This window comes from Chenopodium quinoa, unplaced genomic scaffold (assembly GCF_001683475.1).
Source record: "Chenopodium quinoa cultivar QQ74 unplaced genomic scaffold, ASM168347v1, whole genome shotgun sequence".
In the NCBI taxonomy this organism is placed as follows: domain Eukaryota; kingdom Viridiplantae; phylum Streptophyta; class Magnoliopsida; order Caryophyllales; family Amaranthaceae; genus Chenopodium; species Chenopodium quinoa.
Window position 1 is genome coordinate 3,347,219 of NW_018742630.1, and position 121,896 is coordinate 3,469,114.

Sequence of the window (121,896 nt, forward strand, 5' to 3'; positions counted from 1 at the left end):
GGGGTAAGAGGTAGACATGCATGCACAACACCACAAATGAGATGCATTTCTAACTAAACGCATGTAATAATATATTAGTATTACATACGTAAGATTTTTTTTTCTAAGATAATATATAAAGGCAAAGTCTTTTTCTTTTTGGATATGCGCTAAAAAGATGTAAAGAAATGCAAGTAGCTAGTTGGGTTGATTTACGTAAAAGCTATACTAGAGTAAGTTTTTATCCGTTTTTCAGTTAATGATTATAAGTTTATAACCCGAACCTCTATTAACTCGAACCGATATCATATGCCGAGGTAAACTCGCTCCTATTCTAACCCTTTTTCAATCAATCCTATCATGATTAATCTAAATTGTATACAACTTGAACCGAATTAAATCCGTTAAAAAATAAATAGAAATTGAACCGGCCTATTAAATAATCAGAATCGAACCAACCCGACCTATCAGCTAAAATGCCTAAAGAAACCCATTAAATCGACCTATCTTAATCCAAATCCATTTCAACTTTAGTCTAACCTAACTGAATTGTCAACCCGAATTAATAGGGGTAAGAATAGTTGATACGGACTAAAGGTAAGAATAGTTGATACTCCGTAGTCCGTAGATTCATGCATGCTTTACTAAGTTATATATTTGATGGGTCCTAGTGGTCTAGAAATGGATGGACGTTGTCGCAATGTGGTACGATATAATCTTCATTAATCAGTCAATGATAACAAATGAATCACCAAAAAAATGGAAAAAAAAAAAGATTACATCCGACAACTTCTTGTTTAACTTATAATTTGGTATCGACAGACACCATCATTTCATTATTACTGCTTCTTGGATTAAGCCACATCGATCTCTTCCATATATACATCCCTTCATTTTTTTGGATGAAGTTTTTTTTTTTTTTGGATGAAGTTAAAAGTACATATTCTTGAAGGTCAAACACTTACTTTATTAGCGTTTACAAATTTGACATTATATCTTATTAAAACAAAAATTAACGTGGCTTAAGTGCGGTACAAAATATAATTAAAAGTTAACAAAATGTGTGATGTGTTAATCTCTCTTTTCATAATTGCTAAGTTCATACAAGAATTTGATATGCATAACTTTATATATTTTGTGTAAAACAGGCCGTCAAACCATCTAAATCATGAATTTATAAACTTTCCAAAATTACTCAATCTATAAACAAGTGTTTACAGTATTGTTCTCTATTATGATAAACTAGTTTAATTTAATTTTCTTAAATATGCTTTCATACACAATGTTAAATCATTTAAGTTGAGGTTATGGAGTAATGGAATCGATTTTCACCTCAAATCCCTAAGGTGTAGGGATCAAGCCTCATGAAATTCATTTGTGAATTTTGTCTTATTTCCCCTTCTCAAGTGAATCTTCTTCTTCTTACCAGTAAAAAAAATACAATATTAAATCATTGTATATATAACACACTAATGATCAAAAATTCAAAATTTCACAAGAGGTCATATAAGAAAATTTTCAACCTTAGAGACATTTTACAAAGAAACTTTAGAAAATTTGTCAACTAATAATATAATTAGTTGATATTCACAATTAAATGTACTAGTAGTAGTTAAAAAAACATGATGGGACATGATGGTTAACGCAAAGCTTATCAACAAGTAGTTCCCTAATGATTTCTTACTACCATCATCATTTCTTCACACTGATCTCAGAATTTGTAATTTGACACAAAACAAAAATAAAAATAAAAATAACAATCACATTCACGCTTAAGATTTCCATGCCTAATGATTTATCAAGTGTATTTAGGCCAACATTTGTAGTTTGTGGGCCATCGCATTGGTCGGCATGACAACAAACACCATTTTTATTGCGACGACAATCTAATTATCATATGCTTTAGGGAGTGTTCAAAGTTAAATCATAGATACCCTCTATAGTTAACTTCTCGTACATATAAAGAAAGGTTTTTATTATTGAGAAGTCTCAAATTATAGAAAAGGTAAAGTAAAATTTTGAATTTCACTCGTAGATAATACTCCATCTGTTTCATATTGATTTGTGTTTCTACTTGCTTTTCAGCATTTTTAGCTGGCAAATATGTATATTAAAATCATTAATTAGGTATTATTAGAAATTATGAAAAATTAATATTTTGAATCTACACTATGATATAACATTGAGGCTAATCTACCAAGTTTGTTCTTACTTTATATATATATATATATATATTTTGACATATATTTTTTTATCAAAGTTTTGCAATTTTTACATAGAGACATTCTGACTAAAAGTCATCTATTATTGTCGGAGAGTATGTTTAATTCGAATACATACTAGCTAGGGTAAACCTCAAATTACATGCATGAACCTCAAATTTACTAGATTTAAGTACGTAATTTTATAAAATACGACGTAATAAATTGTTTGAATGAGATCAAATTTCAATTAATATAAGCATTTTTTTTTAGAATTATAGTGAGGAGAACATGACCTGTTAGATCATGAGCACAAAAGAGAGAAGATCAAGCTAATTAATTAAGCTTCATATCAATAATGTGGAAGATTTTAGAATTCAAAGAGTGACACTTTATACTTAATAGTTTATTTCAATCATCTACTCATTTCAATATTACATGATTGCCTTTACTAACCCATTAGATACATACACTAACTATATACCTTAGGGATCATAAGGATGTTTCAACTTTTAAGGCAAGTAATTTCATTCCTTTAATTACTTTATAACAAAACAGTATATGCCGACTCAATCTTATGCAATTAATGACTTCTACTTTATACTCCATCTGTCCCTAATAGAATGCATCAACTTTAAATACGTAGTACATTTTGTAAGAAGCAAGTGCAAATCTGTGCATATGAGTATACACAATATTGATGAAGAAAGTGATCGATAAAGAAAACAAGTGGAGTTATCAGTGAATTAATTTACCAATTCAAGTATGAAACAACTTTTTACAGTAAATGGGACAATATTTTAGAGACGGATTCTAAAGAAGTAAATCACAACACTATATGTCTATATGGTTCGCAAAAACTCCTCCTAACTATAGACAATAGAGTTATAGTGATGATTAGTATGGTTAGAAAAAAGTGCAAGCATTCCTATCATCTCAATTACCCAAACATGGCTAAATAATACTCTAGTACCTGCTAATCCTGCCTAAGCAATGAGTAACTAAGATACACTGACATGTTTAGGATTTAGCTTAATTTTTTCCAGAGTATTTGTTTTTATGAGGCATAATTATTGTATTTGTTTTTGTCCAAAAACGTTGCATGGGATGCTAAGCGTGACGTATAATATTTTATAGGGTTAGTTGTATAATTAGTCTAGGTATTATGAAACTACGTACTGTACATTTTATGAGACCTACGTGAATTAAAATTTTCTATTTTATAGCATGGAGTACAAGACCATTTTATATACGGAGTACTTCATATCTACTGTGAAATACTTGTTATTTTTACATACGGTAAATTAATTTACATTATGAGATAATGAGAAGATAATACAAAAATATATTTTAAAAGTGTATATCTACTAAACTTTTTGTCGTTTTCACCGCGTGCTGTAAACGAAAGTTGCTCAACCTTATACTCGTACTATTTTTTTTTTCTTTTAAAAAAGAGAAGCTTTTCATTGGGTCACCCTTTTATGTTTACACATCTATAGTAACTTGTCGGAGTTATAGAAAGAGGCATAAGGCCGACAAAATATAGTTCTACCACTGCAGCAATTTCATACGCAGTCCTTTTAAGTTTTAACAAAAGATTACACACAATTTCTTACCGTACAAAAGAGAAATCCTAATAATCCAATAAACTGTTAAAAGAAAATATGATATAATATTATAATATATGTTTGGTAACACCACATTTTAAGCAGTGGCCTTGATCTCATGATCTACCCAGCAAACCAGGAGACCACTTCTTTGGCACGCCCATAAGGTTAAAAAAAAAAAATAGCATGGCACATCATTTTATTATTTCACATGAACCACTTATTGATATCATTGCACCTATTCAAGCATGCCCTTTAATCCACCCATTCTAACCAATTATCTTTCATTATTCATTCTCTATTTTTTATATTTTTCCATAATCTTTCTTTTATCCATTTTATTTGCAACTATATATATAGGTCATTCACTAGATGTTGTGAAGTAGTAGTACATACATATTCTAGTGTTGTTACAAGTACAAACACTATTTCTCGAGATATCTAGTGAGGTGAGTGAAATAATATTACAACGAACGTACCGTTTTCTTTTATTAAACTTGAAAACGTTACGTGTTTTGTGATCTGATTATAATATGGCTGTATGTTCGGAAAAGAATGATACTGAAACGGGCCAGCCAGTTTCAGGTATTGGGTTCGAGGGGTTTGAGAAGAGGCTCGAGATTAAATTCTCTAGCGTGAAGGTTTTTAGTGACCCGTCTGGGTTGGGACTTCGGTCCCTAACTCGGTCTCAGATCGACTCGTTTCTCGATGAGGCTTCATGTACTATTGTGGCTAATTTGTCGAACATGGAGTTCGACTCGTACGTGTTGTCCGAGTCGAGTTTGTTTGTGTACCCACATATGATCGTTCTCAAGACATGTGGGACCACAAAGTTGCTCCTTGCTATTGATCCGATTCTCAAACTCGCTGACTCAATTGGACTCACTGTGTCAAGCGTGCTCTACTCAAGGGGAACATTTATTTTCCCAAATGCCCAAGTTGCCCCTCATAGAAGCTTCTCGGAGGAAGTTAGTTACTTGAATAGGTATTTTGGTAATTTATCATCTGGGCCCCACGCTTATGTGTTGGGTGATCCGACGGTCCCAAATCGTCATTGGCATATCTACTCAGCGTCTTCGGTTGATGATGTGGAGGATCGCACGGCTGTGGTCACTTTAGAGATGTGTATGACGGGGCTAAATCGGGAAAAAGCCGGTGTTTTTTACAAGAAAGAGGGACATTTGGCTAAGGAAATGACCAAAATGTCCCGAATTAATGAAATTATTTCAAGTCACGTGATATGCGATGTTGATTTTGAGCCTTGTGGGTACTCTATGAATGGGGTAGACGGTGGGGCCTACTCAACCGTGCATGTGACCCCCGAAGATGGGTTCAGTTACGCAAGCTATGAAGTCATGGGGTTTGACTCAAGTTCGGTTCGGTTCGAACCATTGGTCCAAAGAGTGGTAAGATGCTTTGAACCAAAGGAGTTGACTATCGCCGTCACATGCTTTGGAGATGGTGTGGCACGTGATTGGGCTAATGAAAAGAGGGTTGATGTGGAGGGTTTCAAGTGCCAGAGTGTAGTAAAGCAAGAGTTGCCAGGTGGCGGATTTGTCTTATATAAGACATTTGTGGCCCAAGTACTAGCGCATGAGATATGCGTGCCTAAATCAATCATGGTTTTGCCTTGTTGGAAAGCCGCAGATGTGGCGGATGATGGCGGCGAGATGGTGGCTTATGGACGTGTCATGAGTGGGGGGCTCTTAGGTTGGGAAAGTGCAATTATGAGAACGGGATGTGCAAACGTCATTGATAGTCGTCAAATTAGCTTGATTGAGTTTTTTTATTCATTTTTCTTCTTTTTGGGATTTAGAATTACTAGAGCTCATTAGAATAATACAAAGAGTGTGTAATCGTCCGCTCACATGCAAAAGAATGATTGTACAATAGCAACTCATTGTTGGCTTGTGCTTTTGTGTTACCAACTTAATTAGGTTTTGTCATATTCAATGACATTTGAGTAAGTAATTAATTAAGAGAAATTCTTTTAATTCTTGTGTTATTATTATTACCGCCTTCAGTTCTTAATATAGACTAAGAAGTTAATAAATTAGAAATGAGTGTCCAATTTAATATATGAAATTAAATTAGAAATGATAGTACCTCTTCTATTGAAGCACACTGTCTACTTGTCCCTTCATGACAAAGTTGTATACAGTCAGTCATACATTGCATTTTTGCATTTCAACTAACTGATCTTCACCAGCTACCGATCGTATACAGAGTAATAAGCTATATATTTTCATGATATTTAACTTTATACTTTTGATCTGATGACAATGTATGTTAATGTGATTCTAACGTGTTCAAATTTTGGAGGTGTTACAGTTAAATTGTGTACAATAATTACCATACAAAATACAAATGACAAGATTAATAAGGTTCCTTAATTAATTATATTATATATAAAAACAATATACCACGTAAACAATATACCACGTAAACAAAGATTGACAAGGTTTGATCGATCATTGAATTTACATGTGGCTTATGTATTTCATTTTAAGAGAAAAACTTAGTGTACTTTATAATATGTAATGATTAATTACCTTGGTTAAAGACCTAAAGATGATAGTAAAATAAATATATGAAAAAAAAGTCAAGTATCACCATTACATTCAAACATTGAGAATGTCATCAGTATGCTATTTACTTTATTTTGAGAGTGATCGGTTCTAGTGAATCTAGCTATAGTGCAACGTTAACTACCACTTTATATTACAACATAAAGTAATGATATTACAAGTTTAACAAACTAATTAAAGGTACACCTGAAATTGTAAAGAGGTAGACATCTTTTGGATAAATTTTTAAAAAGGAAGAGAATGTGATTGACATCCCTAGCCTTCTAATTTCAAATTAAGATCTATCATAGATTATGTGGTATGAAGTGTGAATACATCATGTACCTTTCTCATACCCAGCGTGAAATATTCTACTTGAAAGTGGGGATGGATGAGATTTGAACCCATGGCCTTTAATTTGTGTTACGCTGGCTTCGATACCATACTAAAGAACCAATTCAACCAAAAACTTAAGCTGGTGGTTGAGGACTAGGAATATGTTTTATACTCTATCACTCCTAATCAAAATAATACTTATTTGATCCTTTTATATATGGAGTACATCGAACGATCTTCATACAAGTATTGCATTCATTTAATATTACCTAATTATTAGTAGCCTAGCTATCTAAGTACAAAATTATACTATCAATACAGTTATCAACGTGACAATTACGTTTAATGAGAAGGGGATCATGTATGAAACTAGAGTTTTATGCATAGAAGATAGTCAAGATACTATGAGTACATAATAAATGGTTATAAATTTATTATGCAAATTTCATCTAACTTATATAGCTTTTAATTTTTTTTTTTCTTTCTTTCTTTGACATATGCTTAATTAACGTTATAAATTACACAATATGGTGTAAGTTCGGTAAACCACCCAAAGAAGCTTTACTAGCTTCAATAATACAAACATTACAAATAAACCTACATAACATCGTCCTTGCAAGAAACAGTCGGTTTGAAACCCAAGTAATAGCCTTTGAACATGCTTCAGGAAATACCCAACAATACCATTGTTATCTTTGTATCCCATAAACCGTTGATCACTACAAGAAAACAGCTTAATTCCGACGGAAAAAAACCGTCGGAAACTTCGGAAATTCCGTCGGAAAATGGCCTTTCGACGGAATTATGTCGGAATCAGTCTGTCACAAAACCCTTCGTAGGAAATTCGATTTCCGTCGGAAGGCTAGTTTCCGACGGATTTATTTATGCCGGCACTTTTTCGACTTTAATTGAAATTCCGTCGGAATAGGAAAGTCAATAAAAAAAAACAGCCCCACCCCTAACCCTTACCCCAACCAGATCCACTACCGCCACCAGCCCACACCACCCACCACCACCACGTCCAACCCATTTTCCCACACCACCCACCACCACCACGTCCAACCCATTTTCCTACACCACCCACCACCACCACGTCCAACCGAAAAACCCACCCACCACCCTAACCCGTATCCCCTCCCAACCACCCAAATACCACCACCCACCTCGCCATTCCACACCCTCCCAAACCACCACCGAAACCACCCAAAAAAACATCGAAACCCCCCCAAAAAAAAATGGAGTAATTCGAAAAAATTTCAAAAAAAAAATAACAAAGTAATTCGAAAAAAAAACGAAGAAATTCGATCCAGAAATTCCATCACAAAACGAAAAAAACGAAAAAAATCGAAGTAATTTCAAGTTACAAAACCCAGAAATTCTTTGATGTTTCAAGCAAAACCCAAAAACTCTAGATTGGCTTGAATTCGACAACTTACCTTGAATTCTATCAAACCCCCTTAATTGGCTTGAATTTGGGTTTTAAAGGTCAAATTCGACCATGAAAACTCTTGATCTAGGGTTTTCATGGTCGAATTTGACATGAAAAACCTTATTTTGTTCTTTGAAAAACCTTGAGAAGGCGGTGGTGGTGTGTTGGTTGCGCAGCGGCGGTGGTGCGTGGTGTTGACTTGGTTGCGCAGCGGCGGTGGAGAAGGAGAACAGAGAGAGAAACGAAAGAAGGTAAAGGAGGAGAGAGAAACGAAGGAAGGAGAAGGAGAGGAGAGAGAAAGAGAGGGCAAAGGAGAGAGAAACGAAGGAAGGAGAAGGAGGATAGAGAAACGAAGGAAGGAGAAGAAGATCTGAGAGAAGGAGGGAGATCAGAGAAGGAGAAGAGAGGGAAAGAGAAGAGGAGAGGAGAAAGAGAAAGAAAAGATCAGAGAGTTGAATTAGGTTTTGTTTTTTTTTTTTTAATTTTTTTTATATATAAGAATTTTCCGACGGAATAATTGGAAATTCCGAGGGAATATTCCGTCGGAAAATTCTGTCGGAAATTTAACTTTCCGACCGAATATTCCGTCGGAAGCTTATAGTTCCGAGGGAATTAATTTCCGTCGCAAGATTTCCGAGCGATTTTCCATCGTAACGTATCTTTTCCGACGGAATTTTCAGACAGACCTTAATTCCGTCGGAAAGTTCGAATTTTTTGACGGAATTTAGGTCCGTCGGAACGATTCCGTTGGAAAACGACCTATTTCTAGTAGTGGATCTTGGAGAATGGAATGAAGAGCATAGAACACACAGCTGTTGGTTAACAATAACACGAGCTCAAAAGGACACCAATAGCCCTTAACATTAGGCAACAGGGGTAGGAACAACAGACAACCCAATCTTAACAACACACTAAGAGTCTTTTGAACGAGTGACTCAGTATCCTTAACTATGGGTACCTTTGACCTTTTTTCGAAGAAAAGGACCATTATCATACTAAAAACCCCTAAAATAAACTTATGGGAGCCCCCATGTTGGAGAGAATGGTTGAGATAAAGGTTCTTTAAAGCAATGAACTGAAAATCCACTGCTAAACTAAAATAAAGGTTACCAAGAGATAACCTTCGAACACTCTCTTAACCGTAGAGATCAAAAGAGGTAACAATACACAAACAACAAGCCTAGACCAATCCTAGGAACCTAAATAGACCACAATAAAGGTAAATCCCCAAAATTACCCGAACCCGAACACCAAAACACTATAAGAGGAGGCTAACACACCCCCTAGCTCCCTTAAAAACAAGTTAAACCAATTGAGGTAACATAACCATACCTAAATAGCACAACGATAAGAGCATCGAAAAACATCAAACTTCTCAAACTTTCGATAGATTACCAAAAAAGCAAGGAAACCACATGATGTACTAAAACAAGAACCTACCTCCATTTAACTGAAAATTAAAATACTAAACACAAAGGAGCATAACATGGCCAAAGGAAGAGTATAAGAAAGAATAAAAAAAAAACAAACAAGAAACCCTAACCAAGCCTTTACCTTTATCATATACTGTTGTTTAAAGATCCTAAACCACACACAACGGCGACGTAGTTAGCTTTGGAATTAAAGCCCCAACCCACAACTACCAAATCCATCCTAAATCAAACAAGAAACCCAAACCTTTACCTTTACTGGTGAAGTTATCAATTGCGGCGGTTGAGAAAGCTTTGAAAGAGGACCCCTAAGGTAGAAGAAACCCACGAACCTCCTTTGTGATGATGAAACCAACGAGAAAGCGGCTAAATCGATGTGTCGCGTTGGTACCTCTTCACCGCAACCTCAAAGCCTTGGATCTGATACTAAATCCTCAAGTAGAAATAGAAACCATTCCCAAAATTGGAACCCTAACCCTAACTTTACTCCGGAAAACACCGAAGCGTTCGAGATAGCTTTGGAGGCTAGACCCTCGACCAGATCTTCAACTTACAACCTTAAACGGGTGCTCGTCGGCGACCGTAGATGAGCAGCGAAGCTCTGGCCGCAGGCGACAGAGGAAAACAGAGAGAAGGGGAAGCTGTTTTGTAGAGAGAAGGAAGAACGAGTTTTTAATTTTTCGTATTAGTTAAAGTACACACTCATAGTTTATTTGGGTTGTCAAGGCATATGCCGTTATCTATCACACCTTCTTGACAAATTTGATGTGTCCGTTTTGATAATAACATATAATATATGCCACACCAATTTTATGTTAGGATCCTTTAATTATTCAATCAAACTTTATTATGGATTGCAGATTCGCTGTACTTCATTACCAATGTTTCCTGATTAACTGTACTGTTATATTGAATTGACATACATGTGATACTCCATATATATCGGTTCTTAAAAATCAAATGATTCTAGAAAAGAGACACTACCGTGTTAATGCCACTCCAGGAATGCGTCTAAAAGTCCTATGAAGGATAGCAAAAGACATCAATATTGTTTGATCTTTAAGAAAAGGAAGAACTCCATATTCTTGTTCCATGGAATTTAGAAACATAAAGTTGATTCTTTTATACCTAATTAATAAATTTAATAAAGTATTGTAGACACCTGATTGTGTCTCATTAAAAATCAAACCCAATGATGAGTACCTTTCACGTCTTTGATTATCGAGTTAGGTGAAGAGTTGAAAATTCTCGTGAAGTTCCCTTAAGCCTTAGCCATTTCTAACCTTTCCTAAAATGTTTTTAGCCAAAATCATTCATTTCGTGTCTTTGAAAATCATTCATTTCATGTCCTATTTATAAAACATCCAAACAAATTTATTTTGGTCCATGATCCTGGTCCAATTATTTATTAGTTGTATGGGTATTGAAAAGATCTTTTCAACGATATATTAAAATCCCAAATCTGACTTATAACGAATAAGTTATGGCCAAAATACTAAACTGAGACCAAACTAAGCTTTACCTGCGACCCAATGACTATGTGGAAGGTCCATTAACCTTAATCTCATTCCTAAACCGATTAGGATTTATTACAAGCTTCTAGAATTCTCTAGAAGGTTGTTTTCGATCCTAAATCCCTTAGGATTTATTATTAGCTTCTAAAATCCTCTAAGAGGTTCTAATTTATCTTGTTTTTTAAAAAGATAAAAACTTAAGAATTTTACTTAGGGTGAAACATCTGTTTTCCAATGATTTTAATCCCGGTCAAATTAGAATACGTACGGAAATTTGATTAACCCAATTCAATTGGAAATCGGATTCCGTACGAATTCAATCTTTTCAAAAGCCATCGCTTAGCGACAGCACCATCGCGTCGCGATAGAACTTGTTTTACTTTGATTTGAATTCTGACTCTTTTTTGATCCTTCGACTCTCTTTTTTCCTTATAAATAGTGGTCGTTTCACCCCGTTTGAATCATCAACAAGCTTGATCACTAACAATCATCATCTAATCCTCTCTCTAAGTAAAAAGCTTCTTTCTATCTTCTTTCTTGATTTCTAGCCTTAGCCTAAACACATCCCAACACGTCCTTATACATCCTTGATACTTTTCCCAATCACACACCATACCGCCTTCACGAACCTTAAATACTCCTAGCCAATTTCGACGTTGCGTTCGACCTCGACGTGAAAGGTTGATAGTTCTGAGGGTTTGATTCCAAATCTATATTTCAATTATTATTTGATTTAATCTTTCTTGAAGTTACTAACGTGTGTATTGTTTTGATATAAAGAGATACAAGGCATCAAAGTAAGTAATTCGATTACTTAATTATTCTTTTGATATAGAAATTAAGGTGTTAATTAATATTTCTAATATCATGTTAATTCCTAATATCACGTTAGGATGCTTTTCATGCTTTCTAGTATCATGTTTAGGCTAATGCTTTGATTATGGTTTTTATTAGTGACATGCTAGGATTTGTTATTAATCCGTTTAGTATCATGCCTAGGATCTTGCTAATCATGTTTTGATGATGTTTTTATGATGATGATTGTTGTGTCAATTAATTATTATGTTGCTTGATTATTTATTGTTATTGCTTGATCACGCCCTTTCTTGCAGGATTAAAGAGAATTCATACTTGAAATCATGCCTAATAAGATAATTGATAATTTGATTTAGGTTAATATGATTTTAATTCAAGTGATCACCAATAATAGATTTATTTGTGCATTAATAATCAACCAACGCAAATTAAATATGCTTAGGGCTAACTTGTTGTATGTATGTTGATCGGAAAGCGTACATGAATATCATAAGAATTAAGTAGAGGCCGATTTAGGGCGGGCTCAATCTCTTTTAGGTTGGATTCGTACCATCATCCACGAATATCCAGTCACAGTTCCGGACCACTATGGAGTTAGCGATCTCCGTGATCATGAATGGGGTGTAACGTTCACACCCGTGAACGGTTTACAAGTTCTTAAAACTTGTTGGCGACTCTTTTATCTCTAGCTACTTTCCTTTTAGACGCCACTATGCCTTAAAGTATGATCACAGTGGTGCTCAAAGTTGGGTTTGAAAAATCCCCTACAGACATCTTAGCTTTTCCTTAAGTTTCATACAAATTATTGTCTTTTAAGTTTTAACCCAAGCATATGAATATTGCTTGAAAATATGGTCGGTTAATAATTGAAGGGGGTATATATTCGATTATATCTTAGCTTCTTTAAAAATTCATATATTCTACTTTGTTAAATAGCATGCGTCGCCTAATATTGCATGGTATGAAATTATGTTATTGGTATAACGTGGATACCGAATACCACTATTAGCATGAAGCCAAAAATTAATAAGAATAAATAAATAAAGCATGCAAAATATTTGGAGTAGATTTATACTTTAATTTTATGAAAATATTCTTGTTTAATTAACCAAACAATCATTTCCATAGATCTTTCGTTATGTATCTTTTCCAGTTACTACATCATCTTTGGCACGCCATTGATTAATCTATAATGATTTTGTTTGCATTCCACCAAATTGTTTATTTTTAATTAAATGATTCTGTTGGCAACTTCCTCTCATGGGTTTTCTTCTCTATTTTTTTTCCTTCCCACGTATAAAAATTTCACGCTTTTGTTGGTGTCTAGTTATTTGTTATTATATGTACACGCGCGTTTGTTCTTTTTAATGGCCAAAATTTATACGAAGTATACAATACGTGTAATATTGAATAATACAACAGCTGTAGTCATTTTAAGTAATATAATAGTCGACTTTATAAAAGAAACTAGATTAGTGCTCGTACGATGTACGATAGTAATAATTTTTTTTTCCATAATTAATTTTGATGTAATATAAAAATGACGCAACTAATGTAGAATAAACAAAAATGCAATGCATATAAGAAAAATGAAATAATAAGATAAAAATATAAAACTACAATTGAGAAAAAAACATTAGGATTTTTTGTGAAAAACAACCTATTATAATCCGATTTTTGTGAGAAACTACCTATTATAAAAATTGTTGTAAGAAACTGTCTAATAAAATAAAAAATGTTGTCCAACTCCCTCGAAAGAAAGGGCGGAACTCCCTCGCGAGAAAGGACTTCGCCACCACCGTGATAGTGGTGTCTCTCCGACCAATATGGCTGATGACCAATATGGCGGAACTCCCTTGCGAAATTGTGGATGTTGGGATTGTTGATTCCTCTGAAAACGAAGCTAGGGTTTCACTTATGCTGGTTGGGCGACTTTTGACGGACAGGGGAGTTAATGTTGAGGTTTTCCGGCGAACCATGACGCAGTCTTTGGCGATGGGGGGTAAGCTGATTATCCGATCCATTGGGGTGAACCTATTCATCTTTCAATGTTTCCATTGGCGTGATAAAGAGAAGGTGATGGCTGGGAGGCCATGGTGTTTTGAACAAAGTCTGTTGATTCTCAATGGCATTACAGGGGATGAATAACCAAAAGACGTGAAATTGACCCACTCCCCTTTCTGGATTCGGTTGGAGGAATTGCCCTCTAATTGTCGATCGGACACTCATGTGAAAGCCATTGCTGCAAATTTGGGTGAGATTATTGAAATTGAAAGGATGTTCTTGGATTTGGAAAAAATAGAAGGGTGAAAGTTCTACTTGATGTGAATAAACCTCAGCGAAGGTTTTAGAATGTGAAGAATAAAGACGGTGGTGTTGTCAAAATTAAATTGAAGTATGAACAATTGCCATTTTTTTGCTTTATGTGTGGAGTTATGGGACAGGGAGAAAGACTATGTAATTGTCCTGGAGGAGATGCAACACCATGGGCTTGGATGGGGCACGTGGCTGAAGGCTTCTCCTAGGAGGGGAAAGAAGGTGGATGCACATGAGATAGATGAACTGAGTGTATCCAAGAAACTTGTTTTTATTACTAAGCCTGATGAGTCCATTGCTTTGAAGGAAAAGGATGTTGAAATTGTTGTGTGTGCTAGGATAAATAAGGTGGGGGTCACACCTCCTGCTCAGCTGGAGGGTGACAACGTAGGAGATAGGGTGAAGGGTGGAGTGGTGAGTGGGATGGTAAGTGGGGAGAGGATTAGTGTCACCTTGGAGAAAGGGGTGCAGTCTGATAATTCAGAAATGGAGTGTGATGAGCTTTCGGATAGTGAGGGTAATGCTACTCATTTTAATACTGGTGTGGCATCTATAGGGAATGAGTCTGGGAGGAAGGTGAGGAAAAAGAAGAGGGCTGCCAGTGTGTCTAAGGGGGTATGTGGGGGATTTTCTAATGGGGACGAGGTTTGTGGGCAGAAAAGGAAGGTGTGGGATGAGGGGATAGTAGGGAAGCTTATATAGGAGGTGGAGTCAAGGAAAAGATTGAAATATTCCAGTGTGTTTGCTAAGATGAAATTTGACACTAAAGTAACGGTTGTTGGCTATGACCAACACCGTGAAGAGCAATGAAAACCCTATCGTGGAACTGCAATGGGCTTGGCAACCCATTGCGAGTAAAAGCCCTCCAAGACTGGTGTTGGAGGGATAGGCCGAACATTGTCTTCGTAATAGAGACAAAGGTTGATGCTCAACGCTTGAAGTTAATTCGTAATAGGTGTGGCTTTACAGATGGGTTATGTTTGAGTAGTGATGGGAGGTCGGGGGGTCTTGGCTTTTGGTAGAAGGATATTAATATTAAAATTGTTTATTTTTCAGCTTACTATATCTTAGCAGAAGTATGTGACAGCTTAAATGTTCCTTTTTGGAGGGCGGCGGGGGTATATGGGTGGCCGGAAGCAGGAAATAAACATCATACTTGGGAGCTCATGAGGAGTATTGGTAGTTCATCTTCTCTCCCGTTATTGATGTTCGGAGATTTTAATGAGATACTTGGCATGCATGAAAAGGAGGGGGGAGCGGTTCGAGCGGAGAGACAAATCGATGCTTTTAGAGGTGCTATTGACGATTGCGAGTGTCGAGACCTTGGTTTTAAAGGGAGTGTCTATACATAGCAACGTGACACTTCGATTGACACTCTTGTTCGCGAAGAGCTTGACTGCTATATTGCAAGTGTTGGTTGGTGTACTCTATTCCCTTTCTCGGAGGTTATCAATTTCCCAATCTGCCATTCCGACCACTGTCCAATATTATTGAAATTCGGTAAAAAAGAAAAGGAGAGACAAAGCAATTTTTTTTTTCAGATTTGAGTCTTTTTGGTTGTCGAGAGATGATTGTGGCAAGGTTGTTTCGGATGCTTGGGTGAAGGGTTGTACTGATCCCATTCATACTAGAATTTCTAGGGTCGAAGAAAAACTTTCATCATGGGTAGAAAGTACTTTTGGTGATCTCAAAAATAAAATCAGGAAAGCGGAGGGGAGGCTTAAAGAATTACAGGGACAATGTCTTAATGCATCAAGATTGAAGCAATGTGATGATATAGCAGATGAAATTGAGGAGCTTCGTAGACTTGAAGAGTCGTACTGGTTCAATCGAGCACGAGCATGTAATCTCAGGGATGGGGATAAAAACACAAGGTACTTTCATCATAAAGCTTGTTAACGGAAAACTCGCAATGCTATTCTAGGGTTGTTTGATGAGCAGGGAGATTAGAAGTCATCGAAAGATGAGATGGATTCGGTGATTGCTAGCTATTTTGGAGAATTATTTGCTACGTCTTACCCTAATAATTTTAAGGAAGCTATGGCAAGTATCGAGACTGTTATAACGGATGAAATGGGGAAGGTACTTGATAAGGAGCCGACTGGTGAGGAGATAAAAACAGCCCTTTCCAAATGCATCTAAATGAAGCCCCGGGGCTAGATGGTATGCATGCCATGTTTTTTCAGAAATTTTGGAGTACTTTAGGAAGAGATGTGATACACTTTGTGAAGAGCTGGTGGCGAGGGGAAATTGATTTATATGAGGTAAATCGTACTTGCATTGTTTTGATTCTGAAGTGCAATGATCCTAAAAGAATAACAGAGTTTAGGCCTATCAGTTTATGCAATGTATTGTATAAAATCATTTCTAAAACTCTTGCAAATAAGCTTAAACCTTTTCCGGATACAGTTATTTCGAAAAATCAGAGTGCTTTTATGCCGAAGAGATTAATATCTAATAATTCCCTTATTGCTTTTGAAATTTTCCATTCCATGAAAAATCAGGGGGAAGGTCGGGATGAGACTGTGGCCCTTAAACTTGATATGAGTAAGGCGTATGACAGCGTGGAGTGGAGATTTCTGGAAAAAATAATGTTGAGGATGGGCTTTTGAATAGCATGGGTGGACAGGATTATGAGATGTCTGTCGAGTGTCTCCTTTTATTTGAAGTATAATGGTGCTATTTCTGGTTCTTTAATCCCTTCTCGGGGGCTCCGACAAGGGGACCCTATATCCCTATGATATGTCGTGTTTTGTGTATATTATTTGGCTTATTTTTAGTTAGTTTTGTTAGTTTAGTTGAGTATTGAGTCCGTTTTGGTGTAATTTGGTTTAGTTTCGATGATTCGATGCTTTTATGGGTAGTTTCGTTATTGTTGATGTATTTCAGGATTAACGGAGCTAATTTGGAGATTTTACGAAGTCACGAAGCTATGCCGAGGCCCACGAATATTAAATCATGTGTTCGAGACGAACTTGAGTGAAAATGAAGCAAAACGTTGATGAAATACTTGACAAATATGACGTCTGTTCACTATTATGCTCATAACTTTTGTTATACAAATGATAATGGAGTGATTAAAATTGCATTGGAAAGTAGACTTGAAGACCTTTCCAACGATATATTACACATCTTAAACGGAGCTCCGGATATGAAGTTATGACTGATTTAAGATGAGTGATACGCGCAGCAGAGCAGGCACGTCCGTGCCCAGTACCAGGCACGTCCGTGCCTGGAAGTCAGTAGTCACAGCAGTTTATGCACGCATAGAGGCACGTCCGTGCCTCCTGAGATTCTTGTGCGCCAAGGCTTAGCCGATTTTCTTATCTTTTTAGGCTTATTTAAATACTTTTTAGCCTTGTTTTCCTTGGAAATTCATTAAGCATTGTTTTATTTTATTTTCTCTCCTTAAGAACTAGTTCTCCTTTATTTTTTCCAAGTTTTGTAATTCAAGATTCAAGATTCAAGGTTTCTACTTTCAATTTTATTCAAGATTTGGTATTTATTTTTCATGCTTTGTTATTTAATTATGTTTTCATTATTTATTATTGTTTTTGTTTCTTTAATCATGTGTGAGTAGATTCTTTAATTCAAGATCTAGTGTAGCCCTATTATTGTTGATGCATGAATTAAATCTTTAAATTCTTTAATAACTTTAACAATTGAATTGCTAAATTGATTGTGATTATGCCAATGCTAGGTTAGACGTAACTATAGTATTGCGATTATTCCATTGTTTTTATCACAGCGAGAGTTGGGTATAAACGGATTTGAGTAAATCAATTTAGGGTTTGATTCTCAACACGAGAGTAGTTGGGTTTGATAATTGGGAAGTGAGAGTAATGTGTTTAATGTCTCTAATATGCATGATACCATGAGAATAGGATTGATTGTATGTTAGGGAAGCCATTGATACTCGAGAGAGATCCTTGGTAATTATTAGGGTTTACTTTCCCCCGTTCAATTGAAATCGTATGTTAAGGGTAGAATTACAATTGTATCGATAATAGTTGTGGTGAAGCTAGATCTTGGATGTTTTTAATTGCTTGATTTAATCATCTTAATTAGTTTATTTTCGAATTTTCCCTATATTTGAGACCCTTAGTTATGGATTATACTTGATTCTTTCTTAGTAAAGATTTGAGTCTAATTAATTGTTTCTGAACCTTAGTCTCTTGGGATCCGACCCTTACTTGCCAGTCTACATTAGTATTGGTCTGTTAGGTTATTTTTGATAGGTACGTGACACGCCTACCAAAATTTTGGCGCTGTTGCCGGGGACTAACAGTTTCATTAGATTAATTGTGATTCGTTTTTGCTAGGCTTATTTCGTTGCTTCGGCTATTTTCTCTTGTGTTTTTGATACTCTTTCTCTAGTTTTCTTGTTGCATTCCCACATGAAGCTTAGGTTCAGAAGATCTAGCACCTTTTGATTCTGAAATCGAAGCAACCGCAAGAAGACCAGCAGGTAGAAGAAGAAGGAGAAATCAAACCAAAAGAAACATGGTAGACCAACCAACGAAATCCCTCTTGGAGTACGGTATTCCTGACACGACTACCGGAGTCCTTTCAAGCATCATAAGACCACCAGTCACGGCTCAGCACTTCGAGCTCAAGCCACAATTCATACAGTTCATCTCCAATGATTCATTCGCAGGGCTACCACACGATTGCCCCGTAAGCCATATAGATAGATTTTTGGAGAAATGTGACACTATGAAGTTGAATGGTGTTACAGATGATGCAATCAGACTACGCCTTTTCCCCTTCTCACTTCGAGACAGGGCAAAGGAGTGGTTAAGAGATGAAGGTATTGGCTCGTTCGATACATGGGACAAGTCAGTGAAAGCCTTCCTAGTGAAGTTTTTAGGGAATGAGAAGACTGCAAGATTGAGGAATGAGCTACAAACTTTAAAGCAGTCAGATGATGAGTCTCTCTATGAGGCTTGGAGGAGATTTAAAAGATTGCAGAGACAATGCCCTCACCATGGCATTCCAGATTGGATTTTGATGCAAACCTTTTACAATGGCATGACTCATGAGTTCCGTATTTACATAGATGCTGCGTCAGGAGGTTCTCTCTTGACAAAGAACCCCACCGAAGCTAGGGAGCTCATAGAGAAGATGGCGGCTAATGATAACTATCATCCTGGAGGCCGAAACACTTTGAAAAAAAGGGAGGTAAACTTGATGTTGATGCTTTAACTATGCTAACTAGTTCTGTTCAAGCACTAACAAGCAGGTTTGATAAGTTCCAAGCAGGAACTTCTAACACCCCATAGGAGTTGTGTCAGTTATGTCATGTGCAGGGTCATGTTGCTCCAGATTGCCCACAAATTTCGCAGAATACAAAAGAGATGTCAATCGAGCAAGCCAATGATTTCTACTCCTCTAACCCAAAGAGACCTTATGACCCATATTCCAACACCTACAATGAAGGATGGAAACACCATCCTAACTTCTCATACAAAAATTCCCAAGCACAACAAAACCCTCCACCACCACCTCCATCTAACACCTACAACCAACCACCACCTGGTTTCCAACAGAAAACAACCAATGCCCACCAACCAATGCAACAACAAACTCAGAAATCAAGCCTAGAGATGACATTAGAGAGCTTTATAACCGCAACAAACAGTGCCATACAACATCAAAATAACTCTATCCAACAGTTGCAGGCTCAGGGTAAACTTATGGAGAATCAGATAAGCCAATTGGCCAACCAATTTAGCCAAGCCCTAAAGACTCCAGGAACCTTCCCGGGCCAGACTGAACAATCTCAAAAAGGCCAAATGAATGTCGTCACCCTGAGGAGTGGAAAGCAGTTGGAAGATCCTCCTACCAAGGAGCCATCAAGGTAGGTCATTGAAGAAGTAGGTGCAAGTGAGAAGGAAGTTGACAACTCTAGGGTCGAGGATGAATCAAAGGAAGCACCACCAAAGCCACTTGCTCCGTATGTGCCTAAGGTTCCTTTTCCTCAAAGGTTAGCCCAAGATAAACTTGAGAAAAAGTTCAGTAAGTTTCTTGATATTCTTAAAAAGCTTCATATTAATATTCCATTTTTAGATGCCATATCTGAGATGCCTTCTTATGCAAAATTCTTAAAAGATATGCTATCTAACAAGAAAAAGTTAGAAGAGAATACTACAGTTGCTTTGAATGCAGAGTGCAGTGCTATTTTGCAGAACACTCTCCCTAAGAAATTAGGAGATCCAGGTAGCTATTCGATTCCAGTGAAGCTTGGGGATATCGAAATCAACAGAGCATTGTGCGATCTTGGTGCAAGTGTGAGCCTCATGCCACTGTCCATATGCAAGAAGCTGCAAATGGGTGAACTCAAACCCACACGCATATCCCTGCAACTTGCAGACAGGTCAGTGAAGTTTCCTTTGGGTGTACTTGAGGATGTACCCCTCCGAGTAGGTAAGTTTTTCATTCCCTGTGATTTTGTTGTGATGGAGATGGATGAAGATGTGAATGTTCCAATTATACTTGGTAGACCTTTCTTAGCTACTGCAGGTGCAATTATTGATATGAAGAAAGGTAAGATTACTTTTGAAGTAGGTGATGAGAAATTGGAATACTCACTTTTGAATGTTATGGGTGCCCCTTCTATGGGAGACACTGTTTGTCAGGTTGATGTGCTCGATGAGCTGCAGAATGAGCAACTTCCCTTGAATCAGAATGATGATGCTCTCGAACAAGTGCTATTAGGGAAGGAAGATGATAATGGAGATTGGCAGTCTAAGGAGTATACCAGGTTACTTAATGAAGCAAAGGCCAATCCAAATCAGAACCCGATCAGAGAGACATTGGAAGCAATGAGTATTGGGGAGAGTTCTAAGCCTCCCGAGGTAGAGTTGAAACCCCTCCCCTCTAACTTAAAATATGCATATCTTGGTCCAAATAATTCATATCCCGTTATTGTCAATGCTGAACTCAAGGACACAGAATTGGAGCAATTGCTCAACGTTTTGAAAACATATAAAAGTGTCATTGGGTACACCATTGATGATATCAAGGGCATTAATCCTTCTTTTTGTATGCATAAGATCATTTTTGAAAACGATCATGCCTCTTCTGTAGAACCTCAACGAAGACTTAATCCTAATATGATGGAGGTAGTTAAAAAAGAGGTTCTGAAATTGCTTTCAGGTATAATCTACCCTATCTCTGATAGTAAGTGGGTTAGCCCTGTACAAGTAGTACCAAAGAAGGGAGGTATGACCGTTGTTAAGAATGACAAGGGTGAGCCAGTCGCCACTAGAACTGTCACAGGATGGCGAATGTGTATAGATTATAGGAAGTTGAATAAGGCCACCTTGAAGGATCACTTCCCCTTACCCTTTATCGACCAGATGCTTGTAAGGTTGGCAAAGCATTCCTTTTTCTGTTACTTGGATGGATATTCAAGTTTCTTTCAAATTCCCATCCGTCCTTGTGACCAAGAAAAGACTACTTTCACATGTCCATATGGCACCTTTGCATATCGCAGGATGCCATTTGGATTATGTAATGCTCCTACCACTTTTCAGCGATGTATGATGGAAATTTTCTCAGGACTCATAGAAAACTCTATGGAATTATTTATGGATGATTTCTCTGTCTATGGAACATCCTTTGATGTATGCCTTTAAAATCTGAAAAAGGTGCTCCAAAGATGTAAAGAAGTTAATCTAATCTTAAACTGGGAAAAATGCCATTTTATGGTTCAACAGGGAATTGTTTTAGGTCATGTTGTGTCTAATAAAGGGATTGAGGTTGATAAGGCCAAAATAGAGGTTATAGAGCGCTTACCACCCCCTAACTTTGTAAAAGGAGTTCGAAGCTTCCTTGGTCACGCGGGTTTTTATCGGCGTTTTATTAAGGATTTTTCGAAAATTGCTAGACCTTTAACTGAGCTATTGGCCAAGGATGTCCCTTTTGTCTTTTCTGATGCTTGTCTTGAAGCTTTTAACAGGTTGAAGGAAGCTTTAATCACTGCTCCAGTCATGCAACCCCCAGATTGGAGTCTGCCGTTTGAGATCATGTGCGATGCTAGTGATTATGCGGTGGGAGCCGTATTGGGGCAAAGGAAGGAGAAGAAGCTTTATGCCATATACTATGCTAGCAAGACTTTAAGCTCTGCTCAAATGAATTATGCCACAACTGAAAAAGAGATGTTAGCAGTTATATATGCTATTGACAAGTTTCATTCTTATTTGGTAGGTTCTAAGGTCATCATTCATACAGATCATGCAACATTGAGGTACTTGATGACCAAGACACATGCCAAACCAAGGTTGATTCGATGGATTCTCCAGCTACAGGATTATGACATCGAAATCAAGGATACCAAAGGAACAGAGAATGTCGTTGCAGACCATCTTTCCCGTCTTCTCCTTGACCCTGAAGATGGAGATGATATCCCTTTTGATGATTCTTTTCCTGCTGAACATTTATTAGCCTTATTACAGACTGAACCCCCTTGGTTTGCTGACTTAGCTAATTTTCTCTCCACAGGTACAATGCCCCATGGCTATTCTTCTCAACAAAAGAAGAAATTCTTTTTTGAAGCAAGGAGATACCACTGGGACGATCCCTTCCTCTACAAGGAATGCGCAGACACCATGATCCGTAGATGCGTTCCAGAAACCGAGATAAGTAATATTATTTCACATTGCCATGACCTACCTTGTGGTGGACATGCAGGCCCTTCGAAAACAGTTGCTAAGGTTTTGCAATGTGGATTTTACTGGCCTACGATGTTCAAAGATACCTATGCTTATGTCAAGGCATGTGATAGATGTCAACGGACGGGCATGATTTCCAGGAAGAACGAGATGCCACTTAATAACATACTCGAGGTCGAGTTGTTTGATGTGTGGGGGATAGATTTCATGGGTCCGTTTCCCTCCTCTCATGGAAACCGTTACATATTGCTAGCTGTTGATTATGTTTCAAAGTGGGTGGAAGCAATAGCTACTCCAACAAATGATGCTCGTGTGGTAAGCAAGTTTTTCAAGAAAGTTATTTTCCCTCGTTTTGGTTTACCACATGTTTTGATCAGTGACAGGGGAACACACTTTCTGAAGCATCGATTTGAGGCGATGTTGAAAAAATATGGAGTGCACCACAAGCTTGGAATTGGTTATCACCCACAGACAAGTGGCCAAGTAGAAGTGTCCAACCGAGAGATCAAGTTCATCATAGAGAAAACCGTTGCGCGAACAAGAAAGGACTGGTCTATGAGGCTAGATGATGCACTTTGGGCGTACCGAACGGCCTTCAAAATACCAATTGGTACGACCCCATACAGGCTTGTCTATGGTAAAGCATGTCATCTCCCCGTTGAGCTAGAACACAGAGCATTCTGGGCCATAAAAAGCTTGAACTTTGATGCCAAAGCAGCGGGAGAGAATAGGTTGTTGCAACTCAACGAATTGGATGAGCTTCGTCTTGATGCTTATGAGAGTTCGAAGCTGTACAAAGAGAAGACAAAAAGGTGGCATGACAAGAATCTTGTGAGAAGGGAGTTCAAAGAAGGGGATCAAGTCCTTCTTTTCAACTCTAGGTTGAAATTATTCCCTGGAAAGCTTCAGTCTAGATGGTCGGGACCGTTCAAGATTAGAAAAGTCTTCCCCTACGGCACGATTGAGTTAGAAAACACAAGAGGGGAACCCTTCAAAGTCAATGGACAACGAGTGAAGCACTACCGAGTTGGTGATCCCATCGATGAGGGGGTGGATATCACACTCTCGTCCCCATCACCAAGCCCATGAGAAGCCATACGGTCGAGCTAAAGACCTCATAAACAAGCGCTAAATGGGAGGCAACCCATTCTCTAGTTTTTACTCTTAATTCGTTACTTTTCTTTATTATTTTCATTTTCTTTGGTTTGATCCTTGTGCTTTAGTTTTTGAGTTGTTTGTGGTTTTTATTTAGGTGAAAAGTGAGCAAAAAGAAGAAGAAACAAGGAGGAAAAGCGCCAAAAGGAAGGAAAAAGGAGAAAAACCAATTTCTAAAGAGGCACGTCTGTGCCCCTGAAGAGGCACGTCCGTGCCTCTGAGGCAGAAAGTTTTGGGGATGAATTTTTTAGAGAGGCACGTCCGTGCCTCGGTTTTCCGTATTTAATTTTTATTTTTTTAAATTTATTTATATAAAAAAAAACTGCATATGAGGCACGTCCGTGCCTGCTCAGAGGCACGTCCGTGCCTCTGAGGCAGAATGTTTTTGAAACTCGATTTCTGAAGAGGCACATCCGTGCCTCCCAGAAGGCACGTCCGTGCCCCCCCCCCCCCCGAAATAGAGGCACGGTCTCCCTACTCTTTCATTCACAATTCCCCCACTTTCAAACTCAAGAGCTTCTTTCTCCTCTCCTTTCACTCAAGATTTTCGGCCTTCCCCTCTTCAATCCATCACCCAAATTCACAAATTTTTACATAATCTTCAACATTCTCATCTTTATACTTAATTCTCACACTCCATTATCAACAAAAATCATCCCAAACACAATTTTGCCCAATTTTTCAAGAACCCTAGATTCAAAAATCAATTTGGGGCTTTTTGATTTAAAGCTCTTTGGAGCAATTGGAAGGCAAGGAAGGGATTCAAGGGTGCTATATACGCCAATTGTGGATCATTTGTGGGTATTTCACACCCACCATACCTTGGGTAACCCCTTTTCTCACACTTTCTCTCTCTAGGTTTTCATGAATAATTTGCTATAAATTGTTCATAAAAATTGTTGGAGATTGTTAATCGTGTTTGGTTTGTTCAATTGGTTTGGATATTTGTGATTATATTTTGGTGTAGTGTGATTGAAAAACTACTATTAATCTTGAAGCATTGTTGGAGTATTGTTGAATTATTGTGGACCTTTGTGAATTTGTGGTCGATTGATTGCTTGTTTGTGTGCTTGAATTGTTATACATTGATTGTTAATTGAACTCATGGCATCCTCATCTCACCAAAGAAGAAATAGGCCTAGGAACACCTCTTCCAAAAGCCTTAGAACCCCACCCGTTCCACAACCTTCTCCCACACCACTTGCCCATATTCCACCCATCGAGACTTTTGGGATCGATTTTAAGGGTAATGAAGAACACTTAAACAATTTTCTTTAAATTAGATCACGACCCTTAGTGCCTACACGGTTTTTTGACCAAGAGGCTATGGAAATCTTGGGTATGGGAGGTGAGGTTCAACGCATTCTTAGCCGACTAGGTTGGGATGGTTTCTTAGTAAAACATGCCAACACCTACTCCAATATCACCTACGAGTTCCTTTCTACCTTAGAAGTCCGTCGTAGATCGGACGGCCACACTCCTAGGGACGTTTCTTTCAACTTGTTTGGTGAACGTCACACCCTTACGGTGAGGGAGGTTAATGTCCTGTTAGGCTTCCCCACCTTCGGCCAAATAAGTAGACCAAATTATAGTAGGTTGACTGGCTACAATGACCTTAACATGTGGCGGGATTTGACTGGGCTAGATGACTACGACCCTAGCCATTCTAAGACCTCATGTATAGTTCACCCGGCCATGAGACTTATATGCCGACTCTTTTCCTGGACCCTTTTTGCTAGATGTAACACAGGAGGGGTTTGCTCGGCCAAGGAACTCTATTTTTTATGGCATTTGCTTTGCCACCCCGACCCCACTGAGGCAGACGACATGATTAACCTCGGGGTATGGTTTTTAGACCACCTATATAATGTAGCCTTGGGATCTGGGGAGATTGCTATAGGTGGTATGCTTTCTTTGTTGGTTGTTGGCTATGTGCAGGATTGGGCAGGTATCGACCAGTACAGGGTTGGAGGCCCCACCACGTTGAGCTTTCAGAGCTTCCAGCAGATGTGCTGGGTGAAGAGGCGCCGCAACGCCCAAGGTTTTGTGTGGTTGGTCGGCCGCCCCACTCTACCCCGACCGATTCCTTATGCTTACCTCCCGAAGTTCGGGATCCCTCAGGTGACTGGGAGGGATACATGGATTATCCCTCCTGATTTCATGTGGCCACCACAGAATGGGGAGGGAGTCCCGATGCCTATGGGGGAGGGAGTCCAGTTGCCTGGTGGTGAGGGGCATGCTTATGGAGGACAGGGGCATGCATATGGTGGTGAGGGACATGCACACATGGAGCATGATGCTCCACATCAGAAGACCCACGCCCCAACTACTTTGAAGGAGCAAATAGCCTCCATGAGGGCCGATCTCAACCATGTCGTGCTAGGCATGGGTGACTTGAGGAGGGACGTCAATGAGACCTAGAGAGCGGTCACAAATCTGTCGATGTCACATGATAGCATGGCGACCACCTTCGGCGACCCGCGAGATCAACTTGCCGCCTTTCAGTCTGAGTTCTATGATATAGGGGGCATGATGAGACAGCACTTCCAGGGCGGTCCTAGTACCGACTCGAGGTATGGTTTACCCCCCACCCCTCCTGATCAGTAGTTTGTCTTTCCCTTCCCCTTGTTTATTTGCCTTGATTTATGCATACATTGAGGACAATGTATGGTTTAGCTTGGGGGAGGATTTGCTTTTCACCATGTATATATTAGTTTTATTTCAGTTTTTGGGTAGTTTATTTCTTTCTAGTGTCGAATAATATGCCATTGCATGACTATGCTTCTATGATTATAATAACATATGTGTGCTTTTTGAAAAAAAAAAAAGAGTTTTCGAAAACCCATTCATTGATGTGCTTGGAATTGAGCTAGGTAGTGGCCAGGATGGTCTCCCCGCTCTACTTATGTGAATAGTTTGTGTACCCGGTGAGAGTCTTGAGCCTTATTTGACTGATTTCACTCTACCTCAGTCATGTTTCTTCTTGTGTGATTAGATTGTCCTTCATATAATCGAATTATTGGTCTTGCTTTTTGACTATTTGAGACTTTATGATGCATGTCTCGAAAAGATGATTGAAATTTCCTTGTAGAATTTAGAGCCTCCACATTCTAGGCCTTCATGTTTTTTTTTTCTTTTTGTTTTTTTTTTTATTTTTATTTTACATTCACCCGTAGGTTGAACCAATTTGAGCCATATTAACCCCTTCTTGATACCCTACATTTAAAGCTTTAGAGCTATTTTTATAGGTTTATTTTGAAGGTGTTTTACATTTGTTAATCCCTATGAGTGTGAATGATGTAAAAAAAAAACGAACGAACAAAAAAAAAATGGAAACAAAAAATGAAAAAAAAAAGGAAAGAAAACAAAGAGAAAAGAAGAGAGATTATGAGAAAGAAAAGGAAGAAAGAAAAAAAAGGGAAGAAAAGAAATATGGTCTTAAAGGCCTTTGAAAAAAATAGAGAAGTCTTCCATTTTATTTTTATTTATTTTTATTTTTATCTAACCCTTATTTACCGAGCTTACCTAATATGGATTTCATGATTTTCGTGTTTGCATCAATCACTAAAAGTGGAGAAAGTCACATTGCAAGCCTAAAGAGGCCGGTTGTGTGAAGTTGATACGCATGCTATGCTTAGGTTGAGTGGCTTCATATTTCACCCCGAAAACACATGAGCGTTATTGTTTTTATTTTTCACAACTAAAGTGAGAACTATTCATGTTTGTGTGAGTAGGTATGGGGAGATGTGTGGTAAGATTGGTTGTCAAGTCTAAGTATATGAGATGAATGGTGGTTTTTGTGCATGTTGACTCTTGATTTCGTTTTTTTATCGTGGTTTTGAACTTGATGGCACATTGTGATTGTTTGAGGAGTTGTCATTCTCCTCCTTTGTGATTCATGGTTAAATGCTTGAGGACAAGCATTAGTTTAGCTTGGGGGAGTTTGATATGTCGTGTTTTGTGTATATTATTTGGCTTATTTTTAGTTAGTTTTGTTAGATTAGTTGAGTATTTGAGTCCGTTTTGGTGTAATTTGGTTTAGTTTCGATGATTCGATGCTTTTATGGGTAGTTTCGTTGTTTTTGATGTATTTCAGGATTAGCGGAGTTAATTTGGAGATTTTACGAAGTCACAAAGCTATGCCGAGGCCCACGAATATTAAATCATGTGTTCGAGACGAACTTGAGTGAAAATGAAGCAAAACGTTGATGAAATACTTGACAAATATGACGTCTGTTCACTATTATGCTCATAACTTTTGGTATACAAATGATAATGGAGTGATTCAAATTGCATTGGAAAGTAGACTTGAAGACCTTTCCAACGATATATTACACATCTCAAACGGAGCTCCGGATATGAAGTTATGACTGATTTAAGATGAGTGATACGCGCAGCAGAGCAGGCACGTCCGTGCCCAGCACCAGGCACGTCCGTGCCTGGAAGTCAGTAGTCACAGCAGTTTATGCACACATAGAGGCACGTCCGTGCCTATGGAGAGGCACGTCCGTGCCTCCTGGGATTCTTGTGCGCCAAGGCTTAGCCGATTTTCTTATCTTTTTAGGCTTATTTAAATACTTTTTAGCCTTGTTTTCCTTGGAAATTCATTAAGCATTGTTTATTTTATTTTCTCTCCTTAAGAATTAGTTCTCCTTTATTTTTTCCAAGTTTTGTAATTCAAGATTCAAGATTCAAGGTTTCTACTTTCAATTTTATTCAAGATTTGGTATTTATTTTTCATGCTTTGTTATTTAATTATGTTTTCATTATTTATTATTGTTTTTGTTTCTTTAATCATGTGTGAGTAGATTCTTTAATTCAAGATCTAGTGTAGCCCTATTATTGTTGATGCATGAATTAAATCTTTAAATTCTCTAATAACTATAACAATTGAATTGCTAAATTGATTGTGATTATGCCAATGCTAGGTTAGACGTAACTATAGTATTGCGATTATTCCATTGTTTTTATCACAGCGAGAGTTGGGTATAAACGGATTTGAGTAAATCAATTTAGGGTTTGATTCTCAACACGAGAGTAGTTGGGTTTGATAATTGGGAAGTGAGAGTAATGTGTTTAATGTCTCTAATATGCATGATACCATGAGAATAGGATTGATTGTATGTTAGGGAAGCCATTGATACTCGAGAGAGATCCTTGGTAATTATTAGGGTTTACTTTTCCCCGTTCAATTGAAATCGTATGTTAAGGGTAGAATTACAATTGTATCGATAATAGTTGTGGTGAAGCTAGATCTTGGATGTTTTTAATTGCTTGATTTAATCATCTTAATTAGTTTATTTTTGAATTTTCCCTATATTTGAGACCCTTAGTTATCGATTATACTTGATTCTTGATTAGTAAAGATTTGAGTCTAATTAATTGTTTCTGAACCTTAGTCTCTTGGGATCCGACCCTTACTTGCCAGTCTACATTAGTATTGGTCTGTTAGGTTATTTTTGATAGGTACACGACACGCCTACCACCCTGTATCTATTTCTGTTATGTGTAGAGGTGTTTTCTTTATTGATTTCAAAGGCCGCTGCGGAGAAATTGATCCATGGGGCTCGCATTTGTAGAGGAGCGCCTAGAGCGTCTCACTTGTCTTTTGAAGTTGCTTTTAGCAGATTCGTGAGTCTGGAAAGAAGAAAAGACATAATTGACACTCTTGGGGTTCGAGAGGTGGAGAAACACGAAAAGTACTTGGGGTTGCCTACAATAATTGGGAGATCGAAGAAGGTGGTGTTTACTTGTTTAAAGGAGGGGATTTGGAAAAAACTGCAGGGTTGGAAGTGCTAATCAAAGCGGTTTCCCAAGCGATACCCACATATATGAAGAGCATTTTTAGAGTTCCGGACGACCTTATCGATGAAATGCAAGCCCTTATTACACGCTTCTGGTGGGGGTCGAAGGGATCGAAGAGGAAAATTCATTGGCATCGATGGGAATCCCTTTGCCTTCGTAAGGCAATGGGCGGCTTGGGCTTTAGAGACTTCAAATGTTTTAATAAAACTCTTCTTGCTAAACAAGGTTGGCGATTGTGCACTAATAACTCTTCTCTTTTATACCGAATGTTAAAGGTTAGGTACTTTAAAAATTCGGATTTTTTTGGAGGCAAGGAGAGGGTATAATCCTAGCTATAGTTGGAGGAGCATATGGGGGGCGAAGTCTCTATTGCTTGAAGGGTTAAAGTGGAGGGTGGGTAATGGTGTGAATATAAGGGTTTGGGATGATGCTTGGTTTCCTGGGAACGATTGTGCCTTCCCCGCGTTCTGATAGTGACTTGAACTTAAGGGTAAATGAGCTTTTTGATTTTGATCGTGGGATGTGGGATAAGGAGAAGGTGACAACTACCTTTAATGAGAAGGATTGTAAGACGGTGCTGGACATTCCTCTGCTACCTATTCACTAACGAGTGTTTGTAGATATTGGTGGCCAACTTCAAATGGTGATTTCTCTGTAAAATATGCGTACTGGCTAGGTAGGTTGGGGTGCACTAGTGCTTGGAAATTGTTCTATGGAGCAATGGAAACGGAGGTGTGGCATACTGTGTGGGGTTTGGGAGGACCCCCAAAGCTACGACTCTTTATATGGCAGGCTTGCCGTGGTTCCCTTGGGGTAATGGATATTCTAAAGAAGCGTCATATAAGATATTCTAGTGTGTGCAACGTCTATGGTAATCGTGACGAAACAATTGTACATACTTTATTTAAGTGCAAACATGCTACTGCTATATATATGGGGTTATAGTAGCCTGAGTGCAATATTTGTTGATGCTCCAATGTCTTCTTTTCAAGAGGTCTTCACCTGGATGGCACGTAAACTTGATAAAACCCAACTGATACTTTTTGCTGCTCTATCTTGGGCAGCTTGGTACTCAGAAACTCTGAAATTTTTGGTGGAATTTCTGCTGTTAATGGGGTAGGGGTTGCTACGGGTTTAATTAAGCTTTGTGAGGATTATGGTGCATATAATGCTAGAGTGGCTGGACAGTATTCCCAAGGTGATGTGCAGTCTTCTTCTAGATGGCCTACTCCTCAAATTGGTTTTGTTAAATTTAATGTTGATGCCCATGTGCCTAAGGAGGGGGGAGTGAGCTTTGGCGTGGCTGTGAGGGATGAGCAGGGCTATCTTTTGTTGGATGCTGCAAAGAAGAAGAGCCACTGTTGGTAGCCAGACATGGCTGAAGCAGCAGCAGCACGATATGGTGTGGAAGTGACAAGGAGGATGGGGTATACACACGTGGTTCTTGAATGTGATGCCCTTGACGTAGTTCGAGCAGTTTAGAGGAAAGTTGTAGGTGCAGCTCCTATTTTTGTGTTTGTTTGAAGATATTATGAGATTGTCTAGTGTCTTTTCTTCCTTTAAGTGTGTTCATGTAAAAAGAGTGGGAAATACAGTTGCCCAATTAGTTGCTGGATGGGAAACTGAGGTTGATTCGGATCATATTTGTATGGGTCTATTCCCCCAAAGTATTCAAACTTTGGCGGAATTTGATTTGTCTTAATAATATTTCCCGTCTTTTATTCAATAAAAAATGTTGTAAAAGACTACCATTCACTGGATTTCCACCGTTGACTCACTTTTCCAGCGTTGACCACCCACGTGCTGGTCACATGACCTTTAAAAAAAATTTTTGTCCTTCTTTTTTTCTATGCACCCCCAACAATGCCACCATCTTCACCATCTCCCCACCTCCACAACACCTCAACCCACCTTAAAACACCCTTACGACCACCCTTACGCATCCCAAAACCAACACAACCCCACTTGAAACCGCCTCGACCTTCTCGAATCCAACATAAGCCCTCGATGACTCCGCAATAATTCCGCGACCCTCACATAATAACATCATTAACTCCCTTTCTCGTAGCAGCACGTTCCCACGCCATCACCGCACCACCACACTCCATCTTTACCTCTTGACACTACCAACAATAACACAAGCGCACCCCACCAAGTTGCAAGTAGCAGCCATACCAACCACGGTACACCAAAAACAATGGTGTAACAACCAAATTCAAAAATTAATTATTGCAAATTCCTCTCGCAAACTCACAAATTAGCCCCCCCCCCCCCCCCCACCCAAAAAAAAAAAAAAAACCATGTTGCATATTGTCAAATTGAAGCAAGGGAAGGGGAAAATAATGCAAGGGAAAGAGAAATTTAGGGATTTAAGGATGAAATTGGGATGATGATCGCTGAATTAGGGGAAAAAAGTGAAAATTTGGTAAATTTGAAATCACGTGAGAAGCACGTGGGTGGTCAACGCCGGAGAAGTGAGTCGATGGTGGAAATCAAGTGTATGGTTAGAGGTGGGCATCGTGCCGTGCCGGGCCACCGCGGGCCGTGCCTGGTGGTGGCTCGTGTCGTGCCGACCATGTCATAGGCCGTGCCGGGCCGGGCTACGTTCTGGCACATCCCAACCCACGACACGGCACGACCCACGTGCCTGCCGTGCTGTGCCCTGCCGGGCAGCGGGCCGCCACTTTAATATTTTTTTTTTAATTTAAAGAATTAATATATATATATATAACCGTGCCTGCAGGCCGTGCTTGTGGGCCGGCACGTGGGCCATAACGTCGTGCTGTGCCGTGCCAGAGGCGGGCTCGTGTCGGGCCGTGCCGCAACTGTGCCATGCCCGTGCCACCTGCGTGCCGGTAAACCTGGGCACGTGATGGGGTGGCCCGCGTGCCGCCCGGCACGGCCCAACACCCAGCCTGGCACGGCACGGCTGTCGATTTTCATGCCACGGACAGCCTTCTGGGTTTTCAGGCACGGCCCAGCACGAGCACGGCTAGGGCCCGCCGTGCTGGCACGTTGGCACGGCGTTCGTGCTTGCCCGGCACGGCCCACGTGCCCAGCCAGAAAAACGGTAATATTACCGGGTTTTGCAACGGCTAATTGCATAATTAGCCAAAAAACGGCTAGTTAACAACTAGTTTTTGGCCAATTTGCTCCCTAAAAATTCTATAAATACCCACCTCCATTCACTTCCCAAATCACAAAATCACAATCTCTTCTTCTTATCTCTTAATCTCTTATATTCTTTAAATCTCTAATAATCCTTATTTTCTTAAATTCTCTAATTATTTTCCTAATATCGGAAAAAATTAAAAAGTTCGTAATCGTAATTAGTGGAGCGTTGAAGCACGGTTGTAAGATCTAAACTAATCTTTAATTTATTATTGTTTTATTGTTATTATTAAAGTAATCTTGTTTAATTATTATTGTTGTTAATTGTTATTTTTGTTGTTATAATTGTTGTTATTAATTATTATTATTGTTACAATTATTGTTATTATTTATTATTTTTGTTATTGTTATTGTTATAATTGTTGTTATTAATTATTATTATTGTTATTTTTATTGTTAATATTGTTGTTATTAATTATTATTATTGTTAATCACTTTTTATTAAAAATCTAATTGTTAATTATGGCATCGAACAACCCATCATCTAGGGGGAATGGCCGACTTGGCCGTAGTAGTAGTTCTAGGGAACCACCTAATACAACGAGCCCCCAAATTCCGAGTCCAACCAATGACCCCGGTTACTTCCCCCCGGGCTATGAGCCATTTAGGCACGATGGTAGTTCCGGTTTTCAACCCTATAATATGTCGGGATTTCCACCACCACCACCAAACCAATTTTCACCATCAAACCAATTTCAAAATCCACAACAATTCCCACAATTCGGTCAATTCCCACCTAATTATTTTGGTGATCAACAAAACTATTATTCTAGCCAAAGTAGCCAAGAAAGTACCCAAATTTCCTCCGGTTCTACCCCTTCTACTACTACTAACCAAAATACACATTATGAATGGTTAACCGAAAGTGAGATGGTACTTTTGAAAAACCGAAGGAGTGAGGTATGGCGTCATTTCCTCCTAAATAAACCCCACCAAACACATGCAAAATGTAAAACATGTAATGGTGTATTCTCGGCAATATCCAAATCCGGGACGGGACACTTAAGTAGACACATGAAAGCTTGTACACAACTAGCTAGTGATCCAACCCAGCCAAAAATTTCCCAGTTCCATCCATACGGCTTTACCTACAACTATGAGAGGGATAGGGAAGAACTAGGAAAAATGATAGTACACGCCGAACAACCTTTTCTTTTCTCGGAAAGTGACCCATTTAACACTTACATTAACAAAGCACTACAACCCCAACATAAAAGAATCTCTAGGAAAACCGTTCGTTTCACCGCCATGAAAATTTTCCTAGAGTACAAATTGCGGTTACAAGCCGAATTGAGAGACCTTAACTGTAGAGTGTCTTTGACAGCCGATGCTTGGGATAGTGGTTATAAATATCACTATTTATGTGTGACTTGCCATTGGGTAGATGATTAATGGTTGTTACAAAAAAGAATAATACATTTCAAAATGCTTGAATACCCACACACCGGCATTAACATTGCTCACCATTTAATGCAAGCAATAGACGAATACAACCTTCGAGATAAAATGATGTCTATGAATTTTGACAATGCAACCTCTATGACATACACATCTAATCTTGTAAAACAAAACTTAACCGATGTAATATTAGACGGTGATGCTCTTCATACTAGATGTGTTTGCCATGTACTTAACCTATGTGTACAGGATGGAGTTCGGACAATTGACCCATACTACAACAAAATCAGTGATGCTATTATGTCTATTAATAGCTCAAACATGAAGTACCAAGAATGGAAGATTTTTCTAAGACAACAAAAGATAAGGGCAATAAAAATCAAAACCGATTGCCCAACTAGGTGAAATTCCACCTATGACATGTTAACCAAGGCAATTGAGTACAAGGGCCCGTTAACACTATTTTACAACCAAAAATTTCCACAAACTGCTTTATATGATGATGATTGGTATAACTGTGAAAGATATATGCAATTTTTACAGTTATTATATAACATGAAGTATTGTTTTTCTTCTGTTTACAATCCTTGTGCTCAAAACTTTCTTTCTAATGCATGTTTACTCGCCCAACTTTTCGCTGATCATCGCAACCAAAGTGATTATGATCAGTATCTTCCAGCAATGGAAACAAAGTGGCGTAAATATTATAGTGAAATTCATTTGATTTATATTTTTGCAACCATATTAGATCCTAGGCAAAAGTATGAAAACACCTGTATGTTAGTTGACATTTATTTTCAATGCATGAATCTTGACGATGATGTAGAAACCTATAAGACTCATGTGAAGGATCAGTTTTTTGCTTTATATAGAGTCTATGAAATCAAACATGGCACCATTCCTCGCACAGGCCCTTCCCAACCATCCAAAAATGTAAGTAAGAAGGCCAAACATTTATTTTCACAAGCTACTAACTTGATTTCAAGGTTTTCAGGTGATTCATCAATCAGGAGAACGCAATGCGACGTCTCGGAGTTGCAGATTTACTTGAGTTACGACTTCACCAAAGGCATGGACGACGATGAGATAAACAGCCTCGACCTCCTTGCATGGTGTAACAACAAAGCACGAAGCATCCAACTTTGGCGGCAATGGCACGAGACATTCTTGATATCTAAGTCTCCTTTGTTGCCTCCGAACGAGCTTTCAGCGCATCCGTAAGGGTTCTGGACGATAGAAGAACAAGTCTAAAACCCGAAACACTAGAAATGTGCGTGTGTTTCAAAGATTGGTTGGATGCGGAAAATCGCTCACAAGACCGTTCTTACGAGGACAACGACAACGATGAAGGAACCTCCGCTTCCGACCGTTCGGGTTCGGCTAGTTCTCAATCTATCCAACTAGCCGATGAAGCCGAAGCCGACGACGAAGACGAGCAAGAAGAAGAAGAAGAATAGACAATTTTGGAATATTGTACGATTTTAATCATTATCAATATTATCATTTTCCAATTTTTGTTTAATACCATCATTGTACGATTTTTATTATTGTTATCATTGTACAATTTTCTCAACTCAAGTAATAATAATATGAAGTACGCATTATTCACATCCAAAGTCCAATTTGCCTTTTTTCCCCGTTTTGTTATAATTTGTAAATTCATATTAAAAATAAAATAAAATTATACCAATTAGGCAATTACTAATACAAAATTATATTTAATAAATCATAAACATTAAATTTTAAAGTAATAGTATAAATATTGAATATACAAAATTATAAAACATAAATATTCAACTTAAATATACCTTATAATTTTATAACTTATAACTTATAAAACTTATAATTATAATTTTATAACTTATAAGTTATAATTATAATTTTATAACTTATAAGTTATAAATTTTTATAACTTATAAATTATAATTATAATTTTATATTTTTATAAATTATATACATTATAATATAAGTTATAATTTTATAACTTATTAAAAAAAATAATCTGGAAACAGTCCAGCCCGCCAGGCCAGCACGCAGGCCGACACGACACAAGCCTGCCAGGCACGAGGGCCGTGCCAGGCCGTGGGTTGGCCTGTGAAAATGGCCGGCACGGCACGAAGTTTTGGGCACGGCGACATGACCAGCACGGCACGTCGTTGACCGTGGCCTGCCAGGCACGGCCCGCGGCGGCACGCCATGGCACGATGCCCACCTTTACGTGCCGACACGACCCATGCCCACCTCTATGTATGGTAGTCTGGTACAACATTTTTTTATTTTATTAGGTAATTTTTTACAACATTTTTTATAATAGGTAGTTTCTCACAAAAACCGGATTATAATAGGTAATTTCTCACAAAAAATTCAAAAAAATATTGTTGATTAGTTATTTAGTTGTGTTAAAAATATTTAAAAATAGTATACATTATATTACATTAATGATGCATGTTATTCCCAATAAATCTATACAATGTGGATGTCGTATAACTTTTTAATGAAAAAATTTAGTTTTAAATAAAAGTTATACAATATACTTCTAAAAAATAAGCAAAGTAGAATATTTAAAATAAAAAAAAAAAAAAAAAAAAACCTTTTGACGTCATATATATATTGTATTCAGGATTTTTTAATGATAGCTTGACATATGTACAAAATGATCGATGTAAGCATGACCTGTTTCAGTAATAGTTAATAGATTTTTTGAAGGAATAAAAAAGTTATAAGTTGGTAAGTTATCACAGAAATATTTAACATAAAACTAATTCATTATTATTGGTTCATAAGATTTCAAATCAACATCATGAATAAAATTGTTTTTTTTTCCTCCATTGAACCCCACTATTGTACAACTCTATAGATAAGGGTTATTTAAATGTTAATATTGTAATTTTGACTTCGTTATTTTATATTCTCCACCATATTTCAACCTTCTAAATTATAGCTTATTCTCCCTTAATTAAAAGGTCTCAAAAATCTTATGTAACTACTTTAAGTAGCACACGAAATAAAAAGGAATACAATCATTATAAGGATAATATATAATATTATGAATAATATTATTATAGTTTTAATATACAAATGTAAAATATTCCAGAAATAAAATAATTTTTCTAAAAAGGGAGGGAGAGTTTTGGAGTGAAAAAACAGCACCAGGAAGTGACACGTGTCATTCCCGGTGTCTGTTTTAGTATTATGTTATTGATGTCTTGTAATTATGTGATTAGGGTAGATCGACTAAGACACACTTTATTTTCTTCTTAAAATCAAAAGCTAATAACGATTATAAGTTTGTTATAAATCTTTACACATTAATAACAAATGAAAAAGATTGAAAACAATTTGTTAAAGAGAAGGTTGTGGGTGCGGACTGCCGCACGCATAATTACGTGCGGCAGGCTTGGCTGATATATTTCATGTGTTTGGCTGATATGTTTCATTTGTTAGCTGATATGATTTATGTGTTGTCTAATATATTCCTTTTGTTGGCTAATATATATATATATATATATATATTTAGACATCAGTTGGCTGATATGTTTTTTTAGTTGGCTAATATCTTTATTTTGTTGGCTGATATGTATATTTTAATTGTTGGCTTATATATTTCATTGTGTTGGCTGATGTGTTTATTTTGTTGGTTTACCTGTTGCTTTTGTTTGCTGATTTCTTCCTTTTGTTGGATGATATGCTTCATTTGTTGACTGATATGTTCCTTCTGTTGGCTGATATGTATCTTTTGTTGGATGATATGTTCGTTTTGTTGGCTGATATGTTTCATTTGTTGGCTGATATGTTCCTTGTGTTGACTGATACGTTTTTATTAATGTTTGATATGTCCTTAATGTTAACTGATATAAAACATCAATTGGCTGATATGTTCATTTTAATGGCTGATATGCGTCATTTGTTGGCTAATATGATTATCCGCATACAAGATATTTTTATTTCCTACTCTCTCCTTTTTCCCCTTCTTCCTCTCTTTCTTTCTCTATGTTTCAAATAAGAATAGAGGTTCTCATTACCAACAACAAATAAAATCAAGATCAAAGAAGCTTAATAACATAATTATAAAGCCTCATCATTCGTGTCAGTAACACAGACTCTTTAATCCACCATATATAAAGGAGATGAATGCTATCAAAGCCACAAATCTTCACGCCACCCCACCGTCTACCGAACCCACCAACCACCGCACCACTAGCCGAACACACCAACCACCAAACCCACCAACCACCTTGTCTTTCCTCGCTCAAGTCGCACCGCTTGTCTTTCCTCGCTCAAGCCGACGCCGCGCAGCCACCACCACATCTATCTTAAGCCGAAGCCGCACCACCACCACCTCTACCTTAAGTCGACGCCGCGCTATTAACACCTCTAATTGTAAGTTTTTTTGCTTTTTTCGATTTAGGGTTATTTATTTGTTTTAATTTGTGATTTGTTTTGATTTTGGGGATTTTGTTTTTTCTTAGTATTATTGAAGGATTTTAGGGATGTAGATCTGGATTATGGTTCAATGTGTTTGATTTTGCAGGTGGTGGAACGCTGCCGCTTCCGCTACCTTCTCGCCGTGCGAACTATTGGTCACCCAATAGTTTGTGTTTGTTAAAACCTAACGAACCTAATATATCTTGGATTCCTTACCTTGGCCTTGTATGTGCCTATTTACACTCTTGAGCCTTGCTACACTAAAACTTAATCTCGTCGTTTGTTAAATTTCTACTTTGGATATTTTAATTAAAATTTCTGTTTCATTTTGACTACAACAAGTTCAAGATTTATTTTTCAATGAATATGATGGTACTTACGCTTTTTGGAGTAGAGTGTGTACAAAGGGAAAATCATACGTATACAATGCTTGAATATGATGTGTCCATGAATCAGGCTATAGAAGTATAGAACAACCATGATCGTTTTTGAAGTGCCTTGCTTTAAGCAAGTAGAATATCCATAGAACAATAATTTTCTTTTAGTGTAGAGACTAGAGAGGAGAAAGGGCAAAACATGTAGATGAGATTTAATCTCAAGTTTAGATATCATCCCTCGACACCTTAACCAACAAGTTGACATCTCTGCGGTTATTTCTTCTTTCAATTCATTGGTGTATATCATGTATTTCATGTTTGGGAACTCATTTGTATATAATCTTGTTATCTTCACTTGAATTATAACACATATTTTATTCAATCTGAACTTCTTAATTAGCCTCATATCTATCTTATAAGTTTTGAACTTATAAAATTCTGAATTTATAATTAGCCCTACACGTACTCATCTTATTTGAATTAGTTAAGCCAGTTATCCTTCATTTAAACTTAATTAAACATGTGCCCTGAAATCACCTTATAAAAACTTATTGGTCTGGAATTTGTATTATCATAACTTATATGAAGTAACAAAAGTGAAAATTGGATCGATAAGAAGAACAAAGCCTGAGTATAAGGAACCATGATTTAATCAAAAGTGCCAACCAAAAAAGAAGATACATATTCAAATACATTAACGAAAAATTTCATCCATAACATTAATAATGTATCAATTTATAGTTTGAGCAAAGGTTTATTAGTGTAACAAACATCATATCATTAGACGTTAAGCAGTGAATTCAAACAAAGACGTAAAAATGAAAATTTATTGAAAACAAAGTGTAATTTTGATCTAATCTTCTATCTGACAAATTGGTCCCCCTATATACAAGGTAGTCAATGTATAATGTATGTTCTTTACCTCGAAGGAGACTAAACCGCTTGCCTTAAAATACATTGATTACGCGTAAGCCAAATAGCCCAAAGGAAGAAGACAAAAGACACAAGACCTCCAAAATTCTTAGATCGCTTAAAATCCAATATCAAGTCTGTAAACCACTCATTAAATGGTTTTGGTCCCAACAGACGACCATCAAGTGTCGAAGGACCTTGCTTCCAAAGTGGACTTATAAACGGACAGTCACGGAAAAGATGAGAAACCGTCACTAAATCAGTGTGACGGAAAATACACACTGGATTTACAGGAAGACCCTTCGAACACAAAGTCAACGATAGGGGTAAAGCATCATGCAACAACTTCTAAGAAAACATCTTAAACCGAGGAAGGAGAGGCAAACCCTAGAAGCGTTTCCACCATGGGGCATGAGCTGGTTCACTAACAACAGAATGCATGGACTGACGAACCAGCAAAGAATAAGCCGATTTGGTAGAAAATCGACCATTTCGTGTAAACTTCCAGTAAACAAAATCATCCATCGGACACTAAGGCCGCTCCGCCGAAAGAATACGCTGAGTTGTAGCATTATTAAAAAGCCGATGGATCTGAGAAGAGTCCCAAGCGCCAGAACGCGGAATAATAATAGAAAAAAACGTGAGCAGACACAGGAGGTTTAAATTGCACCGAACCTCTCAGGGCCCAATCATCTTTGAGAATGCGAACCTTCAAACCTGAACCCACCTTCCAAGCTAGACTCTTTACCAAGGTAGACTGTCCTTCTAGCAAACCACGACAACCCCAAGACAGTTGCGGAATCCTAGCCAAGCCAAGGGAACGAAGAGAAGGATATTTTGCACAAAGAAATTTAAAGACTAAAAGCTGAGGATGGCGATGAACGTTGTCGCACTACTAGAAATAGGTCGATTTCCAACGGACACGTTTTTCCGTCGAAAAATCGAAATTCCCGAGGGACTTTTGTTCCGTTGGAAATTTCCGACAAAATCAAAGAATCCTTCGGAAACTTCTGACATAATATAAATTTGTCGGAGATTTAAATTTTTCGACAAAAAAATTCCTTCGGAAATTCCGACGGATTTTCCATCGGAAATTAATAAAAGAAAAAAAACAAACAAAACCCTACCCACTTACCTAAACCGACAGACCCCTTCAAATCCGTCGAAAATTAATAAAAGAAAAAAAAAAACCCCTACCCACTTACCTAAACCGACAAACCCCTTACCCTTATTTCATTTTCTCTTTCTCTTTTCTCTCTCTTTCTCTTTCTCTCTCCTCTTCTCCGCCTTTTCTCTCTCTTCTTCTCCCTGTTTCTCCCTCTTATTTCCCTTTCTCGATCTTCTTCTCTTCTCCTCCCTCCTCTTTCCCCCTTTCTCTCTCTTCTCGATCTTCTTCTCTGCTCCTCCCTTCTCTTTCTCCTCTTCTCTTTCTCCCTTTACCTTATATCTCTCACCACCACCGCCAACATAACCATCGCCGCAACAACAACGCCACCAACACCGACATCAACAACACCAATTTCCGCCTTTTTCACCCTTTCTCTCTCCTCATGATGAAACCAAAGGTTTTCAGGTCAAATTCGACCATGAAAACTTTAGATCTAGAGTTTTCATGGTCGAATTTGGCCTCGTAAACCCAATCTCAAGGTTTTGTGTGGTCGAATTAAGGTATGTGTCTCTTTTTTTTTTATTCTGTTGTTTTATCAGAATTTTTTGAATATATATAGTTGTGGTGGCTGTTGGAGTTCGGGTTTTTGGGGATAGGGTTAGGACTGATAATTTTTTTCCTTTACTTTTATTTGTTAATTTTTAGGTTGTGACTTTTTTTTTTTTGCGGCGGCGGTGGTGGTTTTAGGCGGGTGTTGGGGTGGTTTGCTGTGGTTCGACCGAATTTATTAAGGTTATGGTTGTAGATATGGGTTCGTTTGGGTGGTAGATCTGGATTTGGGTGGGTTAGGGTTAGGTGGGTAAGGGTTCTGGTGGAGGTTTTGGTGGTGGGGTAGTGGGTGGTGTGGGCTGGTGGTACAGGTTAGGGGGGCTGGTAGCTGGTGGTGTGGGCTGGTGGTGGGGTGGTGGGAGGCGTTTTTTTTTTTTTTTAAAGCATTTTCCGACGGAATTTCTATCGGAAATTTCCGGCGAAATACAGTCCGTCGGAAATTTCCGACTGACTTTTCCGGGCCGGGAAATCTCCACCGACATACTGAATTCCGTCGAAAAAGATCATTTTTCTTACAAAATGTTTTCCGACGATCGGTTTCGACTGAAATTCCGTCGAAAACGGGTTTTTCGACGAAAAACAAGGTGTTTTCGACGGAAATTTTTCGTCGTTATTTGCTTGTTTTCTAGTAGTGTCGGGCGAGCAAGGCCTGATTAAAATGGTCCATGCTTCGAAGACCTAAACCACCCAAACCCTTGGGAAGATGAAACAAAGAGACGGTACGAAATTCCAACCCCTGGAAGAGGAAGAGGAACACCACTAGAAACAGGCAAGCATGTTATCAATGTGATGACATATTGAGGCTGGGATACGAAAAACCGAAAAGACATGATTAAAAGTTGCCACCAATACTGAATTGATAATGACTAATTTAGCCGCCACTGATAACCTAAGAGAGGTAAACTATGAAAGACGATTAGAAACCATATGAATTAAAAACCGAAATTCTAATACTTTACTCCTGCCAAGGTCAACAAGTAAACCCAAGTAAGAACCAAGGGACAACTTTTGTTGAAGACTCAAACGCCGAGCCATATAATCTCAGTAGTCAAGCAGAGTATTCGGGTTGAACTTCACAAACGATTTTTAAAGATTGATCATTTGTCCAGACACCTGACAGAAGTGTTGAATAATAGCTAGAAGATGGTCATTAGTAGCAGGAGACACTTGAAAGAACAACAATGAGTCGTTTGTAAAAAACAAATGTGAAATAGAAGGGCCCCCTCGTGAAATATGAATGCCCTGGATCACAGATTGCTCCTCTGCTCGATGTAACAATGCAGAAAAAACCTCCATACAAAGTACAAAAAGATATGAAGAGAGAGGATCCCCTTGACGAAGACCACAATGAGGTTGAAAAGCAAGAGAAGGATTGCCGCTAACCAAGACCTGATACGAGACTGTAGAAATGCACCGGTGAATAATATGAAGCCAGTACGAGGGAAAACCAAAAGCTTGAAGGGTACGCAGCAGAAAATCCCAGCTAACACGATCGTAAGCCTTATTCATGTTGAGTTTGAGAGCTGCATGGAAACGCTTACGAGCCTTAGAAGCATTCATAAATGACAAAACCTCATGAGCAATCAAACCATTATCTAATAACAGCCGCCCAGGAACAAGAGCATTCTGATAATCCGACACCAAGGAAGGTAAAACTAGCCGAAGGTGACCCATAAGACATTTAGAAATGCACTTGTAAAGAACATTGCATAGGCAAATAGGCCGAAATTGAGAAACCAATTCAAGACAATCGACCTTAGGAAGCAGGACAAGAAAGGTACGATTCCAATCCTTAAGCATATAACTATGAGCAAAAAAGTATTGAATTGCAGAAACAACAAATGGGCCTACATCCTTCCAATGAGTCTTGAAAAAAGCCGAAGGAAAACAATCTGGACTAGGGGTCTTATTGTCGTCAATGGCAAACATAGCGTCTTGAATCTCAATGTCCGAAAAGGGAAGCATTAATTGTTGAGTTTGTTCTAAAGAAAGAGAGGGCAACTGCAACTGGTCCCACCAGGATGATTCCGGAATAGCAGATGTATGAGTTGGGTTATATAAATCCTTGTAGAATGAAAAAACAAGAGACCGAACCCTTACCGGGTCAGAAATCCACAACCCATTCGAATCCTTCAAACAGTGGATGACATTACGCCTATGCCAAGATTAAACCAAGGAGAAAAGCAACTTAGAATGGACTTCTCCCATGGCATCCCATTTGATTTTGGCACGGTGGCACTAATAGTGAAAGACCGTATGAACAACCGCTAACTTTTCCTCCTTCGTTGTAATGAAAAGACAACGATCAACCTCACAGTCCATATTGAATTCTTCTTGATTAATATCCGAAGCCAAGGTTTTCCAATTAATCCCCCAAACCTTCTTATAGAAGTAAACCAAGCTAGTAACTGCTCCATAAGAGTCGAAAGCTTACGCGACAACAAAAACATTGGTTAACCAGCAAAAAACAACGATAAAACCGATACTATAATGGATTGAACTTCCTCTGCCAACAAACACCAATTTTCAATTCTAGCATAGGCTGATGAAAAACAAGATAGGCTGATGAAAAACAGAAGTATCCGGGTGATCTTCCAACTAAGAAGATATGGCATAGGCTCTGTCGAGCCTTTCAAAAATATGATCCGAATCTGTTCGATTATTAGTCCAAGTAAACTATGGACCAGAAAACAAAACTTCAAGTAATCCAGAGTGTAAACGCCAGTCTATGAAATCATATCATCCAAGAATAGAAGAAGATCCGCCCACTTTATCCGTTAAAAATTCCACCTGATTAAAATCCCCAAGTAAAACCAAATTTGGAGTGGAATTCATAATATCTGAAAGGGCTGACCAAACTTGAGGTCGATCACCAACATGGGGAGCACCATACACGAAAACCATTAATTCTATTACTGTAACTATTTTACAGAAAATGAAATTTGGGGTTATCAAAATAGGAACTAATTGAATCGAAGAAAACCACAATAAAAACAAACCACCACTCAGACCTGCAGCATCTGAACCACATAAGCCTGAAAAGGAAACAACAGACAACTGTTTTGCAGCAATATCTATAGATACCATAGTCTCCATTAAAAACATAATATCTAAACCACAAGAGCTGACTAAAGATATACTATATGGAACTTTTGGGGAGTCTGCCTGCCCTAGACCCCTACAGTTCCACAACCCAAGTTTTATTGAACACCGGGTGGCCCAAGAGGGGGAGCCACCGACCCCTTATCGAAGTTATCATCCGAGACACAAGAGGTCTCTAAAGTGTCATTACCTCTACGTGTTTCCAAATGCAAACAAGAAATACTTCCAGAAGCAGATGCACCATACAAATATGTGTCAAAATCAAACATAAAACCTAGTCTCCATTCTTGTCCCCTTCGTATTCCTTTCCCAAACATTGTGCTAGGCAAGCAAGAAGTAGAGACACTTCGAAGCTTAAGAAAGGAGAAAAAAAGAGGTCATAAATTTTCCTTTAGAGATAAATTTCTTAAAAGGAGTTTTTGGTTGCTTGAGATAATAAGATCGTTTAATTCTGACTTCATACTAGTGTCCTAGGGTGCTTGCTATCTTCACCAGACAGGAGTGTTGTGGGTCACATGGAATGTTGGACTCTGAAAGACCTTTGGAGGATAACATAATGACACTCACCCTGCCGTGAAGCCCTCGCTGCTGCTTTTTACTATGCTGAAAGGAGCTAGGACAATGTTGGTTTCTTTTTTTATTAGATAGGGGGTTTTTGTGGGCTGGAATTTGGTTTGGTATGTGGCTAGGTTCTATTGGGGCAAGATTAAGGTGTTGTATTGGTGCCAAGCATAACTTCCTCTTTTTCAAAAGTGAGATGGATGGAGTAGAAAATACAAGAGGTATTTTTTTGGACAAGCTTTTTAGGGGGTTTGTGGGGGTGTTGGGGTGGTTTGGTTCTTTCGAATATGCTCTGAAGATTCACTCTATATGTTCTGAATTTTTTAAATCTTTTCAGGCCAATATTCTAATTTGCGAGATTGTGGGTGGGATGAGTAGCAGACATACATACCCTATTCTTATTCGCAAGAAAAGGAGTACACATATTAGGAGTATAATTGCAAGAATTCCTCTTATGGCCAACTCTATTACACTTAGAACACAAAATAAACACATTCTCGTATCTAAAGTTAATCCATTTAAACTCAGAGTTGCCAAGGTCCAAGTATACTCCCGACAATAACGGGTCAAAAACATGAACTTGGAGTTTAACTCTAATTGAGCATCTAATTGATCCCGGATGGGGTTCATCAGCACACAACATTCTACCAGGCAAATCAAGCATTGGTTTAACAACATTTAACTCGCGTAAATTCAATGGTACCTCATCGAGATGAACCCATATAGGAGCGTCGTCAAATCTGATATCCCGTAATGATTCGCCTTGTCTCCAAGGCTTGAAGATAAAAAACGCAGCCTGGTAAGCCGCTGACCCCTGCTCTACCATGGCGTCTCTGTCAAGGGCATCTTCACATAGAAACAAGAATGTATTCTTGTACTTCTGTACTGAAATTTCCCCAAATTTAATCCAGTGATTAGAAACCCATTGTTGGATACGACATTCTGAGAAACATCGATTGTCTAAAATTTGCCAAACACAAGACGGAGATGGGAGGCAAGAAGGAGCTCTGTAGTTCGAGAGATATAATTCCTTGTCTTGTGAGGGTTTTGGGAATTAATTACAAAGGAGCACGCCATCGAAAGATTGGAATCTTGTTTCTGTGACACTACAAGTGAACAAAGGAAAAAAAAAAAACTAACTATGGAAATACCGTCGCCGATGGTACGGGTGTGTCTCCGGTGAACTTGGAGGGCCGCCGTTGACCAGCTAGATGCGGCAGTAAACACCACCAATCCGTTTAATTAAATTGGGGTTTTAGATCGAAAAGCGTTAAAAAACTACAATACCTTGGTTTAATTGATTTTAATTGTTGATGGGTGGAAGAAGGAGTTGTCGGTGAGTATTGGTGGCTGGGTGAAAAGGTTCTAGTATTCTTCTACAGAGAGAGGCTCTCTGTTTAGAGAGAAAAAAAAAACACTTTTCTTAGACAGGTATAAGAATATCTTAATTTACAAACTCATACTTGTATATATAGGTTATTATCGTCTTATTGATGCTAGAATCATACTCAATCGAATGCCGAGTTTTCTTGTAGATGTTATTAGCTTGTTAATCATGTTTCTTCCCCCCCAAATCCATTGGTTTTAGTTTTTTAAACCATGGATTCTCGATATATCACTCATTCGTAGATAGTAATTTAATATTGATTCATTATCAGTTCCATAAGAGGCAATCTTTATATATTTGTATGACCATATATACGCTGATACGCATGAGAGTTGTCAGATGGAACTAATTGATTTTTGGGATGAAATGGAAATTAACATGTTGCCAAAAGTTGCATAAATGGTGCGTAGAGCTTAAGAATTAACATGATACTAAGGAGAGGGTTTGATTGACAATGCAAATACTTGGCTTTTTGATGGCCAGGGTGAGCAAAGTAAACATGATTTGTGTAAATTCTATTGTATAAGGGGTAACCTTCACATGTATGAAGCACACCTATTGACCAAAGGGAAAACTCAACCCCCATTATATGGATTGTGAGTAGAGGAGGGGATTAAAAAATTTCATCTAGAAATGACTAGTTTCAATCGAGCCTATGAGTATATATCATTGAACTTGCTACGAAGAACATTAAGTTGGATGTACCTACGATTGAATACGAAGAACACGCTTTTATGCTTTAACTCCAGAGCAACATTAAGTTAACTAAAAAAATGGCCCAAAAATAATTAGATAAAGCAAAATAGGGATGCAAATATGATTACAGAGTAACGGACTAAAATTGTGATATGAAATTGCACTACATCAAACAAAAGCTAGTGATCATATAAATTCACAAATCATTATAATCACAATTCATAAAAATTGACAAGACTCCATTATCCATTGTCTCTTCATAAGACACAAATTATCAAATTCAACAACTTACTACTATGCAGTAAGCACCCAATTCCGGCCATGACCGTGACCTTTATTCTCATTACTACTAGAATGATTTCGTAACATAAATTAAACCGGTGGCACAAAATTATATCCCAATAGACCCCCATAACCGGAAGACGGTATATCACCACCATAAGCCACCAGCTCACTACCACAAGCCACTGCCTCGCCACTGTCTTCAACAGCTTCCATGGCCCTCCAACAAGGCAATGCCAAAATAGATAAAGGAGTGTGCACCTCCCTCTCTGGTGTCTCAGCCACATAGGTCTTGTACACCACAAATCTGCCACCTGGCAGGTCTTGCTTCACAGCACTTCGGCACATGAACCCTTCCACATCAGCACCATTCACATTCACCCACTCACGTGCCAAACCATCTCCAAAGCACGTGACAGCAACAGTAAACTCCTTCGGCTCAAAACACTTAAGCACCCTCTGGACCAACGGCTCGAACCGGACAGAACTAGGGTCAAACCCCATGGCTTCATAACTAGCATAACTAAACCCATCTTCGGGGGTCACGTGCACAGTAGAGTAGGCCCCACCGTCGATCCCATTCATAGAGTACCCACAAGGGTCAAAATCAAAGTCACATATCACGTGACTTTTGATGACGTCATCAATCCCGGATATTTTAGTCATTTCCTTAGCAAAATGTCCTTCCATTCTATGAAACACCAACGCCTTTTCCTTCTTTAACCCCGTCATGCACATCTCTACACCAACCACGTCCGTCTGATCTGCCACCTCGGCCGCGGTGTAAACATGCCAAGAACGATTCTGATTCGTCAGATCACCGAGAACGTAAGCACACGACCCCGATGCCAAATTACCAAAATACCCATTCAAGTAACTAACTTCCTCCGAGAAGCTTCTATGAGGAGCAACCTGTTCACTAGGAAAGTTAAACGTTCCCCTCGAGTATAAAACACTTGACACTGTAAGTCCGACCGAGTTAGCATGCTCGAGTATCAAATCAATCGAGAGTAACAGCTTAGTAGTCCCACATGTCTTGAGAATGATCTTGTTTGCGTACACGAACAAACTAGACTCGGAGAGGACGTACGAGTCGAACACCGTGTTCGACAGCTGGGATACGATTGTACATGAAGCTGCATCAAGGATCGAGTCAAGTTGAGGTCGTGTCAAGGATCGGAGTCCTAACCCAGATGGGTCAGTGAACACGGTTGGATTTGAGAATGTTATCTCTAGTCGTTTTTCGAAACCCTCGAACCCGATAGCTGAAACATTTTCTGTATCAACGGTCATGGCTAAAAATCAAAATAAAAGGTTTTTTTTTTTTTTTTTTTTTTTTTTTTTGTATTCTAGGGTTTTAGTTTGCTAAAAGAAAAAAAATCTACTGAACTCCGGGAAATATCAGGATGGCTTCCTCACGCACTGCAAAACAAACAAAAATAAAAAATACATGAATTAGAGACAATGCAAGACCACTATACTTATATATAACAGGTGTATTGTATATTATGATATGATACGCTCTTTATAAAAATCACATAAAAGTCGACTTATTAGGGAATCAATTTATTTTATCTGTATACAAGTTTAATTTTGCATAATCCGAAAACATGAATTATATACGATACACCCATTGTATAAGAGTTTTGAATAACACGAAAACAGAGAAGTGAGAGGGAGGAGGACATACGTTAGAGTAAGCAGCGGATCGGAATTTTTCGATACCACCGTTAGGACGAACGTCTTCAATGGTGTAACCGAGAGGAGCTTCGTAATTATTATTACTACTTCGACTACTAGACTTCTTCTTCCCTCCTTTTGACTCCATTAAAACATTCACGCTGATCTTTGATTTCTCTCTGTAAAAATTCAATCAAGAAACAACGAGATAATCATCAAATAACAATAATTTCATAATTAATCGACAGAATTCAAAAAACCCAAAAAAAAAAAGTTAAGATGATTACGATTACGATGACGTATTATTGAAATGATTTGTAGCAGCAAGAATTATATATGATCTTGGGTATTAATTAAGATTATGATGAAGGATTATTGAAATTTGTAACAGCAAGAATAATAATTAATTGTTGGGTAAGATGACGGCAATGGAGGAATAATGAATGGATAGGAAGCGATATTAGAGGAGAGAAAAGGGGAATTTAAGGAAGTTAGTTTTGTGTGAGGGAGAAAGAATAGGAGGAGGGTAATTTATAGAACCCTAATTCATAGAATTTCAATAGATTCTGGTTTGAAGGGCGGTTCAATTTTTTTTACGGTGGTTTGGGTTACAACGTGCCTAATTTTTTGGTCGAGGCTCCAAATTATTGGTAGGACTTTGTTCGGCAATTATTATTATACTGTGAAGCACGGACACGCCACCTAGTAGAGGTGTCTGAGTCGACACGATACGATACGTGTCCGGCACTCCAAAATCCGTGTCCCAATTTTTTTAAAAAAAATACTCCATGGACACGGACACGGACCGTGTCTCCCTTTGACACGACCCGTTTTAACTTGGACACGCCATTTTGTATTCCAACCCAACTCCCTCAAAGTTTCATTGTCTCAAACCCTACTCCTTTCCTTTCAATCTTCTCTATCTCTCGTCACTCTCAAACACACCTCAATGGCTCAACCCAAATCGCCGCCGACTGAACATCGCCTGACCGTCGTCACTTGTCGGCCACCATCCACCGTCGCTCGTCGCAAGTCTCTATTCCTCAGTCATCACGAAACCCCTTTAATACTCTATTCCTTCGCCGACTCGCCGTCACTCGTCGCTCGTCGCCACCGTCCACTCTCGCTCGTCGGCCGCCGGTGCTCTCAGCCTTCTCAGGTAATCCTCTCAATCTCTCATTCTCGTTTTAATTTGAATTCATTCCTTCACGATTTTGCTTATATTGGCTATTCAAAAAAAAAAGTAACTACTCAATCAGTTTGTATAAATCAGTTTGTATCACGATTTTGCTTGAAAATTTTAATTAGTATAACTCAGTTTATTTTGATCCACGATTTGATCCACATGATCCACGATTTTGATCCACACGATTTTGCTAGTTGCTACTTGTTTAATTTGATTTGATATGAGATGTTTGGGATTTGGATTGAAGAACAACAATTTGCAAGAATGTCTTCTAGTATTGTACATGTGCACTGTGTAATTTGATTATGTTGTTTGAGCTGAACTGGAAATGTTTGATTTGCTGAAAATGTGTTGTTATCTTGCTGAAATTGTCAGGAATGTCTTCTAGTGGTTCTAGTGCCTCTGCTTCGTGCAATGTCAGTGGTAGTAGTAATTCATCTTAGTCTAAGAAAAACCCCTACCCTTTGTGGAAGTTTGTTGTTAAGGGTGATAAAATATCGGGTGGTTTGATGGTTTCTTCCTATGTATGCGACTATGTTCGTACACTTTGTTTATTTACTTTGTTTAAACAGATTTGTGTGTTTTGAGGCTAAATTTTTAGTGTTTTATTGAATAGGTTGTCAAATTCTCGTTTTTTGGATATATTATATGTCTTGTTATACGTCGTACCCGTGTCCCCTATTTCAAGATTGCCGTTTTCCCGTGTCCGTATCGTGTCCGTGTCCGTGTCCGTATTTGTATCCGTGCAACATAGTTATTATAACATAATGCTAAAACAAATATCAGAAAAAACACGTGTCAATTTTTGGTGTAATTTTTTCCCTCCAAAAACACCCCTTCCCTTTTTTGCTTAAATTTTCTTTGAAAATTTTAGTATAATATTACTACTATAATATTATTTCAAATCTTTTACACATATCTTTTATGATAAATATGTTCCTACTTAGCTATTACTTTGTTTCTCATACCTTTTAATAATACGACAATACATTAATAATAACTAGCCTTCTGTCCCGTGCAATGCACGAGTTTTTATAGGTATACAATATATATAATTTTTTTTTTTTTTATATAATATGATTTTATTGGAAAATGGATAATTTTTAAAGGAGAAGGGGTGAAAATTAAATGTAATGGTAGAAGATGTTAAGTTGGGGGAAAGTGAACCAAACAACATTCATACATGTATTGAATTAAAGGTAGGTTTTTTTTTTTTTTTTTGTTTTTTTTTAATATGAGAAAGGGGATTTAAAAAGAAAAGGTTAAATGAAATGACATGTGGCAAGATGGTTTGTGTTTTAAAATATTAAGTGTAGATATAGATAATAATAATAATAATAATAATAAAACGGGAATTTTGATTTTTTTTCTTTAATACTTTAATTGGTTTCTTGCCTAATTATACGAATAACATAATAAATTGAAAGGGGTTTAACAACATAGCGTAACATTATAAACACTTTATCTATGCATGTAATCGTGTAATAAAATTTTATTAATAAAAAATTCATTCTATTTTATTTGTATACTTTCATATATTATCATAGTTTAGGAAAAAAAATTGACCAAATATCATTAGATCAGGGTTATTGTTCCTGCCCATTAGGTATGTAATACATAATCTTAAATACTTATTTGGTTAATAAAAAGAAAATTGATACTAATTTTTCATTGAAATTTTAAAACACTCATATGGTCTAACATGTAGATTTAATACTCCGGAGTATAATTATTTGTCTAGTCGACTCTTTCGCTATATTTCATGTTTCATTTCATTATATACATAAAATAAGAAAATAATAAATTGTTATAGTTGTATTTTAACTATGTTATTTTTAATATTTTTTTCTTTTATTGATTAAATGTAATGAAATTACCGTGCATGGCACGGGGCTAATCTAGTAACTTTTAAATTGGTGTGATTTGATTAGTTTTATCTATGGGCTTGAAAATTTTTAGGGTGCTAAAAGTTAAATAGAATTTAGTGAGCTTACATCGAGATTGGTTGGTTTAGGTCAAATCGATGTTTTATACGAAGAGCGTGTTCGGCACAAGCATTTGAGTATCTTTTAGTGGTTTGACTTATTTAACCATTTATTAGTAAAAAAAAATGAGTGTTTGGCAATATAGTGGTGGGAGTAGAGTTTAGTGGTTGGAGTAGCTTTTGTGAAAAGTTAATATTATTAGCTTTTGTGAAAAGTTAGGTAGCTGTTAGAATTTTTTTTATGTATTTTTTGAATTTTACAGTTAATAGCTAGTTAACAGCTACTTTACCAAACACTCATTCTTAATTATTTATTTTCATAGCTAACAGCTACACATACAACTATCAGCTCTATCACATCTAACAACTACCTCTACAACTACATTTTGCCAAACACGCTCGAAGTACGTAGTACAAGGCTTCGTATTATGTTATATATAAAGTCCCATATGAGTATTTTTTTTTTTGAATAAAGATTGATTCAAAAATAAAAAGTCATACGACATTTACAAAGAGATTTGAATATAATAAATACATGACAATTAAATCAAATAAAAACATTCTTTCAGCAAAGCTACGATCGTTGTTGCAAATCGTGCATTCGTCATACCATCTTTCATATCGCTGTGATTTATAACCTTCTTCAATGAGGGGGTCTATCGATCTGTTGTAGTCGTGAAGAAAATTGTCGTTTGATTCATCTGATTGTAATCAAAGGATTAACCTCTTTCTCGATCCCGCACAAATCTTTACCCATGAAACAACTTGTACCATACTAAAGTCAAAAAACAAAAACAAAAACAAAACTAAAACTAAGATAAAGCCCACCATAGGGGCGCTTACTACACTCAAACCCACTATAGGGATACTTACTAGCTTCAAAGAGTGTAGATTTATTGAATTCAATAACAAAACATAAAGAAACTAAAGGGAAAGGGTCGGAAATAGCCAAATTTCTAGAGAAATTTGACTACTTCCAGCCTATGAAATACTTTTTTTGAAGAACCCTAGAGAGAAAAAATAAAGAGGAGACGGCTAGGGTTTTTTTTTTTTTTTTTAATGAAGTTAAGTAATTTATTGATCTTTCCCCAACCTAACATTCTAATCATTTGTTTTTCCATATTTTTCTTATTTATCAACAATTTTACTACTCCATAATTGTTTTTTTTTCCAGTATGCTCCGTATGTTTTTGGAATATTATTTCCTATCTTATGTTATACTTTCTCTGTTCCCAAAATAATTGACAAAATCAAAGCACATATACGACATGACAAAGCACTAGTTTGACTTTAATTATATATGATTAAATATTAGAAAAAATTATTAAAAATTTTGGTGTTATGAAACTTTATACTAATATCTATGTAACAACATGTTTTATACGAAGTAATAAAATTTATTTTTAATTTGTTTTAAAAAATCTATGGTCAAAGCTAATATATGAATAGTGAAAAATAAATCGAATTTTTCACCAAATACCACTGAGTTCTTTCGTAATTCACCATATACCACACAAAATTTTCTAATACACCAAATACCATTGAGTTTAACATAAATGTCACAACATACCATTAATGACTAACGGACGTTAACACCGCTAGTCATTAAGGCTAATAATACCACGTGGCAAAATATAATTGGTTCCCTTTTTAATTATTTAATTTTAAAATAATTATTTAGTTAATTATCAAAAAAAAAAGAAATTTTTTTTTCCCTATCCTTCCCCGAACACCACCAGTACTGTGCTCCACCCATTCCCACCACCACTGCAGCACTCCGGTTTCATCCCACCATCACCAAGGCACCAACCAGTCCTTATTCCACCCAACCCTTCTGCAGCCCCGATTCCACCCCTTCCCGACCACCGCAGCCAACCCCCACCACCTTAAACTCCCACAAACCCCACCAACGAGCCTGAACTCCCCACCCCACCGAACCACAACTCCCTTCTCCTTCACAAACAGCAGCCTTGCTGCCGTTGTCTCTCCTCGCACCAACAATAAAAGCCCCGCCGCGGCGCCGCATCACTAATTTTTCAATTGCGCATCAAATCACAGCCAACACCGCCAATCGCAGGTGTTTTCTAATTTTATTTTTGCCCATTTCGTGCTTTTCAATCTTGTGTGGTGAGATTTGCGAACAATTATGTTCTGGGAAGTAGTTATGTTAATGAAATAATGGTTTCATTGAAAAGATCAAAGGATTGATGATTATAAAAGCAATTGATTTGTTCGTATATACTTGGTACTACTTTATAATCATGATTGTGTTTGGCTAACTGTTTAAGCTTTTGCCCCGACGCAGCTGCTTTTTGTAATCTTTATGGTTACATGGTTATATTTTTATTGAGGGAGTGAGAAGGGCGATATATATATATATATTTTGATATGAATGTTCTTGAATCGGCTTGTTTGGTTATTGACAGAATGACAACCAAATCGTAGTAGAGAATTGGTGATGCGCAGGTGGATTCGGGAGGGAGAGCAGGATTCGCAGGTGGTGCTGGGGAATTCGGCTAAGGTGTGGTGGCTGGGGATTTCGGGAGGGAGAGGGGAATTCACAGGTGGTGGCTGGGAATTCGGGAGGAAGAGGTGGCTGGGGTCGAGAATGTCGTCGGCGGGGGGATGGTCACGGCCAGCTAGCTGGGGTGGGGGTTGGGGTTGGGCGGGGGCGGCGGTGGTTGTGTTGGTGGTGTTTAATTTTTATTTTATTTTTAAAATATTTTTTCTAAAGTTAATTAATTAAATAAATAATATTAATTAGAACCAATTACAAGCTGTCACGTGGCATAATTAACGTTAATGACTAACTGAGTTAACGGAAATGGCGTGTTGTGATATTTATGTTAAACTCAGTGGTATTTGGTGTATTAGAAAATTTTGTGTGGTATATGATGAGTTACGAAAGAACTCAGTGGTATTTGGTGAAAAATCCGAAAATATATGCATTAATTATTTTGGGACGGAAGAAGTATTAAGTTTTGTGTAAATACTTTATCTATTGATGAATAATACGAGTAACAAATCATGCTATTAAACTCTATATCCCAAATTTGTCATGGTATCAAGAAAAGATTAGATATTGAAACCGTTTACAAAAAATCTCCCCCTACTAGATAAAAATACTACTCATAGTACTCCCCAACCCAGACAACCCCACTCGCCCTATCGATCAGAACAATATATAAGATTCTAGTAATCTCCACTAAATAGATTAATAAGATTTATTGGGATTAAAGACTAATAAAGATATATAGAGTATTGATTCTTTGCCGTTCTTTAGTGAGCACATTTATAAAGAAACAAAAGATCAGATTATTAACAAACAAGAAAAAAGAGCAAAGAAAGGATTCAAAGTTAATTGGATAAAAAAAAAGTAGCGGCTGCTAAAAAAAATTTGTCTTTAAAGTTGTCTTAATGTATATTTGTCCATACATGTTAAATTAGTAGGTTGGTAAAACTTGAAAAAATAGAGAGAAAATCCGCTAAAAAGTTAACTTCAATAGTGAGGCAAACACTTTGTAAATAATTTCATTATAATTTCTATTGATGATGAATAATCATTATATTTACCTTACTTCAAATGCTAAGCTTACTTAAATTGGTATGCTTCATCTTAATCCCTAAGTCTAGATTTTGACCAAAGAAATTGATTTTAATTTATGCAATGTGTGAACTCCAATTTTTAAAACAGCTAAATTATTTTAGTAGTTCTGTTTCTATATACTATTTTACACATTATTAAATAAAATATTTCATCAAAAAAAAAAAATACCAGTATATAAACTTACTAATATCACAATGAAGCAAGTTTGTCACAAAGACATTTTGTAATTTAATACAATTATACAATCAAGAACAACGTACATTTTAGCTAGAGCGCTGCTTACCACAAACTAGATGATATGATCCAGCTACTCTTTTATTTAAATTATTTCAACACAATAATAAAAGGAAAAAAAAACGTACAATAAGTACACACATAAACACGGTGAAATTACGACGTCAACATAAGCTGGTTGAGCCTAGTCTGTCCATATATATTTTTTCCAGCATTGTTGGGCAAGATAATCTAGGAAAGCAGGGTTGCCGAGTCCTTGGACTTTTCATCAGATTTGGGTGAGAGAGGTTCATAATTTGGTTCGTAGTAGAAGTTATAGGCCTCAACACCATGATATATACCGTCATTCATAAAAGTTGTAATCTTCTCTCCGTTAGTGTATGTATCTGTCTGATAATATGAGTAAGGAACATCGTACCTAGCCTCTTCGGAGATTAGATTTACCGTTACTTTAGTTTTAGCAGGCACAGGGACGGTGTAAGTAGACGTATGTAACGATTTGATATAAATTTCTGCATGTCTAGTTTCGGAGATCTCATAGTGTGACACTTCCTCGCTGTTATCATCACCCGAAAACGAGTTGTACGGTACTCCATCTTGGATACGAGAACACAAATACTTACCATTATCGCCTTTGAATGAGACACGTTTAGGCAGTCTTGCTATCGCTGCAACATCAACTATTTGAAATGAGCCGATTCTAACAAGTTCAGGACCAGCTAAAATCAACGGCCCACGCAAATCATTATTCCAGTCAAAGAAACCATCTTCTCAGTCCCAACATGATAAAGGTCAACAAGTGATGATTCTTTCCTTTCAGGTCTAAACAATGTACAGCTCCATTTTGCAATGGTTTCTTCCCGTTTGCTCGCAGCAGCAGCAATCAGTGAACTCTCTTCAGATAGTTTGCATCCATAACATTGTTATGTATCTTTGTTACACTCCAAATGTATATATATCTCACATACACAATTACAGCATATGTATAATGTATTGCTTCTTCTCTCATCATCACTTTAGATTCTTTCTCTGAAGTACACAGAGTATTTGATTTGTTCAATGTATATGTGAAATATGATATCTTCAAATCTTACAAACTACGAGTAGAATGTATAGATTTTTTTAATCATTAATTTATAACTAGTACTAAAATAGTAACTTGTCATGTTGTTATTAAAAAATTTCCCTCCAAAACTATAAATGATGTCATCATTTAATGATTTTTATTCTATTTCATTAAAATTCTGATTAATTATATTATTATTAGCATCAATTTTCGAAAAGCAGCATATTCTCTTTAACAATAATAATTTAATTTTTCTTCCACTACTACCCCTTTCATCATTCAATTTTTCAATGAGCTCTAATTTTTTTTAAAAAAATATTTGACGCATTATTTGTTTTGAGAGTTTTTTTTATTCTTAATTTTAGTTTGAAAAACTAAACAAATTTAGAAAATTTTATTTGTTCAAATCATGCATCACACGAGACTAATCTCTAGTATAATAATAAAATAAATATCAGGTCAGAAATGACACATATCACTTCCTGGTGTAGTATTTTTCGCACCAAAACTTATTTCCACAAAAAAAAATTATTAACGAAAGAAATTATTTTTCGTTCTATTTTTTCGTTGATTGTATTTATGGAAAAAAAAAACTAAATAAAAGATTTTAATACTAGTTTGGTATCGTTCATTGATATATGTTGTCATATTCCAAAAAATGTGGCCGAAAATCAAATTTAAGTTGTAGTTAAAAATATATGTTGTCATATTCCAGAAAATGAATATTTTTATCGGGTTTGACTGACAAATTTTCCCGTAAACTATAAAATAATACTAAACTAGATGCCAAAATGACACTCGTCACTTCTTGCTACCATTTTTTCACACCAAAAGTTAATTTAAGGAAAATTTATTAATAACAAAAAGAGATATTACATTAGAATTGAGCAAAACTATTTGAAAATCCGAAAATCCGATGATCCAATCCACATCCGATCTAAAAATTATGGAAATTCAATGGGAAATCAATTTTAGAGTGATAAAAGAAATAGAGAGATAGAGATACGTTGGCAGTAGTGGGTAGCGCTTGGGAAACGACAGGGAAAGAGACGATGTCGAAAGTTGGTGAGGAAAAAGGGCATGCTATTGGGCCCACTTAGAGCCGATATTGGTTCATAACACTGACATTGGTTTGTCATCTGGTGGCGGAGGTGGTGGTTGTGGTGTCAGTGAATTTGAAAAAAAAATCGAATTTGCTATTAAGTTGAAATAGCATTTAAACAATATAACTAAAAAGTAATTGGATATCCATTATCCGAATTATCCGATCCAAAAATATTCTGATATCCAAAAATTTCGGATCGTATACGGATGTCGAATATAAGAATTTTCAGATTCGGATATCCGATCTGAAAACCAATTTCAAATCGAATATCCGATCCATGATCACCTCTAATATTATTTTATTCATTATACATTCATTTTCATTGACTACATATAGACGAAAAATAAAAATATTATATTAGACTTAAAATAACTATAGACTTTAAAGAACAACTAACTTATAATAGATTATTATAAAATATTATAAAAGATTATTTATATAATAAAAGAATAGATTTTCTAATAAACTAATAAAAGAACTAACTTAAAATAAAACTAAAGATTAAAAAATACTTTTTTATCAATAACTTCTTTGTACTCTTTATAGATTATAGTAGTGATAAAATATGTACAATACTAGTAATAATACTATTTCTAAATAAAATTTTCAATTTTTCTAATACTTCAATTCATATATTTAGTCAAGGCGATTTAATTAATGATAGATAATATCTTTACTTAACAAAATATCAAACTAACATTAAGCATCAAAAATTTAAATTTTTTTTGACATATCATGTAAAATTATTTTCTTCATGATAATATGCTGAATATCGTTATTACTTAAAAATTTGATCAAGTGCACATACATTTATCACATAAAAAGGATTGAATGATTTTTTAAAAATAAATCAACCACGAAGTATTTGATAGCTCAATATTATATTTAAGATTGATACATCAAATGTAAATAAGAAGAGTAACCACAAAGGAGTAAAAATAAACCGGTCTATTCGTAAATACAATTTTTTTTCTTTTTAAATAATAAATATAACAACAACAACAACAACAACAACAACAACAACAACAACAACAACAACAACAACAACAACAACAACAATAACTATAAGGCATTATAAGTTTTTTTTTTATTTAGTTTTTTTTTATTCAAAAATCATTACAAGTTTTTATTAAAAAAAACAACACCTTGAATTAATTGATTGATGATATGTTTAATGAAAAAAACATTACATATATCGATTAATGATGGTAAACATATTAATGAGGGTAAAAATACAAATATACATTTTCGATGGTATAATTGACAGCACACTATTCCTAACAGTTATCTTATACTTTTTATAAGGGAGGGGAGCACATACATAGTATTTATTCAATTGATTGATACTCTAATAAGAAAAAAATATCTAAATGATGTGCTATGAATATGTTACATAATTTTTGAGGATATGAGTCATATTTTAGTTAAAAAAAAATCAAATATTCCATAATCCTTATAATATTGATTTTTTTCCCTTAAAACCTATGTTTTGAGTTAAATAAAGTCTTTATTAATTTAAAGTATTTATGATAAATTTGATCCGACTCTCCTTTTAAAATTAACTCCGTCTATATAATATTAATCGAAAATTCATTTCATAACTTTTATAGTGGCCATTATTGCAAAGATATAAAATGTAATAGAGTCCACTAATACTTATTAAGGATTGATTAAATTTATTTTAATTAAGTTATCTACAAAACAAATATTCTTGTAAACCATGTATCTACAGGCATTTTACTAGTTATATTTATTAAATCATTAATATAATGGGGAAAAGAGGGTATGTAAGTATGTGACTAACTAAGGCCCTGTTCTTTTGGACTTATTTAGAGACTTTATCAGTTCAGTTCAATTATGCAAATTTCAGTTTAATTATGCAAATTTCAATTCAGTTCAGCAAATTTCAATCCAATAAAACGGGGCCTAAAAGGAGATTATTGTTTTTTTTTTTAAACAAAAACAGCTTAGCCTTGTATAGTTGTATTGATATTTACGACAATATATATAGTACAATACAAAGGAGACCTAACTTGGCTAAAACTCATCAAAGACAAACTTGACAAATACTAGTATACAATATTAACATAAACCAACCGACTTCTAATAATTAATATGATGCCTTTAAATAGATTGACCATATCAATAACCCTCAAATGTAAATGTTAGGAAAATAATATCAAAAAATAAATAAGTACGTAATATAAGATGCATAGAGTAAGGTATATAAAGGAATAATGACCTGCCTAAGTACTTATTGTTGTAGCAAGACCTTATGTGCACAAGACCATAGCCAGCCGGCTCGACAGCGAACCTAGAAGTTGAGTTGAGAACACTAGAATCTAAAGGCATCACAATACAACAGCTCTGGCTACCTTCCGTCTCAACCGTGAGGTAATCATAGTGTTTTGGGACTAGAAATGGAGGGAGCCCCAATTCCTCATTACGAGAAACACTTTTGTTTCTCATAATGACATTTTGGAAAATAATGTGATATTTTTCACTGGTGGTGACCGCATATGTGTCATGAGTAGGAACCCCAAATCTTGACATATACCTTATGAGAAACAAAACTTGTTTCTCACAATGAGAAACAAAGAATTACCTCTAGAAAAGCAGCCGAATGAGGCAAACTACCCATTATTTCTTTTCCTTTCTTTCTCAAAATCTCACTCGATCTTATTGTTTTTATTTTGAGAGCAGCTTGATTATTTGTTACTAGACTAGAATTTGTAGCTCAATGCCCTATTTATAGACAAAAGAACAATTATTGTAGGAAGAAATAAAAGACAAAAAGAAGAGATAAGATTCTTGGGCTGTACTTGATAGTTCGTTGCTACCACTCATTTTAATTAACATAATTTCAGTACTATGAATCCTTTGTGTTTTTTTACGTAGCTAACAATGGAACCATAAAATGTATATATACTGTTATTTTATTACTTGCTCTATTTCTATAAGTTGTACTTGTTCGAATCGTCTCAATGAATAGTTTATTAATATTCAATTGTTATAATTTTTACTTATTGATAATTAAAGATATTACTAGTTAAAGTATTGCATTGACATACGGGCACAAGGGAGGCGTTTTATTTATTTAAAAAAATACGGAGGGAGTAAAAATTAAGTACAAAGACCACCAATCAAATACTTTGTACATCTTGTCCTACATCTACCACAATTTGTGGTGGACAAATGTAGGTATGTAATTGCCCACGTGTTTTTAATTCATATTCTTATTCATTTGTATGTTTCAACGAGAACGAGTGACGATCGATTCTCGCATTAAAACCTTATCTACAAACTAACAATATCTACCAAGTTCTGTAAAAAAAAAAAAAAAAAGTCTTTGATTTGCATGACAAGATTGATTAAAAAGGAATATTTTTAGGAATTAATTAGGTAATTATTGGTTAGCATGACTAGATTGATTAAAAAGGAACATAATAAAATGTTAGTGTAATTAGTGAAATATTGATTTGTTAAAATCACTAATTAGAAGTTTATAAAATTACGTAGTACTCCCTTCGTCCCTTATTTTTTGCCCCATTACAATTTTATGGGTCAAACTTATAAAACTTTGACCACAAATTCCCGATAATCTATAAATGATAATATATTCATGTGGGGTCTTGTTAGAATTGTCTCATTGTATATTTTATTAATATCAAACTTTTATAATTTTTATGTGTATAGAAATTAAGATATAGACGTTTGAACACGCGTCTTGAAGACTGTGAAAAGTCAAATGGGGCAAAAAATAAGGGACAGAGGGAGTATTTGATTTGTTAAAATCACTGATTGAGAATTAATGATATAAACCACTATTTGATTTAAAATTTTACTTAATGAATGGTCTAAAGTCCTTTTAGGTGCAATGGTCACCACAACCCACCCTTGGATTATATAACAGAGATAATAATACCAATGTTTCTAAAATAAACTTTCTCTCATATTTAAAAAGTTAATATAAGGATCAACTTTATATTGTGACTTCATTTTTATTGATACGGGAGCAATAATCCAATATGAGTTTTCTTGAAGAGTTATGGAGTTTTTTGAGAACCTACACTAAAACATTTAGTAATTATTAGTAATTTTTCTTATGGGTTTTTACCTTTCACGGATTTTTCCTATTTTCAGACTTTAAGAGTGTTAGTTATTAAGGAGCAAGCCCTGGCTAATCACCTAAATTGATGAATTTCATTTATCAAATAACACTTTGGTAATTATTTGCTTTGAAAATCAGGTTGGGTAATAACTAAACACATTTAATTATGTTTATGCCAGGTGTCTCTAACGCTTATTTTTAACGTCGTTTAACCTCCATGGACTGAACTTTCTTCTGTAACGCTGGCTCTCTTCTCCTCTCCCTTGGCCAAGCCGATCAAGAAACTACCTAAAATGCTGCTTCGCATAAACGGCCTGGCCAAACAAATGACACGCTATGCAGCTAGTAGCAAATTGTGCATATTGGTGCAATCAATACGAACCTTTAAGGAAAGGCATTTGCAAACTACCGCTATTGTGAGGTTGTGCGGTTGAAGACGAAGAAACGAGGGAGGCATGTTGTGGACGATAATCATAACAGCGGTGGTTGTTTTTATATTTGGGTTTGAGAGGTGATGGGGTCGTTTAGTTGGAGCAAGGCGATGGTGGGTGTGGTTGTGCGGTGCGGAGAAATTTTTGTTTGGTGGTGCGTGGGTGTGGTTTTTTTTTTTTAATTGTGGTGGAGTACGTAGGAGAGAAGGAGAAAGAGTCCAAAGAGGCAGCCATGGTGGTTGCCTATGGAAGGGAGAAGATCAGTCGTAGCAGTGGGTTTAGTTTAGAGGAGAGAGTAGGTAGTACAATAGTATTACTATAGTTTCAACCTGCATCTTTACTCTATTAAAATTCTCCTTTTGGTCTCTTCCCTATAATTTCCTAAGACTTTCTGCAAATTGCGATTTTTCTAAAACTTTATGCAAGTTGCGATTATTATGAAATAGAGGGAATATTTTGCTTTTATTTTATTTTATTTTTGACAGGAAGAAGAATATTAACATTAATAAATAGCCAAACGACATCTACAATAATAATAAAAATTGTAAACCACAAATTTAGAGAAAATAACATAACTTTTACAATCAAAATCATAACTATTTTGCATATCTGACATACCTCACATTCCACCACTTCAAACTTGACGCGAGCAGTGATTTTCAAGTTCTTCGCATCTTTCCAAAAAGAGACCTTTGCAATCTGCATTGGTGTCTTGATCGTAGAGTTGATGACAAATCCTAAACTCATATGAATCAAAATCACCTTCTCAATTATTATTAGAACCCTAAAAATAAAATCAATAACTATATACTAAAGGCGAAACCTAGAATGACATTTGTCATTTCTTGGTTAAAAAATTTCCCACCTTTTTTCTTTCCTTCTTTTATTTTTTATTTTTTTTTTCGCCATTTTTTAATGACATTCATTTTATAACCTGCAATAATAGTTATTTCCATTTTGACAACATATTTAATCCTAAACGGCCAAGAAAATTAAAACCCTAAAAAAGGGAGGAGAGGGGGTCTTGAAATAAAAATTTGCTTTTATTTAAATGTATCACTTATATACTTCGTATTTAGTAACTTTAAACCCGTCTTTCTCACATATTATATTATCTCTTTCATGGTCCACATTGTATTTATATCATCCAAATAAATTAATCATCCACTTACCCCTTTATACAATAATATTAAGGCAAATAAAGTGTCCTAAACTCTACGTAAATGCACACGAGTGATGTATTGGATAAATGTAGGAAGTATATTATTCTACGCTCTTGAGCTCTTATTCCATACTCATTTATTGCAACAGATTTCTAATACATACTCGCAATGTTTTTATTTAAATGTCTCACTTTTGACTTTTACACTATTTATAAACACCACTTTAATCGATATTTTTGTTTTTTATATAAGAGTAAATTTAGTTAACTCCTAATGTATAAGAATATTGCATGCTCTACTAAGTATTAGTTTGTGTTAGTGGAGTCGTCATAATAATAGTGGGTTAGTTTAGTGGGTTAATGCTAGCTAATTAAATACAGGTTCCCAGTTTCCTGAAAATTGGGAATAAGTTCCGGTTCCGATTCAGGGTACTTTGTCTTGTAATATACTTACTAACTTTTTGCATATATTTTATGTGTGTCACTAATTTATAATGTTTACAACTCGCAAATAAAACAAACTAATAGTAGTTCTCTAACAAATTTAATACATATATTTATTATGTTAAGTTTGATATTTATTATTTAAAAAATAAGTTAGAATTGGTATATAATTTGAAATTAAGGGATACATTTATCAAGTATAGGGTACCCTATAGGTTCCGGTTCAGGTTCTCAATTTTTTTGGAACTGGAACCCGTTGCAGCAGGTTCTCCATTTTGATACCTGGAACCGGAACCTCTTATACAAGTTCTAATTCCAATTTAGGGTACCCTGATTTTTTTTGCTCACCCTTAATCATGAGATCATGTTCCTTACTTATAGCTTAATTATGTTGCACTATATGTATGTTATTATGTTGTATATTTCTTCGATGGATTGAATATATAAAAAATCTTCTTTTCCTTCTCTTATCTCTCTCATCTTGGGAAAAGCCGAAAATAGAAGGGGAATAGATGAAGAAGAAAAAAAAGAGTGAAAGAGAGTATTAAAAAAAATTGAGTAAGATGTTTGTGAGCGATAAGTTTTTTTTTTACAGATTTTTTTTTAGTGAGTTTTTTTTGTGTTTAATCATGGAAGTAATGGTTGGTTTGGCGTGTTGTTAGGTTCCCTTTTAGCCAATACAATTGAATTTAAATTTATAAAAAAGGGTGAAAATTATTTGAGGTAAAGATTTCATAATTTTTACGTGTATGGAAGTCGTAATCAACGCAGAGACGGTTTTCAAGAATATACCAAAAATTTTTGGTACAATACAAGTTGACACGGTTTATTGGAGGACAATGTCAAAAAGAGTTAATGGAGAGATGTGCTCCATTGAATGTAAATTGGTGAAAATGTTCATCAATAAGAATGAGTTATTGCATCAACACAAACTGTCAAGTTTGGTTGTGCGGAGAGAATTGCTCCGAATGTAAGGCATTAATGGTGATAATGTGCACCAGTAAAATTGTGTGGGTGATGAGATGTGCATCACAGCATGCTGTAAAGGCAAAAGTAAATTTCGTCAAGGTCAAACATGAGGATTGAATAGTCATTGTAATCCAATTTGAAGCAAGGGGGTGTGTTGGAATATTTGCTTCAAATTGTTAGTGGTTAGTTAGCTCCTAAAGTATAGGAATATGCTATACTAAGTATTAGTTTGTGTTAGTGGAGTCATAATACTAGTGGGTTAGTTTAGTGGGTTAATGTTAGCATGATCAATGATCATGAGATCATGTTCCTTAATTACTTATAGCTTAGTTATTTTGCACTATATATATGTTGTTATGTAGTACATTTTTCGATGGATTGAATATATAAAAAAAAATTATTTTCCTTTTCTCATCTCTAGCTCTCATTATAATTTCAACATTTTTTTTCCCATGATTTTAGAGCACCATGTAGGATTTTTATTTTTTTAAAAAAAATTAGAGGGCACATAAGATTATGATTTTTTTTAAAAAAAAGTACGCTACGTACAATTGTGATTTAATTTAAAGTGTTTCACGTAGGATAATTATTATTAAAAAGATAACTTAATAAAATTTTGATTATGATTTTTAAAGTGCGCCACGTAAGATTATGATTATCAAATAAAAAAAACTTAATAAAATTAATCCTTAAGAAAAACTAATCATCATATGTATACTTCCTCCGTTTTTTTATAGTTGCAACAGTTTGACTTTCACACTATTCATGTGTTTCACTTTGACTAGTTTTAATGATTTATACATAAGCAAAAATATAGTCATGTAAGATCTTGTTAAATTCGTCTCAATTTAATTTTAATAGCAAATGTTTATAATTTTTACATATTGGTAATTAATAATATTAACAATTGAACTCATACATCGGTAAGCGTGAAAAGAGAAGTGTTGCAACTATAAAGAAACGGAGGAAGTATTAGATTTTGTAAATAAAGTTAATGATTATCAAATAAAAAAAAACTTAATAAAATTAATCCTTACAAAAAACTAATAGGCCAAATATTGTTGGAGGAAGTAATAGGGAGACGTATAATTGTAATTGTTTGCTTCAAAAAAAAAAAAACAATCGTGTAATTGTAATTGTAGTTTTGAAATCTAATACTCCCTCCATCCCATATTATAATTTCTGTTTTCCTATTTTGGAGACCAAAATGTTGTTCCTATATATATTTTTGGATAGTATGCAAAGACCATTATACCCTCATTTTTTTAACTATATTCATTGAACTTCCTAATTTACCCTTAAATTATCAACTTGTCTTGTACTTTTTTCCACTTTCTCTCTCTAACTTTTGTCTATAATTGTACCTTTTACTTTTTTTCCCTTGAATTATCCACTTGTCTTGTACTTTTGTTTAGTTTTTTCACTTTTAATGTATAATACCGTGAAAAAAACACAAACAGGAACTATATATTGGGACGGAGAGAGTATATATATATATATATATATATATATATATACACTTATATAGAGACATGAAGACTCATGTAAAAACACTTCTCTTTATAAGAACACTTCCTAATTTACCCTTAAATTATCCAATTGTCTTGTACAAAGACGTTGGTGGTTCGAAGGTTAAAAGCGTGTGTTGCAATGGGTGTACCGTCACTGCCTCTGACGATGACTCCTGCTGCTGCTGAATTGTTTTTGACCGAACCGTCGAAGTTGAGTATGATGGAGTTGAGAGGAGGAGCCTCCCATGCAACTAATTATGGGTTGGGGTGGTTTGGGTGATGAGGAAGATGATGGGTTTGGGATCTCAGCATTGGAGACCCCGAGCTTAAAGAGATATCTATGAGAATGCGATAATTCCACTCTTTGAACGCAAATTGCGCTCGGTGGAAGGTTCTAGGGATGTCAAAAGTCTCATTCTTGTAAATAATAGAGTTCCGCTCTTTCTAGATACTCCATAAAAGGAAGATAACCTTTCGGAGGGAGGAGTTGTTTTTCTGAAGCGTAGATAATGTCGTTATTAAGTCTGTGGGTGGAAGTGCACCAGGCAACCAGTTTTGGGTTAAAGTGTGGTTCCAAATTTCTTTGGCCCTATCACAAGTAGGAAATAAGTGGTCATGAGTTTTCGGATAGGCGGAACAAAAGGTGCAAAGATTGAAAGAAATAATCTTTCTTTTATAAAAGGTGTCTCTAATTCCAAGATTATTATGCATTATTTTCCATAAGAAGATTTGGAGTTTAGTTTCCATATCCAACGATGTGGCCATTTCACAGCATTTGGCTCTAAATCATGTGCTATCCATGTAGCCGACTTTACCGAAAAATTCCCCGAAGACGTAGGGCCCTATACTTGTTTATGAGTCATATCATTTGAGAGCTAGGTAAGGGGATACCTATGATTAGTTTTACAATATAGTTTGGTAACTCCAAGGTTTCTAAGAGACTTTTATTTGTGACCCAGTTGTCTAGCCAAAAGTAAATGTTATTGCCATTACCGATTTTCCAGCGAATGCCTTTGCGCAGAATTTTCCACTACACGAGAATAGTTTTCAATATATGCGAGTCTTTAGGTTGAAGTTGATAGTAAAAAAAAGAGGAGTTATGGAGATATTTCTCTTTTATGAGTTTAACCCAAAGATTAGTATGGTTTGATAGGATCTTCCATCCTAACTTAGCTAGGAGCGCTTTATTTAAGGGAAGGGTTCGCCTTAAACCTATGCTGTCATGGTTCTTGGGTTTACAAACTTTATTCCATGCTATAAGAGGAGTACAATTCTTTTCTTTTTGCTGTCTCCAAAAGAAATTTCTATGGAGGGAGTCTAGATTTTTCGCAATATCAAGTGGGAAGGAGAGACGAAGAACAAATGTAGGACAGAAGGGCTTCTAAATTACTTTAGATTAACGTATGGCGACCCGCTTTAGAGAGGTAATTTACTTCCCAAAAACTTATTCGTAGTTGGGTGCTATCAAGTACTCTCTTAAAATCTTTTTTCATAGGGTAATAGGAGCTAAAAAAGACCCCTAAATATCTTCCGAGAGATGACTTGGGAGCCATGTTGAAATTTGGGAGCCATGTTGAAATGTGCTGCAAGAGCAATGCGACGACTATTTGTAATTTGGCGTGAAAAAATAATTGATGACTTGTGGAAATTAATTAGTTGACCAGAGGAGGAGCGGAACTCATCTAGTTTTCTCTTTAAATTATTACAAGCCGACGTTATAGCTTTACATAAAACGAAGTTGTCATCTGCAAAAAGGAGTCACGGAATATTAAATGAGCGAAGAGCAATTTTGAACCCGATCCCTGATGATAGGAGATGCCACGTGTCAGCCTCTGATTGGTCCCCTTGAGATCTCTACGGGGTGACACATGTCACCTTCTTATTGGTCCACGTGGCCCGGGTATTTTTACCCAAACCAGATACGATTTTATTAATGTCTGATATGTCCCTAATGTTGACTGTAATCAGACATCAATTGGCTGATATGTTCATTTTAATGGCTTATATGCGTCATTAGTTTTGTTTTACTTCATTTTCTCCTCACCACTCACGCAAGCAACATCTCCCATGTTCCCCCAATTCACCAACACCAACCCAACAATAATAACAAACTAACAACAACCGCACCTTTTCACTGTAATTACCCAACCACCACCTCCACCACAAAACACCCCACATCGCTACCACCTCCACCGCAACAACAAACACCAACAAATCAGCCCATATCGCCACCACCTCCACCGCAAAACAGCCGCACCTTTTCACTACAATTACCCAGCCACCACCATCACCTGCGTCGCCTCCATTAATCACCGCACCAAACCACCAGTTCCGCCACCACACTCAACTCTCATGGAAGCCTTGTATTATTGATGAGGTTTAAATAGTCTTAATTGTTCAGCAAATTTCGATTCATCGTGCGGGGACTTTTGTGGCAATGTTGATTCACCGTTAAACTTTTCGATGTTTCCGTTGAGTCCGGCGATCCTTGTTCACTTAGTTATACTCAATCGCCTGGTTTTCAAGTTAACTCCGTCAAATGAAATCGTACCAGTTAATTGTTTTTTGCCCTTTTTTTTTGTAGGTTTTTGTTTGGGTTTTTGAATGTTTGATTTGATTTTGATTTCTGGGTTTGTGCAGATTTTGACACCATGGATGGCGGCAGATGAGGTGGAGATGAGTTTGTGAGAGATAGAAATCAAGGTCGGACATGGCGATGGAGTTGCCGAAGAGGTTGAAACTACTGATTTGGAGAGCAAAAATGACAGTTCAAGGTTGGCAAAAGTTAGGTCGACCATGGAAGCTGAAATGAGGAAAGAGAAAGTGATGAAGAAGATGAGAGGGTTTTTCTGGTATTTAAGGTGTTAGGGACAATGAAGGTATTTGTCGCACGAAACATTGGGTGCGAACTGCCGCACCCAATAGTTTGTGTATAAGTAAGCTAGCATTTGAAGTAAGGTAAATACTACCTATAATGATTATTCATCATCAATAGAAATTAAAATTGATGAAATTTTTTACAGAGTGTTTGCCTCACTAAATATACATTTTTCAAATCTACATTTGTGATTTGATTCTTTAATCTCCCTCTTCGCTTCCATAAATTTGGCCTACTAAAGTGCCCATAAAAAATCATAAATTAAAAAACTGATTATAAGCATATACCTATAGAGTATAAATAGTGAAGTTTTATCCACTTGACTATGAAGCTAATCAATCAATGGAATCACAAGCTAAAATACACTCCGTAACAAATCCATACATATTACACCATCACTAAATCCAAAACGCTAGTAATTAAAAGCGTAAAACACATAGAAGCCAAATTTTATTTGGGTTGATTTACATGTATAAAACATGAGTATAACAAAATTAATATATTGCTTGTCAAAGCCAAATAAGGCTGTAAACAAATAGCAAATTAAATTACTCACCCAAAAAAATGTTTCTCCAAAAGGGTTAGTGAATCATTTTCTACAATAATAATTTGGGTTGATTTATAGAGATGAATTTGTTGGTTAATTACTCACCCACACTAATTAGTTGTAGAATTTTAATTGATGTGAGGATTGATCATCGGTTACAAATTGGTCAAAGCAATTCAATATTATTATTATTATTATTATTATTATTATGAAAAATAACAAAAATCTACAAAGTCAACCAAATAACAAGAAATTAGTGGGGAGTTGAGATACAATATGGGCTCTCACCCATCTAGTTATAGCGAACCTGATCCTGCTAAAGATGAGAGCAGCTGCATGAGCATCAATATCCTGAATCCTAGAGAAACCCGAATTGACCCGACCCAAATTCACCAAACACGAACTCGACCTAGAGTGTTGACCCGATACCCAACCCGACCCGAATTACCATTGACCCGAAACTCGAATTGACCCGACCTGACCCGAATATTGATTGACCCGAACGACTCATTTGCCTGGTCTAATATGTAGCACAAGAAAATTTACAATATAATGAAAAATACCTAAGGTTTTTTATTTTTAAAGAATTGATATAAATTTGTGTGAAAAGAAATTACAGAGTACAAAGAAAATTATTGTCACACCCATGAGCATCACTAGTGGAAAAAATGACATTTGCTACGGTTTTTTTTTGAATTTGCGACGGTTTTGAACCGTAGAACTAGTGGGCGTAGCGAATAAGGAAAAATATTTGCTACAGTTTTGAACCGTAGCAATTTTAAGTTTTTCGCTAAAAAACCGTAGCGTTTTTGCTGCGGTTCTTTTGATAAAACCATAGCTTTTTAGTATTTTATGCTACGGTTTTTTGTTTGAACCGTAGCAATAAGTGGCCCGAAAAAAATGTTTTTTTTTTTTTTTTTTTTTTTTGCATTTTTAAAGCTTAATAAATGATGATTGTATAACATATAGAAAAAAAAATTCATAGAATTAATCTTAATTATACAATGTAAACTTTTTACAAATAAGGCTAGCAGTCTATTCAACAAACGAAAACAGCAACAACATCAACTTTGGACAGCAACATATGGACTTTAGACAGTTTGATCGAATACGAACACAAGCATGCCCGATCATTTCACTAGTAGAAAAAGGTAAATAGGCACTGGCCATTCAAAAAAACCGACTTAGGGCACCACAGAGGCAGAACAGCAGCAGCACAGAAGTGGCAGCAGCATCAAAGACAGAAGCCGCATCAATGTCATGATGCATCAACTGCAATACATTGCCCAGCAAGTTGAGCAGTGAGATAGGACTCATAACCTGCAACTGCAAAAATGCACCGATTTAGGGTCGAAAGTAACTATCTTATACTTTAGCATATTTGTTTCGGGGTTTTTTGATGTGTCCTGCGGGAGAGTTACGATTCCAAGAATGCCCTTCGACGCCTGTGCCTGCAAAATCACGAAGACTCCTGGGGGTAGGAGCTCCGCCTCCGACGATCAAGTTAGTAAAGATACGGGAGGTAGAATGCACGTAATGTGGAAGTTACTTCTCGCGTAATGGGAGAATTCCGCAATTAATATTGCTCGGGGTAAGTGTGTTTCTTTTTGAGGAGTATTCAATATGATCAACAAATGTTCCAGCCCCCATTAATGAGGGTCCTTCCACTATTTATAGTGGGGAAGGGATGGTTCCCCTTTTAGGGTTTAGAGGACACGTGTCAGCAGAGGATTGGAGCCCTGCTGACCAATGGCTGGATGCCACGTGTCACTAGGCCATTGGGCCATGTGATTAGGGTATTTTTACCCCAAACAATATTTTAAAAGTAGCAGCCACCTCTTGAAGGCCAATTATCCACTCTCAAATATATACAATAACTCCTGAATACAATGATGGAGCATGCAAGTTTACAGCAGTTCAACAAAGATCATGCACACAAACACACACACACATACAAGGGGGGAGGGGAGGTAAAAAGAGAGAACTCTGATCAAATATATCAGCCATTTGTACAACCTTAAAAAAATTGGATCCCTAATAAAATGCAATATCAGATTCCAGAAAAATGAAATCAGATATCAAAATTCAGATCCACATGAAAAGAGATCAAAGAATATTGCAGATATATCCTTACTTTGGGGGTAAGGAAAATAAGAGCATTAACTCCAAAAAAAGGTCAACAATGATCAAACAGGTGATAATATTACTCAATGTCCTTTCAGCCTTGAATTGCCCCTTGCCAATGACTACATGTTCAAGCCTCGGCTAATCGGCAAGCCTGTAAAATGTAGATAATTTCAAGTACAACTCAATAGCCAAAATCAATCACTATCAATAGCAGGGGAATGAGAATCATATGCACAAAGACACCTAAACGAGCAACAATCAGATACAAACCCAGGTATTATTGACTAAAATTCACCACTAGTATAATAGAGCTCAAGAAATTCAAAGTACCTGCAACATTCCACCCTGCAGAAAGCTGTCCTAAGAAGGATAGCCATGAAATACCTGCAAAATACTTATAATCTGGTGGCCAAATACTTATAATCAACAAGCTGGTGGGGAAAAAAAAGAAAGAAAGATATTGAAGCATTAAATGATAAGAAGGCAGAAGCAACTGAACAGAATAATTAGCAAAAGATCGGCGGCAAACTTTGAGTACGCATGAAACAAATTTCGGGGGAGATACTTTTATCTAATCAGAAGTGAACATATCATTTCATAAACAGAATGCTAAAACTTCTCCAAATTAGAAAGAAGTTCCCACTATTTTGTATGAGAACATGTTCATGAATATTTGCTACAGCTAGCTTAACTGCAACCAGAGTACAAGTTCATTCGTCAAATCCATTGGAGAATAAGGTGAAATCTGACTCAGAACATGACATCAATCTCATCTCTCCCCTGACAATCAAACCTCAAAAGCAGCTGCTTTAAACTTAAATCAACCAAACCTAACAAAACAGGATCTCGAAAAACAACAATAATCTTGCCACTCTTTGTAAACCCAATCAAGCCTTTGATATCACTCCGTCCATAGTGACGTGAAAAACAAACAGAAATCACATCTCCTGGACATTTCATAATGTCTATTACCAAATTATTTAGAGTTAGATAAGCACCCTCCGATGACACAACATTGCACGCCACAAGTAATGCAAAGACATACTTGCACGAGGGACCAGTACAAAGTTTCATTAATCAAGTTTGGCCGTTCTTGTAAAATACATCCATCCAAACCAAATTCAATCTTCTCCCAAGTTTTATTGTTCTGATTGAACTTCACTCCAATTTTGAATTATTTCAATTACCTTACGATCATTTAGAGTGGTTAAAATACTGTAATAATAATATTCGAACCTAATAACCCTAAAACCATTAAAATTAGAGCACAAAATCACAAGAAACAATGATAATCCAATCGAAACAATGACAAAGCGAAGAAACAATTCAGATCTTCACATGCAAACCCACTGCACAGACACAAAATCAACACCAACCGTACCCAAACTCGATCAAATTTCAGATCAAATTTTTGCAGTTCTCGCCTTAAATCAAAGCAAATAAGAGATAGAAAGCCCATAAATTCAACAAAACCCATAAAAGGCACAAAATATACCTACTTAACAAATAAATTTCTTCCCAACACAACAATTCCACAAAAAAAAAAAAAAAAAAAAAAAAAAAAAAAAAAAAAAAACCCTACAATTCCAGAGATTTTACCCAAATGGTTTTAGAAAAAAATAAAACTCAGCAAAACCCGCATACCGACCTTATTAGAGTATCCAGTATCGGATTTGTGGGTGATAGAAGTCCATCGTTGTTAGATCTGAGCAAAGGTATCGCTGGCTAAGGCTAGAGATCCAGCAGTCAGCGCGGAAATAGTGGGCGGAGTAGGGTTTTGCTGGGAAATCGAGAGGCAGAGCAGGAGCACATCACAACACAGTCACCTGAATGGAGAGGTTGGAGAGGAACCACGAAAGAGGAAAAGCAAGGCTCGAATCGGTGGCAACACAAACCGGCGGCAACCCGAACCGGCTGCGATGTGAGTGAGTTGAATCCTTGGTGTGGGTTGCCGAGTATTGAAGGGAATGAGCTCAGAAAAAAGGGGAGTGAATTGAGGGGGGGCACGGTAGTTTATAAATGCTACGGGGTTATAAAAACCATAGCGTTTGATTTAACGCTGCGGATTTTACATTAACCGTAGCCTTTTCTTTGTGTTTTTAGGTAATTTTGAAATTATTAAAATATTGCTACGGATTTTATATTAACCGTAGCAAAATGTAGGATGGTAAAAGACAATTTTTCTACTAGTTAATATAGGATTTTCGTTGAAGAAAATAATAATAAAAAATTTAAAAAAAATGCTTTTAAATAAAATCAAAACAGCACACTTCAGAGAACGATTATACATACCGGTCTATTTTTATTTTAATCTACAGACAACAACGCGCTAGATTGTTAGGTTTGCTACTATGGATGTTCCTAAGAGACCAGTCATTTATAAAAACCGGTCTTTTTATTTTAATTATACAGACAGCATGTAGCACACAAGATTGGTTACTATGGCAGTACCTAAAAGACTGGTTATTTAAAAATAAAAATAAAAATAAAAATAAAAAAAGTCACTTTGGTTAACAGCATTTTATTTTTATTTTTTTTGAAATGGGGATACAATTGTATCTCTGTGTACTTCCTAATAGAGATGACAATAGGTCGGATTCAGATCGAGTGGAGCTTCACCCGCATCCATCCATTATTCCAATCACTCCATCCACATCCATCTGTCACCCGCTTTACTCATCATCCATATCCGTCCGTCCATCATCCGCGGATGACTAATGGATGAATATTTAAAGTGAAAAAAATCCACATAAACTCTAATTTTTTTTACTTGTATTTTTTATACAATCGTTTTTTATTTTTATTAATAAAAAAGGAAACAATAACATCATATTGTTTGAAAAAATCAATTTGCAAGAAAAAAATGTAATTTTCTTACTTAGATAAAAAAAAATTAATATATGTTAAATGGGTGGGTGGATGGTTAGTGGGTGAAGTAAAGCATCATCCACATCCATCATCCGCTCCATCCGTCACCCGCTTTTCATCCATTTAATTTGGATTTTCGACCATTAACTTAGAACGGATGGAGCGGATTGACGAATATCCATATAATACTGTCATCCCTACTTCCTAAATCCAACACTATATAGGCCGGATTATGATTTCTATTTATATCTCCGTAGTTGTTGATTATGAAAACAATAGAAAGGGTACAATCGATTTCACTCCATATATTACGCTCGAATTATTAATGTGAAACCAACAAGTAACAACCATGAGGCAAGAAATTTTGTTAGATTATAAACGCAAACCCTTGAAACATGGTGGGAAAAAAATAAACATCAATAAGAGATATCAAGGTAGTGACGATAGGCAGTTAGAAAAAGATTTGTCTATAATGGATGATGTCAAATAACTCTTGACTCGTTATATTACAGAGAAGTTTAGCGCATAACATATTATGTTACGGGTTATTAAGGTTAGTTCATATACAAATAATACTCAAAAATATCTTTATTTTGCTTAATAAAGTGAAGATTGTCATAACTTGTACGCGTTATTTATTGAGAAAAAATTACTTTCTTCAATTTTTTTTAGTTGCATTACTTCCTAAAAACAAAGTTTTAAATTAGTTGCATCACTTTTCTTTTTAACTAATAAATTCTCTCTATCTCTCTTCTATCACATGAGCCTCATTTATTTTTCTCTCTGCTTCAAAAATTGTCTAAAAATTCGTGAAAACAAAGTGATACAACTAAAATAAATAAATGGAGAAAGTAGAAAAAGAGGTCAATTGACCAGATTGGTAAATAAAAAAGACCCCTAGCAACAATTTAGTAAAAAATATAATAACTCCGACGATAATATGATAAAAAATGTTAACACTAAGCGACAATTTGGTAAAAAAAAAATTAATCTCGGCGACATATAGACCAAAATATCTAATTTTTTTTCCGACAAAGTCTTCAAATTTCCTAATTTAATTCGCCATTGTATTTTTTAAAATTATTTTTCCCAGTTTAAATTTAAATTAATATGTCATCTCCTTTTATTTTGCTGTATCCATATGTCAAATTTATTTCTAACCTCATTTTAAAAAAAATTCGATAATAAGGGGTAGGAATATTACGTGAAAATTAATATTTAAAAAATAATTTTTCTTCAAATTATTATTCCGAAAAGGTGTTGGAGATTTAAATAAGAAAACTACGAAAAATGAACTAAATTAAGCATTTGCGTGTAATTTATCGGAATTTTTTGAATATTTTGGGTTAATTATCGCCTAAAATAATTTTTTTTATTAGATTATCGCCAGAGCTATTTTATTTACCAAATTGTCGTCAAGAATTTTTTATTTACCAGGTCAATTGGCCTAGAAAAAGATGATAACTATAAACAAAAATAGTTGGAAAAGGGCCAATAATATACGAGTATGTCAGTCTGCAAAGCTACATTAGCATGGCACAAGTTTCAGGCTTTCAGTTATCGTTACACGTAATAAGATAAAACCAATTAGACTTTTCAATAACAAATATAAAATGAGAAAGAGTTCTAAAAAACGGGGTTTCGTAATTGTTGTTGTTAAGGATAAAGCTGATGATAAGAGAACGGAATGGGAGTTTCATGGTGCTTCAATTTAACTTTTGTTTGGTTCTTATCTTTGCTTACTTCATGATGATTTGGCATCCTTATACTCCTTAATTATTGGAGTACTTGGTATTATTTTAGAATTTTTTTTTTTTTTAAACATGAGCTTAAACAAACTAAATTACACTTTTTAAAAAAAAAACTACAATTAGCCGCGTGGTTAGAGAAACATAAAATATAGTGATACGAATGAAATTTTATTTTCAAGTCTTGGATTTCAATCTTTAAATTTTTTTAACATTCAAACTAGCTTAGATATTATTTTTATTCGATTGTAGATAATATGTTCAATTATTGGCCTGTGATAAAATGATAAAATCAATATATATGTGGGAATTTCATCAAGATTTTACCTGCGCATCATCTAAATTAAGTTATATAAATATCTCTATATCGACAAGTAAAATATTATAAGAAGTTGTATTATGGAATACATGCATGTAGAGAAAATTCTAATAAGATTTCACACATGACTTTTTTTTTTCTTATATATAAATCACAAAAGCTTATTGAAGTAAAGTCTATAAAATAGTGTAAACACAAAACATATTAACCTCAACTAATTTGGATCAAATGAATTAAGTATAAATTTTGAATTAATCCTATGAAAATTTATTTTTTTACAAACTATCAGAAAAATCTTAATTATGCCTAAGCCAAGAAAACACATATACTCACAACTTAACACCACCACCACCACCACCAACAACAACAACCATATATTTCCAACATTTTATAATAATAATAATAATAATAATAATAATAATAATAATAATAATAATAATAATAATAATAATAATAATAATAATAATAAAAAATAAATAAATAAATAAAAAATTACATAAGTGTCCAATCTAGTGTAGATAACTCTATAGACCTGGGCCTTTTTTTTTTTTTTTGGTGTTTAGAGAGCCACAAGACGGGTAATGAAATTTGATTCTAAGATCTCTTGGAACGAGGATGGGAACTCTAACCACTTGAGTTATCTCTCACTCTCTTAGCTTATTAAATTATATTTAAGTTGTAATTTGAACTTAAGTAAACATTTTTTATAACTTTATTATTCTGAATTTTAATAAATTTATCTGAAGTTATTAGACCATAAATATGTGAAAATAAGGTAGATTGTACAGACAAGGATATAAATTTAATTTAAGTGTCATAGATAATTGGACAGACAAGGATATAAATTTAAGTGTCATAGATAATTACTAGGACAACCTAGTATTTGTAATATTTAATCAAATACATGGTACAAAATATGTACTGTAATATTTGTAATAAAACATCTACCTAGTACGGTAAAAGATAAGTAGATAACTGTTTTTGTCCTCATTTTAAGGCACCCTAGTAATAAATTAATTAATAATGAAAATATGGATTAATTGGATTTTTTGTTGTTATCTGCAAGGAGCTAGCATTCGTGTTAACCATGCTGTCAAATAATGGTGTGATCATTTTTTTCTATAAATAAGACAAGGAAGAAGCCATTGCATCAACATTATTTTTGTTATTCATTTATCATATCCTAAATTTATATTATCTCTTAAGTTTTTAGTTATCTTTGTTTCTTCTTTATTCTCCTCCACTTGGCAGGCAATTGAAGTATAGCAATGGCTTCAACTTTCACGACGGTGCCTTCAATGGTAAACGTGCAATTTTTGTTTAGTAATTCTAAGTTTTGTTAATTTATTTATATCACAATATATAAGTTTATTGTTGATTTGTAGTGCTCATACGATAGTTGCATCACTTGTATGCTGTAGAGATGAAGGTAAACATATAAAACTTTTAAACTAATTGTAGCTCTAACAGTTATGAATTAATTTATTTTTTTCAAAATGGGATAAAGTCGAAAAATTAGAACATTTTACACGTTTGCTATTATTAACTAAATATGCTAAGGTTTTTTGGGGCATATTAAATAAATTACTCATCCTTCTAGTTCTACTAAAAATCATAATTCTTTTGGCTTCATTCTAACACATTTATAATGTCTCATATTCTCATTACGGTGATAAATAAATGGTGGTATTAAAACTAAATTAATGTTACATTGCAATGAAACTTTCAAGCTAATGTCCTAGTAATGCAACTCTATTCCCAATCATTTGTTTTTCGTTGTAATTTTATCATCATCAATAAATTTTATCAAAAATTCAGTAAAAGTCACGCGTTTGGCACACGACCTGACACTAATTTTTACCTATTGTATATTTGTAGTGGGTAAAAAGATCCATTAAAATAAATCGCATATCAAAGTTGGGAAAAATCTAAGATAAACTAAAACCAATGGTGTGACTTTTTATAGCAAATTGCCTAAAATTAGGACTGCTTAAATAAATTCTTCCAAATTTAAAAAGATAAACATACTACACCATTAATTTGTGTATTATATATTTTTATTAAAAAAAAAAAAAGGGAAAATGTGTATCATATATACAAAGTATATATATTTTTTTTACAAGAATTAATTAGTGTATCATATATAATTCCATAAGACTTTGACATAAGGCTAATTTACTTGCCAATTTATGTATACCGCCATAAAAAATATCAAAATTGCTAACATTTAGCTTGAATGGATAACCATGCCTTGTTACTTTACCACTACCTTTCCTTTTGCCACCAATCACTAATACCTTGGCATCACCACCTTGATCGGCAACCACCAACACCACCACACTGACCGGTGACAACCACCACCACCACCCTGACCGGCGACCCGCCACATCCCCTTCAATGATGACCCACCACCTTCCCTCGCCGATGGAAAGGTGGTGGTTTTTTTTTTTTTATTTCCGACAACTGCGGTAACTGGAGCCTAAAATCGGTTACCAACCACAGTAACCGGTTTTGGGCTCCACAGTAACCGTTTACTGTGCGCGGTAACCGGAGCCTAAAACTGGTTACCGTGCTCGGTAACCAGTTTTGGGCTTCAGTTGCCGAAAATAATAAAAAAAAAAAAAAAAAAAAAAAACCACCACCTTCTCGCCGGCGAGGGGAGGTGGTGGGTCGTCATTGAGGGGGATGTGGTGGGTCGCTGGTCATGGTGGTGGTGGTTGTCGGAAGGGGTGGTGGGTCGCCGAAGAGAATAAGGGATGGTGAAGTAGTATGGGCATGATTGTCCATTCACACCGATGGCGGAGGTGATCATATTTTATGGCGGTGTTTAGCAATCTACTTATAAAATAATTCCCATTCTATTTAAATATTGTTTCAGAACCACATTTTTTATATGTTCAACCAAAAAAACAACATTCATATGAAGCAAATCTGCTATATATACATGCTAGTCAGAGATAAGTAAAATATCTAATTCTAATGTTGTTTCGTGCTATTTCATCTAAAATAATCTCTGTATTTCATCTAAAATAATCTCTGTATTTCAGCTAAACATTTATGTTAAGTCCTTTTTTTTAGAATTCGATCGTTTTTGGACTGTATATATGTAACAGTGACTACCATTTATTAAAATTACTTGTTAATTTTATTAAGATAAGGTACAAAATAGTTTATTCATGTTATGCTGCATATTTGGTATGTATAGATAATGGAGGAAGAAGCTCGATTCGAAGCAGAGGTAGCAGAGGTGCAAGCATGGTGGAACACTGATCGCTTCAAGCTAACTCATCGCCCATACTTGGCCCGAGACATCGTCTCTCTTCGAGGCACCCTCAGGCAAAACTACGCCTCAAACGACCTAGCCAAGAAGTTATGGTGTACCCTTAAGAACCACCAAGCTAAGGGTACTGCCTCTAGGACCTTTGGTGCATTGGACCCTGTCCAAGTCACCATGATGGCAAAGCACCTCGACACGATTTATGTGTCGGGGTGGCAGTGCTCGTCTACACATACTTCCACGAACGAACCTGGCCCTGACCTTGCTGACTACCCCTATGATACCGTCCCCAATAAGGTGGAACACCTCTTCTTTGCACAACAATATCATGATAGAAAGCAAAGGGAGGCTCGTATGAGCCTGCCTCGCGAGGAGAGGGCTCAAACACCTTATGTTGATTACCTTAAGCCTATTATTGCTGATGGGGATACTGGTTTTGGTGGTGCTTCTGCTACTGTTAAGTTGTGTAAGCTTTTTGTGGAGCGTGGTGCCGCTGGAGTTCATATAGAGGATCAGTCTTCGGTGACTAAGAAGTGTGGTCATATGGGTGGTAAGGTTTTGGTACCGGTTAGTGAACACATCAACCGACTCGTGGCTTCTAGACTACAATTTGATGTGATGGGGACTGAGACTGTTTTGGTGGCTAGGACTGACTCTGTGGCAGCTTCCTTAATTCAGTCTAATATTGATACTCGCGACCACCAGTTCATCTTGGGGGCTACTAACCCGGCTCTTCGTGGCAAGGGCCTTGCTACTATCCTCTTTGAGGCCACCAATTCAGGTAAGCAAGGATGCAAGGGCTACACTAATTGATTTGGGGCGTAAATTGACACCCTTTTTTTTTATGTCGATATCTTAAATTTAAAATGCTAAATTCGCCACTGCAGGTAAGTCAGGGCCTGAGCTGCAAGCTCTAGAAGACAAGTGGCTATCAAAAGCACAACTGAAGACTTTCTCTGAATGTGTAAGTGATGCAATCAAGGGACTGAATGGAATAGGTGAAAAGGAGAAGAATATGAGACTTAATGAGTGGAAGAATCACTCAAGCTTCGATAAGTGTTTGTCCAATGAAGAAGCCAGAGAGGTTGCATCAAAGTTAGGTCTCCAAAACCTGTTTTGGGACTGGGACTTGCCAAGGACTAGGGAAGGGTTCTACAGGTTTAAGGGGTCCGTCGATGCTGCCATTTTGCGTGGATGGGCATTCGCTCCTCATGCAGACTTAATCTGGATGGAGACCTCGGGTCCTGACCTCCTCGAGTGTACTAAATTCGCCAATGGGGTGAAGTCGAGGCAGCCTGAAATGATGTTAGCCTATAATCTCTCGCCTTCATTCAATTGGGACGCGTCTGGTATGAATGATCAGCAAATGATGGACTTTATCCCTAAGATTGCCAAGCTCGGGTTTTGTTGGCAGTTCATTACTCTTGCTGGTTTTCATGCTGATGCTTTAGTCATTGACACTTTTGCTAAAGACTATGCTCAGAGGGGTATGCTAGCTTATGTTGAAAGGATTCAAAGGGAGGAAAGAACTAATGGAGTTGATACTCTTGCACATCAGAAATGGTCGGGTGCCAATTACTACGATCGTGTGTTAAGGACTGTTCAGGGTGGTATCACCTCAACCGCGGCCATGGGCAAAGGTCACAATATACTCTCCCTACTTTCTTTTTATTTTCAAAGTAACTTTGAACTCGAATCATAAAATAAAATAAAATAAATTAGCGATTTTGACTTTTTGTACTACGAGTTTATTTTAAAATTTGTGTGTGCTAACGAGTTTTTTGTCCCTCTTTGTGGGTGTTGATTACGACAGGGGTTACGGAGGAACAATTCAAGGAAACATGGACTAGGCCAGGAGCGAGTTCGGACATGGGTAACGGGGATGTGGTGCTTGCTAGGCCAAGGATGTAACATGAACGAAGTTGAGTACTACAAATGTATGGGTTGGAAGGATGATATAAAAAGAAATGGACACTAGTTATATAGTACAAGTTCTAAAATAATTCAACACTTCGTTGAGTCAATTTTCAATTATTGACTAAACAGATTAAAACCCATATTGATCAATATGGTTGATAATGTTTCTAGTAATTACTGTAATTCCCAATGTTTGTTACAAATATTTTCAAGTGTAAGATGAAATTTCAAAACATGTATTATGATTTGCAGTGTAGCAGTGAAGTTCACACCATTTTTTACATAATGTAATACTGTCTACAAATAATGAAATCTTTTTTGCCTCGCAAAAAGATAAAGATTCCAAGAAAGTTATCTTCAAATTATAATGATACGGACTTTTTAGGGGTCGCTTGGTTCGCGCAGGGGAATCAGAATGGAATGAACGAAGGGAATGTAAGAGAATGGAATGAAACCCTTTACATGTAGTATGTTGTTTGTTTTCAAAAAACAAAGGGAATCACCACCACCACCACACAACCCCCTCTTTCTTCACAATTCCACTATTTCAGCCACCCCACCACCCAGCCTCGACGGAACTAGTCGGCCCTCAGGCGCACCTCCCCCGGCCCACCCCTTGCCGCCCCTCCCCTCCCTAGAAAACCTTCCACCACCCACGCAAAACCCTAGAAACCACTCTCCTTCCACTTAAGATCGTCGGCCGACCATCCTACCACCCTCGAAACCTTAGCGGCTAAGGTTTCGAGGGTGGTAGGATGGTCGGCCGACGATCTTAAGTGGAAGGAGAGTGGTTTCTAGGGTTTTGCGTGGGTGGTGGAAGGTTTTCTAGGGAGAGGAGATATTTTCGAGGGGAGAGGTGGGGGAGGTGTGACGGGTCCCGGCAAGAGGTGGGGGAGGTGCGACGGTTCCAGCGAGAAGTTGGGGAGGTGCGGCGAGTCCGATGAGGTGGTTGGGCGAGTTCCGGCGAGTAGGATGGTGGTGGGTATGGTGGCTAAAGAAAGGGAATGGAAAAGTCTAGGGGGGGTGGGGAATCAAAGTAGACTAATTTTGGGTAAACTCAAAAATAAAAATGGGTAAAGAGAATAAAAAAAAGTGACAAACAAACAACAACAAAAGGAATGATATCAGTTCATTTCCATTCGCTTTGATTATTAACCCCAATCAAACGGCCCTTAGAATATAAATACAAATATTTGACACAATTTTTTAAACTGCAAAACTCATGCTTTTGAAAAATGAAGGCCCAATAAAACATAGGTTTCTAACAAAAATAACAAAGTACTCCAGCCCATCAACTAGATTAAGGGTAAAGGGTAGGTCAGAATAATGTATTTATGATTTACAAAATGCTTGGGCCAAATCCACATAATATTTGAGTCATGAGTAATACCTAAATCACTAATTACACATACTATTGTCGTCGTATAAAGTAGTAACAAGGAATACGATACAACCTACAACTATGAATGAAAGGATAGGGTAAAAATAATGGATTCGGATCCATAATATGAAGTGATGAGGAAGATAGATACCATGACTACCGTAAAGGATAATTTTGAAAAGCCATATCTAACCTCAATTATAAGAGATCGAGGTAACATCATCGTAGTAATCCCGAATTGAGAGAAATATTCTCTTTTGAGATAATATATTCTCTTACCATTTGTTATTTTATTCTCCATTGTAGTGCAAGTTGGAAACTTGCAATATTCTTTGAGCTAAATAATTGAGAATGTCAACGAGGGGTAGCAACACGCATATACAAGAATTTTACAAACTAAAGTAATTTGGCCGAACAAAGAAAGGAATGATATGCTAGAACTTCAATCAAATCATCCTATTCCTATAAAATCTGTTCATTTGGTGCGCATTATATGTATTCCTAACTTTAGGCATATATTATGGACCAAAATAAGATAATCGCTTTCTCTTACTTTGTTCGATCTTGTGGTAGATTTATTATGTCCCTCTTTAAATTTTTGGCATATTTTTGTTGAATATGAATGGAGTACCTGAAAGGCTGCAAACAAACTATACACTGGCACAATGCTAATAATTACAGTAATTAATTATATAAGGTACTGTAGCATACATATTACACAAATTACTGTATAAAATAAAGTAATTTGTCACGTAATATATGATCAGTCAAATCTCACTTTGCTTTAATGCATGCTTAGTGGAAGGCATTAATCCATTTTTAATAATTTTCAGGTGAATTGAAAGGAATCACAAACCAAGAGCCTTATGAGTTGTGACAAATTACATGGAAGCTTCCAAATGAAATAATCAAATACAAGTAAATGTTTTTGTAATACAGTGTTAGGATTATTTTTCAATAAACAACAACAAGAAACGTACAAGTTAGCTTGTTTTCGAAGTTTAATTGTATGGCATCTAACTAGCTAAAAATTAAAAAATGTGTGAATTACTATCATTCATAATTGGTAATAGTAAGGTGGAAAATTATAACCATAACATAAGTTCAAAATTATGCGATTCAACATGATCGATAATTTGATATTATAAATCATTCTTAATTTATTAAAGGTACTAATCATTTCAAAATTACCTACTCTATATGTCTAATCTTATCAATTAGTGCTACTAAAAATTTAGCAAGGACATCTAGCTAACAGAAACTTGTATAATAATAATTATATCAGTTATATCTAATTATTGATTTTCACTATCTAATTTTTCTTAATAATCACGTAAAATCACCAAATATAACCTTCTTTCAAGAACGGAGGGAGTTTACCATAAACCTAATTCAATGATCATTTAAAGAGGATTAGGATAAATAAAAAGTCAACAAATAGTAGCTTATGTTAGGAATTTACGGTTAATAATGCGTATTAAATAAAAAGTCAACTTATATTATAGTAGTTTCTTTAATAAATCAACGTATCTAGAATTTGTTCTATTCTTGGGGTCAACCTAACCATCAATGTAAGAAATTAAGCATGCATATACATCGTGCACTATATTATTAAAAATTTTGGATACTCAATTTAGTGCATGCATAGTGCAGAATAAGTTTGATTCTTTTTTAAATATTTATATGAGTGACAAACTTTACGATTATTCTAGTCAATTACTAAAGAATTTAGGATATTAGGCCATCAATCGATTTAGACTTTCATCCTAGCTAGTTCCTAGTGTTTCTAAAGTTTAGACATTGTCCTTTATTTTATTTGTGATGTGTTGACTGTACAAACAAATGATTAAGAGTTGAGAATTTAAAGGTATTCCATAAAATTGCAATTTGTTTTGTATCTATTGCACTATTTAATTAAATAATGGGTGGAAAAGATAATGCTATGGTGGTTTTTCGTTCCTCAATAGTTGTGATTTGTGAATGTATGACACTTGAATAGCTAATTTATGTGGTATGCAGTATGCTCCAATCTAGGGTTGAGATTCGAGTTCAAGTCTAAAATTGTCTAAATAAAGCTCTAAGGGAATGGAGGGGGATTTAAAAGTTGATTGAAGAATTCATATGATGAGTTTTTTTTGTTATACAACTTAAACTTAGGTGTTGTTTGGTCGCCTTTAGTTTACATGGGCATTCAAAATTCCCATAAATTTCCTTTTAGGTATGTTGTTTGGTTGACATTAAAAAGCAAAAATGGAGAAAGTCACAATTCATGGGAATTTTCACTTCCCACAAAACATGGGAAGTTACTTACCCACCCCTCCCTTAGTCATTCACAATTCTTAGGATTTACAAATTTCTACATAACAACCAAACATATTTATGCAATTCCTAGGAATTTTAATGAAGGAAATAATTTTCCATAAATTAGAATTTTCCATGGGAATTTACTTCCTACATCAACCAAACAAGGCCTTAAAAGGCGAGTCGAGTTTATGTCCACATGGGTACTATATAAAAAAAAAAAAAAAAAAAAAAAAAAAAAAAAAAAAGACTTTTAGTTTTATACCTTTATGGTATAATTTTGTACTTAACAATATCCTAGATAAATAAGACCTAATTGTACGTGTTGCAAAATGAATTATGTAGTATATTTGTTCTGGTATCTTTTTTTTTTTTTTTTTTTTTTTTTTTTTGAGAATTTGTTCTGGTATCCAAAGCAAAACAAGCTGCAAATAATTCATAAACTATCTAGCCATTAATATTATGACAAAGATATATATTAGTGCTTAATATAAAATTCACAATATTTAATTTTTAATCTCCACACTTACCACTTTTCTTATAAGGAGTACTAATCGAATTTTTATGGATGGGAGTGATTTGTGAATGTGATAATTTTTATGGATGGGAGTGCTTTCGGCTAAGAAAGAAAAAGGGAAGGCAGGATAAAATGAGCTTTAAACTTTAATTTAGCACTACAATATACAAAGTATGAAAGTATTCATTCATAATCGTATTGGGGTTGTGGCCTTTAACTTTTGGGGTTCTTTTGTAATTTGGGTTCCCTTCTTTTTTTCCATCTTTGAGTGTAAACTTTATAACTTTACAGAAGTTAAATAAGGGCACCAAGTGTGGAGGTGGTAAGAGTAGAATATAATCACGCTTTCCAAGGTCGCCCTTACCGTATTTTGCACGGTCGGATTTTGGACTTAACGCCCCTTTAATTTGTGCCAACTCCTAGGAACTACGAAGTATATTAAGATTATAAGATATGCTTCATGCTTGTCCTCACTTGAAAGGAAATCTAACAAATCTTGAACTTTTGAGTATTGTTAGGAAACCAAGTTATGGTTTTTAGTTAGTTTTGTTTGGCTAGTTTGAATGGCTAATTGTTCTATAAATACGACTAATACGAGTATGTTTGTATTGATAAGCAAGTTTAAATCAGCATATTTGTATTGACAGGTTTAAATTAGTTTAGCTCGAAATACTTAAGTAGGATTTTGCGCTACTTTTATTGTGAATGAATTTGTTTTGGAACTTCACTTGATACCCTTTTATGTAGAAACTTGTCGGGAGCTTATTAAAAGAGAATATATGCATGCAATTGTGTAGATAAGATAAAATGGGACAAAGTTTGAATTACGTAAGTGTATAATTGCCTATTCTTTTGAATTCTTACGATTTAAATTTAATTCAATCCAGATTTATTCAATCTTAAAAGAATAATGACTAATATAAAGGATGGATGAAAGTTGATGTAATTGAACGAACTCATTGTTTTTACTTTGATATGTGTATGAATGTGGCAAAATCGTTAAAGAAAAAATTAAAGTTTCGTATGGGACATGGATTATTGGAAATCTTTACAATAGACCATAGGTTTAAGCATGTACGTTAGTTGAGACCTTGCACTCGACAAAAGTCATGTGTATCATTGCATCAAAAGTATTGGAAGAAAAGTTGTTATAACTTGTTTTTTTAAAGGTTTATGTTGAAAACTTAGTAGTGTTTAGTTCATTTTAGTTAAAGTTCTAAAATTTGACATGTTTTATTGCTTATGAGCTTTTGTTTTAGCATATAATATAAGAAAATACTATAAGAAATTTCCAAAAAAATGGTAATGCGTTAAAAAAAATATATATATAAAAAAAAAAAAAAAAAAATTGTCCTCAATCCATCAAAATGTATCCCGGTCAAAATTTGGACATATGAACATCTATACTCAATTACTCATGGTTCTTAAAAGTAAAAATTATTCAAAATTAGCCAAAAAAAAAGGTAATTTCTCTTACCCCAAACATTTAGAAAGCATTGCGCGATAGTTTAAGAAATTATGTGTACTGTGCTTTGGAATCTTGAATAATGATTAATGAATAAAATCGGAGTTCATTACAATTGTAAATGTTTTTTTTTTGTTTTAATAATAATAATAATAATAGCAAAAATAAAAAAATAAAAAAAAAAAAAATAATAAAAAAAAAAAAAATAAAAAAAAAAATAATAATAATAATAATAATAATAATGTACAAGTACTACATAAATTTTTAAAATTATTTTTCTTAACCAAATGTCACACATGATTGTTAGTACAAAAATTAGTACTAGACTACTAGTCCATGTAAAAAATGTGAATGAACATTCTCAAATTAAATCTCACATGGTCTAGGCTTTAGAGTAGGTGGGAATAACGCTTAGAAGTAATCTGCCAATCAATTTCAAAAACTTTAAATGTTGGTACAATTATTTGTCATTTTGTGTGGTATTAGAGCTTTGTTCTCTTTACCTCTATCTTATTATGCATTGATTAATAATTAATTAATATTGTAATCCATATTATTTAAAACTTATTTTACCTATTAAAATTTATTTTTAGTTTTTCATTGTTATATTTGTTCTTGAATTATAAAATTTTACTAATTAAAACTATTTTATTGAACATTTATAGCTACAAGAATGAAGAGAACAAAACTCAATTTGATGAACCTACCTAACTCAATTGATAAATTTGTTGGTACTAAGTTTAAGGTTGATCTGCGTGAAATCGACATTAAATGACTTTAAAACTTGGCCAACAACCGTACCCAAAATAAGTAGATTTAAACAAGTAAAGAGCTTGATCACCTTATATATTGAAAAAATGATATACTTCATACAATATCCGATACTAACTCCTAGAGGTTATGGGCCAATCACATTGAGTTTAATTTGAACATACGTAGTTACCCGTATATATTTATTTCAAGTCTATTTGAGTGATGAGTAATTTGATTTAGTATTATGACTTATTAAAAATCTGGTGTTGATGAAAAGACTAAATAAGTGATACATAATTAGTTTTAGTAACATTTGACATAATTAGTTGCATTAGCATTTTACATGAGTTGAGCAGAGTTTCATTCTTTTTAGGGTGTGTTCAATTCACCTGATTTTTACTTATCTCAACTTATCTTATCTGAATTTATCTGAACTTATTAGACCTTATTATTAAAACTTATTTTAGTTGTAATTTGTACTTGGAAAACCCTTACAAGAACTTATTTTTCCTGAACTGAACTTATCTGAACTTATTATACCTGAAATTTGTGAAAATAAGGTGAACAGAACAGATTAATGTTATTTAATATAGACTATCTAGTTCAAAATTCACAATAATTTTGAAATATGAATTGATTTTATGAAATCTATGTAATAACGTAAGAGTAATCAAACATAGGTAAGGCCCTATTCTTTTGAGCTGATGTGGTTTGCCCTGCTCTGCTCTGTTAAGCCTTACTTTACTCTACTTAGTATTAATAATTAATAAATAATAACTAATAATTAATAATATTAATAAGTAATAAATAATAAATAATAAATAATAAATAATGATTAATAACATTAATAAATAATAAATTTTAATTAACAATTAGTAATTAGTAATTACTTCCTATATTCCTTTTTATTGGTTAATTTTGACTTTACACATTTGTCAATGCATTTGCTTGACCCATATCTTTCAATGTATAATTATAAATTTATAATGATTAAATATTAATAAAGTACTCGTTAGAAGAATTAAACAAGATCATACGTGACTATATTATGTCTTTTATATTAGGTATAAATTAGAAAATTCACTCATTTGATGAATAAGGAACATAGGGAACATAGGGAGTAGTAATTAGTAATTAATAATTACTAAAAATCAATATGTAACTAATAATAAGGAACATAGGGAGTAGTAATTAGTAATTAATAATTACTAAAAATCAATATGTAACTAATAATAAGGAACATAGGGAGTAGTAATTAATAATTAATAATTAATAATTAAAAGGTATTAAAAAGCAAAAATAAAATATTATAATTATAGTGCTAAAAAAACGATAATTATTTTAGGCATTATAAAAATATAAAAATACGACAAATTTTATTGAGCTGTTAAACATAACGTTAAAAATACGTTAAACAATTATAGCACTAATAATTTAATAATAATAATAATAATAATAATAATATCAATAATAATATCAATAACATTGACATTAACAATAACAATAATAATAATAATAATAATAATAACACAAAATCCTCTCGTTTAGGGGCGATTAGGGTAGGCTGCTTCCACATTATTTTTCCGGCAGCATTTCACGGCGAATTACCGGTGGTTATAGGTCAGACGGAGGGATAGTGGCAGCGTCTCGATATTCTGGCGACCTTCAGTCGATGTTCCGGCGGAATTTTGGGGGGTTTTCACGTTTATTTGGTGCAGTTCGGGGTGCTTTTCAGGCAGATTTCCATGTCCATTTTCTGGCTGCGTTTCAGGCATTTTTAATCAGGTTTTCAGCCGGTGCTCAGGCATTTTTAATCAAGTTTTCAGGCGTCCCTTTTAAGATTAGGGGTTTTCCGCGTGGTACTCATGCGGTAGAGACAACTTGCATGCTCAACACCTTATGGATTGCTTGAGTGGTGCTGCAGTTGCTATTTCAGATGAGTTGGTGGACTCTATTATGCAAGTGGTTAATCTTTTTCTTGCTCGGAAATGTCCTACTGAGTTGGGAGAATATATTGCTAGTGCTCCTCTCACGCCACTTGTTAAGCCTGGTGGTGGTATTCGGCTTATTGTTGTGGGTACCGTTTGGAGGCGCCTGGTTTCAAAGGTTGGCGCTACTTTAATTGATCCACATTTGGGAAGCTATTTAGGAGGTCTTCAGTTTAGTGTTGGGGTGCGGCAAGTGGTGAGGCTATTCTTCATGCTATTAATCGTTTGGTTGGGCTCGTGGTGGTGATGTTGGCCTTTCTATGTTGCTGGTGGATTTTCATAATGCCTTCAATTTGGTTTACCGTTCGGCTATGTTGTGTGAAGTTCGTCTCCGTTGTCTAGCTCTCTCGTGTTGGGTTGAATTTTGTTACTCTTCTCTTGCCAGGTTGTTTTATGGGGAGCATACCTTATGGTCATGTCAAGGAGTGCAGTAGGGTGATCCTCTTGGCCCTTTGCTTTTTGCTTTGGTTCTTCATCCGTTGGTGTGCCGAATCAGGGATTCTTTTGACTTATGTTTGCAGGCTTGGTATTTAGATGACATCACTATTATTGGTGACACCTTAGTAGTAGGTAAGGTTATGGAGTTGATTTTGGCAGAGGGACCTCGTCTCGGCCTCCATGTCAACGTTGAGAAAACGGAAGTTTTCTGGAGGGCCCTCATAGTCGTCTCGTAGGTGTCTTTCATCCAGATATTGCTTATCCTGTGCATGGTGTTAAGTTGCTTGGTGGTCCTGTCAATGCGGATTCCTCTTTTTGTGGTGAGCTTGTTTCGCAGAGAGTGTCAAAGACCATTGTGCTAATGGATGTTGTTCCTAAGCTTGATGATCCCCAATGTGAGTTGTTACTTCTTTGTGCGTGTACTAGGGTTTCCAACCCTTTACTTTGCTATGCGCACTTGTCCTCCTCGTCTTTTTGAAGCGGCCTAGACTTCTTTTGATGTGGCTCTTTGGGATTCTTTGGAGCACATTGTAATTGCTTCGGGGCCTAGTTTTGATGATTGGCAATGGCGACTTGCCACCTTACCTTTTGCTTATGGTGGACTGGGTGTCTATTCAGGGGGAGATGTTCGGCACTATGCTTTCCTTGCGTCGCGTTTGCAGTCTTCTGGTCTTCAGGCTACGCTTCTTTGCAATTCTGGTATTGTTGGTCCAGGACCGGCCTTCGATGGTGCTCTTAGTCTTTCTAATAGGACTATGGAGACTGACCTTATGAGTAACCCTAGTGAGATCGTTGTCCTCAAACTCATGAAGAAATTGGCAGATATATATTTCACGAAAGTCGTTGCATCTGCAGAATCCACTTTCTCCTTATCTCCGCGTCAGGTTGCCTTATGGAAGTCCTAGTAGGGGGATCACACTTCGGCCTTGTTGAGAGCGGTCTCGATATTAGGTTTGGGTCAGACTATGAATGGTAAGACTTACCGTTGTGTTCTTTGCTACTGGTTGGGTGTTCCTTTGTTCTCCGTTTTGACGCCGTGTTCTGCTTGCTCAAGGGTTTTTGATGGGGATATTTATGGGGATCATGCAGTGTCTTGTGCTGGGATGGTGAGTATTAAACATCGGCACAACGTTGTTCATGACACCCTTATTGATATTTATTTTCGGTCTGGGATTTTTGCAAGAAAGGAGGTTAACGTTGGGTTGACTGGAGGGAACGGCGAGGCTCTTCGACCAACAGATGTGTTGCTTTATTCCTGGGATAGAGGCCTTGATGTATGTGTTGACTTGACGGAGTCTTCTCCTTTGACTCAATCTGGGTTGTCTGACTTCGTTCCTGGTTGTGTTGTATCGGCTGCGGCTCAGCGGAAGCGGGACAATTATGGGGCGCGTTGCAGAGCTATTGGCTATGGTTTTCTTCCTTTCTCTTTTTCTTCATTGGGGGAATTAGAGAAGGATGTTGTTGCGTTGCTGAAGCGGGTTCAGGCGTTCGCTAGGACTCAGGATATTGGTGCTCGTGCAACTGCTCACATCTTCAACAGGATTGGGTTCGCTATAACTAGAGGGGTGGGGGTCCAGATTGTATCTCGGCTCCCCACTAATTTCTTGTAAATCGATTGACTTTGTAGGTTTTTGTTATTTTTCTAATAATAATAATAAATAAAAAATAGAGAAAGTCATACAACTTACAAAAAATTAGTGGGAAGCCGAGATACAATATGGGCCCCACTCCTCTAGTTATAGCAAATCCTATCCTAGTGAAAATATGAGCAGCAGCAAGAGCCCCAATGTCCTGAGTCGCCGAGAACTTCTGAATCCGCTTCAACAACGCAATAGCCTCTTTCTCTAATTCCCCAAGTGAAGAAAAAGAGAAGGGAAGGAAACCATATCCAATTGCCCAACAACTAGATTCATACTTGACATGCTTTCGATGAGCTGTATCAGCCACAACCCGTCCAGGAACAAAGTTAGATATCCCTGACTGTATCAAAGGAGAAAATCCTGTCAAATCAACACAGACATCGCGATCACGATTTCAGGAATAAAGTAATACATTTGCAGGTCTAATAATTATAATAATAACTAGTGCTTTCCTGACACATGCTCTGCTCTGCTGACACCTGCCCTACTATGCTGAAATCTACTCTGCTCTGCTAAGAAGCTCAAAAAACAAGACCTAAGTCAATTGACCGGCGTAGTTGTATATGACACATAACACATGAGAACATGAGGGCACTGTACGTCTACACTTGTTCTTTATGGGTTTATTTGTAATGCCATTTTTTATATCTTTGATTGAATATTTAAGTTAATTTACCATTTTATTGAAAATTTCATAAAATCTCCCTTTTAATTATATGTTATAAAATTTTCCGTACTATATTTTGCTATTTTTGTATCTCAATTTATTTTTTTGACAACTCATTTGTTTATTTAACTAATATATAACGTACTTTGCACCTATTTTGTATCCATATCTATATGACTGCATCTATATTCGATTTTGTACGTGTGTCATCGTGCAACCTAGACCCCTCAAAGGGCTCCAACGTTAACGTTACGCACATAAAATTTCTCAAAGACCATAATTCCTAATGGGAAATGACAAAGAAAGCAAAGAAGATGAGAAAGCCCAAATCAAATCAAATGAGTAGAAATGAGAATTGGGTGGGAAAATTATACACTGAAGCAGAGACTACTGACTGACAAGAGCAAAACAGAACAAAAGAGGCCTCGACTAATTGTAGCCCTTCTGAAATCAGCCCATGCCCTTCTCTGATCTTCCTGTTATGTCTACTACAAGCAATTTCCCACCTCACTCACACAGTCACGCTTGCTCGTATTTTTCTGTTGGTGTTAGGTGAATTTTTCAGCTCACACTTTTTGCACTACCAAAAATCATTACAAAAAAGGAAAAAAATAAAAAAAAGCGTTATTTGTAAGTAATGTATTTTATTGTTTAGTTGCTAATCGTCATAAAATAATACCGGGTGTAGCTAATTGGATTGTTAATGTTGGGCACTGTATATGGATTACTAAACAAACTGATGTCATCTAACTAAGACCCTGTTTAGTTCACCTTATTTTTTCTTATCTGAACTTATCTGATCTGGTTTAATCTGATCTGATCTTATTTTCTGATGTGACCAAACTTTGACCTTAAGTGTACGATAATCTGTAAGGAAAAATATAATAAGTGGGATCTTGTTAGATTCGTAATAATGTGTATATTATTAATATGTAATTTTCATAATTTTCTTCATTACAAAGTTAAAGATATTTAGCGATAAAAAAATGCACATAAAACGATGATCTGATCTGAACCTTTTTTTTTTATCTGATCTGATCTGAACTTATTTTTTCTGAAATACGTAAAAATAAGTTGAACTAAACAAGGCCTAAATCATATGCCTCAAACTCGAACAATACTAAAATTAGGTTATCTATTTCAGAGCCCCAATTGGTCTGAAAATAAATATGAGTACTTTGTATAGTTGGAATTGATCTTTGTTAGGAGCACTTAGTAAGTACTGCGTGATTGACAATAGACCCAAAAGAGACCAAATTCATACTCGATCTGAATTAGAATACATCTTAGCCGAACATAGCATAACTTAATTCCAATGGACCAGACTTGATCATGAACTAATTAACCTGTTTGCGACCTCTATGTTACAATAGTAATACTGTGTTATCGACCATTTAATTACTTAGTGGTGCGTAATTAGGTAAATCAACTTATATTGCATCCTAATATTTTTTTTTATTTTATTTATTATTTTTTTTTTATCTCAATTAATTTTTTTTTTAACGACAACAATATCTCTTATTTTCTTTTTATTGTGGGATACCACTAAAAAAAGAAGGTAGACTGAAAAAAGAGAAAAACGACCCACGAAAAAGAGAAACACTCCCCCACAAACCAAGAAAGAGAAAGCAAAATAAAGAGAGATTGTAATTAAAAAAAAAAAACAGAGTATTTCTTTATTTAGTTTTTTATAATTTATTTAAATTATTTTCTGTTAGCCTTTTCTTTTTGCTTTGATTTAACTTTCTCTCACGCTATGTAAGAAATGCAACAACATAATCATTTTCATTTCCTGCTACTAAGAACTTCAAGCTTTACACAATAATGGCTTTCTTCTTCTCCTTCTTCTTCCTTTTTTTGTCTTCTTTCTTAAAATTTTCTCTCTCTTATGAGCCTCGTAATCTCGAAGGTAAATCTTTTTTCACAATCTTTAATTCTGGGGTTTTCTGGGTTTTTGCTTAATTTCTAAACCCATTTTTTTTTCTGGATTTTTTTTTGACAGTGGAAGCATTAATTGGTATCAAAAATCAATTGAATGACCCTCATGGAGTTTTGAATAATTGGGATGAATTTTCTGCTGATCCTTGTAGTTGGGCTATGATCACTTGTTCTTCTGATAATTCTGTCATTGGCCTGTAATATAATTTCTTCAACCTCATTTTTTAATTCTTAATTTTTAGCCTATTTTATGCTCAAAATGTCACTAACACAATAAATTCCTCTGTTTTTTTTTTTTTTTTTTGGTATGTATAAAACAGGGGAGCTCCAAGCCAATCTCTCTCAGGAACATTATCTGGGGCAATTGGAAACCTCACTAACCTCAGACAAGTGTAAGTAATCATTAATACAAACTCGGGCCTCGCTCGAGCCTACGTGCACGGTATTTAAAATTACGTTAAAACTCAAATTTCATTTTTTTTTTTTTTTACAATTAATGGTGGGTATATTTTATAATTCTGAAATTGATAATAATTTGGGTTCTGTAGATTACTTCAAAACAATAATATTTCCGGCAAAATTCCACCGGAAATTGGCTCATTATCCAAACTCCAAACCTTGGATCTTTCTAACAATGGATTCTCTGGACATGTCCCTAGCACTTTGGGTCAATCCAAAAGCCTCCAATATTTGTAAGTTTTCATTTGGATTGAAGAAATAAAAAATTGTGTAAATTTGCTTTGTTCTTTAGCTAGTGTTTGTTTCTAATGTTGTCTGTAATTCAGGAGGCTAAACAATAATACGTTGAGTGGTGCCTTTCCGGCATTTCTTGCCAATTTGTCTCAGCTTACTTTCTTGTGAGTAATTTACATTTCTTATTGTATTTTGAATAATATTTGTATATTATATAGTTTTTATATCTTCTTGTTTGTTTTCATTTTGTCCTATTTAAGGTTGAACCTTCATTTTCATAGATTAATGGATTTAGCAAATGGCTGATATTTTTGTATTATTTATGATTGTTGGTTTGAATTTGTGTAGGGATTTGTCCTTCAACAATCTAAGTGGACCTGTACCAAAATTTCCTACTAGAACATTCAAGTATGTATATTATGATTGTTTCTATATGATCTTTTCTTTGTTACTTACTTTTTTTTTTTAATCATGTTTAATTTGTTTGTTTGTTTATGATTGTTAATGACTGTACTTATCCTTTGATTATTGATGATTGATAGTATTGTGGGAAATCCTTTGATTTGTGGAAGTAAAGCTACTACTGATGGTTGTTCGACTTTGGTTGTCCCGGTTCCTCTATCATTATCCGTTGGTTCGTCTCCTGGTAATGTCCATAGCATGATTGAGTTTCTTTTCTTTTTTTTTTTTGACACCGAGTTTCTTTTCAAAGTTGTGATGTTTCGGTAAATTGGGTTCTTATTTTATGCATCTAAATAAAATTGTAGGAAAGAGAAAGTCTAAGAGAGTGGCAATAGCACTTGGAGTGACATTTAGCATTGTCTTGTTCTTCATCTTATTGGTTGGGGTCATCTATTGGAGAAGGCAAAAGAGACGCCGTCGATTTATGATGAAGATCAATGGTAAAGATCGAATTTGCATGAATCAATTTTTTTTTTTTTCATATTAAACCACTAGTATGTTTTGTTTGCATTCTTAGAAGGGTGTTTTAATTTTTGTAGCAGATACACAAGAAATTGGTTCAATAAGATTGGGTAATTTAAGGACTTTCTCCTTCAAAGAACTTCACAATGCAACAGACAGTTTTAGTTCAAAGAATATTCTTGGTAGTGGAGGGTTTGGAAATGTTTACAAGGGCAAATTGCCCGATGGCTCTATGGTGGCGGTTAAGCGCTTAAAGGATATCAGTGGAACATCTGGAGAATCACAGTTTCAGACTGAATTGGAGCTGATCAGCCTTGCTGTTCACCGAAATTTGCTTCGTCTGATCGGCTTTTGTGCTACTTCTCACGAGCGCCTTCTAGTGTATCCTTACATGTCCAACGGAAGTGTGGCTTCAAGGCTAAAAGGTTGTTAACTCACTGAAATGTCTTGCATGTTTCTTTTAAGTATCTATCTTTGTGCAGGATTTTACAAGTTTCACATCCTATAGACTGTTGAGCTAGAAGTACAAAATACTTGCATTTTCTTGAGTTGTTTTGCATTTTAATACAGTAGTTTTGGACTATACTATGTTTTTCACTTTTCAAGGTAATCTATATATTCCATTCAGATCAACAGCATGATTATATTGTAACCCTAAGAAAGTATTGAAATCATTGATAAAAGTATAATCATCCTTAAAATAGTGATTATACAATATACCTATGTGGGTCCTTTTTCTGCTCGTCAAACGATATGTTGATTGAAGGTATTTCTTTCGTTTTTTTTTGTAGGAAAACCACCATTAGACTGGAACACGAGGAAAAGAATAGCCATAGGAGCAGCTAGAGGGCTTCTCTATTTGCATGAGCAGTGTGACCCCAAGATCATCCACCGAGATGTTAAGGCTGCAAATGTCTTATTGGATGATTGCTATGAGGCTATTGTCGGCGATTTTGGCCTTGCAAAGCTTCTTGATCATGGTGATTCTCATGTTACTACCGCTGTTCGTGGAACTGTTGGGCACATAGCTCCCGAGTATCTCTCCACTGGCCAGTCATCTGAAAAGACTGATGTTTTTGGGTTTGGCATACTTTTGCTAGAGCTAATTACTGGAATGAGAGCACTCGAATTTGGCAAGACTGTTAATCAGAAAGGTGCAATGCTCGATTGGGTAAGTTCTCTTTGGTCATCTATGCTTTAATTTCCTGCATAATTTTACACTTGCATGCTTTCCCCTTATTTGAAATTATTAGAACTCGACTTAAAACTTTTGTGAACATTATTTTCAGCTGTCAAATAAATTGTGTAGCCCATATATATGACCGTGTATATATCCCATAACTTTATTTTGAGGTAAAAAGAGCATAGCCGTAGTTACCAGTCTAATAACATTGTATATAGGTCATATGTAGATTTTGTTGTGTACATTTCATGTAGAAGTGTGTTTAATTAATTATCATAGTAACTTTTTAGTGGGAGATCAACTTGATTGATAATTATACAGTCACTTTGATCGTGTATTAGTAGTAAAACCATATGATTACACCACTATAATTATTTGACCACTTTAGTAATCAACCATCATGTTGATTGCGAAATCTTTCCAATATTGGAGAGTGTTATAATATGCTTAAACAAAAGCAAATGCCTAAGCCGTTGAGGGCGATGGGTCCCTTCTTAATCCACAAATCTTTTATAGGATAAACATAATGTGGATCCCCCTTGTTCTTACTTTAAACATAAATCTATTCATTCAAGAAGCACAATAGGGTATTATCAAATGATTGTGTTTCTTAAGATTAGAAATTATTTATACTAAGCATCAGCAATTATTAATTGTAGAAGATTATATGGTATCTTCCTTGCACGAAGTGCTGGATTTTCTTTGCTGTAAAGTTGCTCGAAACACGTGTATCACATCTTTTGTTATAGTAAAAAATACTTTATACTTCCTCCATCCCGCTTGAAATTAAAGTTAACGTATGCAATCTTGTCCGTTTATCATACTACTATTACCCGTAATAAGTTTTTTCTCTACTTTTTCTCAATAATTAGACCCCAGGCCCACAATGTGTTTTTGTTCTCTTTAATCTCTATTCCTTTTACTTCACTTTCTTTTCCAATTGTTGCTAAACCACTTTATACATGCCATGTTTATGCCTTTAGGTCAAGAAAATTCTGCAGGAGAAAAAAGTGGAGATGCTAGTTGATAGGGAACTAGGGACCAACTATGATAGGATAGAAGTAGGAGAGATTCTTCAAGTTGCCTTGCTTTGCACCCAATACTTGCCGGCCCACCGGCCCAAAATGTCCGAGGTGGTACGTATGCTCGAGGGAGATGGACTCGCAGAGAAATGGGCCGCTGCCCACGGTCAAGACAATCTCAACATGGGCTTCTCCCACCCAAACAACAAAAGCTTGTCACGTGCCGGGAGCATGCCAACCGATCCTCATCACCCTCCACCTACAACCATGTTTGGAGCTAGTTTTGATGATGATGATGATGATGAGCATTCATTGGATTCTTTTGCCATGGAACTCTCTGGCCCAAGATAGCTTAAACTAATAAATAAAATATAAAATGAAACAAAATCACAGCTGCAAAGAAAGAATATGTAATTTTTGTCCCTGCATTATTAATTAATTTGGAATATGAGCTGTAAAAAGTTTACTCATATAGAGTTTAGGCATGTTTTTTTAATAATTTCTGCATTAAATTTCTTGTTTGGGGTAACTTGTGAATGTAAATATAATTTGGGAAAATATATGCATAAGAATATAAGATGCTATTTTTGTTGTAGTAAGAATGAGTAGAGAGAGAGAGTTGATGTAACATAATGGTCAAAAAGCTGTTAACAGTAGTACTGGATATTAGCCGCCTACTGGTTGTAGCTTGGTAGGTTGGTGTGATGTAATCTGGTGGCAGTTGCAAATACTGTCGTCTCAAATCTCTATTAATATATATTATCCCTATGTTTTTAAATGCTTGCTCCATTTCATATGGGCACATATATTGATGTAGATTTTTTATTAATTATATCTTTAATTATTAATAAATATAATTTCTAATAATTAAAAATTAATAATCTATTAATTGAGACGATTCAACAAGTACCTACAAGACTATATTTTTTTTATGTATAAATGACAAACATTGGTCAAGGTAGGATAAATGAATAGTGTAAAAAGTAAATATGGAGCAAGTATTTAAAAACGGAGAGAGTATCTTATTTGCCCACATATCAATTGTACTCTATCAAATATCAAGTTCTTTATTTACTCTCTCCGTTTCATAATAATCGCTACATTTTAACCGCACATATGTCAATGTACAACTTTGACCATTAAAATTTGTATTTATATATTATTAAGAAGCTTTTTTTTTTTTTTAAACAAATATTATTAAGAAGTATAATAGGTTAATATAATGAAAATATGCTTAAAGACTAATCCGAAATATTTTACATAGCAATATACCGCATGTTTTTCTATATTGGTAAAAAATAAAGTCAAAGTAAGCCTATAAATAATGCAAAAGTCAAAGTGTTACGATTATTACGAAATAGAGGTAATAATTAGGTGGAGTTTGTGCGATTGAAAATTGGTGGGATCAAATGTAGAGAATGTGATACAGAGTAATGGAATGGTGAACCGTGGTCTTTTTTGATTTTAATGATTCTAGCATTTCGACTTTCTCAATATTAACAATTTTAGCACTTCGATTTTAACAACTTTGACATATTCTGTTCTTAAGAGTCTTAACAATATATGGTGATTTTCATTGTTGTATTGCGTTAATCTTAATGTACATATTCAAAATACTACGATGAGTCGATGACTTATCATGATTTTTACTTATTGAAATGCAATGGATAAATTAATGGTTAAAGTAGTGAGTAAGCAAAATTGTTCATTCAAATTGATTTATTTATTGAGAAACAAAGGAAATGATGGTACTACTATGATATTTTTTTTTGGTGAGAGGTACTACTATAATATAGGGCAAACTTGAGGGGATATAAAAAAAGGGTAATGTAACAAACAAAGAAAACTACTCGTATTATCATTTGAGGCGCTATTTAGCATGGTCATTCACCGGTTAAAGATTGGACCCAAAGTTTGAAATTCATGACTTGAAGACCAATTGGTCTCTTGTGCAGCTATTCTAGCTGCAACACCAGCCCACATGCCCAATTTCAAACGCGTCCTATTAAAATAGGTCAAACCAAAATGAGCCCACCCAAAAAACTGAACATATCTTTAAAATGCAGCTCACCCAATTGTCATTTATATAAAACCGTTACTTCCAACAGCTATTTTTTTAAAAAAAATATATAATTTAAAAAAAAAAAAAACGTGACTCTCAAACTTAAATTTCTGAAATTTAGTACTCCTCTATTTGATTTTTTTCTCTCTTACAATCAAACACAATTCACTCTCTCCTCCAAAACAACCATGGATATTTGAGATGAGATGAAAATCCCAAAAAAGGTAATTTTATGTAAATTTCACTTAATTTTATATGAATATCACTTAATTTTGTATGAATATTGTTCGATACTCTATTGTTCGAAATTTTTATTGGAATTGTTAAAAAATTTAGTGAAATCAAACAGATACCTTATGTTCATAAAATGTTTTGAAATGTTCATAATATTATTATTTGTTGTTCATATGATAAATATTCTTAATCTTCTTCTCATTTTGTCTGTTTATGCTTGTGTTCATATTTTGAATGCTTATATTTACTTTCTGAAATGCATATGTTCATATTTTTTATGCATATGTTCACTTTCATTCTTAAATGCTTATGTTCATATTTTGAATCCTTTTGTAAACTTTCTGAAATGCATATGTTCACTTTCTGAAATTTTTATGTATATGTTTACCTTCTAGAATTCTTAATTATGTTCATACGCATTCAAAAAATAAATCAATGCATATATTCATATTTTGAATACGTATGTTCATTTTCTAAAATGCATATATTCATATTTTTAGTGCATATGTTCATATTTTTAATACTTATAATGCATATGTTTCATAATCATTTTATTTTTATTTCTTCAATTTTCTTATGTTCATAATTAAAGGCCGTAAATTCAATTCATATGAATTGCATGTTTACAAACCTAATCAAATTGATCAAAATTCATTACAAAATCACCACAAAAAAATCGAAATTCATACATAGATCAAATTGATAGAAATTAAACAGAATACAATTACAAAGGAGAGAGAAAATGAAGAACGAAAGAGGAAAAAACAAAGGAGAATAAAATTTTTGATGAAAATTATGATCGCATTTTGATGAAAATTATGATTAAAATTATTATAGGAAAAAAATTGAAGAGAAAAGTACTACAATCAATTTGTGTTCATCACCTATTACAAATTGGCAAATTACCCAACAAATATATATGCAATATCAATCACAAATTTAGAAAATATAACCAATTAAACCAAATTACAAATCAATAACATAAACCAACTTATATCAATAATCTCTTAAAGATTCCAATTAAATCCATCATGAATCAACGAAAATACAAAAAATGGAGGAGAGAGAAAATCTTTTAAAAAAAAGATAATGCCAAACACAGTTGAGAGAGAAAATTTCAACCAAAATTAAGAATTTAGTAAAGAATTTGGAAAAAGGAGAAAAATTTATGTAAAAATTAAGAAATAAGGAAAGAAATAAAATAGGAATAAGATTGAAGGAAGGAGATGAAGTAATATATACCCGTACTCCAGTAGTACATAGTATATATGTGTGTTTGGTGTATAAAAGGGGGTATTTGATGAGTGGTGCAGCCAGCTAGGGTGCATATAAGAATATGCCCTTGAAGGCCAAACCAATTATTCTATTATCAAATCTAAATTGGGCCAATTAATCTGGTCCAAAATAAGATCAATATATTTAATGTCTTTTTAAAGCCTTGTACGGTAAAAAATAATTCATAATATTTTTTTTTTTTTAAAAAATTACTCATAATATTAAAAAAAACATTATGCATTATTCCCAAAAAAAAATAAAATAAAAAAATTAGGCATACTTTAAATAAATCCATCCGGTCCAAAACGGTTTTGGATTGGATTGAGACTAAAAATAGACAGGTCCTCTTCAATTTTGAATTGGATTGGATTGGATCGGAGACTAAAAATAGACATGTCCTCTTCGGTTTACGGTGCGATCCAGTCCATCTTTTTGGCCCGAAACAATTTTTAATCACTACTAATTGTTGTTGATTTGTTTCTGATTCTACGAAGAAAAATACGACTAAAGGGGCATCGTCTTAGCCGAACGTTGCCCGAGATGTGATCTAAACTCTGCCTGCACAAATAACCAATTGAGCTACTTGTACTTTAGTTTAGGCATACGAGTAGTATAAATAATGTTTCTATTTGAAGTCAAAATCATCACTTTTTTACACCAACTATTTATTTCTGATTTATTTCACAACCCAGAATCTTCCTCATTCATTCACCTCTTAATTTGTGTAATCTGTGATCCCACAATTTAATTCAATTTAATTTGTGCTCACAATTTCTAACTATGGCCAATGAGCTATGATCATTCCCAAATCTCTCCTCTTGTTTTAATCAATTACCTTTTCTTTTCTGATTCTGGGTTTCAGTATTCTATAATTCAATTAAATTACCCAAAATTCTTAATCAAGTTCTCTTCTTTATGTAATTCTGACAATGACAAACCAAAATTCATCATACCCAATTCTCTGCGCTTCTTTCAATCAGGATTACAGGTTATTTTAATTCTGGGTTTTTCAGTTTTATACTTTGATTTGTAAAATTTGTCTTTCAAAATTAATGGCTTTTTTTTTCCTATTTATTTTGGATTATATGAAGTTGCTTTGCTGTGGGGACGAAGCTTGGGTTCAAAATATTTGATGCTGAAACTCTCAGGCTGTGCTACCAAAAGGGTAAATTCTTATCTTTGTAGTTTATTAATCTTAGATATTTTTAAATTTCAGAATTATTGGCACTATTAGTTTAATTTATGTGTTGTAAATTGATATGATTGGCAAAATATTTAATTGAATTCTGCTGCTGCTGAATTCAGCATCTTGTTTTTTTGAGACCGAATTCAGCAACTTATTTAAATAATAATGATGATAATAATGATACTTTTAATGGAGATGTTGCTATTGGTACAGTCTCGGTTCGTAGGCGGCCTTACCCATCATGAAGAATTGGCCTAACATTACTTATCCAATATGAAAACCGAACTTTCACCCTTATCTGCTGAATGTTTGTAACATAGTATAGAATGTAGAATTGGCGAAATCAAAATTTTAAAATTTTATGCATTGAGTATGATATTGGAGTAAGAGGAACATGGCTTTTTTTAGTTTACTTATGTTAGTTTTGGGGTGAAAGGTTCTGATGTTAGAGGGTTGGGTTGTCGAGGTTTATTTCTGATGATCAAGAGATGTTAGCTTAGCTCTAGTCTTATGAGATCATGTTTCTATTTTTCTAGATATTGGTGCTTTCGGCATTGTTGAAATGCGCTTCAGTTCGAGTCTTCTTGCCATTGTTGGAGCTGGTGAACAGGTTATTTCCATTGAATTTTGACATAGATGATATTAGCTCTTTTACTAAGTTGATGACCTATCAGTCTGCCAGTCTGTTAGCTGCTTTGTGTAATTCTAATTAGGTGGTTCATTTGTTTCCTTTGGGTGCACTCAGCCAGCTCTATCTCCACGCCGCCTTTGTTTGTTTAATACTACAACTGGAGCTCCTCTTCAAGAACTAAATTTCTTGACTTCAGTTCTTGCTATTCGTTTAAATAAGCTTAGGTGAGTAACCTGAACTTTTTCTAAGCTTTAACTCTTTTGAAATTTGGGCGAGAATTTCCTTTTCTTCCATCTCCTCCCTCTCAAAGGCTATGGATGCAAGATATAGAACTTTGCAAAGATGATGAGTAATTTTATGTTCATCACTTATCCAACATAAACACACTATTTTGGTTTAGAGCTCAAGTTGCCTTTAAAAATAATTGCAGCTACCATAAAAGACTAAGGACTGGGAGCTATTTGCTATTTTGAAAGCCGATATTTGTTTGTGCATGTATTTGTTGACAAATGTATGATGAGAGAAACCCATCGACTAAATAACTTTTTTTCTTATTTTTCATGATTGTTTCTTTTCCCCTAAATGTATGTTAAGGAAGACTATGTCCAACAGATTATGTTGGTGTGCTTCTGTCTTGGTTATTGTGCCATTTGGTCCTGTAGACTTTATGTAGTGGCATTATGGTAATGTTGATATATAGACTACTTCAGTGTTTCCTATTACAATTGTTCAGGCTCTATACACCCTTATCTTTTGGTTCTTTGACCCTTTAGTTCCTTAACATTCCCTTGTTTTTGTTGTTTGTTAGAAGTTTCATGTGTTTCCTGCTATTCTAAGTCTATTGTACCTTGGGGGCCAATGAATGCATTACTTGTATATGTAGCCAAAATGAATGCATTTTATCTTTGTTGTTTATTCCAGTAACCATTAAAAGACTTTTTAATGCTAAAATCCAGTGTTCTGTACTCATATTTCTTTTGCTTATGTATCATATACTGCAGACTGATTGTTCTATTGCAAGACAAGGTGTTCATATACGATATCAATAGTCTTGCAATTTTAAGTGTACTTGATACTGTGCCAAATCCAAAAGGTATTTGATCTGATGATCTATTCTATTTCTGATTTATTGCTACCAAAGATCCATAATTTGTCTTAGATATGCAGTAAAATGTAATGTGATATGATATGATATGATTAACCCAATATGTGTCTCACAAGCATGCTGGGATTCTCTAAGTAAGGATATTGCATAGAACTCTTAGCATCAAGCTGAAGAGACACTATTGACCAAGAGCGGTTAACCTAGGCAACATCTTAAAATATAGAACTTCCATGGATATGTTCTTATCCCCTTTTCCCCAAAACTATATAAACTATTAACTCCCTCTTGCTCTAAATACTGAGCTACTTTTAAATTCAAGCTCACAATATTGCTATTTGTACATTTTAGTTTGGTAAGTCAATTGGGAGAGAGGCAGTAAAGAAACAAAAAAAGACCTTAGCCAAGATGTGAACATTTACCTTGGCTATTCATTCTATCTATATTTTGTTTAATATCCTTTGCCTGTGGTGGGTAGTCATCTCTTTTCATATTTCAGTCCTTTTTTGTTTGTTTATTTTTTTATTTTTTTTCTACCTCCAATTTGGCTAGGTTATGTCAATGGCCCCACTTATGGGATTGAGGCTTTGATTGATTGATTGATTGATTGATGTCAATGACCAATAAAGCGTGAAATGTAACTCACAAGTCACAACACTTTATTTGTGTGTAGTTTTTGAAAGGCTTGTGGGTAGTACATGGAAATGAATAAACTAATGTACAAGTAAAGTAAATGGGGGTGTTTTTATTTGTTTGCATGAGACACAAACAATATAAAGTTAATGCAAGTAGGGTTAGTGAAAGAGAGAAGCATTAAATTAATAGTAGTCCCATGCCAAAATAGGAAGTGATGCAGTTTTTGGAAGCAGACAAACAAAACAAGTGTTGCAAGTATATTTGGAATGGGGGAGTATATCTTTCTGAAAATGGTTTAATAATGTCACTTGAAGATAATCCTTCCCGGTTCCGAAGACTAAAGTAAATTGTCAGGGTTGTTGATATTTGGAAGCGATTAAAGTACAAGACGAAGTATACTGACTTGTCTAGTTTTGTGACTAGTGTCAATGGATTTTTCCTTTTTTACTTTCTAGTGTTTTTTTTTTTTTTTTTTTTTTTTTCCTTTTCATTTGGAAAGGGTATCTGTCAATCTGTGTGCTACAATAGAACTTTTCAGAGTTTATTACGCAGTCTAATATTTGAACTCTCTCATTTTAGGCCTTTCCGCATTCTCCCATATCTTGGATGCTTGCTTCTTGGCTCTTCCAGCAAGTACAACCAAAGGATCCATGCTAGTTTACGATGTTATGGAGCTCCAATCCCTGTGTGAGGTTGGTAAATTCACATAAATTTTTCTGTTACTATCTGATTCAGATAAGAAATGGAGGATTTGCTTATTTAATTGCTTGCTTATTTGAATGATTTTTTTTTTTTTATTTTTTTTTATTTTTTTATATATATATATATGATCCTTGTCCAGCATGTTGTGAAGATACCTGACTGAAGTATAGGTGTATTTTGACCGCTCTAATTGACTGAGGTGAAGATTGTTATGGAACTGCTTATGAAAACCTTGTCTATACACTGCAACTTTTATGAATGATAATGATGCCTCTCAAAGCTAGGATTTGTTTTATGTAAAATTGGGAAGATTTACGGAAGTCCAACAAAAGCCTTGATTATCATTATAAATTTTCTTTTTATTTATTCTATTATGATAGAAAACGAGATACATGAATCTCTTGAATTCTGTTGCTCATTAGACTTTCTCCTCTTGAAAATAGGCAATAACAAAAAAGGGAAAAGGAAAATTGAACAAGATCACATTCTTATCCGCTGTGAGTATTGCTTTTATGCTTTATACCTTCCTGTTCCTACTCTGGCTTCTAAAGTCGTTATCCCCATAATGTGAAATACCTAACATATACAAACTAAATTCTAGTACTGCAAATTTCTGTTCAAAAATTAACCTCACCGTGAAGTGTTTTCCTTCAGAGTCTCAACTATTTGTGAAATCAATATTATGATTATTATCCATAGCTATCTATCGTAATCCCTCCCCCTCCCCTGAAATTACACAATTTGCATTTGGATATATTTGTGCATGCATCTAACGATAAAATCTCAAGGTTGGTCTTATGAAGAAGATTTAAGTCATTGTGTAGTTTAAGTATAGGACTATTTTTCAGCCATTTACCACATCACAAACCTAATAGAATTCCAACATTTCCTGCCCATAGTTGGCATTTGCCATATTTTATAAATCTTCTTGACTTGTTCTGACTACTTTCTTCCACTCATATGGGGAAAGGCTGATAGGACCCTATGAAATTTTCTTTCTCAGCTATCTTTTTCCTTGTTGTGTAGAATGTTTGGTTGAGAAATGCACAAAAATGTACTCATGGGAGAGCTGAGATCTCCTCTTTGAAATAAGATTAGACATTAATTGTATCTAAATTGATCAGTTTGTAAAACACTAATGGTGCTACATAGCATCTAGACTTGCTGGATGACAGTATAAAGAGCTCTTGAATGATTCATTAGCAACACTGAAAAGGATAACTGCATGAAAATTCTTACAAAGTATAATTTTCTCTGTAATTTTAATTTCTGCCAGTTCTCGTGTCATCTCAACTATCTGTTGCTTTCCTTGTGTGGCTGCTTCTTTCTGTTGTATGTCTTCTTTCATAATAATGTAGAATAGTAGACTAAAAATGTAGAATAATAATGTTAGCATGAGCTGTGAAGTTTTAAATCTTTGGTTTTGTTCTAATTAAGATATTGTTTGGTACAGATAGATGCTCATCTTTCACCCTTGGCTGCAATGGTCTTTTCTTCTAATGGAACATACCTAGCGACAGCATCAGAGCAAGGAACCATGGTTAGAGTACATACAGTACCTGAAGGAACTAAGGTAACTTTTATCTAGTTCCAAGGATCAATTTTGGAAAAGGTCCTTATCTTTGCCAATTCATGTCATATGGCTGTCACATTCAACATTGTGCTTTATAATATTATCACTGTGTATCGTGTTACTAACATTCATCATCTTCCCTTTGAAGTAATGTGTGTCTGTTTTTGGGAGTTGGGATAATATAATCGTTGTAAATGTTATCCATTTTATGGAAACTGGCAGGCCACAATTCACCCTCTCTCATTTGCTCACATCTTTACACTCCTTGACACTGTTGCACCTCTGTTGTACCTTACCATTGCTGTTGGGTTGTAAATACTTCCTGGTGGTGCTTTCAGCTGTAATGAGCGACCTAGGTAAGGGGCATTAGGAGTAGCATATTATATTGTTAGTAGTCATTAGATTTAGTATAAATAAGGGAGAGTAGGCATAGAGAAAAGGCATCCAGAATATTTCAATTCTTATTTTGTTAGCTTTGGGAGAGGGTCAAGTCTCGAATACTTGAAAATTATCTTTAACTTATTGTAGTTACAGCTTTCATAATCAATCTCTTTAGAATCATCTGTATGCTGGTTCATTACCAATGGTATCATTACAATCTAATGTTGCATTCAGCCTCCTCTTCATAGGCAAAATACTTTAGCAGCTTACTGTGTTAGATCCAAAACAATATCTATAGTTCTGAAATACTCTTGAAGTTCATCCTGGCCGAGCTCTGACTTTGATTAGTCAATCCTTCTTAAATATTCCATCTTTTTCTATCTACTTGAATTTTCCTCTTTAAACCGAGACAAAAATTTTAAGATACAGTTGTAAACAAGTATAAACCTTTTTCCTGTTCATTAAAAGCATCTTACTCTGCTCAACTTTTTATGCAGTCCCACTCTTTGTTGTCAAACACAATTTGTCTTTTGCTACAAAACTTGATTTGATTTGGCTCATGCTGCATGTTTCTCAGACAGCATTGGAACTGTTTTCTAACCATAGAGAACATACTCTTCCCTGATGTTTGTGTGAGCCCTCCTCATCTTATAAGGGTTGGATCCTTGAGTTTCAACTTTTTGTTCTCCTGTTATGTTGTCTCTGTGAAATCTAGTGCTTCTATGTGTGAAAATTTTTGTATGTTAGTACTTGAAGAGGACAAAGTAAGATGATGTGTGGAACTGGTTTTTACCGTCTTGGAGATCCAAATAACCTCTCTCTAAAAGTTTTCATCCAGTATTCTCCATTGATGAAGTCTTGAGAGGAAAGAATTAAATCTTCTGACCAGGCCAGTTAAGGCTCTCTAACTGACCTGGTAGTATGTACTTCGTATGATTTTGCATCGATGATGTCTTGAGAGGAAAGAATTAAATCTTCTGACCAGGTCAGTTAAGGCTGTCTAACTGACCTGGTTAAGTATGTACTTCGTATGATTTTGCTTCATGGATTTTGTGTATGATCCAGTTTTTGATCTGGGCCTAAAGGCCCTTAACTGAGGTAATATATCCTTTTAGGTGGGCTAGGCCACTATCCACCACTCCAAGGAAGGGAAACTTGAACATCCATATTACTTGATTGTTAACCTCAGACTCTCCAATAGGTGTCAATCTGGTAACATAAGTTACAATGAGAGTGCAAATTCATTAGGATTTTGCCTAGCTTATTATGATCATATTTTTTGGTTTGAGTATGTTGTTTTGAAAAAGAAAGAATATAACTGGGTAAATGTAATTGAAATTCCATTCAGCTAATACCCTGAATTTGACAGCAAACTAGAAACTTGCAACTTCCCAGGCTTCTTATGTAATAGTAATGCATGCTTTTCATTTATCCATGTTCTGTCACTTTTTGGGCTCCCCATGTATACTGAACGGGTTATTTTTGATGAGAAATTGTGCATGTGTGAAAGACATTTCAACAGCTATCACCATTGATATGAAAATTTTTGTGCTTGTGTGATAATATGTTTCAAGGATGATATTAATTCTTTCTGTTGTGTCAAAGGCAAACCTCAAACCTTTTTCACATTTTCAGATAATACTCAGTATAAATCTTTTTGCCTAACCTAATTATTTTTCTTGTCAGTGTTTCAGTTTTCGTAGGGGAGCCTATCCATCCACAATTTTCTCCTTGTCCTTTGGTTCGTTTGTGCAGCTCCCTGAATTTCTTGCCGCCATAAGTTCCTCTGGTTCTCTTCACTTATTCATACTTGGAGCTGCCTCTAATCAAAGGTAGATTGAAATGACTTTTTCTTCTTTTGTTGCTTAATTCATCATTTCTTTGTTTTCGGTGCTCAAACTGTTTTGCTTTTCAATTGGTGTCTTTATTTTTATTCTAGTGACAGCTCTATCCAAATTCTAGATTTTTCTATTGCTCAATCATTGGGGTTGCAAATGTTTGGACAGTTTTTACCACATTACATTGTTTAAGTCACTGTTGCGGCGTCGACATAATTTTCTTGTTTATTGAAACCCAAGTATTTCATCCTCCTGAATGTAGGCTTTGTTTAAAGGTCACTCAGTGCTTTTGTAGTGATTGAGTTGTATATACTGTTCTGTCTGCTATGAAGTTTGTGCAGCTTGTGTGTTGCTTTTCATCTTATTGACTTCTCTTTAGGGTGAACACAAACAGAAAAACTTCCAGTAGTATGGAGTCCACTAGGGTAGCCTCATTTACTAAATGATGTCATTCTGGAGAACAAATGGAACATGTTAGCACTGAATTTCTTTCATTCCCCCCAATCATTCCTCTTTATACCCTTGTACTCCGCATTAGGGTTCTTTTCCTCGATTCCCTATGTGCACATGCACATGTTTTAGTGTGTCTTGGAGGGGATGGAAGAAGGGTGAAAGGAGCTTTTTGATGTCCAAGTTAGATTTACGGTTCTGCTTATGTAAAAGACTACTAGTTTAGAGAGAGGAGTTTTATTGGTTTGAAAAAATTAGTTGGTTAGGATTAGCTTGGAGAGGAAGGTAGAGAGTTTTAGTTAAAAGGTGAGCAAGGGAAGGAAGTCAGAAAATATCTATATAAGAGATCAGTGAGAGGAAATGTAATTAGAAAATTGCTAAGTAAATTAAATTTTGCATCAGTTTGTCTCCAAAGAAGGGAGTGTCCAACCACTCAAGGGACTGGGATAATAAATCCCATTCGATAATTTAATTGCATTAAAATACAATTAACTATCAAATTTCCCCCAAATTCTCTTCTTCCTCGTTTCTACATTACTAATATTTTGTTCAGTTACAAAGTACGAAGCATTATATTATGATTTATTTTACTGGATATTCCTGTATGTGGCTTATAATATACACTATCCCTTTTTTTATTTGATGTTTGCTGTGTTCAGGGGTAAAAATTCAAGTAGTTTTATTGGTGGAATGATTCCTAGCTCAATTTTGGATCCAGCTCATCATCATGTTCTTCACAACGCAGTTGTTGAAGGAGTCAAAAGGTGAACATTTAGTATGACATATTCTGGTATATTGTTTTGTTTATCTGCTGTATTAATTGTTTTATTTTTTGTGCAATGTATTTTGGTCTTAGGTAATTTATTAGATTAGTTTGGTGCTGGAAAAATCTTGAACGTGGGTGTTTGAAAGAGATAAAAACACTAAAGAGACTAACATGTGTCCGCTAATTGTAAAGTGTGAGAATACCTTTGGTTCTCATCATTCCTTTTTTGAATATTTATAAACTACCTATATTGTATTTCACTTAACCTCAGAATTGTTTTGTCCTAGCACTCAGCTCATAAGCACGTTGCTCTGATTGAATTGCATTTACAAATATAGCAAAATAGCTTATTGGCAGAAAGGATGGCAATCATTAGTCAAGAAACTAGTGGTTTGTTATGAACTTGAATCAAAAGAGCTAGAGAAATCTGCTTCACTTTTAACTTTTTAAGGGCATAATAAGGTTTCAAATAGCTGCTTGAGTCATATCACTTACCCAATTTTCAGATTGTATGGGATCGGGCTGAAAGGAGATGAACTAAATTTTTGTTGGCAAAGCCAACTTCTTGGATCATGGGCAGTCAGGCCACAACATTGCTTAATTAGAATAGGCATGTTCTCTGGTACAAGTTAGAAATTAACATTCATCTTAACACCTGAACAAATTTGCTGACTTGTCATTTTCATCTCTAATCCCTCCATTCGTGGATGTTCTGCATGCATTATAAGTTATTCTATTTCCTGTATGAAAATATTCTCAAGTTAGTGTATTTTGCAGTTATGCTGTGATACGCAAAGTGGAGAAGATTTCCGATGCTTCTGGCTCTGGAACTTTCTGTTTCAGGTGAGTTAGATGAGTCAATTCTTTAAAATTGACCTGTCTGTTTCTCTATTACCGTACTTTTAATCTTGACTAACAGCTGTGAATGAAGTTCTGATTTCTGTAATATACGGAGTAACAACTAACAGCTTCATGGAACTTGAGGATTGCTACACTCCGTACCAAATAAACCTCAATTTTTGGTAGCAGACTTTAAAAGATCTTGGCTGAAATATACAACATTTTGGTGTGATGAATATCTTTCTCCAGCTATTATCTACCTCACTTTCATATCTTTTTGACATGGCAGGGCCACTGTTTCTGTTGTTACTTATGATGGATACTTCCGAGAATACATATTCAATATCAACCATAAGAACGAGTCCTCATGGACATTGGAGCGAGAGTACAATCTGTTGACTGCAATTTCTGATATTACTACTCGCTCATGAACCTTCTTTGGCGCTTCCCTTAACTGTTTCTGATTGTAAAGTGATCATACAAGTGATACAACTCGCTCACTGTTAATGTTGAATCGCCGACCTCTTTAACCTATGCACATGCCATGTTTGTGCTTTTATCTGTCTGTCTGTCTGTCACTGCTATCATACTGTTGCGTGCAACTGAGGAATCTGATTGGTAAGGGCGACTGATTTTGCTGCTCCAGCTTCACTTGTAAAAAGTTCTGATGATTGATTATGGTAAAATTTCTACTCAAATGGAATAATATATGCTCTTTTTGTCCCATGTTTCATCTCCAATTCCTGTGTGAGGGCACATAAAATTCTGTTAATATCTTATTCAGATAATAAATGGAGAATTTGTTTATTTAATTAATTGCTGGCTGATTTGGAGAAATGTTTTCAGTTAAATTTCTTCTTCATTAAAATGCATTTGTGAAAATATCTTACTGAAGTATAGGTGTATTTTGATCTCTCTAATCAACGAAGATTGCTATGGAACTGCTAATGAAAATTGGAACCTTGTTTATACTCTTTAAAGTTTATAGTATGATAATGATGCCTCTCAAAGTTGGGATTTTTTGTACACACTGCTATTTCTGTTATTCGTACCGGCTCATGAACCTTTTTGGTGCTTCTCTTAACTGTTTAGATTATAGAGTGATCATACAACTCATTCACTGTTACTTTTCATTAGGTTGCCCTCTTTAAACAACCTATGCACTTGCAATGTTCGTGCTAAATGTCCGTCGCTGCTATCTTCTTGCTGTGTGCATCTGATCTGAGAGCTTTGATTAGTAGGGGTGGTTGACTACCCGCTCCGGTAAACTTACTAGTAAAATGGCATAAGGTTCAATGTTTCTGTACAGCAGTTAAGTGTACAATGTACGTCATACTGGTGTTGCTTCCAGGTTGCTGTACTACTCGTAGAGTCGTAGGTATTTTACTGGATGTTTCTGCTCATTCAAGTACCCTTTCCGGTCTTTACATTACTTGTATATAACAAAATGATGTCGAGAGCTTTTCTTCCTCCCCTTAGAGCTACTACATTTTTTAGGGATTTGTTAAACATTGCCCACAAATTACTACATAAAGCCCACAAAATTCACTTGGTTTCCCAAAATTGCCCTTGACCTTAAAAAAAAAAACACTCACACTCTCATCACTCACACTCTCATCACTCACACTCTCATTGCTCATCTTCTTTCAACCTCTCTAAAAAAAAAAAATTTCAAAATAACGGCAATGTCGAGGCGGCAAGGCAAGGAAGTGGCGGCGGCGGCGGAGGGAAGGATGTCCCAAGGAGGAAAGGTATATTTTGTTTAAAAAAAAAAAAAAAAAAAGGGGGAAAACCGCCGTGAACGCGGTGGGGCGCCCTGGCTGGACGCCCCAGCCAGCGGTGGTGGCGCCAGATTCAGACGCCGCCACCAGTTGGCTGGCGCCTGGGCTGGACGCCACCGCCACGGTTGTGGCGTTTATTCTAGGCGCCGCAGCCGTGGTTGTGGCGTCCAGCCCAGGCGCCAGCCAACTGGTGGCGGCGTCTGCATCTGGCGCCACCACCGCCGGCTGGGCGTCCAGCCAAGGCGCCCCCCCCCCAATTTTTATTTATTTTTTATTTTTTAAAAAAATTGTTTTTAATTTTTTTTTTTTTTGTAATATAATTTTGAATTGTTTTTATATTTTGTTGTTTATTTTTATAAATTTTTTCAATTTCGTTGTATTTTTTCTACGTTTATATTTTGTTTACAATTATTTGTATGTTTTTAGTTTATTTGATTTGCGATGATGATTATTTATCGTATAAATTTTTGTATGTTTATATATTTTAAAATTTTGTGTAGGGTCGTCATGGTGGGGGGAAGAATATAGAGCTTCTTAGTAGAAGTTATTCAGTGGAGAGGTCGGGGCATAGACATGTCAGATCCCGTGGTATTTCGGCCTCAGTTTGTAGAGAACGGATCCACCGTCGGGATGACGATGACGATGATGATGCTGAGGAGGGTGACCAGGAGGAGGAGCAGGAGGAGGGCGCAGATGAGGATGAGGATGTGGACGATGGCAGTGGACCGTATGATGATTACGGTCCATTCAGTCAGAGGGTTGATGACATGTACGAGACGCATATGGTGGAGGTGCGTAAGGGTAGGGGTGGTAGGTTTGTTAGTAGATCTGGCACATCATCTGCGTCCACTGTATCTGGGGCAAGCAGGAAACGGTCGAGGGCGGGTAATGATTCTTGGGTTGTTAGGAGTGAGGTGCCCGGTGGGCCTGTTGACGGGAGTGTGATTCCTAGCTTTCTAGGACACATAGCTGCCCGTATTTGGGAGGACCAGGAGAGGCCTTCAGTTACGGGGTTGTTGAAATGTCATACCCGGGAAAAGACTTGTAGCTTTTTGCGTACATGGGCTGAGGCCTGGCCGGCGGAGAGCGAGATGTTCGAGCGACTGGAGGGCACTGGGGTGAAGCACGTTCCTGCCACCATGCACGATAAGATTGACAGTACGCTGATCACGGCTTTCATTGAGCGATGGCAGTCGGATACAAACTCTTTTCACCTTCCGTTCGGTGAGATGACGATCATGTTACATGACGTCGAGGTCATTCTGGGGATTCGTGTTGAGGGTAAACGACTTTGTGCTGTGGCTGATGCGGATCAGACAGATTCGCTGGCGGAGCTGTTGGCGGTGGACAGGGCTGCACTGTACACCGAGGCGCTAGGTGTTTGGGAACACGGAGGTGTGAAGATCGCATCCGTGTTGCAGCGGTGTTTGTACCCGAGTGCACGTAGGACGCCCGACGCACAGCTGAGTGCTTATGTTTTTCTACTCCTCGGATGTACCTTGTTTCCGGATAAGAGCGGCGGAAACAAGCTCAGGCCACGCGACATCGTAGAGGCGTGTGACCCCGACAGTGTAGGCCAGTTTTCCTGGGGATCGGCTACGTTGGCGTATTTGTATCGCCAACTAGGATTTGCGAGTCGGGCTGACGGGGCAGGTATCACTGGGTGTCTGACTCTATTGCAGACTTGGATATACGAGTACTTTCCTGCATTGCGACCACATCGTGACCCAGTTCCTATTGATGAGGGGATGCCGCGTGCTTGTGCGTGGAGTCCGCGCTCGGAGAAGAAGTCCGTTGACCGCCTCCGATCGATACGGTTATTGCTGAACAGGCTGTCCCCCTTAGAGGTAACGTTTATTTATAGAGGTAACGTTTATTTATAGAGTCTACATTTTATTATTTGCACATATTATATTCATGTTATTAAATTTTATATGTTGTAATTGTACAGGTGAACTGGATGCCTTTCGGCCCGAACCCTAGTGTTAGGGTACCCAGGACCCTGTACACGGGACTCATTCAGTATCGTGACATCGTCGAGGCGTACATGCCCCAGCGTTGTCTTCGCCAGCTTGGATTTGTCCAAGTTGTCCCTCCTCCCCCGGCGTGCCCGATGAAGGCGGTCCGACCTGCATCGTCGAGGGAGTACGTCGTGGAATGGCCGGATATCATGACCGGGACGTGGGACCAGTTTCCGATGGTGGCCCGCTTATGGACAGCGGAGTTGCAGCGGCCGCCCTCTGGGGTTACTCCCATGTGTGACCATTACTACATGGAATGGTTCAACCGGTATTCGCACTCGAGGTTGATCGCTGATCTCGACCACAGCGATGATGATTATGTGCCACCGCCTACTGCCACGGAAGCGGTATGTCTTTTATTATATTTATCGTTGTCTTTTAATTAAGTTTTATTTGTTATTGTATTTCATCTTCTGTTTTTTGTTGTATGCAGTGGATGGGAAAGATAATGCAAGACGTTCAGAAACTCTCTCTTGAGAAGGACAGCATGAGTGCAACAGGGAGAGCTGTTGTTGATAGTCTGGAACAGACCCTTGCGCAGTGGGAGTCGTCGTCGAGGAGGGATTACTGATGGTTATTGTATTTTATTTATAGAGCATTATGTTGGACATTATGTTGTAAAATTGTAACATTTTAGATTGTTCTTTTAGCTTCCAACTTAAACATATTATCAGTGCTGTTTTTAAATTTTGATATAAACGTTCGTGGATCCGCGCAACTTACCCATGCAACATATAGAATGCAGTAAGCAATACAATATAAAATATTAATGTTCTCATTAAAAGAGCAACGTACAAATAAGATTACAAATAAAGAATGTAAACAAGAAAAACTAAAATGCAGCTAGGGTGTTCCATTCGTGGATCCGGTCATTATATAGCGCATCCCAACCCTCTACGCTCGCTGTGCGAATGTTGTACCACCGAGGTATAATCGGTGGCACCGGAAAATCGGTTGACATGTCTAGTCGGATGAAATGTCTTATGACGACCCAAGAAACGCAATAGCTAGCTCTCTGACCGGTGTGGTGACAGTCTCACGCGACCGCCAAGGGAGAACCGTGGTACAAGGATAATAAGCTTGACTATGCACTCCCAGGCCGAAATGCATGACTGCGCATTTGTAAATGTTTGCAACGGCAAACAGATCTAGGGGCGCGTCAAAATAATGATTTTCGCCGCAAGGTCCACCTCCCCACCGGATACGCCGGAGAGCGCCATCCAAGTCATCCTGGTACACATGACGATAAACATTTCGGTTAGAGGCAATTTCGCTGTACATCAACTCACGCACCAAACCGTAGTTGTCTTCGCCCATTTGAAAAACATCAGCCACGACCCGGAATCTGCAGTTACCATCTCCGATTACATCATTCCACCCTTCTAAGTACGACATGATGATCGCAGGTATCCTTTCCTTGTACGGAAACTGATCAACATCGTTTCTTCCTATTCACCATATAATTAATTATAGACAGTTAAGAAGGCAGGAGTAACACTTTAAAACTATGTGCAATAAAAACAACCAAAACGTACCAGTTCTCAGGGGCATATTCACAGACGATGAAGATTGACTACGACTAGATGACGATGTCCGACCACGAGAACGACCACGACCAAGACCACGGATATACTCAAACGCACTCCTGTTCCGCCGTTGTCGACCTCGAGGACGGTCAACTCCTTCGGGTTCCTCATAATCTAAGTTAGACGGGTGGAACATGTCATGAAGTACATGAGTTGCGTCACGAATAATAGAAGGATGGCTGGAGGACACTCGGTCTTACATCGAACGGAACTGCTCCAACTCCTCCTGTTCACGGTCGGCCGTTTGATTGTCTGCATGCTCACCAATAACAAGCGTCCTCCAGAATGAATGGACTTGATCAACATGTAACGACGCCCTTTCTTCTGTAATAACGCGGTGAATGGTGCATGCGCAAGGTAATCCATGAGTTACTGAAATAGTACACCCACACCGAGTATACACTTCGTCAGCCAAGTCCCTCACCCTGTTCAGCTCAGTGAGAATCAACCCCAAGCAGTAGTGCGACACACGACCTTGGAGAATCTTAAATATAAAATGGCTATACATCGTACCATGTCGTCGTTTGGAGTCCTCTAGAGAGTTCCTGATGTCGTTCTTCTGAGTTTCAATTGACTTGTTCAGTCTAGCGAACAGTGTATCCAAAGCAGCGGTCGATGAATCAATCCAGTCCTTGGTAGCTCTATGAGCGCTCTCAACTCTACATGTTGTAGTGTTCCCAAAATGAAGTACCTGGTTTGTCCAATATTTGACAAACTTTTCCCTGTGAGGGACCCATTGATGCATCACATAGTCCACCAGTGCCGGACACCACTGGTACGAATCCCTGAAGTTAGCCAATGCTCGCTCATACGCTTCCTCTGTGGTAGCCTGTAGGATCTTCCGCCACTTACCATTCACCAATCTCTCTGCCATTTCCAAATTCTTCTTGAAAAGGTTGTAGGCTTTCACTTTCACGCAGTTGTTGATGTGCCATGTGCACAATAAGTGGTTCGATTCGGGAAACAGCTCTGCTATGGGGGCAAAGAGACCTCCCTCACAGTCGCTGACGATGGCTGCTGGATGAACATTAGGCCCGATGTAGTTTCTCAGCTTCTCCAACACCCAATAATAACTTGGAGCCGTCTCATCCCTGATGATTGCATGACCAATCAGAAAGTTCTGGTTCGTTGGAGCCATCCCAACCATCTCAACCAGAGGGAACTTGTACTTGTTTGTCTTGTACGTTGAGTCGATCAAAATCACAAATGGCCAAGACTTGATCATATCAGCACAATCAGGATGCACAAGGAAAAGATGAGTCACCTCCGCTGTATCTTCATCAGAATCAAACCAGAATAGGTAACCACGTGATTGTGCCTGGTGTAGCAGCTGCTGTATAGGGTTCCTTCCCTCTGACCGTTCAAACCTGAGTTGCTGTCTGACGTTGTAGATGTGTCTTCGGTTTGGATGGTCTTCTGGAAATTTCTCTAACACAGATGCTAATATTTTAGCAGGCTTCACTTGAGCATCACTCATTTCTTTCACAACTAGTTTCGCAGCAGGACTTAAGCCGCTCAGTTGTCGATGACCCTCTTCATATACTATCATCTCATGGTTGTGATACCCCCATTTAGAGTAACCTATCACTTCCCAACCGTCACGACTCCGTAGTTGTCGAACCTTTACTCTGAACTCACACCCACAACCTTTCCGCTTTGTGTCAAACCGAGTGGCTGTACGAAAATCTCTTTCTTCTCTTTTGCGATAACGGTCACATCTCAAAATGCGATCCATTCTACCATCCCGTTGAGATTTATGAGTTGCTACTACCAAGCAAAATCCAGCTGCAATTGCAACCTGTTTTGCCCAATCAATCGCCTGTTGAGCTTCTTCGAATGGACCATCATGTCCAAATATCTCACTATAATCATTTCCGTCTCCACCATATTCCTGCATCAATTATATATTACAATAAATACATTTAACGGATAATACATTTAATTTCTATATTTCCACATAATTAACACAAAAAAAACATAATTATATATAATCAAACTTAATTTTTATAAAAACCCAAATTCGAATTTTCAAACTAAATTTAAAAATATACCATTTCGAATTTTCAAATTTAATTTAAAAAAAACCTATTTCGAATTTTCAAATTTAATTTACAAAAAACCCATTTCGAATTTTTTTTAAAAATCATTTTCGATTTTTTTTTTTCACAAAAAAATTAAATAAAAAACAACAACAAAATCAAAAAGGAAAAAATAAAAATTAATTATTAAAGGTGGCGTCTGCCAGGGCTGCCACAACCACTGGACTGGCGCCTGGCAGGGCCGCCTCACCCAGTGGAGTGGCGTCTGCCCAGGACGCCAGTCTGGTGGTCTGGGCGTCTGGGCTGGACGCCACTCTGGTGGTCTGGGCGTCTAGCCTAGACGCCACTCTGGTGGTTCTGGCGTCCGGCTTGGACGTCCAGGCTACGGTTTGGGCGTCCACCCTAGGCGCCGGAGCCACTACGACGGTAAACCGTGAATTTTAACGGTGACTTACCTCGTTTTCCGTCGACGACGACGTACCTCCGGCGTCCCCCGCATCTCCGGCCTGCCATCCGGTCTCCCCCGGCGAGCCAGTACGGCTCCACATTTTTTACACCGAGATTATTTCAATTTTAGCAAAAGGGCATAATGGTCAAATCATAACATATTTGTGGGCTTTATATGGTAAATTGCGGGCGATGTTTAGCGTTTCACATTTTTTAAGCTATTATTGTATGTTTCGTGACTTCTGTCCAATGCTGGATACACTAAATATTGTACTTGTATGAAGTACATTATTTTCCTTAAAACTTTATATACTTAACTCACAAGCGGTTTTTTTTTTTTTTTGCCTTTTCTTTTTCCTAGTAAGGTCTTGAAATTTTTTTTTTTTACAAATCCGTATGATAGCGTA

At 36.0% G+C, this 121,896-nt stretch overlaps 5 protein-coding genes and 1 long non-coding RNA gene across 9 annotated transcripts; 4 read left to right on the top strand and 2 right to left on the bottom strand.

The window, feature by feature from the left end:
* The first annotated feature begins 3,912 nt into the window (after positions 1-3,912).
* LOC110721904 (S-adenosylmethionine decarboxylase proenzyme-like) lies at positions 3,913-5,797 on the top strand. Its single transcript, XM_021901137.1, has one exon. It carries the CDS (start codon positions 4,321-4,323, stop codon positions 5,620-5,622), a length of 1,302 nt encoding a protein of 433 aa, XP_021756829.1. The 5' UTR covers positions 3,913-4,320; the 3' UTR covers positions 5,623-5,797.
* A 41,916-nt stretch (positions 5,798-47,713) lies between these two features.
* LOC110721905 (S-adenosylmethionine decarboxylase proenzyme-like) lies at positions 47,714-50,207 on the bottom strand. Its single transcript, XM_021901138.1, has 3 exons — positions 49,826-50,207; positions 49,549-49,717; positions 47,714-49,280 (listed from the first exon to the last, which is right to left on the bottom strand). The coding sequence occupies exon 3, from the start codon at positions 49,149-49,151 to the stop codon at positions 47,949-47,951; it is 1,203 nt and encodes a 400-aa protein (XP_021756830.1). The 5' UTR covers positions 49,152-49,280; positions 49,549-49,717; positions 49,826-50,207; the 3' UTR covers positions 47,714-47,948.
* A 21,530-nt stretch (positions 50,208-71,737) lies between these two features.
* LOC110721906 lies at positions 71,738-75,008 on the bottom strand. The gene is made up of 3 exons (XR_002511475.1): positions 73,231-75,008; positions 72,908-73,051; positions 71,738-72,099 (listed from the first exon to the last, which is right to left on the bottom strand). It is a non-coding gene; the product is annotated as an uncharacterized LOC110721906 (long non-coding RNA).
* Positions 75,009-78,974: 3,966 nt separating this feature from the next.
* Positions 78,975-83,348, top strand: LOC110721907 (isocitrate lyase-like). 2 transcript variants are annotated; one of them, XM_021901140.1, is made up of 5 exons: positions 79,074-79,136; positions 79,221-79,264; positions 81,041-81,893; positions 82,000-82,752; positions 82,926-83,348. In XM_021901140.1, the coding sequence occupies exons 2-5, from the start codon at positions 79,259-79,261 to the stop codon at positions 83,021-83,023; spliced, it is 1,710 nt and encodes a 569-aa protein (XP_021756832.1). In that variant the 5' UTR covers positions 79,074-79,136; positions 79,221-79,258; the 3' UTR covers positions 83,024-83,348. The 2 variants fall into 2 exon arrangements, with proteins under 2 accessions (XP_021756831.1, XP_021756832.1); XM_021901139.1 differs by lacking the exon at positions 79,221-79,264 and having other exon boundaries at positions 78,975-79,136.
* A 12,463-nt stretch (positions 83,349-95,811) lies between these two features.
* Positions 95,812-100,717, top strand: LOC110721908 (probable LRR receptor-like serine/threonine-protein kinase At4g30520). Of its 2 annotated transcripts, none has more exons than XM_021901142.1 (11): positions 95,812-96,088; positions 96,182-96,314; positions 96,438-96,509; positions 96,666-96,809; positions 96,903-96,974; positions 97,159-97,218; positions 97,353-97,456; positions 97,578-97,712; positions 97,815-98,159; positions 98,526-98,905; positions 99,901-100,290. In XM_021901142.1, the coding sequence occupies exons 1-11, from the start codon at positions 96,004-96,006 to the stop codon at positions 100,288-100,290; spliced, it is 1,920 nt and encodes a 639-aa protein (XP_021756834.1). In that variant the 5' UTR covers positions 95,812-96,003. The 2 variants fall into 2 exon arrangements, with proteins under 2 accessions (XP_021756834.1, XP_021756833.1); XM_021901141.1 differs by having other exon boundaries at positions 95,820-96,088; positions 97,812-98,159; positions 99,901-100,717.
* A 3,306-nt stretch (positions 100,718-104,023) lies between these two features.
* On the top strand, positions 104,024-114,431 carry LOC110721910 (autophagy-related protein 18b-like). Of its 2 annotated transcripts, XM_021901143.1 has the most exons (12): positions 104,024-104,498; positions 104,602-104,675; positions 105,233-105,306; positions 105,442-105,551; positions 106,329-106,420; positions 107,645-107,757; positions 108,211-108,264; positions 109,221-109,340; positions 111,408-111,553; positions 112,669-112,773; positions 113,553-113,618; positions 113,905-114,431. In XM_021901143.1, exons 1-12 carry the CDS (start codon positions 104,440-104,442, stop codon positions 114,044-114,046), a joined length of 1,155 nt encoding a protein of 384 aa, XP_021756835.1. In that variant the 5' UTR covers positions 104,024-104,439; the 3' UTR covers positions 114,047-114,431. The 2 variants fall into 2 exon arrangements, with proteins under 2 accessions (XP_021756835.1, XP_021756836.1); XM_021901144.1 differs by lacking the exon at positions 108,211-108,264 and having other exon boundaries at positions 104,029-104,498.
* The last annotated feature ends 7,465 nt before the right edge of the window (positions 114,432-121,896 follow it).

Coding starts and splice junctions, on each gene's coding strand:
- LOC110721905 (XM_021901138.1), bottom strand. CDS start 49,151: ATGACCGTTGATACAGAAAATGTTTCAGCTATCGGGTTCGAGGGTTTC.
- LOC110721904 (XM_021901137.1), top strand. CDS start 4,321: ATGGCTGTATGTTCGGAAAAGAATGATACTGAAACGGGCCAGCCAGTT.
- LOC110721910 (XM_021901143.1), top strand. CDS start 104,440: ATGACAAACCAAAATTCATCATACCCAATTCTCTGCGCTTCTTTCAAT. Junction 109,341..111,407: donor CAGTACCTGAAGGAACTAAG/GTAACTTTTATC, acceptor TTTTCTTGTCAG/TGTTTCAGTTTTCGTAGGGG. Junction 111,554..112,668: donor GGAGCTGCCTCTAATCAAAG/GTAGATTGAAAT, acceptor TGCTGTGTTCAG/GGGTAAAAATTCAAGTAGTT.
- LOC110721907 (XM_021901139.1), top strand. CDS start 79,104: ATGGCTTCAACTTTCACGACGGTGCCTTCAATG. Junction 79,137..81,040: donor TCACGACGGTGCCTTCAATG/GTAAACGTGCAA, acceptor TGGTATGTATAG/ATAATGGAGGAAGAAGCTCG. Junction 81,894..81,999: donor CTTTGAGGCCACCAATTCAG/GTAAGCAAGGAT, acceptor TCGCCACTGCAG/GTAAGTCAGGGCCTGAGCTG.
- LOC110721908 (XM_021901141.1), top strand. CDS start 96,004: ATGGCTTTCTTCTTCTCCTTCTTCTTCCTTTTTTTGTCTTCTTTCTTA. Junction 97,219..97,352: donor TTTCCTACTAGAACATTCAA/GTATGTATATTA, acceptor GATGATTGATAG/TATTGTGGGAAATCCTTTGA. Junction 98,160..98,525: donor TGTGGCTTCAAGGCTAAAAG/GTTGTTAACTCA, acceptor TTTTTTTTGTAG/GAAAACCACCATTAGACTGG.